The 111,873-nt window shown below is 51.4% G+C and overlaps 5 protein-coding genes across 6 annotated transcripts; 3 read left to right on the forward strand and 2 right to left on the reverse strand.

Moving 5' to 3' along the window:
- Positions 1–2,631: 2,631 nt before the first annotated feature.
- Positions 2,632–59,214, reverse strand: ZMAT4 (zinc finger matrin-type 4). Of its 2 annotated transcripts, XM_041478432.1 has the most exons (9): positions 59,068–59,214; positions 58,247–58,357; positions 57,906–57,992; positions 34,690–34,791; positions 23,818–23,907; positions 19,877–20,033; positions 13,906–14,139; positions 7,905–8,001; positions 2,632–3,080 (listed from the first exon to the last, which is right to left on the reverse strand). In XM_041478432.1, the coding sequence occupies exons 4-9, from the start codon at positions 34,789–34,791 to the stop codon at positions 3,065–3,067; spliced, it is 696 nt and encodes a 231-aa protein (XP_041334366.1). In that variant the 5' UTR covers positions 57,906–57,992; positions 58,247–58,357; positions 59,068–59,214; the 3' UTR covers positions 2,632–3,064. The 2 variants fall into 2 exon arrangements, with proteins under 2 accessions (XP_041334366.1, XP_041334357.1); XM_041478423.1 differs by lacking the exons at positions 57,906–57,992; positions 58,247–58,357; positions 59,068–59,214 and adding an exon at positions 49,620–49,789.
- A 15,767-nt stretch (positions 59,215–74,981) lies between these two features.
- Positions 74,982–88,479, reverse strand: SFRP1 (secreted frizzled related protein 1). Its single transcript, XM_041478374.1, has 3 exons — positions 87,724–88,479; positions 82,673–82,750; positions 74,982–77,097 (listed from the first exon to the last, which is right to left on the reverse strand). The coding sequence occupies exons 1-3, from the start codon at positions 88,256–88,258 to the stop codon at positions 76,775–76,777; spliced, it is 936 nt and encodes a 311-aa protein (XP_041334308.1). The 5' UTR covers positions 88,259–88,479; the 3' UTR covers positions 74,982–76,774.
- Positions 88,480–99,061: 10,582 nt separating this feature from the next.
- On the forward strand, positions 99,062–103,848 carry GOLGA7 (golgin A7). The gene is made up of 5 exons (XM_041478522.1): positions 99,062–99,298; positions 100,116–100,268; positions 100,510–100,611; positions 101,688–101,751; positions 102,601–103,848. Exons 1-4 carry the CDS (start codon positions 99,188–99,190, stop codon positions 101,733–101,735), a joined length of 414 nt encoding a protein of 137 aa, XP_041334456.1. The 5' UTR covers positions 99,062–99,187; the 3' UTR covers positions 101,736–101,751; positions 102,601–103,848.
- A 1,302-nt stretch (positions 103,849–105,150) lies between these two features.
- Positions 105,151–110,424, forward strand: GINS4 (GINS complex subunit 4). Its single transcript, XM_041478485.1, has 8 exons — positions 105,151–105,321; positions 105,487–105,573; positions 105,868–105,981; positions 106,429–106,526; positions 106,850–106,938; positions 107,242–107,332; positions 107,417–107,521; positions 110,388–110,424. The coding sequence occupies exons 1-7, from the start codon at positions 105,235–105,237 to the stop codon at positions 107,511–107,513; spliced, it is 663 nt and encodes a 220-aa protein (XP_041334419.1). The 5' UTR covers positions 105,151–105,234; the 3' UTR covers positions 107,514–107,521; positions 110,388–110,424.
- Positions 110,425–110,430: 6 nt separating this feature from the next.
- LOC121359441 (protein phosphatase 1 regulatory subunit 3C-B-like) lies at positions 110,431–111,724 on the forward strand. The gene has a single exon (XM_041478386.1). It carries the CDS (start codon positions 110,431–110,433, stop codon positions 111,286–111,288), a length of 858 nt encoding a protein of 285 aa, XP_041334320.1. The 3' UTR covers positions 111,289–111,724.
- Positions 111,725–111,873: the final 149 nt, after the last annotated feature.

Below are 111,873 nucleotides of genomic sequence, written 5' to 3' on the forward strand. Positions count from 1 at the left end.
TTCAACCCCCAAAGTGGGTCCTGCCTGTCTCCAGCCCCTCTCCAGCCCTGGGGACTCCCCACAGCCTCTTGCTGTGGGAGCAGGCTGGCAGCTGCTCAGGTCCATGACCTCAGGCAGGTGCAGCCCAGAGGAAGAATCAGACTTCCACACACTTAATTTGAAGATTATGGAAGGTGGTTTTAAAGGTCAGGACTTGCTAATTAAGTTGATGCAATAGGAACTTAAGAAAGGAAGCACCACTTACGTAGCAGGAGCATTCTTGTCCCATGATTAATCTCTGTATGAAGCTGCTGTCTCAGGGCTGCCTCAGGTTACACCCTGTTGCCATAGAGCTCCATTGCCTCCACATAAGGAGCCAGATAAAACCACATTATTATTTGTGTTGAGCTGTGTCTGAGCATGAAACACCCCTGGAAGTCAGTGTCCTGCCCCAGAAACACAAGCTGACTCACCCACACCAGACTCTGGAGAGCTGCCTCAGTATGGCTACAGTAATGAAACACTTCTAAAACATTGCAGCTCAGAGCTGGCAGCCACATCTGCAGCTGCCTCCCAGTGCCACCTGTATTCCAGTTAGCACTGACTGTAAAGTGAGTCTGGGGAGAGACCCAACCAGACTGAGGATAAATGATTGAGATTTGCTTTCTTTACAGACTATCTTGCACAGAATTTTAAACCAGTAAAACATTTGGCCAGAACAGACAAAATCAAATTGTTAAGTGTAAATGTTCTGCATGAAAAATGCTGAGCGTGTTTATGTTTTCTTTTTCAGTGAAGAAAATATGCTCAAATGTTTTCACCCTTCAGTTTAAAGTAACCTAGGGGGACACAGTGGTTGCACTGAACCACTTTCAAAGCTCTCTAATACATCCTCTCACACATTTCACCCTGGGGCCATTGGTCCAGGCTTGACATCAGAGATCTGGCGTCACTTCTACAGGGATCACTGACTTACCATGAGGAGATTTGTCTTTTTATGTCTTGCTTTGAAAGCCTAATGAACTTAGGAAAAGTAAGAGATTAAAAGGATTTAGGGACCAAAGCCTGATTGACTGGACCTGGACAATACTGGCAACAAATGGAAATATTGTGCTGCTCTGTCACTCCAGGCTGGAGACAGGGGTGTGATGGGGCAGCTCACCTGCCTCCCACTCACCTGGGCCAGGTGCTGTGGGGTGGGAATCCCATCAGCAGTGCTGAGCCTCCTGATGTGCCACAAGAACCCCAGAGTGACACCAGCCCCAGGCTGGACACCCCAGGGAGAACAGCCAGCCTGGCACAGCCTGGCAGCAGAGGCTGGGTCCAACCCAGCTCACTGCAGAGCTCTCTCCACGCCTGCCTGGGGAAAGAAATTGTGTTTGTGCTGTAATTAATTTGCTGCAATTAGCTTGTAGTGATTACTAGAGCACACAGATTTTTGGGCTTGTCTCCTGACAAAAACGCCTCTGCAGCACCCTGGATGCTGCTTGGGGGAGGGCTCCTTTGGGGAAAGGAGGCTTGGAAAAGTCAGGCTTGAACCCACATGACTGATGTGCCCTATTTCTGTAAATCACTCTCTCTGTAAAGAGGCAGTTTAGCTTCAGGAACACTGGCAGCTCGTGTTATTACCCAAAACACAATAAATGAAACCACCCCACAGCCATGAAACCCAAGGAGATGTTTACTCATCTGTGAAAAACCCATTCTCCTCCACACATGAAAGGCATCGATGCAAGAGCACAAATTAATCACACAGAGCTTCTGCAGTGGCTGAGTGTCCCACAGAGGGAAGGAGGTGATGCTGCAGTGCACCCGAGCTGTCCCTCCACAGCCTGGAGCTCAGGGAGAGCCCAGGGGCTTGGGCACTGCCCAGGGCTCAGGTAATGCCCAGGGCTCAGGTACAGCTCAGGCACTGCCCAGGGGCTCAGGTACAAGCCCAGGGGCTCAGGTACAGCTCAGGTACAGCCCAGGGCTCAGATACAGCTCAGGTACAGCCCAGGGGCTCAGGTACAGCTCAGGTACAGCCCAGGGGCTCAGGCACTGCCCAGGGGCTCAGGCACAGCTCAGGTACAGCCCAGGGACTCAGGTACAAGCCCAGGGGCTCAGGTACAGCTCAGGCACTGCCCAGGGGCTCAGGTACAGCCCAGGGGCTCAGGCACTGCCCAGGATTGAGGCTCCTGGCCAGCAGAGCAGCCCAGGATGCAGAGCACTGAAGGGCTCTCCTCCCACTCAGCTCCTGCTCTGCTCAGGCAGGGGAACGAGCTGCTGCAGGCAGTGCAGGGCAGAGCCCGAGCTGGGTCAGTGCAGGGCTAAAAACGTGTCCCTGCAGGTGCACAGGGCACCAGCCTTACCTGGGATGGCCTGGCCAGCTCAGCCTGTGCCAAGGCTCTGGTGCCCCCGGGCTCCTGCAGCTCTCCGGTGGGCACGGCAGCGTCCGGCCTCGCAGCAAAGTCAGTAAAGCAAAGAGCTTCTGCTGAGCCTGCAGGGATCCTACCAGCAGGAAAGAGAATTCACACTTTCTTTTCAGTGTTCTTTACTCATGGAACCATTTGTTTCTTTAGAGACAAAGAGGGAAGGAAGAAACTGATCCGTTACACGATCCCCACCATTCACTGCTGCTGCTCTGTATGTGTTGACACAAACCATGCTGGAGAAGGTGAAGGAAGTGTGTTTATTTCTGATTGAAGACTGATTACATCACTATCATGGATAATGTAGTAGAATAATCTTATACTCTTGGGAGAAATCTAGGAATAAATATGAAAAAGTAAAATAGTTTGTTTCCACTGTCCCTGGAGATGGCTGATGAGTAAGTGCTGTATTTACAGGATAGTTATCATACTCTAGACTCTGTGCTGAATAAATATTGTCCTGAAAGGGTAAAAAAATCCATCGAAATATTTTAACTCACCACAAAATTAAAAAAAAAAAAAAATTCCATGTACTTGTCCAAAGCAAAGGTTAGTTACATGTTAATTATTGAATCCACATAGGATCACTGTCCAAGAAAGCCTCCTCTCCTGCTGACCCGCTCCCCTCCACAGAAGCAGCATCAGTGCTTGTCCTCTTCTCCACTGACGAGCCACTATTGGTTCTTCAGGCTGCAAGAGAGAAACGAAGCCCAAGTCACGCTCCATCCTGGTGTGTTTTATCAAAGAAAACCACCACAGCAAACTGGAAAAAGTCTCCTTTCTTTAGGCGTTAAATTTGAATTTAAGAGCCTGACAAATCCTGCCCAACTCGCCTCCCCCATGGCCCAGCACAGCTCAGCTGATGAGGAATTCCTCGTTGGAATTGGCATTGGCAAGCTCAGGTTTGTGCTTTGAGCAATTAACCCAGTGTTTGGGTTTTACATGAAAGTGATTAATCTGTGCACCCAACACCACAACACAGAGCTGTACGGGCTGTTCTGGGGCTTTCAAATTATGATCAAAACAGAAGATATCAGAGATATCTTCATTTTCACTTACATTGAAAGGGAAGGGAGACAAGTCAGATCTATAATGAGGGGAAGTATTACATTCTCTTTCTTCACAGGCAGTGTAATTATTCAGCTGCTCTCTGGAACTGAAACTATGACAAATTAAAATGCCTATCAATTCCATCTACCTTTTGTAACTATTCATCTTCTGGAGGTGTTACTGCTCTAAAGGCTCCTTTACCATAAGCCACTATATATTGCAAAAAAGCACATAGAAATGCTACTATTTCCAAGTGTTACTGTTACTGTAGCCACCAAGGCAAGAAACAAAATCATTTGGCTTGGGTGTGAAGCGCACAATACAACTAATTTACTCTAATTTCCAGAAATTTACAGGAAATATTCTGCCAGAGAACACCTTCATCCTGAGGGAGGATGTGCAGAAGGAGCCCAACCTGCTGCCACCAAGGCTGGAAGCATCCAGGAGAAGCAGAAACACCATTTGGCACTAAATCTGACCCGGGTGGAGCCGGGCCAGGCAGCCCCAGAGCTCCCCATGAAGCTGGCTGTGCCAAACACACAGACCCTGGGACTTGCTTCAGCCACAACAGGCTGTCAGTGTTTGTTCACACCTTCTTAAATAGATGGGAAAAGTGATGTAAACACAACCATGGGAAAAGGGTGACATTTCTCCAGGCATGATATTAACAATATTTTGATTAGCTCATGCCTGAATAGCCAAGCAGCTTATGGTGATAAATACCCTGTTCCAATTAGACATCTGTGTTCTCAGCCTGAAAATAAAAAAGGGAAGAAAAGAGGAAAGAGCCTGCCCAGGACCAAGCCTGCTGCCTCTGCTCCTCAGCAGGACATCAACCATCTGGGCTTCCCAGGGGGCAGCCCAAAGTCACAGAGTTGTGCAGGAGGGGCTGCAGAGCCACCTCCCCTACCAGACACGACCACTCTTAACCCCTCAGAATTAATTTTGACCATTGAACTGCTTTTACCCCGATGGTGGCTGCAGGATTGGGTCCTCTCTCTGCAAAAATCCTGAAATTAAGCAGGAAGCCTGAGTCTGAAAGGGAAACCCTGACATGCATTAGCATCCCTGAAAGTGCAAATGAGCGATCACAAAACCCTGGAATACATTTGTGAGCTCTAGATGTGGCAGAGAGGTCTGGCTGATCAAAGAGACAAAATGAAGGCGAGAAGACAAAGTCGTTCTTTATGGAAGTGGGAATGGTTATCCCCACACAGTCAGACTGTTAATTAGCAGGGCTGGATCTCAGCCCTCCGTGGCTGACAGAGAGCTCAGCTCTCACTCTCTGGCACATGTGACAGACCCACAGCTGGCCCAGGGCTGACACCCACCCCAAATGTGAGCCTGGGCTCTCTGCTCTGCCAAAGTCACCTCTGCTCCTTGCAGCCACGTGCCCAGAGGAGGGACCTCACACCAAATCCAGGCTCCCTGGAGGCAGCTGTTTTCTCCAGGCCATGGGGATGACCCAGCCTGCTCCCAGCCCCTCTCCAGGAAGGGCTTCTTGCCAAGCCCCAGGGTAACATTCTGCACAAGCATTGTTTTGACCCCAGACACTGAATATCCTCTGCCTCCTTTCACAACTATCTGGGACTTTAATCCCTGCTGTTTGTTGCCAATCACTTCGAGCAGTGATTTTTCGTCTTCACAGCTTGCATAAAGCAGAGAAGAGGGAGGTTTTGTTTTTGCCAGCCCATGGGGAGCAGTGAGGAGCGAGGCTGGCATGTGCCCCCCTCCCAGCCTCTCAGAAGTAACACTCACAGCTGGGATTCTGGCTGCTGCTGTGCCCACAGGAAGGAGCTGCTGGTGCCCACCACTGGCCCCTGCCTGGCACCCTGCCCAGCACGGGGGGAGGAGGGAAGGAGAAAGGAGATTAAAAAAAAAAAACCCATCTATTTCTGGAGAGCAAGTCAAACAATGCCTCAATCATCTCCACACAGTTCATAAATCCCTAATTAAAGGTTTAGTGCTCCACCCCGCTGCAGATGTTCCAGAGTCCATCCACATTCCAACACTTGCTCCCTGCCAGCACGTGCCCACAGCCAGCAGCATCACCCATCAGAGCCTGAGCCCTGCACTCCCCACACATCCAGTGTGAAATTTAACCTTAATTCTCAAATTAAGCTCGAGTACCTGGATCCTGGAGAAAAAAATATATAATCTATAAAAAATAGAACATATTTTAAAATGTTTAAAATATAACATATATAAATATATGTATATATAATACATGAATATATAATAGAACATATATAAAATGTATATAATATAATATATACAAATACATGTATATATAATAGAACATATATAAAATGTATATAATACAATATATATACACATTATGTATATAATGTATATATATAATATGTATAATATAACATATATAAATATATAATCTGGAGCTGGCAGATATATCTGCTTTGTGCATGCACAGCTGGAGGGATAAGGACCAGCTCAGTATTAACTCCCTCTTCCTGCATCTTTTATTCAACACCAAAACACCAGACAAGACACCTCCAGCTTCCTTCCTAAGCCCTATTCCCCCTTTCTTGGTCCAACAAACTCAGTCAGAAGCACTCGGGGTAGCACCTGAAGTTCCTATGAATGTTTCATCTCTCCTGCTCAGACACTCAAGGAAGAGCAGCTCAGCTGCAGGGTACAATCCTCAAATTGTGCTGCCCGTGGAGCCCCAGCCCTCCACGGGGCAGTGGCAGGCTCCTGGTTAACACAGCTGCCAAGCCCATGGTGTGTGTGGTGGGTTATTTAAGGCAGCTCTAACTGGGGCTCTCAGCGTGCTGCTCTCTGCAGAGCTCTCAGGAACAGTAATAAATAACCACAATGCAGCTCATGCCTCATAAAAGTTCTCAGCTCCTGAAGCAGCTTTCCAGGAAACTCATCTGCCTGGGATTTTTTGGGTGGTGTCAGCTTCCATCCTGCAGTCTCTTTGTCCCAGAGCGAAACCCCTGCATCCCTTCACCCCTGTCCTTCACCAAGTGCCCCCTTCTTCAGGTTAGTTTAGTCTTTAACTATATAAAGTATGACAGCTACATAAAATGTTTTGTTGCCTTGGCAACTGCAATCCAGTGGCTTCAGCCTGAGTTATGAGGCAGAGGACAGCCTTGACATTAACCAGCAATAATGAGAAGAGCAGAACCAGCAGGGGAGCACTGGCTGAGGAACGAGCAGGGGACCATCCCCACCTGCCCCCAGCACAGGGCACACCTGGGAGCCACAGTGCTGCCACCACCCCGTGGGACACCACAGCCCTGGGAACTCAGCAAAGGACCAGGTCTGCATTTCCAAAGTCCCTTTCTTGATATGGAAGAGGCAATTGCTTGGAAAAGCCAGTGAGGCATAGATGCAGCCCTGGCAGAATGTGCTGTTTGTGCTGCCCAGCACATTCCTTTGCACTGAGAACGGGCTGAGCCCAGGGCAGGTGTGTCATCTGCCACTCCTACCACAGTCAAAGCATAAATAACTTCCCAAGGTGTCATTCACAGCACTAGAAATTAAGATTTCTTAATCTCTGCTGATTGCAGGAGACTGCACAACAGAGCAGGTGGTGTGGGGATAACCCAGAGGACCAGGAACCCTTCTGGGGTGGGGAACTGGTGACACATCTCTATCTCCCATCCATGAGGCTGCTCTGGCTTGAGATAAACTTTATCCTTCACAATAATCCCAACAACAACCACAGCAATAACCATACAGACTGGCAAGGGAAGGCATTCAAATGCTCCCTGAACAAACAGAATAAAGCTGATGTGAACACTCCCAGGAACTTGGGAAGGTCTGACATCACCTGGGGAAGGGCTGGCTTTATCCTTTGCTGGCTTAAGCAAAATGAGCCATTAGTAGTCATTGCTAGTTCTGCTCATCCTGCTCACTTTTCAGACTACCCTCAAAGCTACCTGAAGCACTTCAGGTATATCCCTTTATATTCCTCTCCTAATCTGGGCAGTTCCAAGTGATTCAGCCTGAAATGGTTCCCAAAGCTCACATATAAGTGCATTAAGAGCAATTAGTTCATTAATCTAGTCTCTGGTATCATGTTTCTCCATCACTTCATTTAATAATTTGTAGTAATTGACAGAGCAGACTCCCCCCAGTTCTCATAGCTGGCTAATGCATAATTAGTCTAAATCACAGCAAAAACTGTTTCACTGGGAAACACCTAATCCCCTTAGGCTCGTGGTGTCTCTTTTGAGGTTCCACACATGAAAGAAGCTGCACACTCAGTTACCATCATCCACAATTCAGTGAGACTCCAGCAAGCCCACGTGGGCTCAGCCCTGCATCCCCCCCACCTGCAGGTGCCTCTGGTACCTGTGTTTGCACAGCAACCAGAGCACAGCCCCCGGTGCTCCCCTGCTGGGGGGGGCTGCAGGGCAGAGCACTGTTCCAGAACATTCCATCCCGGCTGGCAGACAGACTGACTGCAGCTGGGAGAGGCACAGGGACACTCACTTGGTCTGGTGTTTGGAGCCCTTCAGGTGTGCATGGTACTGCTCTATGGAGTTCAGGGTGACGTTGCAGATGTTGCAGGTGTAGCTGCGCTTCAGGCCTGTGAAGAAAAACAGGTGTTAATTAATTAATTAATCCTTGGCTACACCTGTGCCACATGGTGAGGCTGAGGGGAGCATGGGCTGCAAGAGAGAGAAATGTAGATGTTGCAGGTGTAGCTGCGCTTCAGGCCTGTGAAGAAAAACAGGTGTTAATTAATTAATTAACCCTTGGCTCCACCTGTGCCACGTGGTGAGGCCGAGGGGAGCAGAGGGAAACACTCCTGTGCCTGGGCTACAGACTATTCAAAATGGCAGCTAGGAAGTACAAATAAGTGAAAATGACTGAAGAAAAGGGGAGAAATAGAGAAAAAAAAAAAAAAAAAGCAGTAACCTATGCTCCAAGCAAGCTTCTAATTAATTAAAAGGTACTTGGATCCCACATTTCATTTCCAGTTTCACAGACATTTCTCTTTACAGTGACCCATCTATTTACTTTTCCAGGCCAGGGTATCCAAGCATTAGAGAAACCTAAAGGAATATTTTTAGAACTGAGCAGAGGAAAGCCAGGTTCAAAGGCTCATCCCTCCTGAGAGTGTGGTGAATCTCTCCTGTGCCCTCCTCAGGGCATCACTGCTGTGCTCACACTAACGAGCACTCCAGGCACCATTTATCCCTCTGGTTTTTGGTAGTGATCATAATTCAGAGCAATTCCCTGTGAGTACCTTCAGCAGCCAGATCACTTGGGAGCTCTCTTTCCCCCAGAGGGATCCACTCTGATTTATCCACCAAAGTGAACCAGCCAAGCACAGATGCTGGTCTCCCACAGCCCACACTCAGCCTCTGGCTCAAGGTCAAGGCTGGCAGGCTGCAGGGACACCAGGCAGCCACCCAAAGCCAAAGCAGGAGCTCTCTCACCTGCTGGGTTCTCTCTTGGCTGCAGTACAGACTGTCCCCAGCAGAACCAAGGGCTCTGCTTAAAAACACTGGAGCCATGGGATTCCTAGCAGGGATTGCTGTGCTCCTTAGGAACAGCTCTAATGTTCCTTGTAAGTCTCTTCTGGCTTTCTACGGTATTTTTTCTTTGCCAAAATTGTTAGGACAACTCATTTAGAACAAATAACGTGTGGCATTCTCAAATTTGATCAGTCCACGCTCACCATAATTAACTGCACAGGTAATAAACACGCTGACTCCTCCCCAGCTGGACCTGCCTTTTTGGCTCTCAAAAAAATCCCTTGTCTTGTTCTGCACTCCAGACACCAGCTACACCAACAGCCCCACTTTTCTCAAACACTTCATAATATCTCTCACCCAGGAATTTGGCACAGCATGAAAATCATCTTTAAATAATATTCCAAAATCATTCAGATGAGTGCTTGAAAACAACAAGCCAGCAACTGCAGAGGTATTTAAGTAGTTTCTGTATTTCTGTGTCACGACGTGGCACAGAACAAAAATCAATTTGCAAATGTGCATATGGATTTTTCTCCTTCCAGAATTTATTCTTGATGGAGCAGTGATGATTTCACAGTCACGCCCTTTGTCCATTGCTGGCAGCTCCTGTTCTCTTTATTCAACCAACAGGCACCAGAAGCCACATGGATCTAGCAGAATGCAGGGGCAGGAATGGGAAAGGCAGGAATGGGGAGGGCAGTGAGTGGCCGGTGTGGTGTGTAGGCACATTGCAGAGACTGAGAACCTGGATCTCCACATGGCAGAGTGGGACTGGGGAACTAAAAAACAGGTAATTCTTTAATTTAAGGTAATAAGGTTCTGCTGCTCAGCCAATTTAGCAGCACGTTAAAAGCAGCCTCAGTGAATCTTAATTACTGGTGTAGGTGGAAACGCCTTCACCAAAGCAGCTCCTAACTGGGGATGATGATTTTCTCCCTCAGCATGTCAAGGCTACTCACAGTGATGAACCAGGGGGAACCCTGCTCCCCCCCTCCCTGTGTTCTGTGCAGGGAATTGGTGCTGTTCCCTGATGCAGCTCTTCCCACTGGGAGCTGGGTAGATTCCATGGCTGGAGCTGGGCAGATTCCATGAACTGGGATGGAGATGGAGACAGGAAACTAGCCTCAAATGATGAGCAGCATGAGACCACAGGCAATGATCACTTCCAGGATGTAAAAATTGCCACAATTTGACCTCACTGGAGCTCATCAAAGCTGCTACTTGAAACTGGTTTCATCAAACTCCCCGGCCAGTGCTCTGGGGCTGAGCTCAGCCCTCCAGGCCATAAGGTGGTCCCACCCTGAGCAGCCCACACTGGCAGCTGCTGGGCTCTGGCTGTATTCACATCCCCTTCTGCATCCTCAAGACACATCAGCACTGCCTCCCCTGCAGCATGACATGCATTCATGTAAAATTGAATGTCCTCCTATCCCCATTAAATAAAATATTAACAAGTCAAGTTATTAATGTCATCCTGCATAAAACGAATTAAAACCCATTCCAGGGGAGTTCTTGTTAAACTGCTTCTTACTAACCACAAGTGACAGCACAGAATGAGAAGTATTTATAAGGCATACAAAGAAATTATGAGCTGAGATGAAAAAGGAAACACAGCTCGTTGCCTAATACTGGTGCATCTGCAGCACCAGCAATGTACCTGAGAACACAGAGGCTCCAAGTGACATCATCTCTGTGCCCTTGTCCATCTGTACTGTGCTGCTGGGCTTTATTTTAGGGATTCAGAGCAACCTGTTGTTGTTGCAGGGTTGGGCTGGCCCCAGCACCTTACAAACCAGCTGGGACTGCAGAGCCCACCTGCCTGGGAGAGGGAATGGGAGAGGCTGGGCCGTGGGGGACCCCAGACATGAACCACAGCCCATGAGATGTGACTTGAAACTTGACATTCCTCCTGCCTGTGCCTGGGACAGCCTGGGGAGGGTGAGAGCTGGCAGATGGAGCCCCATGGCCACTCTGAGCTGCTGAACAGGCACAAGGTGCCAGAGCAGAGCCTGGAATCTGGGGGTTGGTACCCACCAGGTTTTGTCTTCCTATGATCTGTGCCAGGGTGCAGGGGCAGCCAGGGGAGGCAGCTCTGCAGGAAGAAAACTCCCAAATTCTCCCTCTTTCAGGGTGTGCTCCCATGCTTCCCTGCCCTGCAGGAGCAGCAGGGATGCCAGGCCAGCCACACAGCAGGGTGAGTCCCAAAGCAGCTCTGTGAACTGCTGGACCCTGCACTCCATCCAGCCAAGGAAAAGGGATCCCTCTGCCCTGTTCTAGGGCTTTAACTCAACACAGACTGCAGAAACAATGCTCATTTCTCCTTTTTTGTTTTTCCTCTCCTCATTCTTATTTCTGAGAAGAAAATAAGACTTCAAAATTGCATCATGAGCACTTGGTGAGAAGAATCAATGTTTTTGTTTCCTATAAATATCAATTGTCCAAAAATATATCTCTATTCTTATTTCTCCAAATATACATTCATATTTATCAATAAATATTTTATTACAGCCATTATCAAAACATCAAAGGCTGCTGAAATGTTGTACTTCAACTGACACTGCCTGTTCCAGGCTCACACAATGCATCAAACGTTCATCTCCCACACTAGTCAAAATAGAATTAATATTTAAGCTGTGATGGGAGAAGCCACCGGGGATGCAGAGGAAGGAGATGACTTTGCAATCCAGGGAAAACTGAGGCAGCAAAGGCAGTGTGGAGCAGGGGGAGTATGGGGATGCTGTCCCCAGCACAGCCATGTCCTGCTGTCACTGTTACCCTGCAGGCAGACACGATGTTACCTGGCAAGGTGAGCCTGGCTCTCATTGTGGGGTGGCCACTGCTTTCCACACCTGTCAAGATCTGCTCTGATCTTGCAGCTAAATGCATCCAGGAGAGCATGGGCACAGATGGACAGATGCTCACGACATGGTTAGAAGAACTGAAAGATTTCCCAGCTTGGCAGGCTCAGGGACAGCTCCTTGCTTGTGCTGTGGAGCACAAGGTGCTGGGACTGAGCCCCTGGAAGAGCATCCTGAAGTGCCCAGCCAAAGGGCCACCCCTGTTCCCCTGTACCAGGCACACACAGAGCCTGGACACAGCTCTGCTGTCCCCTCTCCTGTCACCCACAGACACTGGCAGGGCCACACTGGATCCAGTGCAAACCCCAAACATTCACAGCACCACGGTGAAGGCAAAAACCAGCATCTGACAAGGCTGTGAAGGCCTCCAATTTCAACTCTGCCAGGAGCTAAATGAATAAAACACTTCCCAACTGATTTATTTACAGTTAATGACATCCTCAGCCACTCCTGAGCTTGGCACAGCTCAAAGTACTGAGCACTTCCACGTTATTGTCCCAGGTTTTATTCCCACATACTGCCAGCAGCGGGCAGTGACTCAGCCAACATGAATCATTGATGGCACCATGAGTCACACTAGGTAGCACAGGAGGATCAAGATAACCATTACAAGGTTTATAGGAAATCAAGAAATGCACAATATACTGTATAGTCATTAGTATCTAAAGAAAAATTATTTCATTTAGCAAGGAAGAAGACCCAGGTGTATCAAAATGTTATTGCAAAGCCTCACTGGCAAACCAAAGCTCTTGCACATAGCTCTGAATCAAACTTTCCTTCTTCCTCAGCTGCCTGAATCAGGTCCCTGTGTGCACACAGGATTGTGACCCAGACAAAAAGGCTTGTGCCTTTCCTGTGCCTACAGCTCAGAGTAAGCAGGTGCTTGTCAAGATTCACTCCTGGACTGAATCAAATTGCACCTCTCCATCACAAGCTCAGGAGGGCCCTGGGATGCTGGGGGTCCAGCTGCTGAGACCATTGGCCTGGCTGTGGCTCTGCTCTGCTTGAGGGTGGCTCCCAGAGGGGTGTGAGCCCAGGCACAGTCCCCACAGGGACCCTGCACATGGGGCCACCATGGATGGACTGACAGATAGATGAAGAAAGGCTGCTTTCCCTTCAGCAGGAACCAAAAAAACTTGTGTTTAACATCCCTGTGGCAACTGCTCAGCTCCTGCTGCTGCTGCTGACCCAGGGCCATCACAGCATTTTACAAACACTAATTAAATCATGGAAGGCAGTTGTCCTGCTCTCCATCAGGGAGATGTAGGGAGTGCTCTGCCTCCAGCAACATCCTGTCTGCACTTCTGCGTGGGGCTGAGCTGCAGTGTGCTCTCCTCTCCCAGGGACAGGCCACACTTGCTCGAGGACAGGTGTGTGCACTAATGGAAAGGACTATTTTAGGAGGAGGCAAAAGAGATACCTAGAAAACAACTTTGAAAGGATGCTGCTAAAACTGAAGGCTGGCATTCCAGAGCAGGGGATTTTTTTACACAACTGGGAGCCTTATGAAGCAGTAATAGCATCTAGGGCTCCCTGCACCACTGGTGACTGCAGTGAGCAATTGTGGGAATCCATAAAATCAGGGGTTTTGGGAAAGCTGCAAAAGGAAAGCCTCAGGGACAGCAGAATGTGATTAGAGCTAAGCAGTAGCAACAAGACTGGTCAGCAGAAAAATTATGTAAGAAGTAGAAAAGAAGTAAGGCCAAATAGAACAATGGTCTGTGTATTAATGCTTGTCTAGAATAACTCCCTAAGCTGCAGAAAAGTATATCTAGCAAGATATAAGGGAGTTCTAAGCTTAATAATGAAGCTCTGTGCATTGTGTTTGAAGGCTTACAAGCAGGTATTGTATTCAAAATAAGCAAGCATAGTTTTAACCAAAAGTACATGTGCTTATAGTGATTGGACAGAACTACTGTCAATATGCTTTTGCTTTGTATGATTGGCCAAACAACTTTTAAAGTAAGTTGCAACATTAAGTTCTTGCCTGTGAGCTGATGGCATCTTCCCATTGTCATAACCATGCAATGAGACTGATGCTGGAAAATACAACAGCTCAAGACATGTTCCTAACAGTCCTGTTCATGATTTGTACACAAACCCTGGCCAACAAACAAGGGTCACGGGAAGCACAGGGCGCAGGTCTCTCACCTCGCAGCTCCCCCAGGTCCAGGGTCTTCCCCAGCTGCTCCAGGAGGTCGGCCCTGGCCGCGTTCTTCTTGTGCTTTTTGCCGTCGTAGTGCTGCTGTGCCATCAGGGGGTTGTTGAACCAGGCCGTGCAGAGCTGGCAGTGCCTGTCCGAGTCCCTGCGCTGCGGCTGCGGCGGCGGCGGCACGGCCGGGGCGCTCTCCGTGTGCGCCGGCTTCAGCGCGCCCAGAGCAGCCTCTGCAAAAGGAAACGGGCACACGTCGGCTTTGCTGGGCTCCTGCTGCCTGCTTTGCTGGGCTCCTGCTGCCTGCTTTGCTGGGCTCCTGCTGCCTGAGGAGCACCAAAGCCTAAGGCAGATCCCGCAGCAGACACAGGGAATAATTAGCTGCGGTTACGTCGATGTGTTCGCGGGTCCCAGGATGAGGGAAGAGATGAATCAGACTCCGTATTTCTTAGAAGGCTGGTTTATTATATTATGATGTTATACTAAAAATGCTGTACTAAAGCTATACTAAAAAGAAGAAAGGATTTCATCAGAAGGCTAGGAAAGGAATGAATAATAAAAAGCCGTGACTGCTCAGAGCCTCGACATGGTTGGACCATGATTGGTCATCAAGTAAAAAAAATCCACATGGACCAATGAAAGATGCACCTCTTGGTAAACCATCTCCAGACCACATTCCACAGCCATCAGGTAGTTATTGTCTACATTTCTTTTCTGAGGCTTCTCAGGAGAAAATCCTAGTGAAAGGATTTTCATAAAATATCATGGTGACACAGTTACAGGGTCCCGGTGGATATTTTGGGTGGTGCTGCTAGGAAAGTTACCATTTCTCATTAAAAAAAGTATCATGAAAGGACAGCCCAGGACTGTTCCTCAGCTTTCTGCATTTCACTAACTGGGAAGGAGGATGCTCTCAGTGCAATTATATGTCTTATCACTGTTCTGACTAAATTTGCTAAACTTATCCTGCTTGAATTGCTACTCCCAGGAAAAATCGTCAGTGGAGAATAAATACACCATGCAGAGCCCTCTCCTTCTCAGGACAGAGAGACATATTTATCATTATCTCAGGATTCTTATTTTTCAATTTATTTGGTCTCAGAAAGAATGGGAAAGCCACAGTCATTGCAAACTGTCACAGATGAAAAAAAAATACTCAGTAGTCAGTCCCTTCCTTCAAAGATCTTCACATTGTGAATTGTCAGGTACCAACAACACACAACCTTAATTTAATTCTATTTTCCTTCAGATTCATCAAAAAGCCCATCCAGGAACACAAAAATGACCCCCAAATCATCCCAAAGAAAAGTGAGTAATTAGTCTTTGTATAATGGAATGCACTTTGTTCAACAGAGTTTCCCAACTTCATACAATACAAGTCACAAACCCATGGAAAAAAGAGTCTCAAGTAAAATAAAGTTCAGGTAACACTGGGATACAAAAATATAAAATGACTAGCACTTAATTATCACACTTCATTGAAAAATTCCCTTTTATGTGGCTTTCCCTTTCCTTTCTTTTCCAGATGAAATGTCTGCTCTTTAAATAATTAACAACCTGCTCTCTCCATGGTACTGGAATAGGCACATTTGGAGGTGTGTGGTGGCTGTCTTTGATCAGAAGATGATCCAGCTGAGCCCTGATGAGCACACAGGGCAGCAAATGCCAAACCCACCTCAGTGTCTGCCACCAGGAACAGCAACACAGGGATATATTTAGACATATAATTATGCCTGGAGCCCACTGTGATTGACTCCCTGGCTTGGGAAAGTTAATATTGTTATAAATCTTCTGCTGACCTGCTCAGTAAGGGACACCTTTCAAGGAAATTCTATCTTACATATAACATTACTTACAACCTTATCAATTTCCAGGGGTTTATAACCTTCTATTGTTTTTGATGATGACTGCCAAGGTATCAGAGTTCCAGCAGTGATGATGCTGCCTCTGAAGAGCTGCTCCAGGCAGGGCCAGGCAGGGTCTGGCTGGATTTTGCTCCTAAAAAAAAGTCTTTTCTATGGTTCCAGCAGGAGAGACACAGCCCAGCCCCTCCGAGGTGCATGCAGCAGAACTGCCAGGGTGAGCAAAGAGCAAAGCCAGCGGCCAGCACAGTCATTAGGAAGAAAATCAGGGAATGGCAGTATTTCCTGCTCAAACTGGGGTTACACAGACTTTGCACGTGCTTGACTCACGAAAAGCAAGCACAGCTGCCTTCTTGCAGACGTGTTCCTGCACGCCCCAAGGAGCCTCCCTGCAGGAAGGGGTCCATGCCCAGAGCCCAGTGATGCCACAGGGACTTGGAACAGCCCTGGTGAGCCCAGTAAACCAGAGTGAGCTGCAGAGAAGTTTGGAGCATTACAAACAACCAGCAATTTCAGCAGCCCAGGAGCTCTGCGACAGATCTGACTCGCTGCTCCACAAGCCCCAGGCTATAAAGTTAAATCTATCCAATCTTTTGGCCAGATCTCTCCTTGTTTCTATGCATGCTGCTGCCGGAGGGGGACCAGGCAGGCTGAAGCTGGCGGAGCTGGTGGTGTCCACAGGAGTTACCATCTCCTGCTCACTAAGGAAACCTGACAGAAGCAGCTCTGCTCTCAGCCCCTGGCTGTGCCTCTGAGCCCCTCTCCCTGAGGCTGGTGGCTTGTGCTCCCCCAAATGCCATGCAGGAGGGAGGTGCCAGGGGGACTGGCACTCCTGCTGCAGGGGATGGCACCAGAGCCCCCCATGCCCACCCCAGCCCAGCTCCCAGCCCACATCCACACCTGGCTCCCATGGGACCGTGGGCTACAGCTCCACAGCAGAGATGCCCTACCTGCATCACACGGGGCTGCCACGGGCAAGGATTTCCCTTAACACTCACAGTACAAAATATTCTCTTTAAAGCCACATTCCTCAGGCCCCACTGACAACCCCCACCAGTCCTAAGCTGTGCTGAGCCCAGCCTGGCAATTAATGAAAGCATCCCAAGCCTACCAAATTCTCCCAAAGAGAAATAGATGAAAGTTGACTTCTCCACAAATGTGAATTTATCATTTTGATATGCACTACATAACTGCTACAGAACAGCAAATGCCATCATTCCCTGAGCAGCGACATGGAAATTAATAATAAACACTCACGAAACGTCAAAAGTTAAAAATGTTTCACCATCTAAAACACAAACATAAAAGCTGCGAGTTTGACTATTTCAAGTATTTCAAAATGCTAAATAGCTCATGACAGTCTGCCTTACGTTCCCTTTCGCTGTGGGAGGGAAGTGAGAAAGTCTTACTTTGCTGCAAGAGGCAAAATACAAAGTTAGAAACACTTTAGCACTCCGGCAATGAACTAATGTTTGACTTCTTTCTCACATCCAAAGCTTTTCTTTCCAAGCTGGATTTAAATGGCACCCAACTTCTTCCATTGGCACACTCCAGAAACTCATCATGAGGACAAGAAAGTTAAGTGAGCCACAACAAGGAGGCACTGGGAAACTCAAAAGAAATCCCAGAAATCCAGGACTAAGAGTCCAGCTGCTGCTGGACAGATCCTAGCACCCAAACCAAAAAGCCACTTGCTCAGTCCCTTTTGATGTCCCAAAGCCAGGGCCATCACCACTTTCCTGGAATGATGCCTGCAGGTCCTCACACCTGGATTGATGAAGACAGCAGCTATTCCCCCACAATCCTTGGGTTTGTAGCTCGTGGTGATGATGGGATGCAAGCTGACAGGGGATGCTGGAAATGACTGGAGGAATTCATCTGCAATAGTGCTGACATGAAGCCTCTGAGGGCTACAGCCTTGTACAGCAGAGAACAGGAAAGATCACATTTCCCTGTCATGATGAGACATGGTTTTTGTGAGAAACCCGACTGTTGGGCCACTTCTTCTCCTGCAAGCACCAGCAGAGAACGGGACATCTGCGCTCCATCTGGATGGGAACTGTGAAGGAGAATGTTGGTCTCCATGAGGGTCTAAGAATAGATGTCATTTTCTTTGGGATTGATGAGACAGAAACCCCAGAATATCAAGCAGCAGAATCTCCTCCCCAGGAGCATCCAGCACGTTCAGGGCTGTGCGTGGTTGGCTCTCAGGACTCACGAGCAGTGGAGTCTCTGAAGCTCTCTCTGAGAGACTGAACACTCCCTAGTGCCAGCCACAGAGGACTGGGACAAAAATCCAGTGAAAATTGCTGGGTAGGAAGCCCAGAAAAATGCTGTGTCCAAAGGGCATATTTTTGAGAACTCCTGGAGAGCAAGGAGGTGCTTATTAATGTATTCCTGAGCTCAGCTTCATCTTCCAGATCAAGTGCCTGTAAGAGCTGATGAGTCCTTGAGTTGCTGCTTCCCAGTGATTAGGATGGCTGAAGAGCCCATCACTCCAGAGCACACAGCACAGCTCACTTAGAGCCTCGTGAGGCTGATCTAGATGAATAAAAAGTGAGACAAAAGCCACAATGCAAGGCTGCAGCTCTTAGCAAGCCCTGCCTTGGCCAGGCCCTGCGGCTGAAGGGTGAATCCAAACTGTCAACACAACACAGGAATCTGCTCCAAGATCCAGCCCTCCTGTGAACATCAGCTCACCTGGACCTCACCAGGAGTACCAGGGCTTGTGGCAGGTCCTCTGGTGCCAGGGGAGGAGCTGCTGGCAGGCTGCACTAAGGGATGGGGCTCAATCAAGCCCTGGGCACACAAACACCAAGCTGAGTCCCTGCTGCTCTCCGTGCCCTTGCAGCTGTGTGCCAGCTGCAAGAACAGCTCGAGGAGCCCGACATGGGCAAGGTGTGGATGACCACGACAGCTCAGACATGAGCCAGTTGTGGGTGACCATGACAGCTCAGACATGAGCCAGTTGTGGGTGACCATGACAGCTCAGACATGAGCCAGTTGTGGATGACCATGACAGCTCAGAGCCTTCCTCCTGGCTGACCCAGGGGTGCTTCCCCAGGCTGCCATGGCTTTACCTTCTCCTCCACAGGACACACTGCTGCCCCAGCATGGCCAGCTAAACAGAGCAAATCACCACCTAACACAATTCCCCACATTCCCTCAGGCAAAGGGGCCAACAGCTCCCAAGCCCACCCTGGCAAAGGACAAGTCATACTCTCTGTATCAGCATCTACAGTCTGTGAAGTTAAAAAGACAACAAAACCACACACACAGAGTGCCAGCCCCCGTTATCTAATCACATCTAGGAATTACGTGCTAGGAGGGTCCAGTACACACAGCTCCATTTGTATTTTGTGCTGAAGGAAGTGCCACTGGCAGCAATTCTGGGTCACATCTGTCTGCAGGACCTCAGCCCAGCAATCCTTCTTGGAGAAAGGTGAGTGCTTTGTTCAAGCATTTTCTGCTTCCATAACCACAGAGGAATTTTTTTCACAGATTATTAGTGGTTTTTAGGGACTTTATGATTAAGCAAACAATAAGATGGTTAAATTGTCCAATTTCAACATTTGACTTTTTTAATGTGAAAGTTAATAGGCTGCATTACTAGAATCACTGTGGAGGAAAGCACAAAACCCATCTGGGCAAAAATCAAGAAACAATCTATCCAAGAGTTTTTAAAGCCTGGCTTTCCCTCTGTGGTAAGAGCAGATGATGCTCTGTACTGTACAGCAACACCAAAGGTTTATTAAACATATTAGCTGAGCTGATAATTAAACTGCTGATAATTAAAGCCAGGCTTGGCTATCTGCACCCAGTGGAGACACTGTTCTCCACTGAGAAAACCCTTTGGAACTGTGGAACCAGAGATAGGGCTCTGGCACCAGGGCCAGTCCCAGCTGATAAACCCCTCATCTACATAAACAAAGCAGACAGTAATGAGCATCAGGAGTTTTTTAAAGGTTGTTATGACAGCAACATAAATGAATAGCTGCTTCTGCCAGCTGCCACCGCTCAGCTTTCCACGTTGTTCCCATTTTCTGCCCTCACACACCGAGGCAGCCCCTTGGCCAAGCCCCGGCCCCCCACACCCCTCTGCACCTACCTGTGGCCTTCAGTGCTGGTTGTTCCCCTAGCAACAGTTTTAACCTTTTGGCATGGATTTTCCCTTGGTAATGTGACTCTGCCACCACTGCTGAGGTAAAGGACATGTTACATAGCGTGCAGCATTTGTTCTTATCCACTGAGTCACCATCACTGCCCTGGGTGGAGACAAAAACACAGACAAAACAAAGAGTGTATAAGCACAGTCACACAGAGAGAAGAGAAGAACAGGAAGGAGGAATCTAGGTTGTTATCCAAGGCCATGGCTGCCAAGGGGTTTCCCTTCCTCATCTTTCCCAGCCACGTCCAGCTTGGGGACCCCTCCAGCTCCCCAGCACCTCCACTGTGCTCTGCACGGGGAGCTCAGCCTGTCCCTGTGTCCCATGGAGCTCAGCCATGGCTGCCAAGGGGTTTCCTTCCTCATCTTTCCCAGCCTTGCTCCTGCCTTGTCCCAGCCATGTCCAGCTTGGGGACACCTCCAGCTCCCCAGCACCTCCACTGTGCTCTGCACGGGGAGCTCAGCCTGTCCCTGTGTCCCATGGAGCTCCTGAGCCTCCCTTCCCTCAGCCTCTGCTCCTGCTCTCTGGCTGAGGGAGCCACACAGAGCTTTTGCTGCCATCTGACACCGGGGCTTCCTCCTGATGCACTTTTTTAAGAGACCCCAAAACATCTGGGGGGACACAACCTGCTCTGCATGTGGGAGAAATATATGAACTGCAGGATCCAACACCAGCCCTGGGTGAAGCCAACACAGAGTGGACACCTGACCCACCACTGAAGGTCACTTTTTCCTCCCTCCAAAAAAACAGCACACAACTGGGGGGCACAACCCGCTCTGCATGTGGGAGAAATATATGAACTGCAGGATCCAACACCAGCCCTGGGTGAAGCCAACACAGAGTGGACACCTGACCCACCACTGAAGGTCATTTTTTCCTCCCCCCAAAAAAACCACTTTTAGAAAAATGACTGATTTTCATCACTTTTTTGTTGTTGATAACTGTAAATCAAACCTTAGGGAGGAATCTCAAGAGGTGATTAGTACTGTTCTGAATGTAATTTGCACTTCTTTTAAATAGCTTTCTCTCAAGATATTTTATGCCTTCAAAGGGAAATCACTTGAAAGTTAAGAGCAGAGTAGAGAATTTCCAGTATCTATTGATCATCAGTGGCAACATATAAAGAGCCTCCAACAGAGCTTGTTTGAAAAGCTGATACACTTCGGTGTTAATGCACCAGGGTCTCTTCCTCTGCCAGGGCTGCTCTTCAGTGACATTTTTCTCCTTTTCAACCTACTTTCTCAGCTAGACTGCAATTAAAAATAAAAGATTAAAGCCCCCCTCAAAGAGCCCTCCAATACCTCATGCAGAGCTCAGGGTCCCATTTACGCTGACCCACAGGTGGCTGTGCAGCTCAGCTGGGTTCACTCTGGGTGAGCACCTTGATGTGTGGGTAGGACTTCAGCCACCAGCAGGACAGGGGTGTCCCCAAACCCTGGGTGCACATGCATGACAGCCCTCTGCTCCCTAACAGCCAGTTTTACACACCAAGTGCCACCCACCAGGCATTTGGGCTCTGCTGTTTTTAAGCATTTACCCAGGTCTGGATCATCCCTTAGCATCATCCCCAACCAAACCCCTGCACAGAGCCAGAGGTGCTCCATGCTGATCCAGCCCTGAAGGGTAATTATGCCTTCTCATTTGTCAGGGGCTGTTTTACCTGAAACCCAAGAGGTCAGGGGGGAAGCTGATCCGGGTGTGTTTTGTCACCTGCTGAAAGACACGCTGACAGGGCTGTGCAACACAGGGCTGCTCACCTAGGATGCCTCAGCTGAGCCACAGGGCAGCTCCCCGGGGGTGCTCTGCACCCACCCACTCTCGGGTTTCTGTGGTTGAGATGACCCTGAGGTATTAGAAAGTCTCTTTTTTTCCCAGCCCCGCGACCAAAAAAGAAGTCGAGATTCGCCAGTTCTGCTTTTTAAGGTTGTTTATTTTTTCTTATCTGTTACATTCTTGCTCTGACTGCTGGGATCCGGTTGTGGCACAGTGCCTGCCCTTGGGATGGTGGTAACTTTTTACACTAAAAACTATCTGTACTTTATTTACAATAATTTTCTAATACCTGCCATGTAACAGAGGAAAAAAAAGGCTAATATTCCCTTTTTAGCTGCAGCTATTTTACACAAATTTAATTGGTTTCCACTGATTGTTTCTAATACTCATTAAAGTCGCTGTGCCATGGCCTGAGTGACACTGCTAGGATTGGGCACTGCACTGCATGTGCACATGGCAGGGATGTCACAGTGCAGCATCAGAGACATCCTAAATAGTTCTGTTCTCTCTAAATGCAAAGGCTTGTATAATGTCTGATCAGCAACAGGCCTACTCTGAGCTGTAAATGTTGGCAGATTTTCCCTGCTATATTTCTTACAACACAAATAATTTTAGCATTTAGGTCTGGCCTAGCCTAGCATTCACCTAGAACATGAGGACGTGTTAATCCACCCCCACTAGGGCTGCCCTTGGCAAAAGCATCAGCAAACACAGAACTACATTCCTTCTCCACGTTGCCTTTCACAAAAGCAATGGGAAATAGTTCAACTTTGACTTATTTGAGGTCTGATTGGTTCTCTGTCCTCCACATCCCATGCTGAGGTGCCCATGCAGTATGTGGCTCCTTGTTAGACGTAATCAAACCCCTCAGAGGACCCTGTTCCCCATCTTTATGCACCTGTCCACTGCACTGCCCACACTGCCATTAATAACTCAATAAAAACACTGCAAGGTCCTGCTGTGGAGGGGCAGATTGCATCTGCAACTGGCCTGTGTGCAACAGAAAAGTTCACTAGTGTTTCAATTACTACGTAAATGAGCTTTCAGATTCCTTGGGCAAAACCTGTGTGCCTCTCCCTTTAATTACAAGCTATCACAGTGAATATCAACAGCACTCAGCTCCAGTCACACTGAACTGGTTTGGATGCTGCACGCTGGGAACCTCGCTGCAGCTCTCACATACCCCAGTGTGTGGGAAGGAGCCAAATTAATAATTCCCCATGAAGCCATCTCTTAAAAATTCAGCCTTCTTCTATCTATTGCCTGACAAATGGCTGTGAGCTGGTCCAGTTCCTTTCCTTCCTTTGTTTATTAGAACACAGCTGATGAAGCCAATGGCCAATCTTTAAACTGGGAGCAAACATGGAGCCTTTGGATGAAGCACATCAACTCCCAGAACAAGGAGTCCCCAGAGCCCTGGGGAGGTGACAGTGCTCTTTCTCCCCCCAGGGGTTTTCAGCTGTGACACTGCAGTGGCACCACTGGCATCCCCTGATGTCCTGCATGGCACTGCATGGCAGGTGTACCCACAGCTGTACCTACAGCAGCTCTGTACTTGGCACCAGGGGTACCCACACAGCTCCACAGCCACCACTGCCACCCCACACTGCTCCCAGGCACCACCCAGGTGTGAGTCCTCCTGTCTGCCCAGGGACCCTCACCCTTGACAGTGGTGTCACCTGCTGGAAGTTGGGTGAAGGGGTCTGGAAGTGCCCCCAGTGCTGCTCCACTGCCAGCAGCACCCCAGAGTGGCTGTCACCCCACGCCTGGAGGCATGAGCCTCCCACAGGCATTGCCCCATCACCTGCCCCAGCTGCTCACTAGCAGACCCACCACTCACTGAAATGGAGCAAGCCCTGAGTACTTGCTAGCAGCATATTTTTTTCCTATGAAAGAACATTTAAATAACTAAAAACGCAATTACTGTTGCTGATGCGCATCGTAATTCTTGTGCAGTTTATCGGAAATTATTTCCAGTAGCTTTGCATTTCAGCTAATCTAAATGTTACCTCTGGGCACCTGATCATCTGTGTAAGGGAGAGAATGGTGTAGCCCAGAGTCAGTGATGCACAAAGCAGCTGAATAAACAAGAGACTGGGATTGTACCCACGTTTTCTGAGCGGAGCTTTTTGGCCGGGCAGCCTCCATCGACGGGGTGCAGCATGTAGTAGAGACGGACTTTGCTGGCATGCTTCCGACTCTGGAATGCAAAAAGAAAAGAAACTGAAGTTACAAGGAGGGAGAGGCTCTGTTGCTGGGCTCACTACACCAAGGCACAGCCAGATTTCACAGCCCCCTGGCACACATATCCACCACTGGAGGAGAAAAGGCAGAGGGATCCAGGTGAGGAGCATTTGCACTTCTCAGGATTTTCACAGAGCTCTGCACCCAGCTGAAATGAGCTGTGGGATGTAACCTGCCATTAGCAGAAGAAATGGCCCACCCTGGCCCCTCTCCAAGTCCTGCTGCCTTCAGGCCCTCCAGGACACAGAGGGACCAGACAGCCAGGGAAGGACAGCATTTGTACCAGACCATTTCCATGGGGGGGCAGATTGAAAGATGGGATACTGAGCTTCAGCCAGAGACACAACAGCATCCTGCAGTGTCAGAGGCACACACACAGACCAAATCCACAGCTCCTACGCTTCTAGAATGATAAAACATTAGAGGGGCAAAAAATCTCCCATGAGGGAGACACGAGCAGGTTTCACACTGACTTTGGGCACAGCTGGAGCTCACGGGCAGGTGAGGGTCAGAAGAGACAGGAGATCCCCTGGTGACCCCAGCAGCAGCAGCCAAAGCAAATCCTTGGCACTGGCAAGACTTACAGGAAGATTTTAAAGCTTCTACAGCAGCAGCACAGACATAAACCTCCAAAACCCTGACTTACATCAGGTCTTGTCTGCTACCAGATGCAGGGGGGAAAAGCCTGCAGCCACAAAATAACTGCACCCAGCATATGGGCAGCAGACACACGGGGAGCTGTTACCATGCAAATGTTTCCTTTGAATCACCCTTTCCAACTGCCCCAGAGAACAACAGCATCGTAATGTTATAATTTCACATCACAGAGCTGCAATTTAAAAATATTAAATTACCATTAGCATGTTCTGGAACATTCTTTTTCCTGTGGTATAAACTTGGAGCTAAATTTGCAGGGAGCTATATTTGTATTCGCACGCAGAAATGTGACTGTGCAATAATTTTTTCCACGGAGCAAATCAGTCAAGACAAATAATGTCAAATATCTGTCCCCAGCTTGTCTTCCTGCTGCATTTAGCAAATGTGACCTTCCATGGTCAGAGAGAAGCGCAGGAAACCCCAAAGCTCCAGCTACCAGACGGCGACTGCGTAATTAGAAAATGACAAAATAGATGTTTGAAATGCACAGGACAGAGGTGCAACGCCACTCCTGGTGCTTGGCTGCACTCCCAGCTTCCTGCCTGAAGCGATGCTTGCCTTGCACCACACAGGGCCAGGCAAACACGCTGTAAAGGCAACGTGGCCAGAGTTTTTCAGTTTAATTTCTTGCCTGAGCACTGACGCCCCGCAGAGCAGTCAGCCTCCCTCGAGTCATCCTCCCCGGAGTCACGAGGCTCTTCCCTCGGTTGGCTTCATCCAGCACGTCACGATGCCCACACACACACAGCCCCAGCCTGCTCTTTTTTAGAGGGCAAAACATTTGGGAGGGGTTGCTGGGTGTGTGTAAGCTGCAAAGATGTTAAGAGGAATCATTTTTACGGTTCTGCTCCGTGGCACTCAGCTGGACCATAAATGGTGCCCAGATGTCAGCCCTGAAAGACAGCAAAGCTTCAGCCTTCTGTAAATCACCTCTCACCTTTCTTTGGATTTGTGAAAGCCAAGGCAAAGAAATGACTTATGTTTGGCATAATTTAAAACCACACAGCTCCTTATGCAACCTTATTATCTTATGATCATAAAAGTGGAGCTTAAAATCATCCCTGGCCTCCGCGTGTATGTGGTGAGCATCTCCTTCCCTCTCCTTCCCTGCAGAGCAGAGGAAGCACAGCCCATTTGTCATCCATTTTATCTCTGGCATTTTCTACATTTACATGTGTATTTATCATCCCAACACGCCAGCAGGAGCACGGCAGGAGCACAGTGATTATTCTTAGCGTGCTGCTGGCAAACAGCACTGCGGGTTATCCTCTCCCTGCTGAAAACCTGCAGCTTTCAAGGCACCAGGAGGGCAAGTGCCACACACACGGGGGGGCCAAAGGAAGAACCACAAACAGGAGCCAGAAAACCGGGATGAACTGGGATTAGGGCACCTCCAGCTCCCATTCTGACCCATCTCACCGCATCCACAAGCTGCAGGAAAGACAAAACCTTGCCACATTTGTAAATCCACAGTGCGGAATGAGCAGGCTGCCTTGTGCTCCAACAGCCACCACAACCTCATTTTGGGTGCAATAAGGGTGTTTCTGTGCCCGTGAATATTTCTTTTGTAGCTGTACAAAGTGCTACACCAAAGGCATTCTCACTTTCCTGTCTCTAGTGGGGACAGCAGCTTTTAAAGGCACTAAGTCTGGTTTAATACTGCAGGCTGGAAAACCAGCCCTGACTATGCAGGGAGCTCAGAGTCTGTTTTCACACAGCTGCTGCAGAGTTCTGCATCGCAAGCTCATTTGCTACTGTAAGGCTCATCAATAAAAGTAAATAAATGGATCATTTCTGTCTCTGTCAAATCTACTCTGGTACAGAAGATCGTGGCAGAGACAGCAAAGTTCTGGCAATTCAACCCTAAAACATAAAAGGGCAAATCAGAGCTAAATTGTGCTATGAAATGCAATTTGATTTTGCATAAATTGTGTTTTGCAGCACGCTGTGCCTGGAGCAGGCAGCGAGGTCCCTGCAGGGTCGGTTTGGGACGCTCAGCCCTGATCCCTGTTTGATGGAGGAGCTTCTCATCCCTCCTCTGTGATGGACCAGCAGCTCTGGGGAGGACTGACCCATCTTCCTTCACAGCCAGAAGCTGCCAGCTGAGGCATTACAGCCCGGGGGTCGCCAGGCTGCACAGACACACACAGCTCTTCCTTCTGTGTTTGCCCAGGGTCCCTTCTAAGAACATGGAGTCAGATTCATCCATTTCCTTCCTTTGACGGGGATCCCAGAAACTACCACAGGAGCTCCCCCACCAGCTGAGGATCTCAGACCCCACCATGGCCCCAGAACTGCTCCCACTTTACACCATGATTCAAGCTGATCCAGCAGTCTGAAACACTTTGCTTGTGAGGGCCCTCTTTCTGTCTCCTGTCATCAGGCTCAAATCAACTATCTCTGCAGCTTCCCTCAGGCTGTGCTAGCACATAATCTCATTTCCCTATTCCCCATATATCCCTTCATCAATCCTCGTGCTGCCAGCTTTATGGTTTTGGGCAGTTTAGCTTTCCTCTCCTGCTCCTCCTTGTCTGTGACCCCTTCTCCAGCCAAAGGCCAGGGACCCCCCTCATTGAGGAGCACCAAGCACAGACACAGGTGTGAGATGAAGGAAGGAACCGTGGCAGCCCAAATGGCTGCAGCTTCTCTTAGTCTGTATTAAATTCTTTTTCAGAGGGCCCATTGGTTGGGTTTTAATCCTTTTAGTGTACACTGTGTTGATTTTTTTGTGTGCTGGCAGTTTCTTAATTAAATTGCCACGCAACACGCGGTCACATGATTACACCAATTTTATTATCTGTATTGGCACTACTCGTAATCTCATCAAAAGAGACAAAGTTATTTTGGCTGGCCCAGTTGTCCAAACCTTGTGCAGAAGCCCAGTTCCATGGTTCTGCAGCCCCTTTCCCCAGATGCTGTGCCCAGGAGCTGTGCCAAGGCAGACAGCTCCGGCTGCCCGCACGGAACCCCTGGCCCTGCCATGCCTGGCCCTGTGCTCGCTTCCTCCTGGAAATTTCCTCCCCTTTCCCACGCCACAGGGTCAGCAGTAACAGTGCACACAGCACGTGGCCAGCACACTTCAAGCACCCACTTGTGAATTCCTGGACCTGCTGACCTAAACTACATCATCCTGGAATTTGTAATCGCTGCCTAACAACCTTCCAAATTTTTACTGGAATGGAACCAATCTATTTCTTCCTCTATGATATAACAACATCCTCTGCATTTTTTAAATAGACAGGAGAAGTATTTTCAGCAAATGCCTTCCCTTTTCTGCCTCTACTACCCACACAACAAACATTGTCAAGATCCCTGTGGTTCGCTGCAGAGCTGAACTCCCCGGCTGTTATTCCAGACACTGCTGGATGCCAATGTCCTTTTTTCTCCCTTTGTAATTTTTGAAAAGCCTCATTTATAATTTATGGTCATTTCTACCAACTTCCCCTTTTTCCTCCATGAGTTAATTTTTTTAAAAGTGTCTACTCATGCTTTTGTCTTCCTGGGCACACAGAAATGTGTCTGCAATTCCCAAGTGCTCAGCTGAATTTGCACCCCCATCAAACTGGCTGCTCCAAAGCAAAGAGAGGCACATTACTCGTGCGGACATTGATTTGTTTACACATTAAGGCAACTACTGAGGATCTATTCAGCCAAACAATCACTAGCTCCACTTCCTTATATCTGCTTATTCCTTCTACCATTCCACCTGGATGGCCAGGCTGACTCCAAGTGGGGAGATCCTGAGCATGAATTTTCTGTCTCAGGAATCACCATTTCTGCTGTGATCTTTAACTTTACTGCTTCCTATTTTGGTTTTGACTGTAGTCAAAGTATCTCTTGTCCAACACACTGCTGGGTACCCTGTGGAGAGGAAATAACTCTCCTTAGAGGCTGCTGCCAGAGCAGCATGGCAGGAGCAGCCGGGCTCAGCACCTGGCTCTCACGGTGCTGCCACCCAACACCTGTCCCCCACACCTGGGGCACCACAGGCACCTGCTCCTCCCTAAACCCACCGGCAGTCCCTTCTTACATCATCCTCTCACATTTCTTCTGCAGGTGGATCTTACCTTATACCTACACTAATGCAACCATGCATTTAATCTGTTGGTATTATGGGATTTTTACACCTGATTGAGCTGAAGGTCTTGGTAGAGGTTGGACTAGACCTTTAAAGGTCCCTTCCAACCCAACTCCTTCTAGGATTCTGTAAACATGCCAAGGGAAAGGGGATGCAGGGACAGAGTGAGCAGGCTGGGAACTTCTGAAGAAGCTAAATTCTTGCTGCTCACCTGCAGCTCAGGTCCCTCATCCTGGGCCACGCTGCTCTTGGGGACTGATGTTCGAGGCGTGGGTGGGCTTCACCGCGGGTACAGCCCCCCACCCCAGTACCAGCAGGCAACAGAGGAGTTAACACAAACTGCTGCGCACACGGGCAGGCCCAGCAGCAGCCCCACAGCAGCAGCAGGATGGAATGCTCCCACCGCATCCCCACTCCGGTTTGTGCGGAACGCATCCCCGCAGCAGCGCGCCGGTGCCAGTCACCGCCGAGCGCCCGACAGCCCCGAGCGCGCGGGGGCGGGTCTGTCACAACACACACCAGAGCTGCTGCCAAACACCCAGAACCCCAATCCAAACATGGGCTGCGAGTTTGAATACTGAAGGCAGGCAGGATATACCTGGAACAGAGAGGTGCCCTCCTGTGCAGCAGGATCAGCGAGGAATGCTGCGGAAGGGCAAGAGCTGCAGGAACTCGTCTCCCAGGGACACTGGCCAGGGTGAGCCAGTGCAACCTTTCTTTGCTTTCATTCCAAGTAGCTTTAATGTCACATCCCTTATGCCTCTCCGCTACTGCTAACCCTGGGGTCCCATTTTCCCAGTGTGTTTTACTGCTGCTCTGAAGGACCTTTTAACTTTAGCTATTTTTAGAGAGCAATAGGCCTCTGTGCAGAGGTACCTGGGAAGGGAGCTGTGCACGGGGCTTCATCTTCTCTGCTGTTGCTGCTGTTTAGCAATAGATTTTGACACTGGGAGTGCATTAAAAATAATGCTCAGCCATTAATGTTGACAACAGAGCAGTAGCATAGAGCCTTGTAAAGTCCCATCCCATCTCCACTGGCTCTCACCGTGATGCAGCAGCTGCTGCTGCCCTGTGTGCAGAGAGAAGTATGAGCCTTGTGCCCTAAAAGCCTGGCACTCACCTATCTCCCTCATACACAACGGGTAACCACATTTTCTTCACCATATTTTAACTGGGGCAGTTACCACAACATAAAATGCCAGGGAATATCCATGGCAGGCCTGCCTGTACACACAAAACGAACAGAGCAGCACCTTTGTCATCTCTGCAACACAAATATGCCCTCTTTAGCTTTTTCTCCTCAAGCCAAGGTTCTTCTATCCAACACCAGCACAATCTTCAGGATAACAGTAATGTCTGAGCAGCCACAAAAACCCGTGATCACCACAGCAGAGCAGATTCCAGCAGCGGTGGGGAAGGACATGGTAACAGCAGTAGAGTGTCCCCTCCTCCTTCATCCTCTGGAGGATTTCCATGTCACTGCCACCAAAGCAGGACAACACGGCAGGTGAGCAGCAACAGTGGCAGAACATACGACAGAGATCATGGCCAGCAAATGTCACATTCCCTTCCATGATCACTGACATCAGCAGAACCTGGCACACAACAGCCCTGTGCAGCCTTTACCTTCAGCTAAAGCACATCCTTCCCACTCCTCCATCCTGGAAATGCTTGCAGCATCTCACACAGGGAGCTGGGAGTAGAAACATAACATTCCAGCTCCTTGCTTTCTAGTATAGCATTTATTCTGTTAAATAGAGTATGTGCTCTTGCAGCACATTAATATTTCAGACACAGGATTGCCTTTCTGAGCACACACATCTCGATCCTTAAGGCACCAATGTGCCAATAGTAAACAATGTTTATTATTCCTTCAGACAAGCCATCGCTTCACATGTTTCCAGCCAAGGACAGCCCAACTGGAAGCAGATTAACCCCAGCACCACTCCAGCCCGTGAGATGGAGCACTGATGAGGCTGTCGATACCGCCCCGGAGACAGAGGAGAATTCCACAGCACACAGCTCCCGAGAGGAGCCAAAGGGCATGGCACTTGATTTGTTCTCCCCAGTTTCTTCTGCATTTGAATTTTAATACAGTTTGCCTCTGCCCTCCCCTGCTGCTCCACCACAAGCATTCCAGCAGCATTCCCACATCCCATAAGGTGAGCTGACACTTGCACGGGCCCCTCCTGGGCTGCTCTTCCTCCAGACCTGGCATCTTCCTTCATTTTAAATGGAAAAATAAAGCACTCTCTGAACACCTGAAGTAATAAAGATTATGGAGGAAATGGAGAAGAGCATTACAGCAGCTTGAGGAGCAAATGTGGTGATGAATGTGCATCTCAGGGTGAAATCTGTGAGCAACTTTGTATATGAGGTAATTTTCCTGCAGGATTTTCAAGGGGAAACATGAAAATAAATGGTAACATCTTCCTAATGGCAGTGAACACTTCTACATAGAGATGAGGACTCAGAGCTAACTAAGAAATCTTAGCTCTCTTTGTTTTAGCTTTTTCATCTACAGAGCAGCTCACCAAAGTGATTAATACAGCCTCTCTCAAAGACAGAGCTGGAAGGAAGTGTTAAATTACAGGTAATCCAGAGGGAATCCAGCTCCAAAGAGGCTTCCGGCTCCAGAGGAAGGAAAGATGCAGAGATACAGAAAAGAAAAAACTCATTTCTGCACAGACTTTCACTGGCATTGCAGCAAGCACAGCACATTGTCACCCCTTGGACCACAGTGGAACACAAGGTGTGAAATACCCTCAGGTGTGAAATACCCTCCCTAAACTGTGCCTGGCCACCTCCTGCCCCACACAGCAGCCATCACCTGCATCACATGGATTCTTCCCCAAAAAGCCACGCTGTTCCCTTTTGTTCCTCCCAAGGAGGAAAGGGAGCCAGGGTAGCTCAGGGATGCTTGGCATGGCATGGCACAGCGAGTGCCACCCAGGGATTGTCTCAGGCATCCGTACTTGGCTGCTTTATTCCAGAAACAGAAGTGGGAAGAGAGTTTTCTGATACTTCAGGGGACAAATTAAGACAGCAATTTGCTTGAAGAATTAAAATATGCAAATGCACACTCTTTTGGGCACCGACACCAACCAGTAAGATTGACCTCATGCCCCGCTCACAGCTGTGAGTGCTGCCCAGCAGCAGCCCCTGGAGATGCTCAGCCCTGAAGCTTCTCCTCATTTTGGAACTCAGTCACTACCCCAAGGCTCAGCTCTGTCCTGGGGTGAACCCTCGAGACGAGGGCAGGACCTGGCACTTTCAGCAGCATGGGAAGGAGAGCCAGGGTGCATCAGACATATCAGACAAAGCCAGAAACACAGTTGCATGAAGCACATGTAATAAAGGCAGTATTTGCTGTATGTCAAGCTGGAAGCACAAAGTGCTGCAAACACTCTGATCCTTTTGTCATTTTTCCACTACACTTGCCCTTGGAAATAATATCACTTAATACTGCGTGACTGACATAAAGTCATTTTTTTTTTCCTGCCAAAGTAGCACAGAAGAAAAGTTATTGGTTGGTGATTTGGAGAAGGAGATGAGACAGTGATTGGAACTGACTATTCCTGTTTGGCAAGATAAAAACGTCCCCCTTTCATAGGCTGCTTCCCTCTATTTTCTTACAGAGAAATGTCTTATTTTGCATGCATAGAGAGCCAAGATTCCAGTCCCTGGCACAAGGGCTGCAGAGCTCACTTGACTGCGCTAGTGAGGCAGTGGATCAATTCCCTTTCTCTCCAGGCTGGCTCAGGAAGGATAAGGGTGCTGCTACCCAAAACAAACCCAGACAGAGCCCTGGCACCCAGCACCCTCGGCTGCACCACCACCAAGGGTCCTCAGCACCCACGGGTACCCAGGGTGACCACCCCAGGGCTCCTGGAAATGGATTTACAGAAAATTCAGTCTTCTGAAGTTGATATTTCCCCCATGAAAATAATCAGTTTTTAACTACACAGCACTTTCTAAAAGTAAGAAGAAAAAAAGGTGTGAAAATTTTGACCAGCTACTTTACAATGAGAAAGAAACAGTGAATTTTACACTCCTGCTATTAACTAATGGCCTGCAGCAAGGGCTGCCAGTCTCAGGCAGGATGGAGCCCCCAACTCCACCTCCCTGGAAAACCCCAGGGCAGGTTTTCAGCCTCTCACGTGCCTGTGGTGCCTGTGGGCTCTGGTGCCAGAAGGTTACCACGAGAATGAGCATCACACTCGGGACTGGTGACCAGAACAGACGTCCCAAAGGGACACTGAGAGCAGCAAAGTGACACAGCCACAGGGCAGAGGCACTCCCAGCCTCTGGGCCACCAGAGGTGATCCTAACTAGTCTTTACAGCTCACTCACTCCAAGCCTCTGCTCTGTGTTATGCAACCCACCAGCAAGGGTTGGGAATGACATTATTGTGCCAAACATCCACAGCGTCTGCTGGGATTTCACAGCGGATGACAAACGAGCACAACACCTCGCACTAAAATATACAAGAGAAAACAGTGTTGTTTTCCACATTTCAAAAACATCTGCTATGAATTAATGATTCAGCTCCTACCTCCAATGACAGGCGCAGAGGAGATGAGATTGGCTGAGCACCCCGTGGCTCACCAGGCACTGCTCCTGTTTCTGCAGCAATGCTCCTGCCTCCTGCAGGCAAAATTTGGCATCCACGGTGCCCAGTATCAAGATCTGGAAGGTGTCCCTAAAACTGCAGCCTTCAACTTCACAGAGCTGCCAGGGATCTCTGCTGCACACAGAGGGCAGCCAGAGGAGCAGTTACAGAGGAGCTCCTAAGAAATTCACCAAAACAGACATGTAAAGTGCCCTACAAGCAAACGTACATTCTTGTTCCCATTGTTAATTAATGCAGCACAGCATCCTCAGATCGTGTACATTAAGCTTCCTGCACATTCTCCACTGGCCACACAATTGTCTAACTCGTATATCAACTGCAAAACACTCGAGTCAAGCAAATGCTTGGGGTAACTTCATCTTCCAGGTCGCTGTGCACAAACTCTGTGTCTGTTGGAACTCTGCAGGCACTGGGAGTCTCCATGTAACCAAAACCAGAAGCAAAGCACACCTCCCCTGAGTGCAGAAGTCCCTCACACCCTGGCTCATCACACAGAATCACAGAACTGTTTAGGTTGGAGAAGACCTCCAAGACCACCAAAATCAAGCCAAATTATTCCATATTATCCAAATACCTGTATTATCTCTATATTACGTATGATGGATATGCAGAGTGGCAGTTTATTCTCTATATACAAACAATGTTTTATAGATAATGCAGACATGCATCACTTCTGGAGTCCTCCAGGACAGGCTGGAGCATCTCACATGCTCCCAGGGGAGGATGGTCCCTCGTGCACAGCCACCACACAGTGACCCTGCACCTCCACTGCATTTGAACCTGAGAGTCTCTATTCTCCCATCAGGTGAACACCAAAAGCCCCTCAACCCTGGCAGGATCTACACCCTGGCAGGATAAACACCCAGGCAGTGGGTTTCCTTCCCTGAAGGATTTTACAGCATCATATCCCTCCATAATTTCCTCCTTGTTTAATAGGAATGCCTTTAAGTTTGTTTTGAAGATATGCAGTGCTGTTAATTGCTGTTCTAACATGTCTCTAATAATCCATCCTTTCTAATTATTCATTGCTCACTGCTTCTTAAGTGCCTAAATACATTCACAAATTCTAATCTGTTCTCTGCACAATCAGAGATTCCTACTCACCAAACCACAGCGCAGCACATTTAATACAACCTGAGCTTGTTTTGCTGCACTCTTAATTGCTCTCCTTGCTAACTGTGCTCCCTTCAGTCCTGATCAAATTGCAGGCTGACTTGGCAAAAACAGAAGAAAAAGCCAGACAGGCAGCAGACACCGCTGCAGTGACATCACTGACAGAGTGAGTGTAAAACCAGTAAAAACAGTTCTTCAAATGCTGAGTCTGCCAAGCAGAACAGCAAAGGTGGAGTGAGAGACCAAGAGCATCCTACCTCGTAGTGGGCCACGCGCTGGGACTCGGAGATCAGCTGAGCACTGCACACCTTGCAGTAACTTTCAGTGAACAATTCTTGGTCGATGTCAGAGGATTTCATCTGTGCGTGACAGAGAGAAGAGACAAGAAGCAGAATCAGTTACAGGAAGCAGGCAGATGTGTCTGACAAGGCTCCTATAGAGCCAAGGGCAAGGCAGCACTTGAGCCAAGCAGTTCTTGTCAGCATGAGGGAGTGGAAGCAATGTTATGCAGGTGTAAACGTGACACACAGACAGTCTCCCCACATCCCAAATCACTCCCATTCGGAGTCCCCAGGTTTATGCACCAACAGCCCGTGTCAAATGCTCATTCCTCACTCTGGGCAGCTGTCCCAGCGTGGCCCCTTCACTGCTGCAGCAGGAGCAGTGGGACACGAGGGCCAGGTGTGCCCAAGAATCTGAATGCCACACACACAGCACAGGTTCCACAGCTTGGCTGTCCTGCCCTGACACCCACAGCTGAGCTACTTGGGAATGGCTGCTCTTCATCACCTTTCCTACCTAGGAACACCATGCACAGAACCAGCTCTGACAGAGATCGCTCACGGCTCAAAACACGCTGGACCATTTGTTATACAATAATAAAAGAGCTTATAAAGACTTTTATAGAGAGGGCAAACAGCATCACAACCTGGAGGAAGGTGGTTTTAAGCTGGAAGAGCACTCTGTTGTACTTCTCAATTTAGATGGGGAAGAGAATTGTTTGGATGATTTACTGGGCTGTGCTGTTCTCCAGCAGCTGTTTAAATATTTATGTGTTCCCCAGAACTTTCTACGAGGACATTTGCACCTTTAAAACCAGCTTGCTGAGTGCTCTGATTCACAGGAACACATTGCTCCTCTGTTCATAGCCTCCTCCTTGTGCCACTGCAGGTATACAGATCTGAACTCACAATCAAGGGGTGCATCAGGAAGGTTCAGGCTTAAAACAGACTGAGCCCAAGCAGAGCCAGAAAGCAACAGAAGCAGCTACATAGAGAGAATATTTAAAACCACCCTCTATGCAAAGTAAGAGGGAAAAGAGAGGCTGGTGCCTTCTCATTAATGCCAAGATAAAATCTATTAATTCACAATCATAACAAAGCTGAGTATAATGAAGACTGATAACACAGGTTTTACAGAGCTTATTCCACTGACTGGGAAGAAAAATAACATGGAAATGAAGAGGCGATGAGATCTCATTAGCAGACAAAGTCAGGTGCAGAAGGGCCGGTCGCTCCAGGCTGTGCAGCAGAGCTGGAGGTGGCTTTTCCAAGCCCCCAGTGTCCTGCCATCCCACGGTTATTGGGGTCCCTGCATATTTTATGAAAACAAGCAGATGAGCTGACACCAGAGAGTGCCAGCCTGGAGAGACCAGCCCACCCTGAGTACCAGGAAAAGGTTTGCTCAGGTGTTCTGGTTTACCAGACAAAAACACTCATCTCAGAGCTCCTCTGCTGCTGTGCTTGCTCTTTGTTTGATTCTGCAAAGACATTTGCTTGTTTTCCCTTGCTATCTGCCTAGTTTTAATCCTCATTTACTCTGTCCAGAGAGATGTTGCATTGAGAAACTTTCAAAGACACCAAAAGACCCTTTTAGGAATACAAGAAGTGTTGCAAAATTGCATCAAAGGCAATACAAAGTGGGAGGAAGAAATCTCACTTAACTCCAACGGATCGACACAAAGCAAACCAAAGAATCTCATTAAACCTCAATCCAGCAACCAAGCCAGAGACAGGTAACACCACCTTCATTTGCATGCAGCCTGCAATGCTAGTACAAACCCTCATTGCAAAAATCAGAGTAAATCAAAAGCTTCTCAGCGTTAGTTCAGCATTCTGTGCTCTGATAACAGAACCAAAGTCTATTTTTCTCTAATGGAATCATCTGTCCTCCTTTACAGCAGCAGGGGCTGAGCAGGCTTATCCAGACCTGGATCTCATACATTTTCTCTCAGCAGCAAGTTCTGATACAGGTGTGGGATGTGTTCCCCTCGATATCACAGGTTCAGCACCAGGAGAACACAGTGGTTCTGCTGATGATGTGACTGCTGTGCACTCACGTGTAAATACTGGAGTTACCTAATAAAAGTCTCTCTGGAATGGGAGACCCTCACATAACCCAGAGCACAGTCACATGTGACAGAAGCTCCCACTCTCCTGCCCTGCTCCCAAATCCTGGTGCACCTTCCCCACCCTGGCATGGCTTGAGCACCTCAGTGAGGCACAGCTCCCGGCTGCCTCACCCCTCTCTCTGCAGAGCACAGCCTGGCACCACGTTGTTGCCACATTCTCTTCACAGGGAAAAGCAAGGCACAATTCTTCCCAAGAATATTTCTGGGTTTCGCATTCTCTAAACATCAGAGAAAGGGAAAACACAATTCTTATCACTTACTGTACCTGTGTTGTGCCAAAGTAAAATGCAATATAGAGATTGTTTCTCCAAAGTGAGGATGTTTTGTTTCCTTGGCCTATCAGGGCCAATAAAGTGTGTGTGTGCTGGACTGTCACAGCACAGTCACGAGAAAATCAGAGAAATGAGTGCAGCTCTGTGCAGTTGTGAGCAAACTGAATGTGTGGCAGATTCAGTTTAGATCCAAAGTATATAGTGTAGTATAATAAAGTAAATTCATTAACCTTCTGATGATAGAGTCAGATACATCATTCTCTCTCCCCTCGTTGGAGTCGCCTTTGATTTACAATTCTGCCTTGCTTTGGCCTCCCCAAGCAGCTCTGGGATCCCAGGGCTGGCTCCAAAGTGCCACACTCCCATGGAAGCACTGCTGGAAGGATGGGGTGACCCTTCTCTGCCAGGGCAGGCCAGGACCAGCTCTCTTTGCTTGGATGCACAAGTGAGCAGCAGCAGCTCCTGCTCACCCAAAAACTCCCTGTGCCCCCAGGAAGCACAGCAAGCCCAGGACTGCCAAAGCCTCCAGGATGGCAGGGTCCCCTTGGCCAGGCACAGAAATGTCACTGGGTGTCCTCACACCTGGGATTCTGGCAGAGGGTTTCACTGTTGCTTTTTCCAGGCATTGCTTTTTTATGGTGATGAAAAGTACAGCAAGGCAGAGCAGAGAGGGATGGGGATTAGGAAGAACAAAAGAACAAATGGAAGCAATACCTCCTTCATGCTTTTGCATGAATATATTAGGCTAAACTGCTATGAGGATTCAAGCATACGTAAGCTTGGCTACTTAAAATAATTAGAAAGCTCTGGTAACAATAACTGCTCTAGACAAAATTAAATTTGAACAAAAAATAATGGATTCACCTTAGCAAGGAAGATTTCCACACAAGCAATCCACCACCAGCACCCATTAATAGCAATCACCCTTGCAAAGCTGCCACTGAAACCAAGGCAGCCTCAGAACAAGTTCAAATTCAAGCACCAGTCACTGACTTGAGAAATCAGACAATTACCTCTCCCACAGAAATGCAACAGAGGAGCAAAAGTCTCTTCCCCTCCTCAGCAGCCACCAAAGAATGCCCAGCTAACACAGTGAAATGAATGCATGAGCTGCATGGACACGCAGTGAGATGAATGCCCCTCTCCACCACGCAGGTTTTAAACTGCCACCGTGCCCAGGGTGGCAGCAGCTGGTCCTGCACAGACCCCAGGGCAGCTCCAGGGCTGGAATTTCCCCGGGGATCTGCCCAGGAACCCTGTTACGTGCAAGAACCAAACGTCTGCTGCCTGCAAAGGGTGGTGCAGAGATGCCACAGCAAGGCTGGGTGATGGTTTCTCTGCAGAGCTGCAAGGGCTCCCCTCTGCAGCAAGAGAAATGAAACCCTGAAAAAGAACACAGCTTTGTGCTGTGGGTGCCCAGCCTGAAACCAGCACTTCCTCCCCTCCAGAAAAGCTCCCTTTGCCATTTCTGTCTCGTCTCAGATGCACTTGGCATTACCCTGCTGTGGCTTAATCCGAGCTGTGATTTATTAACTTCTTCTGCCTGCAAGTGTGATAAAGGGAGTTCATAAGCAATTAATATTTATGTATTTCTAATCACTTAATACCACTGTGACTCTCTCCCTGCCCACACATGCCTAACTACTCCAGGACTGACCAGCCCTCAGCTGATCTCACCTCACAGCCCATCTGTCAAAATGCAGCAGGGAAGGGAGGAGTTTCCCTGCCACGAGCATGTCCTCGGCTCTGAGGGACATTCAAGGGCAGCCACAGGTGCTGAGCAGGGTGGGACATGTCCCTGAACACTCCCAGAGACTTTTCTTGCTGAGAATTGAAGAACTGACGTGGGGTTCAGGGACACAAGCTGTCATGCTGAGCAGAAGCATTCAGTGCGCACAGTGAGGTGTAAACATCTGAAACTCCTGGTGTCCTCCTCCTCAGGTGGGGACATGAGGGGTCTCTCCCAAAAATAACAATCACCTTGTGCCCTTCAGTGGGGTTTGTTACGGCCTCCTGTGCCACACTCCAGTGCCAAGTCCCCTCCCTGCTCCAGATCCAGGGTCTCTGCACACGTCAGCTCGGCACCTCCAGGAATGGCTCAGCGTGTCACAGGAGACAGGTCTGCAGTGCCTTGTGCCATGTGGTTGCAATTCTTCTCAGCAGTTTCAGTGGCTGTAACAGCTCAATGAAAAATCAATGCCATCAGACCGACGCCAGGTTTTGGCAATGTCCAGAAAGGTGCTAAGCTGCACTAAATTTTAGAGGATGGCAACCCCCAACTGACGTCAGAGACTTATGCAAAGCCAAATTCCTTTCTAAGGGAGTGCTTTGCACCAGCTGAATCCCTCCAGGTGGGCTCATGTGCTGAATGTGTCCCTGTCACACAGGAGAGTGGTGGAAGTGCCCTGGAATTCCTGCACACGTTCATTTTTTCTATTGTCCAATCGAGGACAAGGAGTGTCATAGGAAACACAGGGTGCAGCAACTTGGTTTTCTCCAGTCAAGAGGAGAGAAGGAAAATGTGGTCTCTTATCTGATTTACTCTTGAAGGCCTACAATCACTTTTTCCAAAATTAACAGTCTCCAAAATCTCCACACCAGAGCACAAGAGAATCAGCAACTGAGCATGTGCAAGAATGCCAAATGAAAACAACAAGCCAAAAATTAAATGTCCTGATTTTCATGTTATGAATTATTTGTGGCTTTTGCTGCTGTCACTCTCCCATGGATTAACATCTCGTGTAACACCTCCTGTTTTTGTCTGTTGTTTAATTTGTCTTGCAATAAAAAGAAAAAAAGCCTTTACTAATAATTAATGTGCTTTGAGCAACTCTGTCACTGCACTTACATTGAAGCATCTGAAGAAATGCAAAACTGCCTTTTGAAGTGCCTGATTTCCCAGCACGACAAGACAATGGCTGAGCCTGTTCCATGAGTGCAGTTCTCCTCCTGCTTTCATTGCCTGGAGACACTGTGGGTCTGGAGGTCACAGCAGCCAGGAAAAGGGCTGGGATGGGGCAGCCTGGGCCAGTTCTGCTCTCCCTGGCAGCCACAGACAGGACAGGACAGGAGAGCCCATCCCATGGTGATGACAGCACTCTGCAGCCCACCCTGAGCTGGTGCAAGAGCCCAAATTCACAGCCATGGGATCTGCAGCCTCAGCCTGTACCAGCAGTTGAATTTCCTTGCTGTCCCTCCACAGTTCCAGAGAGGAGGAGCAGGGCAATGGAACAGAGCCCAGATAATCCTGTGTCCCTGAGGTCATGGTAGTGTGTCCCTACCCACAAAGAGCTCCTCACAAGCCACATCTCCAGAGGATGTGTGTGCTATTTTCAGTTTTTGCCATTCTCCTGCCAAAGCAAAGATGTTCCATGTCCCTCCACCTGTGCTGAACATCTGCTGTCTCTACCATGCTTCACCTTCCCTGCAGTTCTTGTTTGGTTTGGGGTTTATCCCAGCTCCCTCCATTCCCTAAATCCTCTACAGAGTCAATTTGCTTCAGTTCTGCACTGAGCCTCTGATGCATTTGGACACGCTTTATTGGAGCCTTGAAAATCAGAACGAGATTGTGTGTGGCACGAGCTGGGGAGCAGGAGAGATCCTGCACGTGGCTGCTGCATGTGTCAGCACGGAGAGGAGAGGTTGTGGAGAGCAACACGGGGGAGACACAGCCTCAGTGCAGTCGAGGCTCAGCCTCAGCACCCCAAATGCCTCATTTCACACCATCTCCCCCAGTGTAAGCAGGAAAGTTGCTCATTTGCTGGGGTTGACTTCTTGATAGAAGTGCCCAAGGGAGCCAGGCTGGATGGGCCTTGGAGAAACCTGGCAATTTTCTGGGAATTGGAACAAGGTGATTTTTAAGGTCTTTTTTAACCCAAACCAGGGATTCTGTGTTTGCCAGGACTAAGAAAGGTACAGTCACACAACAACAGTGCCCTCTCAGTGGACAGAGGTGGTGTTTTTGAAAAGAGCCTCAGCTTTCATGCCACTGTGGGGAGGAAATTGCCAGGGACGTCTCACTGAATTCCCAAGACTCATGAGCTCTGGGCTAGGGGGAAAGCTGCCAGATGTTCCCATCTCCTCACCTAATCATCAAGGTCCCATTTATATAAACTGAACCAAGCAGGCAAACAGCCTGATGAACACATCAGGAGAAGCAGTGTTCTGTGGCAGAGGGAAGCCAGGAGAGACTGGCAATACCCTCCAGGCAGAACAACAGCAGGGCCACGTCTCCAGGTGTGCCTCTGCAGCCCCCACCTGCACCAGGCTGGGCAGCACAGCACCCACCTGATGGGGGGAGCAGAAGCAGGAGACTCCAGCTTATGCGTGGCACAAAAATCCAGCTGGTGACTTTGTGACCTCCTGCCTGTTTGAAGCGGGAAGAAAAGGCAAGCAGCGGAAATTACAGGCACACAGAAGCAGAGAGCAAAGGACAGATCTGGCTGTGCAGTGGAGACAAGCCCTCCATGCCCCAAAGTGTCTCAGGGGACAGGAGGGAAGGCCACTGCCAAGTTTAGAGGGAGCCACCACGCTGCAATTCTGTGAGTAGCATTGTTCCTTCCCTACAAATGCAAGTATCCCATTAAGCACATGAATTTTATCTAATTATTCACACTACATCACGTAGCAGGGTTTAATTGCAAACATGTGCTGATTTGAATAAAAATACATTTAAAAAAAAAAAGAGATTGATATATTGTGACTGTTTTAATACAGTTTGCAGGAACTCAAGGGAGAGCAATCCAGATTTCGTGCTGCAGGGTATCGACTCTGTGTCCTGCACACTTCAAGGACGGGGCTCTGCCACTCACTGCTAAGGGTTGGCACAGCTCAACCCTTAGCAGTGGGGACAGCCCAGAAACCTCCTGAAATAAGCATTAAAACAAACCTGTGCAGGCTTCACAGAGACTACACTCGAGACAGAGGAGCAGCTGGAGTCAGAGGCAGAGGGGAGGGACTCGCTCACATTAGGATGCTCAGCAAAAGAGGGACCTTGATCCAGGTCCCAGCCAAGGCAGGAACAGGCTCCCCTTGACTAAGCCCAGCTGGGGAGGACGCCTGGTCCAGCACAGCCTGGCCTGAAACCCTGCCACCTCCACATCCCGGTGCTCTCCCCTCCACTCTTCCTCCCATCCCAGCACCAGGGCGTGTTTTTGGCAGCTCTCGGTGCCCCCAGGGCTGCTGGGGGTCCGGGCTCCCCAGGGACCCTGCCAGGCGTCGGGGCGCAGCGCGGCGCCGTGCGGGCTCACACGCCAGAGCCAGGGTTACCATGTGATGCTCACGGTTGCCACGGAAACGGTGGTTTCTCACTAAAAGACACATAAATAGTCTCGGCACTGGCTGAGCGTGGGCGCAGCCAGGCTGGGGCACCCCGGTAGCCGGGTCACTGCTGCCCGGCCAGGCCCTGTGCACAGCCAGGGCTCCTGCACTGCCCTGCCCTGCCGCCTCTGCCAGGGCCACACGCTCATTTTGGGATAAGCAGGACCTACTTTTTCCCAGTGGCTCCCTAATAACATGGAAAATGGCAGGAAGCAAGGCAAGCTGAATCCCATGCCGGCAGCCCGTTGCCTCTGGTACTTTGCATAATCAGGGCTTGTCAGTCCCCATCAGCTTCAGCTCAGAAACCCAAGAGGAAAAGCCATGTAAGGTGGCAACAGACTTAGAAGAAGCCTCCAGAGAACAAATCTGTCCATCGCTGATGGGGGATTATTTTAATTCTGGATCCCTGATAAAAGCCTGCATGCTTGCCTGGCTGGCTAAGCTAAAGCACCTCTTCCCAAAACCAGAATCAGGCTCAGCAGCACTAACCCCACATCGGTTTAGTGTCACTGCTGACAGCACTAAATGCTCCCTGCCCAGATGTTACCCAGGTTAGAGAGAGCAGAGGTGCTCCAGGTTATCCATGAGTTCTCAGCCGCGGTGGAGCAGGGGGGCTGAGCTCCTCTCTGCTCCCTGGGATGGCTCCTCTCCCACCCTGTGCTGCCAGCCAGAGATGACTCACCGACTGCCACCTGCTGAGGATTTACAGGAGCTCCGGTGCCACCAAGGCAGCCGAGCAACTCCGGCCAGGAAGCCTCCCTGCCTGCGATGAGTGATGGACTCTGCTCCCTTCAGCCACAGCTCCCTGCTACAGCAGAGCTTCTTGTCGTCCATGGAATGATTTAGAAACAAGATAGCAGGAATGCAAATGTTTCCAGTCCCCCAGTAAGCACGGAGCAGCTAAACCTCTGGCCTCATTAAACTGCACATCCAAATTCCACATCCTCTAAAGGGTATCGGCAGATTTCATTAAACTCCTTCTTATTATCATGTAATCTGTCAATTAGCTTTGTGAGCACCAGCAAACAAGGAGCTTTATCTTAAGTAAAACATAAAACATTTACATCCTTCCTACAGCACTTTCTTTATCTTTGCCCATCTTTGATCTAAAAAAAGAAAAAAAAACAAACCTGTCCTTTTGTTTGCATTTGCTTTCTTTTAAGAGGCAGGAGCATCTCCCACTCTCAGCCACACTAAGCAGAAGCATGCTGGACTTTTAAGTTTTATGTCAGACCTGTCTTCTTTGGGCTTGGGAGCATCTCAGCAAGCCACTCAGATAACTCATGTTTCATTTTCCCCTCTGGAACAAACCACCCTTCTGTCCCTTACCAACAGATGAGCAATGAGAAATGCTTCATCAATGCCCACTGCAGTGCTCCAGCCCCGTGTGCCAAAGGGTCCCCAGAAATGCAAATTGTTCTATTTCGGTGAGAAATTAAACTGCCACTGCAGAGGGGCTGGAGCTGGGCACTGCTCCTTTCAGAGACCAGCTCTGACTCATAGGTTTGGAAAGGTCTCCCTTTCCCTGCATAGTCTGGGGACTCCAATTCCTACAGTATTTATCAGGCATGCCCTGTGGTACTCAGAAGCAACAGAAAGGCATTAAAACAAGTTAATGTGCTTCATACACCACCAGTTTTCCAAGTGGAGTTTGTAGGTTATCCTGTACCCGTGGCTGTCAGCCTTATGCTCTGGCTAGGAGGAAAAAGGGCTCAAAAATGCTCCTCGTATGTTCTGCAATGCCAAAATCATCCCAGCTGCTTTGCAATGTCCTGTCTAACCCACTGTGGGAGCAGAACACTATGACCTGGCTCCCCACATCCCTCTGTCTTCACTCCCCTGTTCCCAGATGTGGGAGCAGGCAAGGGGAGCAGCCCAGCACCTCCTCAAAAGGCACAACAAGGTCAAAGTGCACTGAAGGCCTCTGATAATTAAACAGAAAATAACAGGTCCCCACACTCTGTGTGACTCCTGCCCCCGCCAGACTACCGTGAACTACAGCTGCGTGCTTGAAAATTAGACAGATTAATTATTGCTACAATTAGTAGTATTGTGAATCATCTCTGGTGGCAGGGAATAATATTGTCATAAACTTGTCTAATTGCTCAGTATTTCCAAATGAGCAGTTGAATCCGCAGTTATCATCTTGATCCTTTCACTAGTGACACTGTAGGATGGAAAACACAGAATTGATTAATTAGTTTTCATTTTAAGTCAAACTAAACTCTGGCTTCCCTCCGCCACGTGCTGGCACTGAAGCCAAGACTGAAGCTCGGAGGTGGAAGGCACCCTCAGTGTCCTGAGATCCAGGGTCACAGCTGAGAGCAGGGGAACTGCCAGCCTGAGCACCCTGCTCACACACCCAGGCCACAACAGCTCCTGCCTCTAACACAATCAGCTCACATGGGCTCATTGTGTGTCAGATAATAGAGGGGCTTGCACAGCATTCTGCGCAACAGCAGCTTTAACTGACTAATTTATGGTTTCAGATGCTGTGGGTGTTCAGTTCCATCCCGTTCCTGGGGGTTTCTGACAAGCCACTCCAGGTGCTGCGGATCCAGCACTCCAAGCTTTTCCCATTTTCTCGGAGAATTTTGAAACCAGAGCATGTCTCACCTTCACAGCTCACTGCTGGGTGTCATGTCTCTGGCTGCATCCTCCAAGACAGCTTTAAATACCAACGTCTCACTTCACCACCAGGTCCACCCACTGTTTTTAAGTGGCTGGATCAAATTTAGGAGCAGTTTTGAGTTCCCAGCGCAGTTCCCCACATCTCCTCATGGTTCCTGTCACTTTCTGAGAGCTGTGGGTGCAGCTCCACCACACCCAGCTCACGGGCAGTGGGAAACCTTGCTCAGGTGCCCTTTGTGACACACACAAATAACATGTATGTGACATATAAGCAAGTAGATCAAAGCAGGAGACAAGTGACACCTCTAGGGCCTCAAGTGCTAAGGATGATAAACTGGAAAGGTTTATTTATACTCTCACACCTTCAGGATTTGTTTCACCAAAAAAAGATGCATTGGCAAAAAACAGATCTATGCTTAACTATACCTTCTACACCATTTCTCCTTAAACAAAGCAAAGTAAATATATTTCTGCTTCAGAATTAAGAGCAGCAATATTCCTCTCCCCTATTGCTTTCTAAATGAAGCTCCTGCAAACCCTTTTTGAAGCTTCCCAAATTCATTTCCAGACCCGCTCCCTGCTGTGCTCAGGAGAAATGGATTAAACAAGCCTTTTGAAGAGCAGCTGCCCGTAAGCTGCTCTGGGGACAGCTCAGCTCAGCTTTTCCCGTGTCTCCTGGAAGAAGGACAGACACCAAAACTCCCAGGACCAAACCTGCATGTGTAGGCAAAATGCTGCCATCGGGTGAGTGCTGCACCTGAGGTTTGAGTCCCAGGCAGCCAGGGCTGGCAAAGTCACCCGGGCCCCTGACAGCACAATAAAGGCCTAAAACCTGTCAAGCACTGCACAACAGGCAAGTTTTGATATTGCAAATATTCATCTCCAGCCATTTCTAGTTAATGAAACAGAGCAAACTGTCGAGGAAAATGGGAACGTTACAGTAAAAACAACAACAAATTAAACTCTAATGCAATTAGAGAGTAATTAGGGATCTATCCTCTGGGAGCATTTTGGAACTCTGGGTCTTTCTCAAAATCTGATCCCTCTGCAACTTTATTCCTTTCTAGTTAATAAGGAAGAAGTGAGTGGCACGGCTCCCCCCGGTTCCCTGCAAAAAGCCATCTTCTGCTCTGCAGGAGCAGGAGGTGCTGGCAGGTAAAGCACTCACACCTCCGAGGAAAATGCAGGTGTCAGCAGAACAGGGTGCAAAGGGAGAACAGAAACCACTGCCTGTGCCTGCTGCAAGGTGACCAGAAACACAAAGACCCAAATGCTCTTTGTGTTTCTGGTCAGGCTGAGCAGGCACGAGCCGACAGCAGAGCATAAGCCACCCCAGAAAACCCTTTGTTTTCCTGCACGCAGCTCTGATACAAGCCACAGCCCAGAAAAACAGGTATTTAATACCTCTTGACTTTTTAAATCTACTCACGAAGGTACTCCTCTATATACCTTAACTAAACCTCTCGAGCTTGCTGCAGGACAGAGCAGGGCAGCCTTTGGGCACCAGTCCCAGTGGTGCCCTGGGCAGGGCACAGGGAGCCCTCAGCACCCAGGGGTGCCCCAAACCTGCACACTGCCTGGAGTGCCTCCCCGACACCCCAGAGGCAGGGGATGTGGAGTGTGGCACTAAGGAGGAATCCAGGAAATCACAGGAGAACTGCAGCTCACAGGCAAGGAAGCACTATCCCATGCAGCCTTTTCTCCATCCAGGCTCACCCACAATGTGCCTGAGGGTTACAGCAAAGCCTGGCGCTGTTAAACCTTCCTCTGGGGATGCAGACACAGTGAACGCTCTCTTCAGAGGGTGAGGTGGCAGGGCATGAAGAAAAGCTTTCTCTCCATTCCCTGAGGCTGCTGCTATTCCTGGGGGCAGCCCCATCTGCATTTCACAGCTCCAGTACTCCTCAGCAAGGGGTGTTTTTCATGCTTTGAAAGGGGTAATAAAGCTGTGTCCTGCCATATGTGCTGCTACCTGCCCAGCAGATGTCAGGGAGATAACTCCCTCTGTGTTCAGCAGAGGAAGGGAGGTGGGAACCTTGACCTTCAACTGCTTCTGTGCCTAAACCTGCCCTTGGGACACCCAGAGCCCCATTCTGGCCTAGAAATTGGCCCAGTTCTGATCTCTCAAACCAGTTCTGGATCTCAAGTCACACCTCTTTCCTTGGGAGCTTAACCCAGATAAAATGAGACCCTGAAATCCAGAAATGTCCAGGGCAGCAGTGCAAGGACCAGCCCCAGGACCCCACAGCCATCTCCAAGATGGTTTGAAGAGCCTGCCTAATCGTGAAAGAACACCTTGCAATGGAGAAGGGTATGATTAGAGACTCACAGGTCTCAAAAATATGCCAACTTTTGGTCAAAAGTTGCTTCTTGCAAAGGAATAATTCTCAGCAAACCCCCACTATTGCTGTCTGCCCTTAACCACTGGCATGAGGGCTGTCTGTTGGGGGGCTTGGGGATCTTCCCTCCCTCCCTGCAGGGAGGGATTACAAATCCACCACCAGAGCAGACCAGGCATCAGCATTCCCAGGTAAACCCCCAGCAAACAGGGAGAGGTGGTGCAGGAGCCATAAATCCCCAGAGAGAGGAAGCCAGATGTGAGCAAGGTGCTCAGTCAGCAAGGACCAACTGGCTGCATTAATTCCTCTGCAAACTGGAAGCAGCAAATAAAAACAAATCCAGGCAAATATCAGCAAAACAATTCCTTATACAGACACTTTTCAAGCGGGGGCAGTCAGCAATGCTGCCAATAGCTGGGGAGGCCTCTCAGGGTGCAGCACACCTGGGAAAGTGAAAGGCAGCAGCACTGCAGGAGAAGGCAGAAAAGCCCAAGGGAGGAAGGCCCAAGACAAAGAAGAAAAGTTAAGACTGAGCAACTCAGAGGCAAGGGAAATGACTTCTGAAACACCCCAGGCAGCCAGGCACATGCAGAACCATGGTGCAATGTACAGACTAGGATCAATTATTCGGAGAGACTCAGAAGTGACTAAGAATGGTCAGATAAAATCAATGGTGAGGACTGGAAATCACCTCAAATCTTGAAACTGTCCCACCCCAGGATGTGACCCGGTGGCAGGATCCTCCCCAGGGACAGCAGTGCAGGAGGTGCTGGTACAGAGACACTTGCATCAGGTTTATAACCTACAGGTCTACACTATTCTGAGAGAAATAAAGGATTCCCAACCTCCTGCTTTTGATAAAAGCAGGGGGAAAGACCCATTTGTACTCTGGAAAGCTCCTGTGCTGCCTCTCCTTCCTGTCCCTTCCTACAGCAGATGAGTCACTGTCTAGAACCTTTAGCAAAACACCTCTTACTGTTTATCAGGTCCCTGCTACTCCCTGCCCCACAGCACGGCGCAGCAAGTGTCAGGCAGTGCTCCAGGTCACCATCCCCTTCCTGTGGAATGAAGAGGAACCCAAAGCTGAAGCCCCTCTGCCCAGCATCCCCCTCTCTTAGCTGCCCCCCAGCCCAAGAGCATCCCCCTGCCCACCTCTCCCCTTGCAGGGCCGCTGGTTGTGTTTTGCAGAGGGACTGCACGTGCAAGCAGCACAACCTCACGCAGAAAACGCAAACTGATGGTTTCCAACTCAACGCTCCGCAAATCCTGTTCTTCACCAAATACCACAGGCTCAGGCCACTTCAGCATCACGGGAGGTTAAAAGGAGCGTGTGGCCGTCCCAGGGACAGCCACCCAAGCATGGTCAGTGTCAGAAACCAGGGGGGCACTGCCCAAGCCCGGTGTCACCCACTGAGGCACACGAACCGCTGGCAGCGCGGACAGCTCGGGGGGCAGCTGCCAGAGACCCTTCCCACAGCCCGACCCAGGTGTCATTTCGCTCGCTCTGTGCCAGGGACAGCTCTGGCTGGGCTCTGAGCTCCGGACGCCCCCAGAGCAACACGTGTGGCCAGGCAGCCCCCGCAGCGATCCCGTCCAGCGCTGTCCACAGGGACCGCGGCCTCCCTGCAACCGCGCTTCTGCCCTCCAAGCCCTGCTGCCTCAGGAAGTTCTCCGAACTTCCCAAACAACGCAGGGAACAGCCTTGTTTTCCTGCGTCTGCAGACATCCACGCTCGCACCCCAGCAGCCCCGGGAGCTCCCGTTCCCCGCCGGGCCCGGAGCTCATCCCGGCGGAGCAGCACCCCAGCAGCACAGGGGCGGCTTGCCCAGGGTCCTGCACCCAGAGGCCTGGCTGCTCCGCCCGCCGCCTCACACACAGGTGGATGCAGCGTTCCCCAAAAACTCCGCCGGGAGAACACCCCAGGGCTCGGCGCGGCTCCGGAGCACCGGCAGGGCGAGCGCCGGGCACCGCCGGGGGTGCGGGGTGGCACGGGGGCAGAGCCGCCGCTCCCTCACGGGTCGAACCCGCATCCCGGCTCCATCCGCAACAGCGCTGGCATCGCCCGAAGCGCCCCGGCAGCCAGCCCCAGCCGGCACCGCCGCCCGCACTGCCACCGCTATTAACAGCCGCCGGTTCCTCTGCAAACTTTCCTCCAACTCCCATCAACAGATCCCCGCAACCACCCCCGCGCCGGCCGGCGGGCCGGTGCCCGGTACCTTCGGGTCCGGCCGGTGCCTCCGCGGCCGACGGGCAGCGCCTCCAGGGCCGGTGCCTCGGGCGCGGCGGGGCCGCTCCAGCCGGGCGCCGGCGCCGCGGCTCCTCCCCGGCAGCGCCATTGGCTCCGCCGCGCTCCGCAGGGCCCGCCCGCAGCCCCCGGCCCCGCCGCTCGGCCCCGGCCGCCCCCCGGGACGGCACTGGCGCGGTGGGACGCGGGGAAATGTCTGTGAACGGGAGGAGGGGAGGTTGGAATCAGAGGTGTGAAGGGATTGCTCCCTGTGAGGATGGAGCTGCCCGAAGAACCTGTGGCTGCCCCTGGATCCCTGGAGGTGCTCAAGGATGGGTTAGCTGGGACTTGGAACAGTCTGGTTTAGTGGAAGGTGTCCCTGCCCATGTCAGGGCGTTGGAACTGGATGATCTCTGCTATCCCTTCCAGCCCAAGTCATTCTGTGAGTCTGTAGTTTTCCCCACTGTGAAAATAGAAGGATGTGCATGTCTGATTGCAGGGGCTGTGAAGGGTATCGCAGTCGCCAGGGGGAACATACTCCCAGACTCTTACTTCTGCAGATGACACACTCATTTTAATACCCTGGATTTCTGGAGCATGCCTGGCACTGCAGGCGCCCACCACACACAGCACGCGGGGACAGTGGGAGGCAAGCTCCTGCACGGGCAGGAACGGCTTCCTCAACGCAGCAGCTGGGACAGCAAATGCCACAGGGAACGGGACGGGTTCCTCTCCAGTCAAAGGTTGGTCACAGCCCCAGGGGAGGCAGCAGGCACTGAACAAGTACCCCAGGCCAGGGTCAGAGCAGAGCAAGGCAATGAACAGGGCAAGGAGAAATCGGGGGGACACAGACCCCTGCAAACTACGTGATGGGAAGATGATCCCTAATACAGCATGAGACACACGTGCCTGGGAGTCTGTGATGTCAGACTCAAACCAAGCTCTCTCCTCACTCTCAAATCCAGTAAAGAAAGAATATGGATTTCCCTTATCTTTGTACATGCTATCCCCAGGCAAAGCCACGTCAGGATGCAGACTGACAGTCCTGGAAGCCCGGGCTGTAGGTGAGCACAGCCATGCACCATCCCTCTGCCGACGCACACCTGCAGTGGCAATGCCATCCTTGCTGCCTGCAGTGGAGAGGAGGGTGAGGGCTAGCTGGTAGCAGGCAGGCTTTCTGTCCCAGCTCTGCTGAACTGGCTGGTGCCCCATTTGCCAGCAGATGAGGTAAGAAGAGGGGGATGTGATGGAGCAGAGAGATGTTGTACCTGGAGCCCTGTCCTTCCAGGTGTAAGGCCAGGACAAAGGCAGTTAATCTGGCTCTGCTCCACCTCCCTCAGTCCCCATAATATCCCTCAGCAGGGATGAGGTTGTTGGGTCTCCACAGGGGAGGAGAGATGGCTTAAAGGCTTTGCAGCTCGAGGCAGTTGGTGGTTGCACCCCAGAGGAACTGTGGCGTACTTGTCTTGCATGTCAAGATATGCAAAGGCTCCTTTGTGCCTTCACTTCCAAAACCAGGTAAAACTAAGCTTGCATCGTTCCCCTCCTGAACATTTGGCTAATCAGGGTGGTTACATGCCTCCCCTTTTTCTCATCAAACTCTGCTGTCCAGGTGTCAGCTTTGCCAGGGTCTGACAAAAATGCTTCAGCAATCCCTGTTTCTGGGAGGCAGATGTGGCACACATCAGAGCCACAACAGAACGGGCCTGGGGCCTCTGAGAGCTCTGCAGGCACCCACAGCCCAGCCAGGGCTGAGGGGCACTAACGGGGTGTTGTCAGGACCTCCAAGAGCTGAGTCTGTGTAGTTTAATTTGTTTCTAATTAATGCACTTTGCAGACAGTCTCAAGGATTTTGTCTGTGCAATGCAGCAGGCTGAGCCATCCCACTGTCCTTCTGCTACCTAGGGCCTCACCTCAGTGGTGAAATGGACTTTAAATCATTCTCTATCACACAAACGTTAGAAAGGAAAGACTTCACCAGCAGATTTTCCATTTCCAGCTTAATCTGCTTGACAGCAGTTTTACAAACTATCTGAGCTTCATGATCCTGCTTGGCTCTTTAGCTGTAAAAAAAAAAAAAAGTGTTAAGGAGCATTTAAGCCATGCAACTAAGCCTCCAAAATTGACACAAACTCTTTAGAGATGCCACCTGAAGTCTCAGATACTTCAGTGCTAAGGGTAGATCAGACAATATTTGCAATGATGCAGCTCCCATTCAGGGAAGAGCTGGTTCTTAAATCCTTTTCTCACATTTTTTTGGGGTGGATTGTGTAATTCCCAGGAGCATCCCATGCTCACTAGCAATAAATGGCAGGCTAGGCACAAGAAATGTTGGAAATCATGTTGAAAACTTGCCTTTTGCTCTATTCCAGAACCCTGCAGGGCTCAGGAATATATTTCCTGGCCCTGAGCTGGGCTAACTTTGGAACAACCCAAAACACATCAAAACAAGGAGCTGTAAAGCAGCAGCTGTGATTGATTAATCACAGTAGTGAAGCTGAAGGGTTTGATCATTTTCATAAGCTCTTTAAAATCTTATTCTCCAAAGAAGGAGAGGTTACCACAGACATGGAACAAAGCAGATCACAAAGTGGAGCTGATTCCTTCCTGGAAAGGCTGTGGAGCTGCTGTGTGCCCAGCTCCTGTGTGCACTCACAGCTCAGTGCCTGCACATCAGAGCCCACCAAAGGACACTGCAAAACCTGCCCAAGCACATCAGCACCAGGAGGGGAGCAGGTCACCTTGTTTGACAGAGGGGGATTGCTGCAAGGAGCTGCATCTTGCACTTTAAAAATCCACCTTCTATCTCGTTTACATGTCAGTAAAACAACTGGCATGTGCTGTGCCACATACTCCAGGGGACACCGTTCCAGGCCTTCCCCTGGAACAATCTGACATCAGCCTGTGGGTTCAGAGTGAATTCTGAGGAGAGGAGAAATGATGCTTCACCACCATGCGATGCAGCAACATCTGCTGTTCCTGACGGCATTTTCTATTTCCCTTCCTCCCTTGGCCTCTACAGTGCTCTCCATGTTCCATTTCCTGCACTCTCAGGCATGGGGGAATGAAGAGGAGGGGAAACCATAGGCAAGGGCACAGTCACTTGCCCAGTGTTTATCAGAGAGACATCCCTGCAGCACACCCTGCCTGAACTGGCACCTTATTTCCACTGCAACGTGGGACAAACAGAGCAGCCACTGCTGCAAGTGGCTGTGGGCAGATGAAAGCTCCCTCCAGTTCTGTGCCACTCCTTTCCCAAATCCAGCTCCTGTTTCCATTAAGAGCAGAGATGGCAGATGGATGCAGGGCACAAAGCAGCACGGGCGCTGGGCACAGCAGCTCCTGGCTTTATCCAGAAGAAGGAGGCAGAGGCTTGAGAAAACTTCACATCAGAGTTCCCAAAGCCCTCAGCCGTGAGCACAGGTGGGGCTGCCCAGGTGTGACACAGCCAGGAGCCCATCCCTGTGCCCAGAGCTGCTGTCAGCAGTGCTCACTGCACCTGGGCACTCCCTGAGCCTTTGTGACATCCACGTCTCAGATTCTCTCCTGCGGCACTTTGGACTTCTCCTTTCCTGACATTCAGCGGTGAAATCAGCAGCAGGTTCTTTGCAAAACAAAGTTTTCTGAGCATGTTTGAAAGCTGTGCCTCTTCACCGAGGTTTGTGGGTCCTGCTGCCTTCTCGTGCTGCTTGAAACAACCTAAAGGAGTGGCTGACCCTGGCTCCATCACACTGCTAAATATGCCCGCGGGATGTCTCTAGATAAGTGACTTTGATTTCTGCAGCTCATCCCCAGCTGCAGTTTTTAATCCTCGGGATAACAAAAGGCTGATCCAGCCGCCTCCCAGGATCCCAGGCTCTGGCGAAGCATCATTAGCTCTGTGCTGGAATTGCAGCACCCAGGGAGTTTGAACAAAGAGCCCCAGGCAGTCCCAGCCTGAAACACTGGGAACAATGCCATCGTTCCCAGAGAGGGGAAGATGTTTGGAAATGCAGTTTCCGAGGTCACCTTTTATGATCCAGGCACACCACAGAGCCCGAGTGCTCCTTCTGGCAGCCAAAGGCAGCGCTGGGACTTCCCGCAATGCTGAAACAGCGGGTGCCCCTTTTCCAACAGGTCCTCTCCCCCTCCCCGTGTCCCACCACAGTGCAGCCCACCAGGCCTCCCTCAGAGGGATTTCAGTCTCTTTTCCAAAGAGAGAAAGGCTTGGTCCACTAATCTCAGAGGCTAAAATAATTTTATGCTTTCTTTGAGAAATCGTTCCAGCAAAGCCTGGAAGATGCAGCGAGCCCAGACAGAAACATATTTCCCTTGTGGTTATGCTGCTGCCTGACTGCCAGCACACAGACAGGCTATTTGTGCCTCACTAGGCAGAACCCAGTGAAGTGTTTAACTTGACAACGAGAGCGTTTCTCTGAACGATGCCACCTCAGCTGACCCCAGCACAGCTCCACAGCTCCCCCAGCACCTCACCAGCACCCACTCCCGCAGCTGCTGCAGCTCTCCACTTCCAGGCACTGGTTGCCTGCACCAGCTCCACAGGCTCCTTGCACACTGCCCAGCACCCAGCAGTTCTCCACTGCAGCCTCTGGCTGCTTCAGAAAGTCCCAAGGTCCTCCCACCCCTCACCAAGTGTCGTAGTGTTCAAGGGTCCCCAGGACGAGGGGAGAGATGAGAACCTTGACTCCATGTTTCAGCAGGCTGATTTATTGTATTATGATTGTATATTATATTAAAGTGCTATACTAAAACTATATTAAAAAGAATAGAGAGAAAGGATCCATCAGAAAGCTAGAAAGGAATGGAATGAATAATAAAAACCTGTGACTCGCAGAGGGTCCAACACAACTGGACCATGACTGCTCATTAAGTAGAAACAACTCACATGGACCAATCAAAGATGCACCTGTTGCATTCCACAGCAGCAGATAATTATTGTTTTTCTTTTCCTCTAAGGCTTCTCAGGAGAAAAAATCCTGGCAAAGGGATTTTCATAAGGTATCATGGTGACACACCAAGGGCGGGCACCAAGGCGAAGCCCAGGCACGGGGAGATGACTGAACCCCTCATGCAGAAATATTGACTCCTGCCCAGGAAAAACATGGAAAACACAGGGAAAAACAAGGACTCAGCCAAGCTGAGCTGTGTCCTGGAAGCCTGTAAATAGCAGCTTCCCTCGCCTGTGACTCACTGAGCATCGCCAATGCCCCAGTTTCTCCTGTGGCTCAGAGACCCGGGGACCAAGCTGTGCCGGTGCCGCCAGCATCAGTCTGGAGGCAGAGAGCAGCATCACACCCAGTGAACAGGTACAGCTGGAGCCCCCAGGGGGAAGGAGAGCTGAGTAAAGGGCTCCTACCAGCCAAAGCATCTCAAAACCTCCCTGGTGGCTGAGCCCAGGTGCAGTGTGCCGGCCCTGGGCAGCAGTGCAGACACGGAGGTGTGCTCCCGGTTTGCTCTACCTGCCCTCTGCTGCACAGGAAAGGGCTGGGCCTTGGGACATCCAAGCCTGCAGGGGATGTCAAAAGGGATTGCCCATAGCTGGTCCAGAGGGTGATATCTCAGGCAGGTGAGACAGTTTGCACTGTCTCCACAGGGTCAGAAAGGGAAGTTCCCTCCTGGAAGCAAATCATTACCCTCTTCGTTTGGGCCCCACAACACACATGGCATCAGAAGCAATTTCCATACCCACCCTAGCCTCACGTGCAGGGCTTTCTGCCCTGCTATAAATAGGTTCTAGCACTGCTGAGCAAGGATTAATGACTTTTCTAATTATACCACCATTAGTTGGTGACAGGGGAATGATACTGTGCAGATGTCTGAGCCCACTCACCCAGCACGGCTGGATTGCTCTGTGCAGAACATACCTGTATGTCACCTCATCATTTCAGAGAACACCAAGTCACAAGTGCAGGAAAGCAAAAAAAAAAAAAAAAAAAGGGTCTTTCTCAGTTTCTCAGTATTACATATTAAATAAGAGATGTTCCAAGTTCCTAAAAGGAATCCCATCAGCCTTGGGTGGCATCTCACAGAGCTGCAATTTCCATGTAAACATTACCTGTGATTTGTAGCCTCTCACAGCCCCACTCTGGAGTGTACTGAGCTGCTTCATATTGCCTTCCTGACTGACCCTTGATTTGAAATTGGATTGCCTTCTTTACCAGGCAACTGCTTGCTTTGTCCTGCTGAAAAGGGGCATTTTTCACATGGCCTGCCCTGCCAGGATGCCTGCACCACCACGCTGTCCCACATCATTCAGCCTCTTGTGGCAGCCCTGGCAGACCCCAGCTGGAAACCAGCTGTCCTTTGTCCAAGCAGCTCTTTTCCACACGACTTGCTAATAATGCACTCAAGAATTCCTGTAGAAGGGCTCTCACTTCAGAAAATGCTAATGACAGGAAAGCACCTCTTGCAACACCTTACAGAAATTTCAGCCCACCTTCTGTGGTTTCAGCTTTACCATTTATGACAGCATGAACAAGGTGCAGTTTTGGAGGGGAGTACAGTATTTCAGTGCCAAAATAACTTTATTTCTCTGAACACTACGGCAATAAACATTTTCTCCTGAGGCTATGGCAGGTGCATCATTTACCTGGGAAAATTACTGGAAAACTTAACAGCCAAGGAGCTCTTAGCTCAGCAATGCAGCACTGTGGGTTCCATCTGCAATGAGCAGCTCCTTTCTGCAAGCCAGGCTCCAAGATCTGGATTTTCCATCCACTGTACAGAGGCTGAGCCCCTCTCAGCAGACTCTACTGGGCTTCTGACAGAGATGTTCTTTGCAAGAGCCGTCAGGAAGGAGGGGATCAAGCAGGTTCTTTTGCCCAGGCATTTGGAAATAATCAAAGTTGCTCCTTGCAGCAGCAATCTGCCTGTGTGGGGTCCCATCTATGACAATAACAATTCTATTAGTTCCACAAGGCAACCCCTGTGTTCTGCAGAGCAGGTGAAAGGAGCTGTCGTGGGTTTCTGACATAGTCACAGGAAGCAGTCCCTGAGGTGCGTGTCACATTCCTATTTTCTAAAAAACTCCCTTTGCTCAGGATTCTTCTCCCGGGAAGCTGAGATGCCTCAGAGAAAAAGGAAAACAATAATTACCTGATTTGCTCCTCCTGTGTTTTGCTCCTTTGGAATGTGGTTGGAGATTGTTTACCCACAGGTGATTGTTTCATTGGTTTCATGTGAATTGTTTTGACTCTTTGGCCAATTATGGCCAAGCTGTGTCAGACTCTGGAAAGAGTCATGAGTTGTCATTATTATCTTTTTAGCCTTCTGTCTGTATCCTTTAGTATAGTTTAGTATTCTTTAATATAATATAGTATCACAAAATGATAAATTAGTCTTCTGAGAACATGGAGTCAGATTCATCATTGCTCCTTTGTCTGGGCACCCCACCAATACAACAGCCTGGGAATTCCCGCAGGGATTGCCCCCAGCACCCTCAGGGTGACACCAGGACAGTGTGACACCAGCACTGCCCTGCCCCTGGAGCCAGCAGGAGCAGGGAGCCACCCCTGCCTGCCTCGCTGCCCCTCTCCAGGGAAGCACAGCCCGGCCCCAGTGCCATATGGCAGCTCCTGTCCTCTGGCTCCGGAGCGTCGCTTCCTCCCTGTTCCACCGCCAGCCCTGCCAGAGCGCCCCAGAAACCACTGCTGCTATTTTTAGAGGGTTAACAAATACCTCTAGGAAAAAAATAATCCACTGCTACGTGACTCCCTTTCAGCCCAGCGCTGAACAAACGGCCACGGCGTCAGCAGAGGAGCTGTAAAGATGAAACGAGACTGATGAACTCTGTCTACCCTCACCCACCTGCCCACAGTGAGGGAACACGAGAAAACAGCCAACCTTCTCTCTGGTTGCCAAGGTTTCTCATTTTTATGTATAGTTACATATATTTATAGTGCCCCTTGCTATCAAAAATGAGCAAAGGGAACAGCAGATAAGACAGCCTAGCAGGATTGTTTCTCAACAGAATGTTTTTCACTTTTCCATGAGGCGTCAGCAGCTCTTTAAAGTCTTTTTATTACATTCTGCATTAGATGCAAAACCATATTTCAAAGACACTTTAACTTTGAAAAAGAAAAATGCAGATTCTGTACTGTGCCACCTGCAAACGTGGAGGCATGACCCACATTAGAGAAACTGGGGAGGGAAGCAGGCAGAGAAGGAGACAGGGAGGGAGCTCTGTGGATGAGACCAGGCCATTTAAAACACTTCAAACATAAAAACACATGGGGAAATCGCTGCCTTTCTAATTATAGCTTTTAGGGGAGCTCCTTACCCTCTCCTTAGTGAGGCTGGGGAGGTCTCAGGCACCCCACATTCTGCATTTAAATCCACGCAGCAAAAATTAGCCCGCTTGGATTTTCTGTTAAATAAAATCAACAAAGCTTCCATTATGTTTTGTTCTTTCTTAATTAGTTAGACCACAAATTACAAATCAAAAGTCTTCTCATCTCCCCTCCATCCAGCACAGAGACTGTTATCATTTCCTGAATTTTCTGGGGATGGACTTTCACTTTTTTAAAGCATGAAAAGCTTTAACAGCCACAAGCAATTAGTGAAAGGAATAAAGCAACAGCTCGTATGTCCAGATTAGTTATGGCACAGAGAGGCACCGACCTCATTAGGCCAGACTGGGAACTCTGACAGCCGTGCTCAATCCCAGAAACCAGGGCAGGTGCAGAATTCAGCAGCGCTCTCACTGGCACAAATTCTGTTATCTGTTATTACCTGGGCAGAGGAGAAGAAAAGCACTGCTGCTGCTCTTTAGGCTTATTCTTTAAAAAATACAGCATTTAGGGCAAATGGATCTCGCCAAGATTCATTCCAGAGTGGCAATTAAAAATAATGGAATACATTGTACAGATATTTTATATGTATACAGATAATGTATACAGATAATATAACAGATATCTGTATACAGATAATATAACAGATATCTATATATGGTTAATGCATATAGATAATATAACAGATATCTGTATATGGATAATGTATACAGTTATATATAATAATGTATAGAGATAACATATAATAATATTGATAATATGCATAATAATGTATACATATAATAAAACTAATATAATATATAATGCATATCATTACAATAAATATAAATAATAGAATATATATTCTATATTATTATATGTAATATTATACACACAATATATATTATATATAATAATATATTATATAATCGTAACTATTAATATTTATACATTATAAAGTATAATTATGTTACTATATATATAGTAATATATACTTACGATAGTATATATAATATATATAGTATATATATAGTAATATATGCATACAATAGTGTACATATATATAGTAATACAATATACTATATAATATTATATATAGTATCTATGATTACTATATGTTATATATATAACAATTATAACAAATATCATATTAAAGAATCTGTGTATGCATACAGATAATATCCAAACGCATCACAAATAACAAAAGCAATGAAGCTGGACCGGGACAGGGAGCTGGGGCGGGCGGGTCCCGGAGGCTCCGAGCCCCCGGAGGCTCCGAGCCCCCGCGCCGCCGCTCCCGGGACAAACGCGCCGCCACTCCCGGGACAAACGCGCCGCCGCTCCCGGGACAAACGCGCCGCCGTTCGCTCCCGGGACAAACGCGCCACCGCGCGGCTTTGGGGACAATCCCCGGCATCCCGGGGCCCGGCGGGGGCACAGAGACCCCGCAGCCCGGCAGCAGGAGGCACCACAGCCCAAGGAAGGTGGAAAGCGGAGCCGGGAACGGGGAGGCTCCGCCGCCCGGCTCGCCGCAGCCTGCCGCCAGAAGCAGCGCCGGGAGCAGGGAAAGCCTCTGGCAGCAGCGCTGGGGCTTCATGCAGGGCGTGGAATCACAGAAACATCATAAAATAACGAAGCGTTTGGGCTGGAAAAGAACATTAAGGCCAGCAAGGCCAAGCATTACCCCAGCGCTGCTGAGCTCACCGCTGAACCCTGTCCACAGGCATAAAAAATGACACACCAAGTTTCAGGCTGTGTCATCCATCTCCACAAAGCTCCCAGGGATTTGAGAGCGGGCTGGTGAGCACCAGTGTCCCAACCCTAAAGGGATCTAATTCAAAAGCTGAGGTGTGATCACAGGCAAATCACATCTGACAGCTCATACGCTTCCCTGCTGCTAGACAATTCCTTCTCCTCTACATGCCTTGAACAGGGGAAAATGTATTTTTGGAGGGTCAAACCAGCAGGCTTGGGGCATTCTGCTTTGGGCAGTACCAGCTGCATGCTGCCCCTTCCCCTGGCAGCTCACCCACAGCCCAGCATCTGCTCCTGGCCTCTTCCACCAGGCTGGGAGAGGGATCTCTGAGCCCGGGATTGCTCCTGTTCCCGGTGTGCAGCTCCACAGCATTCCCAGCTGGTTCTCCCCAGCACAGGCACTGCAGGAGGAGCTCCTCTTGTTCATAAAGTAAGGTGATCTGCAGGGAATTAACTTTGGACCCCATCCCAAAGGTGAAAGAAAGAGCAGATCAAATTCTGTGCCACTCTGGAAAACACAACAGTGCTTTTCTGAGAGCGAACCGAAGAAATTTCAGTATCTGCAGGCAAACAATGAACCTCTTTCACATTGTACAGGATTATGTCTGCCTTCCTATTAATTCAGTTATCTAATTGCAGACAATCTGGTTTCCATGCCGTAATCTGATACTTGCACAAAAGTGATACAAGTATCTTGCTTTCAAATCCTTTTTACTCGGAGGAAACAGTTCAGGTATTGAGAGATGCTTATCAAAGAGCAGGAGCTCTATGTTCCCGGCTGGAGCTAAGGTATCCTGCTTCAGGGAGAAGGACCTTGCTGGGGAAAAGCATGTGTGCCCACCTGGATAAGCTGAGGATGCCCTTCTCCTTCCCAGAAGGATCAGCCTGTACCACAGGGATGCAGCAGGAGCCAAAGGACCAGCACAAGGGCACTCAGAAAGAGCCCCAGGGAAGACAGGATGACTAAAGACAAACAGAGAAGGTGTAATCACAGAAAGCAAGGAGCTTCAAGGATCAGATGCAGCTTGTGAAATATTGTATAGGGATTTTGGAAGTGGCTCAAGTTCTCAGTTGGACCAGTCTGTTTGCTCCTGCTAGATAACTGTATCACTTCCATCTCGAAGTGAACAGAAGGGCCACTGAAGAAAAACAAGGTGGAAAAATGAAACTGTTTCAGTTCTCCCACTGTACAGACTTCTCCACATCAAGGTTTTCTAAGGCAGAAAGCCCTAGTTTCACAAAAAAGGGGAAGTGTTTGGGACACAAAGGTCAGCAGAAACAATGCAAAACGTTAGAGCCATAAACAGAGCAAGAGAATCCCTGGCCCCACTGTGCTGGGACTCTCTCAGCCACTCTGCCAAGAGAGAAACAATGGCTTGCACCTCGCCAGCACAGCACAAATTCCAGACTGCCATCTGGGAATTCCAGACTGCCATTGCCTGTGCTGCCAACTGCCGAGCACGGAGCCAGGCTGATCCTCAGGGAGCCCAGGATCCATGCAGAAGGAGTACAGGATCCATGCAGGAGAAGGAGCACAGGATCTATGCAGGAGAAGGAGCCCAGGATTCATGCAGGAGAAGGAGCCCAGGATCCATGCAGAAGGAGCACAGGCTGATCTGCTGAGAACACAGGATCCATGCAGGAGAAGGAGCAAGGATGATCCTCTGGGAACACAGGATCCATGCAAGAGGAGAATCCAGGCTGATCCTCTGGGATCCAGGACCCATGCAGGAGAAGGAGCCCAGGCTGATCCTCAGGAAGCCCAGGATCCATGCAGGAGAAGGAGCCAGGCTGACCCTCAGGGAGCCCAGGATCCATGCAGAAGGAGTACAGGATCCATGCAGGAGAAGGAGCACAGGATCCTTGCAGGAGGAGAATCCAGGCTGATCCTGCGGAAGCACACAATCCATGCAGGAGAAGGAGCAAGGATGATCCTCTGGGAACACAGGATCCATGCAGAAGAAGGAGCCCAAACTGATCTGCTGAGAACACAGGATCCTTGCAGGAGGAGAATCCAGGCTGATCCTGCGGAAGCACACAATCCATGCAGGAGAAGGAGCCCTGGATCAGCTGGATCCAAAGGGCATGGCCAGTGCCCCTTGTCCCAGCAGGAGCTTTGCCTTCAGACCCTTCTAGCAGGGAAGTCCAAAGGATCCAGCAGCAGCACTGCAGCACAGCCAGGCCCTGCTGCCAGCCCTGTCCCAGCTGCTCCCCACACCCCTGCACTGGTGCCAGCCAAGCTCAGCCCTGGGGGGGCACACAGGGTCCCTGCACAGTGTCCCCTCACCGTGTCCCCTCGTGGTGTCCCCACGATCCCTCACTGTGTCCCCAGCAGCCTTTGTGAACAATGCACTGCCAGAGAGCATTTGGTTATTCCAACACTGTTTCACAGCACGCAAAAGGGATCCAGGAAAATGTTTTTTCTGCGAGTAAACGACTGTGAGGAGCTGCTGTAAACACTGCACTCAGAGTCCAAGAAACACAGAGCTGAATATTACCTGTCACAACACACTGCCAGCCCGTTTGCCAGGAGCTGGCTGGGGCAGCAGGCACCTGGCTGCTGCTGTTTGGGCAACTCCACCACAGCAATGCTCCAAAGGAGGAGAGAGAGCACAGCCCTCTGCTATTTGGAAAAAAAAAACCATGCAGACAAATCACAGAGCTTTTCTTAATGCTGCCATGATACACAAATAAGAGGCTTAAATATAATTATAGGTTGTTTAATCAGTGAGAATAAAGAAATATGTAGTAATTGATGCCATATTTTATAAATATCCTAACTGTTTAAGAAACGGAAAATGTTTTCAAAAGAAATACTTTAGCATAATGATTATAAAGCCCTTTAATGTGAGAGAGCTGCTTTCTGAAGCCAGTTTTAGATTCAGGCTCATGAACATAAATAGAGTTAATTGCCCTTCTGTGTGAGCTGGATGTTAGCACATTCCAGCAGAGCGTGCATTTTCCAAAGTGCCAATTCCAACACATTCCACCCCGTGCAATTTCTGCCTTTCTGTACAGCACAGAGAACAGGCACATCTGGGCAAGGGTAAAGTTAAGTGCTTGTAGCAGTGAGCCTCGGAGATGGATGGAGACATCAACTGCTGGCCCAGATGTTAGCTGGGTATTCAAGTGCAAATGTGTTTTTTTCTGAATTCACCCCGTAAGGGAGAGCACATTGATGTGCAAATGGTGATGGGGAGAAGGGATGCTGGTGGCTCCTTCCCTCTCCCTTCTCCAAAACCGCAGTTGCACCCTGTGGCAGCACAAGGGGATGCTGCTCCTGGTGAAAAGGGGAAATCCTTCTTCAGAGGCAGCTTCTCAGCTGGCAGCCTCCCCAGGCAGCCCTCAGGTGCAGGGTGCACACACCCAGGAGAGAACGCTGATGGAAAACTGCCAGTGTATGCTCTGCTCTTCCCGGGAGCGTCCCTCCTGCCCTGAGTGGGCAGCAGGACAGGTGCCAGTGCATCAGCCATCCCTCAGCCTCCCCAGATGTTCCCTGAGCTCTCAGTCCTGCTGGGATCCCACTGAGGCCTCACAGTGGTGAGGGATGTTCCTCCCCCAGGCCCTGCACACTCTCAAGCACAAAACTCTGTATTGAGTTATACATGAGAAATGCAAATGAAAATACAGCACAGCTCTGCCCCAGGATCTCACAGAAACAAAGCATCTACATCTCCAAGAGGAAACACCACCTTGGATTTGGTCCTGTGGCACGAAAACAGGGACTACTTTGTATGTAATGCTAAAAATAACAAAGCCATCCCCGTTTGGAAGTGTGCATTCCCAACTGCCAAATCACAGCGTGGAGCAGCGTGCCAATGACCCGTGTCAGGGCTGCCTCATTCCCTGGGGTTTTGGGTTTCTGCCTTTAATGAGCTGGTGATGAGTGACCCTTGCTCAGCCCTTCTTCACTCCTGGGCCTTCTGGGAGTCAGGAAGAACCATTTTAAATCAAATTTCCTCCTAGGGGTTTTCTGAGGCTGGGGGTAAAGCACTCTGTTGAGACAGCACAGATAGCCTTGCTGCCTATTCCAAGTGTCTGTCACCACATCAGATGGCCGTGCCCAAGCACGAGTGGCACTTCTGCTGCCATCCCAAATTCCAGCCCCACCACCAAGCCAGGATCTAGCAAAGGTCGTGTTTTCCCAGTGCACACAGGGCACTTTGTGACATGGGGCTGCTACAAGAGCTCACCATCCACAACTCAGAGTTTTTGGGGAAGGGGCCCACTGAGGGTAGCAGCCTACAGAGAGCCACGTGCCAGAGCTGGGCAGCTAAAACCTAAAAAAACCTCTTGAGGGCAAGCCCCAGGACTGCAGTGTCCCAAGTCTGTGCTGTGCAGCAGCACTGCAGCAGAGCTGAAATGCTGGGATGCACAGGAGCTCCAGCTAGGTCAGCTCTGTCCAGAGCCAGGCTCTTCTGGACCCTCCCAAGGGTCTGTGTTCTTGGTCATCAGCAGACCTGCAGTTTGGGAAGGACAGCAGTGCATTTGGCTCCAGGCCTGAGCTAAACACGGCCCCATCCATCAGCAGTTTGGCTCCTCATTCTTGTGATGGGCTTGATCTTGAAACCATCTGTTTTCCCTCAGCTTGCATCCAGCTTTCACTTGGACAGCAGGGCCCTTTCCAGCCACAGCCCCGGGGCATGGGGGTGGGAAGGCTGCTTCACTGGCTGCTCTCTGTGGCCAGAAAAAAGGAATTTGGTTGGAGATGAACACCAATGACCCTTTTCTTGCAGGTAGAGGTAAGACTGGCAGGACTTGCTAGTGAGAAGAGCCAGAGCAGTAGCCCTGGGACAGAGCTCAGAGGGTGCCATTGGGGCTGCTTGTGCAAGATCTGTGCAGTTTGGAAATACTCAGGTGATCAGAACCTGCAGTGCACCGAAAAATTCCTTTTTCCAGTGTAGGACTCCAAGAGAGAAGAGTGCTCTCAGCAGTGTAAAGAAACCCTCAGCAGTCTGAGAGTCTGTGATGAGTAGTTTCGTTCTGGCAATACTTTTTTTAACCTCTCAGTAGGTTTTCTCCTGCAAAAGAAATGTGATCTGGAGTCTGTCACCAAGAGCCTCTGAGTGCACTGGTTGTGGCCTGGGGCTTTGTTTCTTTTCCAGGGAGTAGAACCAACCTGTTCACTGAAGGGGCTCTTCTCTTCTCTCCTTGGGATGCTTTTGCTTTATCTCAAAAAGCTGTTATTAACTGACAGGTTGGTGTAAACACACGTTTTGCAAAGTGCAAACAGCAGTGCCTGTGTCCTGCACATGCAGCACTTGCAAATCTCCACAGTGATCACAGCCAGGATTCCTCTGTGATCCTACAACAGCTCCAGCATCTGCCTGGGGCAAAGCAGAGCTCTGGACTGCACGTCTCCTGGGGCTCACCTGGGACACAAGTGGCCTCTGGGCCTGCAAAAGGCACCTGGCCAGCTCTGCTGCTGCCCTGCAGAAGCCAGGGGATGGAGGGAAGGCGAGGCAGAGGGCTGGAGCTGTGTGTGCCCTCCAGGCCTTCCTTCTCCTGCTTCCTACGAAGCAGAGTCCTGCCCAGCTGCCCAGCACAAGCAGCTCCAAAATCCACAAGGGTGAACTGCAGAAGCCTGTGCACTCCTAGTGCTGCAGAAGGGAAGAAGAGCATTTCCTGCAGGTGTTTCTCATTCCCTGGGCCAAACCTGGACCTGGCACAAGTCAAAGCAATGCTCAGAGGAGCTGATGAGAGCGAGCCTCCCATGCTGACACCCTGGGCAGTAACTCCTGTCCAGCCCAGAGGGGACACCAGGGATACTCTGTCAGTCTCTCAGCAGCTCGTGGTGCCAAGAGTGCAGGAGCAGGTGAGGTACCACATAGCGAGGGTAATTAAAACCAACTGCCAAGGAAATGTCTGGAGACAGCAGCAGACTGTCAGGCTCAGGATAAGTACTGTCTCCTGCAGCATGCACACAAGATAGCTGTATCTCTGGGAGGGCCCTGCAGGGGTCATTTCCAAGGAATGGATATGGAGGAGGTTTTTGTATTAACCCTTTGCTTGTCTTGACGTTGCAGTTAAAATCCTAACAGTTGCTGTTCATTGCTGCTGATCGGCCAAGCTCTCCCCTCACTCAAAGATCCCCAGGGATCACATCCACAGACATCCCACAAGATGCTGTAGGACACGTCTCCACCCTCGAGGGACAATCGTAGATGCCCCATCTTTGGAAATATTCCAGGTAAGACCAGACAGGACTATGAGCAACCTGATCCAGCAGCAGGTGTCCCTGGCCACGGCAGGTTGCTGGAACTGGGGGGTCTTTAGGGCCCCTTTCAGCCCAAACTGCTCTGGGATCCTGCGGACATTTGCTTCTGTTGAGAAGCCACGGAGAGTTGGGGCAGGGAGGGAAGCGGGGGCGGCTGCGGAGCTGGAGCAGGACAGCCCCGGGCCGAGGGGCAGCTCCCGCGGGAGCGCTCGGGCTCCGGCCCCGCTCCCGGCCCGCTCCCCGCCGCCACCGTGAGATGGCACCGGCCGCTCCGGCATCGCCCCGACCCCCGGGCATCGCCCCGACCCCCGGGCATCGCCCCCCGGTATCGCCCCGACCCTCGGGCATCGCCCCCGGGCATCACCCCCCCGGGCATCAGCCCGATCCCCGGGCATCGCCCCGACCCCCGGGCATCGCCCCCCGGTATCGCCCCGACCCTCGGGGGGCATCGCCCCAACCCCTGGGCATCGCACCTCGGGCATTGCCCACCGGGCATTGCCCCGGCCCTCGGGCATCGCCCCCGCTGCCCCCAAAGCCCACCGTGCTGCCCCCCACTCCCCGAGGCTCCCCCGCGGGCTGGCAGCCCCGGGGCTCGGAGCCTGGGCGCTGTCCCACGCGGAGCCCCCTTTGTTCATTGCTGCTCGGGTTCCAGCCCCGGGGAGCTGCGTGCTCTGGCTCCTGGGTGTGCTCTTCAGGAGAGGAACCGCACAGAGCTCTGCTCAAAGCTCCTCTCTGCTCTGCTGGAGTCTCCCTTGACAGCCAGCCCTCAAACTGAATCTCTCTCTGCATCTTTGTCTTAGAAATGCCATTCCCCTGGAAGGAAGACCTGCCGCCTGGCTGATTGTGCAGGGAGCATCCCAGCAGGGAAGCTGTGGGGTGGGAGAGCCATCAGAGGACACACGACATGAGAAACTGGGCCTGACAGCAGCTATCCCCTCCTCATCCATTGCACCTAATAAGAACAGCCCTCGGTCAGCACAAATCCTTTCATGTTCAGTTAAACATCTATTTATAATATCAACAAAACCACAGGACATAACAGCCTCAGCAAGCTCAAAAGCTTCCAAAAGCTGGAGACAGAAGAGGGTTTCCATCAGCAGCAAAGGCGAGAGAGCTTTGTGGCTGAGACTGCGGTGGAGGCACAGGGGACCTGGCTCAGCCCTGCCACCATGGTGGCCCCAGCTGTGAGGACTCACAGGGCATGGCCCTGGCACGGGGACACGGCTCTGGTGTCTGCAGTCCATGGCCATGCTGGCCAGGAGGGAGCCAGGGTGCTGCCCAGGTGAAACACAGCCCAGCTCAGTCCTCAGCAGGGCCTCCTTGGTCTGTTTCTAGTGGATGCTGCACCAACAGCTTGTCCTTGTCTCGCTCCCCCACCACTTTTCTTCTTTACAAATCAAGTGGAAATAATTTAAAAATATCTCTTTCTCCCTGAAGCCAGAGGTCCCTGACTGATGTCTGGGTTAGAAGCAGCTCCTGTAACTGCCAGACCCTGTGGAGCACCCAAATCTCTTCAAGAGTCCTACCAAAACCAGAACACATAAAAGCCAGTTTAGTCACAGAAATGAATGTCTCCTTGGGATCCCTGAGCCCAGACACAACCAAGTTCCTTGAGGGCTTTAGGCCTGGCAGGACTCCTTCCTGCAGTTCACATTTTTGAATCATCACATCCCATTGTTTTGATATATCCACAGATTTTTGGTGTCTGCTGGAGCCATGGGTGTTCACTGCCGTTTCTCCTACAGCTTTGCAGCACTCACTGACTGTCCAAGCCCAGCAGCCTCAATCCCCACCACAGCTGGGCTTTGTCTTGTCCAGCAGATGACAAAGCAAGCACAGCCCTCCTGGAGAAGTGAGGGAGCATGATTCCAGGCTGCTCCAGTGGCCCGTGCTCTGGAGCTGCTGGAAACCCAACCCTTCTCCTCTACACACAGCCCAACCTGTGGCAGTGCCCTTGGCCTCAGTCTGTACTGCAGGGCAGCAGAGCTGAGCTTGCCCAGAAACAACTTCTTAGCCCCCAAATGCATTTGGGATCATCCAGGGGCTGCTGCTGGCACAGAGCTGGGTGGTTTGGCAGACACAGCTCTAAAGAAAAAGAGGGGGGGAAAACTGGAGGAAAAATGCCCCCTCTAGCCCTCTTGTTGAATTAAACCACATGTATATTTTTAAAATACAGCAGAAAGGAACAACTCTCCAGCACATGTTCAAGAGCAGAGTCTTATTTCAGAGATTTCAAAAAATTAGTGGCTGAAAGCTGAAACAATATCGCCCTTAGACGAGGACATTTGGAAGTGATTAACGAGCCTGAACTCATGCGTTCAGAATAAAAAGTTAGTACCTCACGCTGGTAACAACTGTCAGCTACTAAAAAACTGGGGAGAGGGGAAGAAATCAAACTCAATCCTGCACAGTCTAATGCTCCAAATCAGCAGGAGGTGACTAGCAAGCCCACCAGGCTGCACCTTCCCTGGGTGCATCACCTGCAGACCTCAGATGGAGGCTGCCAGCCCAGGGTACAGGGAGTCCAGAGCACCCTGGGGGCTCTGCAAGATTCTCCCGTGCCTCTGTGACCAGCAGCACGCCCAGAACCACAACAAGATGCAAAGTCCAGAGCTCTTGGCACATTTTCCCACTGTATGACCAAGATGGGAGAATTCCCACCAGAGCAGCGCTGCAGGTGACAGGGGACTATCAGTGACACAGCACGCCATCCCACAGGGCTTGTCCTCCCACTCCTGTTGCTGCTGGGGGACAGCTGGTGGACAGAGATGATGGGGAGACCCTGCAGTCTGGGAACACCTCCAGATACATCCAGACCCTGCTTGCAAGCCAAGCTCCAAGCTGCAGGTCCACGCTGGCAGCCTGGTCCCCAGCCATGGGGGGAGCACTGGGGGCATGGCTGTCTGTCTCTCCTCCACTGAGGGGCTGCAGAGGCAAGACAAGAGCCAGCCCCCCCATCAGAATGTGCTCCCCAGGTGGAGATTGCTGTGGGCATCATGAGTAACCCAACCCACAGTGGGGGTGCCTGGATGTGGAGACCCTGCAGATGCACCAGGGGAGGTGGTCTGCCCTCAGTGGGATGCCACAGCACATCCACAGCACATCCCAGCAGGCCAGGGCTTAGCTGGCAGCCGTAGAGAAACAAACCTCCCCACGTCTCATGTCTGAGGACTTAAAGATGAATAGTTCGAATTTACTTCAGTAAAAAGAAATGCTGGTAACGCATCAAACATCTGGGAGCTTAAAATTAAAGCAGACTGTCTCCCCTGTGCAAGGAACAAGCACGTCCTCAGGCTGGGCAGGCAGCAGCCCCTGGCACACACAGCTGTGCCCAGGGCTGGGCAGACAACAGGAGCCCAAAGAGAACAGCTGCTGGCCCGTTGTGGGACACAGCCTTGGACGCTGCTTCCCTGGCTCTTATGTTTTCTCCTTGCCTTGACAAAGATCTGGCCATTCAAGCTGCTCCCAGAAATTCGTGGCATTTTAGAAATTAGCCCAGAATTTTCTCCACCCTTCTTATTTCTTTGTTTTGTTCTCAAGTCTGTCTGAATCCCATGCTGCTTCTCTGGGTTTCCCTGGGCTGGAGAGTGGTCAGTGTGCATGCTGCCCGTTAGCCCAGGAGTCCAGGATGCATTTCCCATCCCCAGAGCAGATTGGTTGTGGTGGCAGAACAATGCCAAACCTTTGTGATCTTGTGACAAGGGAGAGCATGTCCACATCAGCAAGGAGACCAGCTGACAGAGGCTGGACCTCTCTGGACAACAGGCATGTGTCTACCTCCACTGGGGAAATGTCTGTCTGCACTTCTCAGCCTCTCCCCAGAGGTGAAGCTCCACATCCAAGCACAGAAATGTAGAGCAGGGAGCAGGAACTGGTGTTGATGGAGAAAAGAGCAGAGAAAGTTCCCAGAGCCAGGGATGCTGTCCCTGTGAATCTGCCAAAGCTGAAGCCTAAGGAGCTTTCTTAGCTGAAAGGCACTGAATGCAATTCCAGCTACTCTTGGGAGTACTCCTGAGCACAGATCATTATTGTTATTATTTTCTTGTTTCTTTAATGATATTGAACATGCTCTAAGACCCTTAATCACAGAGGAAATTACAGCAGACTCTCAGTGGGCTGACAAATGGGGCTGAGCACAGCCAAGAACAGCCATAGCTGACAGTGTGTCCTGCCAGGAGCAGCTTCAAGGGCAAATGGGGGGATTGGGGCAGGGAGCAGCCCCCTCTCCATGGGCCAGGCAGGAGGCTGGAAAGAGCAGGGTGCAGGGGGAGCCTTCCTGTGATATCAATCTCATGTTTTATCCTATGATTTTGTAAAATAAAAGGTGAAAATTTTAAATGAAACATATTCCTTTCTTTGACACCAGGAATTATGAATTGATAAAGATTTCCTATTACCTTATAAAATCTACCAGGCCAATCCTTCAGCAAGGCCATGCCCATAATTGCAAGCAGATGTCTTTCTCTGCTGACACGTTAAATGGAAGCAGAAAGACCCGCTGCTATCTCCCATCAACAATTTGCACTTAAGCAGAGAACAGATTTTCACAGAGCAGGGCTGCTGGAGGAGGAGGAGGAGGAGGGGGATTAGGTTCCTGTAGCCCAGGCGTCTCAGCATTACAGCAAAACAAGGCAGCTGGGGAAAACAATGAACTCTAAACAGTCCCTAATTCCAAAGTAACCAAAAGCTTTTGTGCAGGAAAATGAATTTGTGAAACTAATACTGCCAGGGCCCATGGAGAGCACAGGGGCTGAGGCAATGCAAGGGCGAGATGATCCAGCTGACAAACACCCACCTCAGCTCCCACGGACCCTGCTGGGCTGCACTGGCTTCTGAGGTCTGTGTCAGCACAGAGCACAGGGGCTGCAATTATCAATACAAGTGGAAGTGACAGGGTGTTTAGCAAACATTAAGCCCAGGAAGCTTAAAAGGTCTTCCAGGATTATTAAATAAACATTTAGGACGAATGAAAGACTATGAAATGGTGAAGAAATTGCAAACATTCTGGAGCAGGCAGTTGGGGCTGCAGAGATTCAGCTGTGCAGGAGAGTGTTTAATCATTTATGGAGTGTCACACGTTGTCACGCCTCAACTCATGGCAAGTGTTAATCCAGGAGCTGGACTTTGATAAAAATTTAGCCTGATACTAACATTTTATTAAAGACCATTTAACATGCAAATCTGAACGTGCCAGCCAGCACCATCAGTTTGGCCAGGCCAATGCTGCCATCACTGTTCCACGAGCCCTGCAAGAAGACACATGGCCTCACACGTGTTAAATCACCTCAGAGCTTCCACAAATAGCTCCATCTTCTCCAAATCCATATTTTCCCTTGCTGTACAGGAACTGGGGAGGCTGTCTGGGCTGGGTGTGCTCACCCCCACTTGAGGATGACCAAGCTGAAGATGTCACATCTGTCTCAAGAGGCTGCAGTTTGTTGTTTTCAGGAGAGGCTGCACACACACACTCATCAGCCTGCCCAAGGTAAATGCCCTGATCTCCTCATCTCTTTCCAAGGAACAGCAGAGATACTCACACTCCACCATCCTCCTGGGGCCATAATTTATTCATGTACAATACCACACCTCCCAGTAAATTAGCCTCTCTGCCACACCAGTAACTCAAGAGTTTGGAGAAAGTCAGATTGAGGCAGTGAAGTGCCAACAGCACAGGTTGCCAATAGCACAGTGGGCCCCAACCTGGACTAAAGAAAAAGAACAGTTTTGGTGGCAGCCCCATGGAGCTGTTCCTGCACGAGGACAAGAGCAGAGAGCTGGATCCCAAAGAATGCTGCACTGCCTGCACCAGGTACAGATCCCTCCAGCCACGTCCTGGCTTTCCTCCTCCTCTCCACAGAACGGCCTGGCAAATATCCCCTGCTTGTCTCCAAAGGAAAAACCTTCCAGACAGCAGTGAATTCCCCACCCTAGCACATTTCTTCAGAAAAGAAGGACTGTTTGCTGCCTGCTCGTGGCTCTTGGGATCTTGGCAGGCTGTGAGAGGAGCCCGCTGTGCTGCAGCGTGCCCGTGCCCTCGCACTGGCAAGTGGAGACAGATTCATCACTCTGATGTGCTGGGAGGAGACAGAGCCAGGGCTCCCCTGGTGCTGCCAGACTCTCTGCCAACGGCAGGGGCACAGCAGACCCTGCTCCTGCCGTGCAGGCAACATTCTCGTGGCAGACTGCTGCCCCAGAGGACATTTCAGCCTTGATGGGAAGTTCTTGAAACAAAGCCCTCGTTTGTCTCAAGGCTGTGAGGCCACCCTGACAGGTTGACCCGCACTCCCTCCCTCCTCGAGGCTCTCCAGGATGGGGTTTTGCTTTGGGAAGTGTGCTGCAGGGTTCCTAGACCCTGCATGTGGGTCTGTCTGCAGGAGAAGCTCCCAAGAGCAGAGGAGCTGCCAGCCTGCCCCACCTCCCCTTCCAAGGAAGAGATTCAAGCATGGCTTGGACACCTACAGCCTGCCCAAAGGAGAAGCTTATCCAACAGGCTGCACGCTCAGAGGCTCAGATGGGATCACTGGGGAAGAAACAGTAATAAAAAAATGTCTGTTCCTTTGGAAAACAGGGATTTTAAAAGCACTTGCTAGACCCTGGAAGACGCTTTTCCTCGCTGGGTCTGAGGGAGCTCTTTCTCCTCGGCGGTGCCACTGTGGCACGCAGAGCCTGGCTGGGATGGAAAAAAGAACCTCCGAGCCAGGGAACAGCGGTTTCCACACACAGCTCTGGCCCTGGGGTGGAGAGTGGCTTTCATTACGGGGGTATGTGTGTCCTTTTCAGGGGTCATCCAGCACCACGCAGTGAGAAAGCAGGAGCAGCCTCCGAAACACAGCGGAGCGTTTTCTCTGCAAGGTTTCTGGCGTTGGGGCGGGGAAAGGAGAGTTGCACCGTGGCTTTAGAGAATGTTTCAGCTGAGATCTTGCATGTTCAGCCAGCAACCCCTCACTGCTGGGTCCATCTACAGCCTCAAGGAGCTCAGGGGTCCATCCCCTGCTTCCCCTGGCCCCACAAAGAGTGGTGAGAGCAGTCCAGGCAACTCCATCTGCCCACAAAGGGAAGGAGCTTGTTATTTCCATTCTTACTCTTATTTTTCAGTTATTTGTGCTACACTCACTGCACACCTGGGCTGCCTGTTTATGGAACAGCTGATTAAAGCAGGACCAGCTCCAGATGGCAGATGTTTAGCTGATGACCCCAGACCTGCTGCCTGTGAGCCAGTGATGAGCCAGCTTCAGCCTGGCACAGCTGCAGTGCATCACCCCCTCGTCCTGCACAGCATTCAGAGAGTTCCACACCAGGCACACCAGGCTGGTGTCCTCTTTTCTCCAGAACAAATCCCCCCCAGTTGCTCAGCTGTTCTTCCCAGCAGCAGTCAAAGCAGAACACAGACCGCCAGCAATATAAGAAAATCAGCTGAGGGATGGAAGATGAATTTTTGTAAAGCATGAAAGAAAACTGTATTGAGTTTGTAAGTGAACTACAAACTGGAGGCCAGACAGGTGGAACTCAACAGAAGGAATGCTGGAGCAAAGAAGATAAGCATTATTGGGAGGATAAACTGAGTCACAAAAGGATGATATTTTATTTTAGGATTTAAGGTTCATAGTTCAGACAAGACTGGGCTGTAGCAAGCCTGAGTGTCCCAGAGGTGGCACATCACTGTCCCACAGACACCCCACAGGGCAAAACTGAGGGTGTCTCCCAGCACAAAGTATGACTGAGCACTTATACACATGCTTGTAACTTAAACCAGAACTCATTGTAACAATCAGCATCAGACATTTTAAAATGCAAAGTGTATCCATGAACTGCACCAACACCCATCTCTGTTCTGGGAACACTACACCAGACACATGGTGCCTGATTTAAGGAGACTTTTGTGCTTTCTCTTTTCAGTAAACATCTCTTTGCTCCACATGACTCCACACAAGCACAACCCAGGATCTTGGGTACTTTCTCCATAGTTTACACTTAGCCCACTTCAGGTTTTAATAAACTTTTCTTGTTGGAGAGCAGTACAGGAAATCTAAAGACACCAAAGGCACCCACATGCAGCAGCTGGACTGCAAGTCTCACTTTTTACATGACAAAAAAATCCTTCAGGAGTTGCCAGTTAGAAGAAGCCAGTAAGGGAATTGATTCTGTAAATTTTCAGCAACCACACCTGGCTTCCTGCATCTCTTCAAACTGACCTGATGCTCTCACTTTGTTGAACGGCCACAGACAAACCAGCAGTGAAATGCAGGGACACAAAAAGCAGAGCCAGATTCAGCCCAGGCACCAGCTCTGAGCTGGGAACAGGAGACCCCAAGCAGCAGCTCCTCAGCACTGACCTTACCTTGTGGTCTTGTGGTGACCACACTGCTGCAGCCAGTGTCTCAGCCAGGTGCACTGCAGGAAGAACTTGGCCCTTGAGCTCTTAAACCTTCCCCTGCACTAAAAACCCAGCTGGGGCTGCAGCAGTTCCTCACCCAAGAGGTGGATAAAGGATCACTTGGATTAAAACCAGGGCTGGCTGAAGCAGCAGGAGCTTCCCAGGAAGGGCAGCTGCTCTCCCTGCAAGCTGCTGCATGCCAGTGGGCATGCAATCACAGAACCATGGAAAAAATAAGGTTGGAAAAGACCTCCAAGATCATTGAGTCCAACCCTTGGCTGAACACCACCATGTTAACTAAACCAATGTGACACATCTAGTAATTTCTTGAGGCATTCCAGGGATGGTGACTCCACCACTCCCCTGGACAGCCTGTTGCAATGCCCTGGGACCACTGAGAGCCTCCAGGCCAGGCTCCCCGAGCACACCCACAGCCTGTCATGCTGCAGCAGCCACAAAGGGGTCAGGAAACAGCATCTCTTTATAAAAATGGAGGTGGGGGAATCATATTTCATGGATTAATTTGGCAATTTTAGCAGCAGCAGCAGCACTCCCTCTGCTGTGCTGTGCTCAGGAAGGTGACAGAGGGGGGACAGAGGGTCCCTGCCCCATCCCAGTGGGGCTTTTAGGGGCACTGTGGGCACTCACAGAGAACCACACTTGCAGCTCATCATGTCCTGACTCCATTCCCCACACGGCTGGATTTGTCAGCCCTCTCCATCATTTCACCTCACCAATCTGTGATGTTAAAGCCCATGGTTTATTTATTTCTTTACTTCACTAATAAAGCACATTATCTACAATGATTAATTTTGCAATAAAGAAACAACACTACTACAAATGGTGGTCTAAGACAACCTAAGGGGACTCTACAAAGTTCACATCCTAAATCCATCTCTCTGTTAGCTGTGAAACATCATTCCTCAGAGTACTTGGCTTGTTAATGGAATTCTTCTACAACCAAGTCCATGGCTCTGTCCCCATGTGGGAAATAAGCACCACTCCCAAGCTAAGGAATAATTAATGCACCAGTTTCGAGGGGGTTTGGTTCAAACCTCAGAAATGAGGATTTGTTATTTCACTTAACTGTGATACAACAGGATTATCTCAGACATCAGATATTCATTCTCTCAGAGTATTGGTGATGGATGAGAATACTAAATGGAAGGAGGAAGGATAATGAATACAGAGTGGTATGGGTCTATGAAAAAGAGAACTAGTCCAATTAACAGAATAATGAATTTCAGCTTGGTCGATAAATGTAATCATTTGTGTAAGACATTCTTTGTCTTTCATAAACTATTTGAAATCATACAAACATGACATTTCAATTAGGGCAAAAAAGACATAATGATAGAGAGCCAAGTTGCCATAGATCAAACAGACAAAACCCCAGACTGATGGGTCCCACAGCAAAGAGGGGAAGACAGAGACGATACATTCCCTGCGGTGCTCCACAGGGAAAAGTCCTTGGCCTTCTGCACTCTGGTACTTTGCCAGCAGCCTAAAGGAACTATAAAAACATCACTGGTAAAGTGAGGGAGTGACATGAGCTGGAGGAGCTGGCCATGAGCTCCCCCCAGCCAAAGCCCCAGGCAGGCCAGCAACTGAACCTTTGCTCGGGCTTAAAATGGAGTGCCAGGTTTGGGCACCAGCAGCTCAGGGCACCTGTGCACGGGAACTGCCACACCCAGGGAGGGATCTCAGCTGGACACTGCTGAGACAGGGGCCTGCACAAGGCCAAAGGCACAGGGGTGGGCAGAGAGCCCCCTCTGCCCCTGCTCCCCATGCCAGGGCACCAACACACTGGGCACAGTGTGGAGACTCAGAGGCTGCCTGGGTGCAGCACAGCACTGGGCAACAGGGGCTCAGCTGGCACAGCAGGTGCCAAGGCAGGCACCCAGGGACACATCACAAGAGATGCTGGTAAGAGAGGGCTCCAGCCCAACAAGGCACCACAAGGAACCAGGGTTAAGGCTTAAACTAAGCAGGTTAAGACTATAATGGGATATTTTTACAGTGAGGGCAATTAGCTATTAGGAATTCTTATCAGAGGTTGTAATGGGTTCTCCACTACTCATTTATTAACTTTGATCATGAAGATAGGATCTGTGTCTAATCAGCCAGCTCTGGCTCACACAGGAATTCAGGGCAATCCTGCAGCCATGAAGACGGGAGTGACGTGGTGACGAGGGTCCTTTCTGCAAGCGTGCAAGCTCTTAACATCACCTCACACCCCTGTGCTTGCCCTCTTTACCTGACAGCTGCTATTTCAATGGTTGTACACATCTGTACAACAAGAGGCCTTTAGACAATGCAGACGTAAATCGTGTGTGACCTCAGCGACCGCTTGGAGCACGTGCAGGCGATCAGGCCGAGGGTGTGGGAGGGCTGAGATCGGTGAGGGAGCTCTGAGGAGCAGGATGGAGGAGCAGGAGGGCTGGGCTCCAGCATCCCTGCTGCAGAGCAGCGAGGCCGAGCCGCCGTGCCCGCCTGGGCAGGTCCAGAGCGCGGCTCTCCCGCCGCCCAGCACATCACTTGAACACGGACGGAAACGTCGGGCAGTCGGGGGATTTCATCTTCTTCATAAACTTCTTGAACTCTTTGTTCTTCTTGTCCCACTTGTAGATAGCTGTCAACAGGTACTGAGTCTTCACCTGGCGGCCCATGATGAGGAAGTAGTGGCTGAGGTTGTCCAGCTGATGGCAGGGACAGTCTGCCCCATTTTTTAGGAACAGCACCAGCTTCTTCAGGTTCTTCTTCCGGATGGGCCCCAGCTTCAGTGCCTTCCTCTTGCGTGGAATGATCATCTTGTCCCCATTCTCCTTCTTCACTTCCTTTATGGTCATCTTAAGAGCTGCAAAACAAGATGGGAGTGGGGGAAACATAAACTCCTAAGCAGCCTTCACTGGCACAAAGCCTCTGCTAAGTGAGGCTGAGGGAGCAGCAGTGCTGTGGCCCCAGAACAGCAGCAGTGCCCTGTCCCACTCCTGCATCCCCTTTTTCCATACTCTGCTCCTGAATCCTCCTGCTCCATGGCAGCACCCTGGCCATGACACTCATAGCCTTGGGTGGAGCTGCCCCATGCCCAGGAGAGCACCAAGGTAAAACACTGACATCTTTGTTCCCCTTCCCGCAGCAAAGCACCCAGACCTTTCCATTAGAGAGGGGACTTGTTCAGCTGCCAAGCACAAATGTTAACTGAGTAAATTAGGTGACTTCCCTGCTCTAGAGGCATGGAGAGACTCTTGAAAGGATCATTTAAAAGGTCAATTTGGCTTTTCAAGCATTTGTTTGCAGTCACACCGGCCCTCGGGTGCCTGTGAAACAAGTTTCCAAGCACTGGATGTCCCTGAATCAGAGCTGTGGAGATCCCAGCATGCACTCATGTGCCTGCACCTTCCCTGGGAGAAGGGAAGTTGGTCTGCTACGACTGCCATGGAAAATACTCTCCCCTCTTTGGGTTCAGCATTTTCCTGAGCTCATTGCAATACCCCCCGCCCCAAAAAAAGAGGGAAAAAAAAAAGGTTTTTTACAATGACCATGAAGAGGAATTTTGCATACATGGGAAAAATGATGAAAATGTGTTGTACATTAAAACATCATTTCAGTGCCATTTGGCTCTGCCTCATTTTTGGGGAAAAGCACATATGGACCAAAATTGCTAACATATTTTCATCATTTGGGAGTTTACTTCAGAGCTGCAGATAACTAGTGCTCAGAGAGGTGATTGGTTGGCTGCTGTCCCTTCTCATTAGAGTCTCAGGGCAGTTGCAGGCAGTCCACAAGAACCTCTGGCTCTGGCAGGGAGATGGGTCCTCACAGCATCATTCCTTGAAGTCCTGCTCTGCTGGAACACGCAGCAGTGAACACGTGTTGCTTCCTGGACAGGAGCACTGCTCACTGTTCCAGACACAGATGGCAGCAGGACAGCACCATGACAATCCTGAGCAGGCAGCAGAGACTCAGTATCACCCTCACGCTCCCAGCCACTACCCTGGCAACAGGAGCAATGCTGTTTGTTTGCCCCTGTGCCAAAAACATCCCTTAGGTTTGCCAAGAGCCCTGCCATGTTACACTGCTATCACAATCTAGGACTGGAAACCGAAGTGAAATTTTCATTCCATCTGTTTTCCAAATTCAGGAGCTAAAGAAACTCAAGTTTTAAGGAGCTAAAGATGCTGAACCAGATCAGCTCGTAACAAATCTGGAAAATGAAGTAAGTAGTTTTCAAGCAGCTCTAAGTTCCATGACACCAACTGGGCAGCAGTAGCAGCAACACCCCTCAATGTCAGCCTCACTTCCTTTATTCATGCTGACTAGAGCCCTTGCACTAAGCACAGAGGTGGCCAGGGCAGGAGGGATGGTAAAACACCATTACAACAGCACAATAAGAGACTTTTGCAAAATGGCTTGTTTGCTTTGCTGAGATCACTGCAAAATTTGATCCTTTTTGCTAAAGGAAGAGAAGGATCTGCCAGCTAGTGGAGGTGCTGATCTACTCCAAGTATCACCCAGCAAGGAAGACAAAGAAGGCCTGGTAATCCTGTGCTGTGGGAGCTCACAGCTGCTCCCTTCCCTGCACACAGCAGCTTGTGAGCCAGCGATGCAGGTTCATGGGAGCTGCCCTGGGGAACCATAAATCCAGATGTAAACCAAAACCTCATCCAAACCTCGCTCGTGCAGAGCAGCACACAGAGCCAAGACAGGATAACGCCAAGGGGGATGAAGGAGGAGGCTGACCAGGGGTGCAAATAGTTGTGTCAGGCTCTGTTCTTCCCAGCAGCAATGTCCTTGTAAGCAGCAAGAGCCTGTGGTGCTGCCCAGGTAAACACAGCCTGGCTCATGGGCCACCAAGCTTCATCTGCCTTTGGTGCTGCAGGCTGAGCAGTCACACAAGCATGATGATCTCTGCTCAGCCCTCATTCCTCTGGCTCCCCCAAACTCCCCTTGTTTACTTAATTGGGCCTCATTCCCTAAGTTCCAACCCACGTTCCAGGTGAGATTCCCAGGTATGAAAGCTGGGTTCCATAGTGGCAGGCCAGACACAGCTTTGGCACATCCCAGGAACACTAGAAAAGTGGTGTCTGAGGGTACACTCATTCCAGTGCTCATCCCACTCTAAGAGCTCACCATCACACAGTGGGAGGCAGTCTCCAACTTCTGGCTTGCCTAGAACATGGCATTTGGTGGTGGACCATGGCAGCAGCTCTCCTGGTGAATCCCCAGCCCTGGGAATGCTGCTGCAGCAGGCAAAAGCCTTGAGCAGGATGCTTTGAGTCTTGGCTCCAGGAGCCAGCTGAGCTGCCAAAGCAAACAGCTTCCTCACTGGGAACCTTGGCCTTTCCACTCCCCCCATGCCACACCAAATCTGTCTCAGCACCAAGTGGGAGAAGGGCCAGAATCATCCCAGGACACGCTTGCTCAGACAGAATTAATCTTCAGCTGTGGCTGCCAGGCAGGAGCTGACCCCAGGAGAGCTACCCACAGCAGGAGCATGTGCCACCTTTCCAGTCCAGCAGCTGCACTGTGACCACAGGCTGAAGCAGCTGTGGCACTGGTAGCAGCACCAGCCCCTGCCACTCTGCATGCCACAGAAGCCCCAGAGGGCTGCAGGATCAACATGCCACCCACAAGCCCTTCTTGCCATTTGCTTTCATGGGACACACCCATGTTCCAGCACAACCTTCTCCAAGGACAGCACTGTACCAGGGTAGTCACCAGCTGAGAGCAGAGCCCCTGTGCCCTGTTCACAAGCCACTACCATGCATCATTCCTGTTCCCCACTGGCACCTCCACCCCTCTTTCAGGACTAGGATGCTGTCTCTGCTGTTCTCCTGCCTGCACGGGCAGGGGCCCCACTCCAGCACCTCATGTGCAGGAAAGGGAACGTGAGAGAAGGGAAAGCTCCACTGTTCCTTCAGCCTCATTTTTCCTTCCTTTAGAAATCACTGAGAAGGAAGAAACCTGCCAGAAGACACATTAGGGCTGTAACAGGAGAAGGCTGCAGGCAAGGACCTGTCAGTCACAGAGAAAAAATAAACAGCATGTATTGATTGTTCTGCAGTCCCCAGTGCCACAGAGCCTGTTCAGCAGGATCCCCTCAGACCCCAGAGAAAGGGCAGAAACAATAAATAAAATCACTAAGAGAAACAGAGCGTGGAATGAACTCCTGGAGTAAGAAACAAGCGCTGGCTACAGCCCAGGGCAGCTGGGGGAGGCGGCTGTGGGGGCACTGGAGGCCGATCTCGTGCTTCCTCTTGTTTCCATCGCTGCCTCAGCACACCAGCACTACAATCTACACTGCAGTTACCCCCACGTGCCTGATCCAGCCCCCTGTGCTGCTCTGTGCTCAGGCCAGGGTGCTGGCACCCCTCACTGACATCCACCCCAAAGATGTCTTATTCTCAGAGGAACAGCCAAGCTGCCTCAAAGCTGCATCCTGGAGCCCTCATTCATCCCTGCTCAAACAAAGGCAAACCCAGAGCTCTGCTGGACCATGAGGCTGGCAGTCTCCTGGCACCCCTCTGACCCCCAGCATCTTGTCCAAGATCCTCTCCTGCCTTGTCTTTACAGTTTGTGCTCACAGCTCACTGCAGCTCTCTTTCTGCACTGTACTCTAGGCCAACAACACCAGGGTTGCTACACAGCCACTTCCTAACTGGCACAGCCACACATCTGTGGAGGGCAAAGTGGTCCTCACCTCTCTTCTGTACCAAGCTGCTGGGATGCAAGAGAAAACGACACAGTGGGAATCAGTGCAAGACCTACCAACAGCTGCCCCATGCAGCACATGCTAGTTTAAACATTTATTGTACATGTCTGGCTTTGATGAGGATCTGTAACCTGTCAGCTGCCAGTGTTTACCTTGGTGGACGTGCATGAGAAACCTCAGTCTGAAGGTTTGGGAGTTTATAATAGTGCCAGATAAACAGCTTTCCTTGAGAAATCACCCCATGACAGTAACCCCTCAAGACTAAACAAAGCTCCAAGGGCCATACGCTGTGCTTTGGGAAAACTTCCTGAAGCCGATGCCTCCTCCACTAGCCACTCCCTCTGCTGAGACATCCTTCCCATCCTGCACTGCCTTCCCTCACAGGGCACAGGTAGGACCTTTACTGCATCCTATCCCCTGTTCCTGCTCCCCAGCTGGCTACAGATGGGCCACATCTGCCAGGAAATAATTCCATCCTTTGGACACTGTCACCACTGTCTTTCCCAGTAATAACACTGTGGGCAAGTCACTGTCCCAAGCTGCTCTGCCAAGGCAGGGAATTCCTCTGGTTTGGCCTCTGCTCCCTGTTGTATAACTGTCCCAGAGCACGGGAGGATGTTCAGCAGCAGAAGCTGATGACAAGCTTGCAGTTGAGTTTGTATTTCCCTTCCCAGCACTCTCCTACCAGCAGGACACCCCCTCAGCTCACTCCCAGCACACCTCTGGCAAGGGGACAGGTTTTGCAGTGACCCACGAGCACCAGATCCCCTGCTGCCACTGGCCAGTGCCCCTCACTCCCTCTCTGGGATGAAAGCCCCCAGCCCCTGGCCTGGGGCAATGCCTCTGCATCACTGCAAGCCTGGGCAGGGAGCTCCTATCCAAACCAGGTGTGCTGATCCCAGAGGCTGTTTCTCCCTCCTCACCATCTCTCTCTCCCTGTATGTGCAATGGGGCAGGGGCAGCTCTGATTCAGCTCTCATGGCCTGCCCAGAACAGAGCTCTGAGCACCCAGCTCTGAGCACTCAGCACCTCCCACTCCCCAGCCAGGCCAAGCACTGAATGTCTGCTTCCATTCCCCAGCCAAGCCAGAAGTATGCACATTCCTGGGAAACTATTACATGGGTGTTCCTGTTGGTGCTTTTCCCTGTTAGAAAAAGTCTGTGCTGAACTTAAGACTTCTGGCATACCAAATCTGCAGGACAGTTGAGAATTCATTTCCAGCAGAAAGGGTAGCACACCAGCATGCAGAGCAGGTTTGGGTTTGCATAAGCACGCTCCAGTACAGGGCACATTCAAGTGCTAATCCCCCAGGAATGCACACCTTGTTCAATATGCCTTTAATAATCTTCCGGGAAAGTTACATACACCAGCAAGGATGTCAAAACCAGTTAATTCTGGGTTTGATCTGAGAAAGCTAATATATTTCCTTGTGATAATCTTTTTTTCTAAATGAAGTTCAGTTTACCACTGATTGTCTCACTCACTCACTCATTTAGGACAAAGCCTTCAAGCAGCTTTGCGTTTTTTAACAAGGTCCACCTCTGCATGCCCACAGTGACATCTAGAGGCACACGTGCCCAGCCTTGGGGACAGATTGCAGGACACACCAGCACCACCACGGGCAGGGAAGTGTGGCAGCTCCAGTCCAGCCACACAGGAGTCATGCTGCCCGTGACCAGCTGGGAAGCCTCCCCGTGCCGAGAGTGCTCCTTCTTACCAAACTCGCTGGCACACAGGTGCTCCACAATGGCCTCTGACTTCATCTCATTGTCACAAGGGGGACACACGGTCGTTCCTGGCAAGAGAAAAGAAGTGAAGACAGTTGAGAGGTGGTGAGAAGCCAGCAGAAGTGGCACCGCAAAGCCAGACTGCCCATGCTGTCAGTGTCACCCTCCAGGGGGATCCATGCCCATGTACCCTGTCACAGCTCCCAGAAGTGTGGGACAACACTTGTAAGGATGTAAGGAACCATCCACCAGCTTACAGGGCAGCACTGGCCACAGGCAGCCTGCTGCCAGCCCCACTCCTACGCTGTCAGTGGCCCCGAGGCCAGGCACAGGCAGCTGCTAAGAGCAAGAGGACAGCACTGGCAAGGGAAGGAATTCTCAGGGCCAGGGACTCAGCTGAGGGAAGACGCCTGCCAAGGGGCACGGCCCATAGCCTGCTGACATCCCCTCCCCACTGCATGGCAAGGCAGGCACACAATGCCCAAACCCCAGCACAGCAGGAAGATGCTGCCCAGAGATGGCACAAGTGCCAAGGTGCTACCCTGGAGCCAGGCAAGGGGTTCAGGACTGTGCCACAGACTGCCCAGGCAGGGCTCAGGAAGCCCCTGGCTCCCCCCTCATGCCCTGTCCCAGAGCAGCAGTGGTTGGGGGTGGACCAGCACAGCTCTTGTGGATGCTGCCACCACCAAGAGTGGTCATCCTCTCTTTTGTTTTGAGCCCAGGGCAGCCTCTTGGCTCCAGCAGAGTCACCTCTGCTTGTCAGTCGCTGGCAGCGGTCAACATCTGCCTCTTGGGAAATGCCAGCCCAGGAGATTTCACGGGATCTGTCCTGGGAGGAAATCTCACTTCACCAGAGAATAAGAATCTGTTTCCAAGTCCCCATCTGCAGTTGGAGCAGACCACCCAGCAGCACAGACGTAGACTTGAGCTACTGGCAGATGAATTTATTGAGCTGGGAGATGCTGCTTGTTCCTGGTCCAGCAAGACGGAGGGCTCTTCCCACACAAGGGAGTTATTCTCAGGGACAACACTGCAGCAAAACATCTGCCAGTCCCTGCATGTAAACAGAGCACTCATGGCCTTCCAGCCCTCAGCCAGGCCAGCAAATCCACAGTATTGCTGGACTGAAAAAGCAGAGAGGTGTCTCAGAAAGAGGGGTGCAGAGCCAGCACAGCTGGTGAGGGAGGCACAGCCATGACCATAGTGTCATGTCTCCTCAGCCACAGATGCCCCATGGGGATTCAGGCCAGACATTCATTTTCCGTGGCTTGTTCTTCCCCTGTTGCCACCCCCAAATCTCTTCTGTGCCAAATGCTAATTCCTGGGGACATGCACCATGACTTTATTAATCACACATGCAGAGCAACTAGTCTTCTGCTCGCTCCTATGTGCAAGTCACAAGTCAGCCTTCACAGCACCAACATCCACCTCCAGAGCCCCACACTCTCTGTACTTCTGTCCATCACCTGGGTAACCTCTTCTTCCAGAACCCTAACATGCAATGCCACTGTCACCATCTCACTCAGTGACACAGGCAGAAGCCAGCCTTTGGAGATATGATGACATCCGCAATCAGAATATTTCTTTCCAGGCTGCACATTTACTGTGCTCATGACCTTCTTATTCTCATAGCAAGGTGACACAGGCCCAGCCCTCCATCTTCTGCAGAGCCAGGAGTTCATCACTGTGCTGGGCACCACTGTCAGGAACAAGCAGGGGTACCTGCCATGCCAAGCACTTCAATCTGCCCCAGCAGCCAAAGTGCACATGAGGAGGCTGGCCAAGCCAAGCCTACACCAGCCAGACAAACATGAAAACCACCACTGCATCCACTCTGTGAGTTTTCCAGGCAACCAATTAAAACAGAAAAAAAAGCAAACAAAAATGGAAAATAAGACTCATTGTTCCCTGGTGCAAATACAGGCTTTGTTCTAGCTATGCTCCAGCAGCCCCATACGAGGCTGTAACACACCCAAGGTGGCAGAGACCCCTGCCTTGCTGCACCAGGGCCCAGAGCCAACAGCCAGCCTGAGGGCTCGACCTGGGAGCCCCTGGATAGCCCCTTGCACAGGCAGCAGCCTCACCTTATGGACAGTCCCCCTGCCCTAATCAATAACCTTGATCACGTTGCTCAGAGTCCCACCAAACCTGACCATGAATGTTCCCAAGGACGGGGCACCCACCATGTTTCTAGATAATCTGTGCCAGTGTTTTACAACCCTCACTGTAAAAAACTTCCTCCTTATAACCAATCTAAATCAGCCCATCCTCCAGTCCTGCCTCCTGCAGCCCTTTCACAGCACAGCATGACTGCTGGAGACTCTGTCCCCTGTCAACGGGAAGAAAAATTGTCCTCTGCTCTGGATCACCACATCACACTACAGTCAGGAACACAAATGCTAGGGGTCCAGCCAGCTCCTGCACAGCTCTGTGCCCCTGGAAAACTGCTGTTCTGTGGAGCCACAGCTACCCCAAAACTGCAAGCCAAAAACTGCTGAGGCACTAGAGCAGACATCCCCAGCCCACCCTCGGGGCCCACTGCAGGTTGGCTGGGGCCCATCTGCTGCAGCTGACAGCTCAGCTCCAAGCACAGTCTCAGCCTGCCTCCAGCTCACTTGTTCCCTGCTGACCATTTTCCAACGCCTGGCTGTAGAGCCAGCTTACTCCAGGGGCAAGAGAAGGAATGTGTAATGCTGTATTAATCTGCAACTCCCCTGATGCATCCTGTGGGCCTGCAGGCTTTACTGCCTGTGCTTAAGGAGAAAGGAATTCAGCAGGTCAGCTCTTTGAGAGGCAGAAACAAATTCCAATTTCAAGGTGTTAATGGGGAAAAAAACTGAAAGGGTTTGTTCTTATTAGTACCAGGAGAAAAGGGGGGACACTGCTTGGTTCTGACCCTCTTTGAATCAACAGGAAACACCCCTGTGCCCAAGAGCAAAGGGACTCCAGGGGTTGGTGCTGACAGAAAACACAGACAAACCATGGACAGGGTGCACACAGCAGAACCCAGGCAGACAAGTACCCAGCCAGCACAGAGACAAGGACAGAGCTGCAGGTCTCCCAGGATGACTGGACATCTGCAGGAGGTGGCAGTACCAGAGCTGAAGCAATGGGTGCCTTATGGGCCACTAACAGAGCCTCTGTGGCATGCAGGACATCCAGCAGTGCTGGCTCACATCACACCAGCGGCTGCAATTCACTTGGAGTTTGCTTTTTTTCACTCCAAACCGTTTGAGGCACCACAAGAAAGCAGTAGTGTCCCACCCCACTGCTGCCTTCAAGACAGGTCCAAAAGGTGAAGAGAAAGTCGTTAAACTACTCAGCGGAAAACCTGGCAGATGCTGCTCATTTAGAAGACTGTTTCCAAGTCTTGGCTCATTAATGTCTGTAAAATGAATGATCTGCACACAGCTCAGACTCTGTTTCAGACCCTGAAAGGGGCAGCTCAGACCCAGCTGTCCCAGGAGCATGCTTGGCTGCAAGTCCCTGGGGAAATAAAAGCAACCTTTGTACCTGCAACACGGAACACGGCTGCGGTCTTGACCAAGGGTCCAGGTTCACATAAGACATATTAATTTAGAGCTTTCCTGGAAAACAACGAGGTTTCTCCAGCAGTCCCATCAGGAAGGGCAAGCCATGACAAGGAAGCCAGTATGGCTGTGCTGCCATCACTGTAGGGAGAGGCTGGTCCCTGGCAAGGAGATCAGCCAGAGCTCAGGCCCCCAGTTCCCCCCTGGCACTGGAACAAACTTCACATTCTACCTGCCTCTGGATGTCACTGAGATGTGACATGGGCTCCTGAGTACAGCTCCTCTGGGTACTGAGCTTGGGTGTCCCTTGTGCCTGCCATGCCACAGTCACTGTGCCACTGCTCTGCACTGCCCTCCACATGTCCCCACACAGCTCCTGAGACCCCTCAGGGTGTCAGCCCTCTGCTGCACGATGCACTCCGCTCCTGTCCTCTATCAGAGGGGCTCCTTTCAAGATGGGCAGGATGACATTGCACAGCCCCCACAGGCTGGGTTACTTCTCCCAGTCGAGCACCACATACAGCTTTTGTCTGTACAGGTAACTGCAAAGGGCAGACGTCCCTGCAGACGAGCTCTGACACAACACAGAAGCCACAAAAACCACTCAGCCCCCTCCCCTCCCGAGCACTGGCACTATGCCCCCGTGGAATCAGGAGTGACAATTCCCTCCAATGACAGTCTGCTGCCCAAAAAGCACTGCACTCTCTTAGAGCCCCCTGCCATCTCCCTCTACAAACATTCCTCCTGCCAGCCTTCCACAGTGCTCCAATAGCAAACACCAAAGTGACACCAGGAATATTTATTTATTTTCAAGTTTCCAGCAACAAGCTGGACTCACTGCAACTTGAACAAGCCAGTCTGGCACCACAGAAACGTGCTGCATGCAATGGAAACAAACACAAACCACGTTCACTTTCCCTAGTTGTTTCTGGGCAGGTTCCTTGCTCCCTCTCCAGCCCACAGCCCACCCGAGGGCAGGGCTGGATCCCCACTGCACTCCCAGCCACCAGCTGCCCAGCCTCTTGCCCTAGGACTGCACTGGATGTGGGGGACCCGGCCACCACTGCTGTCACTGTTGGCTCCAGTCAGCCAGCACTTTCTGCCGTGAAGACCACACAAACTCCTGCTGCCCAGGGCAGACCTGCAGGAGTCTGGCTCGGGAGCAGAACCAGGTCAGTGCAGTATCTGAGGACGGAGCGTCATGCCTTGGTCCATCAGGGCTGGAGCCCAGCCCCAGTGCATGTGCAGGGATCAGAACAGGCACAACCCCACCATGTTCCAAACAGCCTGTCCCAAGGCTCCGGGATAGGGATGAGGAGCTGGCAGGGCATCCCACCTTCTTTCGGACAGGAGGGCACAGAGAGTGCTAGAGGAGAGCTGCTGCCAAGAAGAGTTCAGGTGAGCCTCCTCCTGCCACAAGAACCCCTTCAGTCCCCTCCTGGGCTAACACCTGCCCTGTCAGCTCAGAGAGGAGTGCCAGGAGCAAGGCTGCAGCACGAGCCATGCCTTACCTTTGGGCCTGGAGACCTCGGTGGCATTGGGAGCTGTCATAGCAATGCAGACGTCATCCTGGGGAAACTGGTCACACTTGAGCATCTCTGGCCAGAAGAAGCCAAAGAACTGCATGACAGGCTCACAGGAGTCACGCACGGCCTCGCAGAGCCAGCGGCAGGGGTAGACGGGCCGGTCCAGGCAGACGGGGGCAAAGAGGGAGCAGAGGAAGACCTGGGTGCCCATATGGCAATTCTTGTTGAGCAGTGGCACCCAGCTGCTCGCCTGGTGCTTCACCTCGGCCATGGTCTCGTGGTCCAGCAGGTTGGGCAGCACCATCTTGTCGTAGCCCACGCTGTGGCAAAGCCGCAGGTCGGCAGGGATGGCCACACACTGGTGGGGTTTGGCGTAGAAGCGCCCGCCAGGGTAAGGGCCCAGGTCTGACTGGTAGCTGACATAGTCGTACTCGCTGGCCACGCCGCAGGCCAGCAGCCCGGCGGCCACCGACACCAACGCACGCAGGGCGGCCCCGCCGGGCCCCCTCACGCTGCCCATCGCCGCGACCCGCCGACGGCGGCCCCGACAGCACCGCACGCCGCTCCCCGCCGGGCGCCCGCTGCCGGCGGCCGCCCCCGGGGACTCTCCTCGCACCCCCACCGACGGTCCCGGAGCTGCCCCTCGCCGCTCCCCTCGCTCGCTGCCCGCAGAGCTCCGCCGCCCTCCCGCCGCCCCGGCCCCGGCCCCGCTCTGGCCGCGCTCCGGCCGCGCCGCGGGTTTGTGAGCCCGCGGCAGCCAATCAGCGCCGCGCCGCCCGCCGCGCGCTCGCCCGCCGCTGTCAATCAGCGACAGCAGGAGCCAATCCCGCCCCGCCCCGCCCCGCCCAGCGCGGCCCCGACGGCCCCGGAGCTCGGCCCGGCCCGGCTCGGCCCGGCTCGGTTCGGTTCGGCTCGGCTCGGTTCGGCTCAGCCCAGCCCCACATACAGCGGCTGAGGGATCGCCCGGCCCAGCCCGGACTGCAGCCGGGGCAGCTCGGGGGTACCCAGAGGCCCCCCCGGGCCGGAGCTCGTCCCGCAGCACCGCTCGGCTTCATCCCCGGTGGGCGGCCCGAATCCTCCCGAGCCGTTCCCGGTCTCTGAAGCCGGGGTGGCCCCGGGAGGTCCCGGCGCTCCTGAGCGGCTGTTCAAAGTTGTAGACATTTTTGTGAACCTGTAATGGACTTGTGCAGAACTCATTTCCCAGTTGACAAATTCCAACAGAAACTATGATATTGAAAGGGAAAAAAAAAAAAAAAAAAAAAAAAAAAACAACCACAAAAAAAAAAAAAAAAAACAGGAGAAAGGGGGCATGTTCTGTAAAGGGCAGCCTGCTCCAGATGTGCCGGAGGAGCAGGAGCTGCATCCCCTGTTCCTCCAGCAGCACCGGCCCCTCGCCACCCTTACCTTGCTGCGCTCCCGGGGCTTGCAGGAGCTCGGTATGTGGAGGATGGAGCCGCGGGGCTGCCCAGGTGCCAGCACAGCTCCCGCGGCTGCCCCGGGGCACAGCAGGGTGCCCTTGGTGCAGGCCAGGCAGGAGAAGCTCTCTCGGTGCTTGTGCACATCTGGCCATTGAGCAGCTCTGCCCCTGTGTGCCCGCAGGGCACTGAGCTCTCTCGGTCCGGAATCCTCCAAAGCGCTCCTTCCTGCTGCTGCCTTCGGCTGGAACAACTTGTACTACTTAAAACAGGAACTACACCTCATTGAGAGGTAAATGGAAGAGGCTCTGCAGCCTGGAAGCCTGAAAGAGCCACTTTCACCTGAGGGCCAGCAGAACAGAGCAGCCAGTTAGCACCACTAATGAAGTGAAGAATTTAGCGGTAAACAAGGGACCCGGAGCAAAAGAGGCAGCTGGATGGAGACTTGGGCTCAGGAAATGATCACTGATCACTGCTTGTACCAAGAAACAGCTGCAAAATGGACTTCTCATTCCTTGAGAAATTCTGACAGTATAGAATCTGCTTTTACCAAAACTTGTTTAGAAACAGCGAAATATCTCATTTTGAGGATTTAGAAAATAGTGCTGTGTCCCAGGAAACAAGTGTAATGTGGAACAGGGCACTGATCTGCTGGAAGATTAATTCAGGCATCCTGATTTGCACCCAGGTGTTATCCACGAGCACAAGTCTCTGGCTGGGAACAAACTGTGCCAGTGCCTCTTCATCTTCCATGGCAAGATCATAGAAAAGTCTCAGAGCCTCTCTATTTGCAGAGCAGCAATGGGTGCGTTTGACTTTGGCAGTGCTATGATCCTTCTGTTCCAGCAAGAGGCATGCAATAGGAATATCACAGGCAGGCAAGGTGAGGTCTTGGGAAACTCTTGTTCAAAAGTTGGAGAGCTCTCCAAAGGCAGCAGCAGTAGCACTGCAACAAAACTACAGTCAGGGTTCCAGTTATCTGCAGGTCAGCAATAACCACACGGCACCAGGTAAATGTCCTGTCAGGGTCACCCCAGGGACACGTATCCTGGAGCATCCCACACTGATTAGTGGGTGGCACTGCAGCCCTGACAGCTGAACAGTAGCTGCTGAGCCTGCCACAGTTCACAGCTCTTGAGCCAAGCAGGAAAGCTTGCCTTGGCTGCTAAATTTGACCACATGCATGGTCTGGACAGTTCCTGAACTTGGCTCAGGGAAGGTCTTTGCTGGCTCCCTTCTCCCTTCTGACAGTTCAGCATGCCTTGGCTGCTAAATCTGACCACATGCATGGTCTGGACAGTTCCTGAACTTGGCTCAGGAAGGTCTTTGCTGGCTCCCTTCTCCCTTCTGTGGCTGACATCCACATTCATGACAACAGAGCCTGAATGGGAAATCAAGAGTAAATTTTAAACTGAAATACAATTGACCAGCAAATATAATTGCTGGCAAAACATTTTTTATTTAAAAAAATATAAGAAACCAGGAAGAATGAGGAAAAAACCTAAACCAAATTAAAATGCCAACTCTAGTCTAGGCCAATAAATTGCTTAATACATGATATAAGACCTCTTAGAAAGCAGCTGCCCAAGAAGGGCTGCTCTTCCACCAGACCTCTTCCAGACTGCACAGGAACTTTTCTGAGTGAAGCCTGTGCAACCATTTCCCTTCATAATTGTGTAGCCCACTGCTTCTTAAATCTCTGCCTTGTCTCTAATGTCATAGCCATTTATTGCTGCCTTTCCCACAGGGGCTAACATTTTCTTATTGAATAATGAGACGCTTTGCACCACACACCATTCTGGCTGTCCCAAGACCTCTCCTGCCCTGTGAAAAGCCCAGCCCAATTAACCGTGCCTATTTCTGGCTCCATTGTTCATCCCAGCAGCCTGCAGGACCAGGCACTCTGCCCTCATCTGCAGCTCAGCATCCCACCCTGCTCCACGTGCACCTGCGGTGTGTGCTCGGTGGTGACAGGGCAGGTGGCAGGTGACATGTCCCCGTGCTGCTGGCAGCGGTGTTCTCCCACCTGTCCCATCCTCCCTGCCCACACCGGGCACACTCTGCCCTGGCCACCTGGTGCTGGAATGCGCCTTTCCCTGCATGCAGCCCTGGGGAAACAGGCAGGCATGGGATAATAGAATATATTAGCCCTGAGTCCATTCAGGCCCTGGCTCTTTATGAACAAAGCCTGCTAACTGAGCTGATTTTTGCCAAATGACTGGCTTTCGTGCATGAGCAGCAAAGTGGAGCCCCAAAGACTCCCATGCAACAAGCGCTCATTGCCCAGGGCTCATTGTTTTACGCCTGCACTTGAGGGCATGGAGGAGTCACGGCCTTGCCTGCCCTGGCATTTCTTCTCCAGTTTCCCACCACTGCATTAGCCCCATCTCAGCCCCAGCAGAGGCAGCAGTGACGGGGGAGATGAGACAAACTCAGGGACAGGATCACCGCAGTCCCTGTCCCAAGGCTCACACTGTCCCTTGGTGCCCATGGCCCCTCTCTGGGGGCAGATGGGATGCACCAGCAGAGGCAGCCCACCTACCATGTCCCTACATGGAGACCCCACCATGGCACCCCTGCAGCAGGACAGCTCCTGGACACCCCCAGGAAATATTTGCTTCAGGTTAGATCACTGTCAGCCCACCAACAGCTGATAGCTCCTGCCAGGGTCAGTCCCTGAGGAGGATGTTGGTTTTGCCATGTTTGTTTTCTGTTTTTTTCAGCAGATTGCTCCAAGACTCCAATAACACTGATGCAGCCAGGAATGCTCCCTCACCCCATGATAAGAGAATCTGCACAGGGAGTTTTTGCAGCTGTGGGGATCTGGTCTGATGCCTCAGCCAGGTGCCCAGTGCCCCTGGGGCTGCAAGAGACATCTTCACCAAAAGCTGGCCAGCAGCAAGGCCAGGATCAAGGCACGCAACAATTGCAGCTGATGTCTCCTGTTTGTGTGAAATTAGCACCAATAAATGCTATAACTATACATGACCAACAACAGATTTACTAGCTAACATATAAAGGACTACAAGAGCTAGTGCCTTCAGCACTGGTGAAACTCTTGACCGTCTGCCCCTAGTCCCAGGAGGGAACCGATGGCAAATGTTTACAGGGGCTTATAAATATTTATCCTGTAATAACTTGCTGCATTACAGCACATTCTTCTCCACAAGGCTCAGCTTTGCCCTGGACCAGGTGCAGGCTGCTGAGAGGGTCTGTGGCACATATAAAGTTTGCCTGAATAACATAGAGCAAGTGCTGGTGTTCAATAAAACAGCAGCAGCCAAGCTGCACGCGTGAAAGGCACTGCAAGTCATTCCTTACCCAACAAAAGAAAAATGTGGCTGGGGGAGCACAGGTGTGCAGGCACGTTTGTGTGGGTGCACACCCCTTCTGGGTTGCCAGAGTAACCTGGGGAAGTGCTGGAAGTCACTGGGGAGGTAAAAATCACACTGCTGGGCTGGCCTGATGGAAGTCTCGGCCCAAGAGTGGCCCCGTGCTGCTTGAGAACATGGGGACCCTCGGCTGCTTTTGTGAGAACCCCAAAGGAAGAGAAAGGAGACTGGCCCACCATGAGGAAACATCTCCTCATGCTTCTTGCTCTTCAGCAATCCTATCTGCCCGCTTCCCTCTAAAAATTTTTGAGCCATTTGTCCACTTATTTATTTATCTTTCTCATGCTAAATGCTTTGCAAGAGCATAAGATACCTGTGGTTTGGAAACCATGTGGTAGTCTCCAAGCTGGACCAGAGATGGAGTTCAGAACTACCTTCTAACAGGAGTAAATAAGCAGATTGGAAAGGCTCCATTGTGTATATTCTAGGTTGCTATTTTCTTAACCCTGTCTCATTAAGATGGATGGAGTTTCTGCTTATTAGTAATTTGGCAAGTTCCTCTTTGTGTACACTCTGCACTTCTCACTAATGACGCTGTGCTTCAGTGATTAACAAAAGAGACTTCCAGCATAGTCAGTGAAAACAGCCACGCACTCGGGGCACTGGGACGGAAACCCAACGTTCTGGAGATGCCCTCTGTGGAAGACTGCAGGGAACCCAGCAGAGGAGAAGCTGCTGGCCACGAAACCTTTCATGTCACTCAAATAATTTTGACCTGAGGACGTTGGTTATTTGATTTACATGCATAATTGCAGAGCTGACAGAGCCTGCAACAAAGTGATTCACAGCCCTTCCTGTGCTGTTCTTAAGACACATCTGATGGAGATGAAGCTGGCACTGCTACTGCCTGGATTTACAGCTGGCCATTAAAGTATGTTTACAAGTCTTTAGTACAGTGTACACATCTGGTAAATCATTGACTGAACAAATAGCTCCTCCTGCCATGCTCCCTCTCTCAACTTTTCCTGTTCTGGTACTCAGCCCGGAGCCTGTGTCCAGTGGTGGTGGCCAGCTCATGCAGGTGTGCATGTGGCACCCGAGCAGGCGGACACACGGATCTGCACCTGCACATGCAGCACTGACATCTAGATGCTGTTGGACACACACCTACACAAGAAGCCCCACGTAGATCCTCAGCATGAAGGTCAGCTGATCTGACCTTACCTACGTGCACTCAAAGGTATTCTTGCTAGCATTCTTCCCAGCATGTATTCAAATCCCTGAGTGCTCTTGGTCACATTGCTCTTGAACCTGGCCAGACCAATCACCTGCACAGGGCAGAGTCCCAAGTGGGTACACAATGAGCAAGAGAGGCAGCTGTTCCTTCCTGGGACACTCAGGAGAGAAGAGAGGGAAGTTGGGGGCCTTTGCCAACCTGTCAGCTGCCTTCCAGTGGGCCAGCTGCCTGGCATGGGCCACAAGCAGCTCCTCAGCACTGACCAGAGCCCTGGCTGCCTGCAGGCTGGGTCCCCCCAGCACCAAGGGCTCTCACCAAGGGGGGAAAGCCAGGGCTGGCAGGGCTTGGGTTTGCTGCACAGGTACAGTGAAAGAAAAGCAGAATGGAAACAAGGCACAGCTCCAAGTACACAAAAAACAACATCCCTTTTCCCTGGCACCAGGAAGCGTGGAACACAGCCCACACAACGGACTGCACTGGAGCCTTCCCTGCAGCAGGAAAAAAAAAATGCTGGGTTTGGTGTTCTACCGAGCATGGCAGTGGCTGGGGCTGAGGAGCAGCAGGAGCTGCGGGCCCCCACCATGGCTCTTTGTGCCATGCACAATAAGCATCTGGGCAGCTGTGCAGTCATCTGTGGCCAGACCCTTGCTCTTGTGGCCACAGAGCTGGGCAAAGGCCAAAGGGTAAAGGGCAAACCATGGGAGCAGAAACAAAGCTAGATCAGCTCATTCATGCAAAGCTTTTCAGGAGCTGTTGGTGGCAGGATGACCAGCCGTAGGAGTGCAGGACTCGCTGCCTGTGTGTGAATTGCTGTCTGGAAACACAGGCTGCCAGGTCTCATGCAGTCACCTGACAGTGGCTGAAAAGGTGCAGGATCCTGGAGGTTTAATTAGAAGGGACCCACAGGGATCATCAAAGTCCAACTCCTCGCCCTGTTCACGTGTCTGAGGATGCCACCTTGTGCCTGAGAGCATTGGCCAAACACTTGAGCTCTGGCAGGCTTGGAGCTGTGACCACTGCTCCGGGGAGCCTGTTCAGTGCCTGACCAGCCTCTGGGGGAAGAACTTGCCCCACTTGTCATTGTCACCCCCTCACCACCAGGTACAGCATCCACCTATGCTCAAATTCTACTGTAGTATCCTCAAAGTTAAGGTGCCATTTAAGTGCTTTCCTGAATAAAAACTTGTTAAGAGAAATGCCTGCAATGCAAGGCAAGTCCTGCTCTCCCTCCTCTTTTTAACAGTGAGGAAATGGAGTGGCTTTGCCCCAAGACAGCTTTGCCTTGGGATGGAAAGAGAGGAGCCTGGGCACTCTCCTTCCATCCCCACATCCAGCTGCCAGTGCTGGCTTCTGAGGTAGACTTTGACTTAAGGCTGATTCCCTGGGGAACAACATGCTGCCTCTCAATTTCAGGGTTTTAATGGACTGGCAGGGTGTCTGGGAAGGAGGAGAGGGAAACAGAATTTTCCTTTCCCCATAAATAATCTTATGAAAGATTTTAAAAGAGATTTAAAGAATCTCTTTCCTCCCTTCCCCCTTTCTCAATTGTACTGTGCATTTTAAACTGTTTGTGGAAGGGAATCAATTAGTGCAGGCAGCAGAGCCCAAAGCTCTGCAGCAGCCTGTCTTCTGCACAATGGAGATCCAATGCTTTCTCCCCTGCCTGGGAAACACATGCCCAAAATCCAAGTACATACATTTTTTCTAACCTAATTCATTTTGTAGATTGATGGAGAAAATCCATAGCAAATATTTATGACTTTGCAATAAATAACCCTCACAGAAGTTACAAAAGAGTTCTGGCGAGTCTCAAGGTAACTTTCAGCAAATTCCAGGGGTCAGGGCAGACTGGGATACTGAGCCCATAGTGCTCGAGCCTTTGGCTCATCTGTTTTGAATTATTGGTATTACTCAGTGCAGCATTGCTCTCAATGGAGTAGCTGTGCTGTGATTCCATGCCATATTTTATTTCTGTGGCAGGAGAGAAGCTGCAATAACTATTAGCTGTACTCTGTTGTAGCCTGCAAAAAAAAAAACCAAAAAAAAAACCCAGGCCCCAATGGGGCAGGGCTGGTCCTGCTGGCGTTTGCAGGCTGGCAAAGGAAAGTGCCAGTGCCCAAGTGCCTGGCACAGCAATCAGGGCCAGACACGGAGCTTTTTCCTGCCAGTTCAGAACTGCTGAGGTGCTCGCAGGGGGCTGGTGCTGCTCGAAAGGTGGGAGTGTCCCGACGTTCTGCTGAAGGCAGCTGCCAATGCTGCCTGAGCCAGCGAGGGGTGGTGGGTGCTGCTGGGGAGCCACACACCCCTTCTGGGAGCCACAAACGTGTCCTGGGAGGCACACAGCCATCCTGGGAGCTACAAACATGTCCTGGGAGGCACACAGCCATCCTGGGAGCCACACACCCATCCTGGGAGCCACACACCTTTCCTGGGAGCCACACACCCATCCTGGGAGCCACAAACCCATCCTGAGAGCCTCACACCCCTTCTAGGAGCCATGTGCCCATCCTGAGAGCCTCACACCCCTTCTAGGAGTCACACACCTTTCCTGAGAGCCACACACCCATTCTGGGAGCCACAAACATGTCCTGGGAGCCACAAACCCATCCTGGGAGCCATGTACCCATCTTGGGAGCCACGACTGGGGCAAGAACGGAGCCAGCTCATCCCCACTCCATCTTCGTTAGCTCCTAATCAGCACAGCGGAAGGAGCAGCAGCTCGCAGCACCACGCTGCTCTCCCGGGCATGGGCTCCTTTCAGGGCTTTCAGAAAACAGGGTCAGACGTGTCTTCTGACCTGTGACCTGTCGCTTCCCTCCTCGCCATAATTATCTAATACAGCGCTCTCCCTGCCAAGTACAATGAAACAATTTGTCACTTCAATTGTCTGTCAGTCAACACTGGGGCCTTTTCAACAGGCCAACACATGTTTTTTGAGAGCTTGTCAGCAAGGGCTGTCTGGCCAGGCACATAACCATGGAAAATGGAACCTTTGTTAATTCTGGTTCTTAGAAAAGTAAATCCATTCACTTCGTTTTTTTCAGGCCTTCAGTTTGGAATTTGCACAAGAAGCTGAATTGCCCCTGATCCCTAAATGATTGGTCAGAGGATTTGCATGAGGAAGCAGAAATTAATTATTCTTTTCTTTTCTTTTTATTTTCTGTAATTGTGTGTTTAGAAATGAGATTACATTCTACAGCAGCACGAGGGGCTGAGGGGGGAATTGCTTTGCATTTGTTTAGCTCCTTAGAGTTAAGATCACCTAATCGTTTCAAGCATTTCCTAAGATTCCCTCTCTCTTTTTCTGCTTTAATGACCAAACAAAGATTGTGCTACTTCCCGGGGAACTTTTCTGGCAGCTGAGCTCAGCAGTGGGAGCCAGGGGCTTATCCCTCTGCCGAAATAAGTCTTAGAATCACACAATCACTAAGGTTGGAAAAGACCTCTAGGATCACTGAGTCCAGCCATTAACCAACTCAGTGCTGCCAAGGTCTTCTTGCTGCTTTTGGCTTGCAGGGCACAAAAGGCATTGCAGAGCCTCGGCCTTGAGTCTGGGTGGCTCCTTGTGTCGGAGGAAGGCTGTCAGCATTCCAGCCAGCCCAGGGAGAAGCTGCTGCTTGCCTGACTCACACGTGCAGTCAGCACAAGCTGGGGTGCCTGGGGAGCCCCACGCAGGGCAGGGTGCTGGGAGCACCCCAGCAGGGTCACCTGAGCTGTCAGGACGTGCACCTGCCAGCTCCAAACCCTGCAGTCACGCTGCTGTTCGGACAATAAAACTGATAGCCTTGTTGATAGCACAAACTGGTAGAGAAAAAAAAACAAAACCTTCTGTTCTTTGGGTTTTTAAAATTTTTCTTTTGAAAGGAGCACCCTTTGAAATTCTCACTTTCTCTGTTGATACACATATGAAATCCTGTTCCTCAATATCTACTACAAGACTGGTATCTCCATTTTGAGGTACTCATCATTTTCTTTGTCACGTGGAAGCTTGTGTTCTGGAATATTTTATTTGAGAGCATTACAGAAATGCTGGATGGCCCCTACTCAACTTCAAATGCCCTGAATAAAAACTTCTCCAGATCTGGTTTTCCAGAATACCCCTGTCCCAACCTAATTCAAACCATACAGGCACCTCTGACTTAGAATCTTTCAAGCCCATAAAATGACACAAATTGGCTTTGAGAGTGTATCTCCCAATCTAAGCCATGTCTGTAAATTTGATTTGTCCTCTTGCATCTCTACTGCATGAGGTGGCCTGAAAGACTCCATTTCAAAGCTTTTGTCTCCTCTAAGAGCCACAAGTGTCCACGCTTGGTCAGGCTGGAAAACACCGTGCCAGGGGTCAGTGGCTGCTCAACACCTTGGATTTGCCCCTGGATCTCACAGGAGCAGAGGATATTCTAAGCACCTGAATATTTTCCCAGTAGTTAAACACTCCTAGAGAGCTTAACCTGTGCACTGGACTTAAGTTATTCAGAAAGGTCACAGGTATTTCATGCTTTGTTTCCTTTACAGCTATCACAGAGGGTAGATCAGACAACGACCAGATCATACACAAAGAAACACTGTGTGCAGCACAGCTCCCTGGAGCTCTGTACGGCTCTACTCAAGCACACAACTTGATGCCACGGTACCGTCAGCACGAGCAGCCCGAGCGCCCCTCCTGAAGGACGGGTCCCGGAGGATGAGCTCCCACCCGGACACGGCGCCCCGGAGCTCTCCGTGCCCTCACGGCAGGCTCCAGCTTCGCCTTGGCCTGAGGCGCCGCCGCCGAGCAGCTCTCGGGCAAAGGTTAACGGGCCGCCACCGGACCCCGTGTGCGGCAGCACAGCCGGTGACAAAGCTGCGGGAGCGCCGGTCTGCTCGCGGCGGCTTCGCTTCCTGAGGAAAAAACAGGGAAATGGTCCCGGGCTGGGAGCGGCGGGCCCGGGACAGCGCCAGGCGCCGCTGCCTGTGGGCCCGGGCGGTACCAAGTACGGCCGGGGGGGCCGCCGGGACAGCGCCAGGCGCCGGTGACCGCGGGCTCCGGGACAGCGCCGGGCCGTGGAACAGCGCCGGTGCCCGCGGGCCCCAGGATGGCGCGGGCCCCAGAATGGCGCAGGCCCCAGGACAGCGGCGGACCCGGGACAGCGCCGGTACCCGCGGGCCCCGGGACAGCACCGGGCGCCGGTGCCTGTGGGCCCGGGCGGTACCAAGTACGGCCGGGGGGGGGCAGGTGTCATGTGGGCTGACCGCGCTTGAGGTGAGCGTTACGCCCAATCGGATATGGGTGCTTTTTGCGCATGCGCGCTCCTGCCGTTCTGCGGCCTCCGGGGCTACGCCTGCGCACTGCCGCGCCTCGCGGCGCCTGGCGGCACTTCCGCCCTCACCCGGAGCCCGGCGTCGCCTCGGCGGTTTTGCGACAGCCGTAAGTGCGGGGCGGCCGGCGGAGCGGAGGGACCGGACGGGACAGGGGCGGCGGCGCGATGAGGCCGCAGCAGGCGCCGGTGTCGGGCAAGGTGTTCATCCAGCGCGACTACAGCGGTGGGACGCGCTGCCAGTTCCAGAGCAAGTTCCCCGCCGAGCTGGAGAACCGGGTGAGGCGGGGCGGACTGCGGCCGGCCCGGGGCGAGCGCGGCGCACGGAGCCTGCACGCCGGGCCTCACGGGCCTGTGCCCGGGTGGCGTTGCCCCGGTCGGAGCCGGTTGTGCGGGTTCCCCGAGGGCGGGGTGGCGTCTCCTGCGCGGATCTGTGAGCGGGGCCGTTCCGGTGCGGAGCGGGGCCGTTCCTCCGCCGTGGCCCCGTCCCGGTCTGTGGTCGGTCCTGGGGAAGGCGGCTGCTTTGCAGCGGTAGAGCGGAACGTACGGGTTGTGTCTGAGCGCAGAGCCGGCTCTGTGCTCTCAGGTGCGTTGTCCTCTCCCTTGAAATGCTGCCCGTCCTGCCGAGCCCGCTCAGAGGCCTCCCAAATGTTGTCTCAAGTACTTTCCTTTCGGTCAGTGCTGTCAGATGCGGTGGCTTAAGCTGACAGTCAAACAAACACGCCTTCCTACCCCATTTTCTTTCTCTCACTCGGTTTTTTTCTCTTCCCTGTGCCTGTGTTGTGTGTTTGGTCAGCACTGCAGCAGCACCGGGGCGCTGTGGGTGTGGAGAGCCCTCTCTGTCCTGTTCACTGTAACCCAGCACATCCCTGTGTGCCAATTCCGGTTTTTTCACAGCTGAATTGCACGTTTGCTTAGGCTCTGACTGGTTTTGTGTCCCCGTTGTGTTTGAATTCAGACCCAGCCTGTTAGACCCAGGTGTCTGACAAAGAGCTGCAGGTCTGTGGCTCTGTGTGCTGGGGCTCTGAGCACAGTGCACATGATCCCTGGGGAGTTCTGAACCGTGCACCTGACAGCCCCACTTGCTTTCTTGCAGATTGACAGGCAGCAGTTTGAGGAGACAGTCCGGACGCTGAACAACCTCTATGCAGAAGCTGAAAAACTTGGGGGCCAATCTTACCTTGAGGGCTGTCTCGCCTGCCTGACTGCCTACACCATCTTCCTGTGCATGGAGACACACTATGAAAAGGTATGGGCTGGTTTCCCCTTCGTGCTGCAGGCCAGTACTTGGTTCTTGGTGGGTTTCCTGTGACTTTGCAGTGTTGTGGTGCAGATTCTGTGTGGATGTGCCTCAGACCTGCTGGCACTGCTCAGTTTGGGTCCCGTGGGGGTCACCCTGACTCCTGTGGCACCGTGGAGCCACCAGAGCAGTTGTGTCTGTTAGTTCTGCTGTTGCCATAGCCGTGCCTTCTGTGCTGTTTCATTACCAGGTTCTAAAGAAAATTGCTAAGTTCATTCAGGAACAGAATGAGAAGATCTACGCTCCTCAGGGCCTTCTGCTGACAGACCCCATTGAAAGAGGATTAAGAGTTGTATCCTTCTGTGGCTTCTGGCATTGTCTCCTGCCCTGGGCTCCTCCTTTCCTCAGTGAGGCACCTCTGCTCGTGCTTGATCTGTGATGTAGAATCAGTGATTGGTCTTGTTGCTCTTTGTTGTGTCCTGGTCCCCAGTCAGGTGTCAGTTGTTAAGGTTTGGTACGTGGAAAGCCCATGAAGATGTGGAACCCATCCTTTGTGAGTGCCTGGAAGGAGCACTTGAGATCCTTCCTCTATTCCAGTAACCTCCAGAAATGCTGCTTTTCTGACTGGGGAAAGAAGTGACTGTGTTGGCAGGACAGAAATTGATGTTGTGAGAACAAGACCTGGCTGTTAGTTCATGTGCAACCCTCAGCTCAGGTTCTGGTAAAGATCTTGCCCAGCATTTGCTCTTGCTTCCAGTGTGGCTTATTTCAACCCCTTTTTCTTCAGCTGTTGAGCCACACTGCAGACATTTTATGTGGTTATTGCCTGAAGTTGTAAAGACCTCTCATAGCAAATGGGGAAGTTTAATGAATAACACATCTTTCTTTGGAAATATTGAAACCACAGCAACTTGGAACCCAATTGAATGTATGATAAGGCTAATTCCTTGCAGCTGGGTTTTCTGTGGCCTTGTTCAAATAGCTCAGAGCTGTCATGACTCCTTTTTTCTCAGTGTGTTTTCCATTGTGCATACACCTTCTGGGAAAAAAAAAAAACAAAAACCCAAAAAAACCAAAACAAAACAACAACATTCAACTTGATTAAAAGCATTTTCAGTTTGGTAGGTGACTTATTAGCAGTATTAACTTTTTTGCTTGGTGCACAGCCTTCCCCAAAATTTAGCAGGGGGGGGCAAGGCTCAAACCCACACAGCACTGAGTTCCTGTGCAGGCCCTGGGCTGGGAGCCAGTGCTCTTACCTGGTGAGACATCTCACATAGACTGTTCCCTTTGCTTTGGAGCTCTGGGACCTGCCTTTAAACAGCTAAGATATCAAAAGTCCCATCATCTTAATGTTTTTCTGCCTTTTTCTGGGTATGTTTTCATAGTCTCTTTATAGTGTATTTCCCTAACAGCTTTTCTGTGCAGATTGAAATTACCATTTATGAAGACAGAGGTTTGACCAGTGGAAGATAAAACTGTGGAGTCTCAGGTACATGTTACCCTTATCTCAGATCAATCTCAAAACCTTTCTGTGCTCAGAGGATTGGGTGCTGTCATGCTGAGAGTTTATCCCACCCTTGTACATAATCAAAGACTGTTCACATAAATCCTGTGTGGACCAGCTCTTCTTGGAAGTAAAAATATCAGTACAGAGCAGCATGTTGCTGAAGAGAGAAGAGAAATTTGAGTCTTGATTGTGTAAATATGCTAACTTGTGCTGTATTATATCCAAAATTCTTCTCAGGTCAGTAAAAGATGGACTCTGTCCCTGGTGTACTCTAGCACACAGAGCCTTTTTGCTGCAGTTTTTCAGTTGGCTGCTCTTCTGGTTATCATGCTGATGTCTTTACTTGTGATGCTTTTGGGTAAGAGGGCCCAGCAGCCTTGAAAAGCTCTGCTGAGAGGCTCTCAGTTCTCTGGATGCTCTCACAAAGTGAGGAGCACTCACAGGACAGGGGCTCCTGCTAGTTGTATCCAGTGTAGAGCACCAAAATTACTGTCTGTGGCTGTGCTTTTGGAAAGCTGACACTGGCACTGGCTCCCTTGTGTTAGGTGCTCTGCAGGTGCTGGGATGGGAGTGTCAAGTCCAGATTGTTGGCAATATATGCAGGAAAGAGTGGGAAATGTTTATGCCAAAGAAATAAATAGTAAAGATCTTTATTTTTTTGTTTGGACAAATGGAATCAAGAGCTCTGGCTTCTGCTCATACTGCTCACCACAACCCATGGTAACTTGCTCCTCTTGCCACACTCCTGCTGCAGCTGTAGGAAGGTTTGTGTAGGGGAGCTTTTGGTGTGACTTAGGAGGAGTTTCTAAGCATATGAAACTTCTTTTCTAGATGATAGCTCACCGGTGGACTTGCTGTACCAAGGTTCCCCTACCTCCTACTTTAGAGCATCATTCCTTTCTCTGCTGCCAGATCCACAGTGCCATCTACTACAAGGACTAACTTCCTCAAACTGCTCCCCAGGGGGTGACCTAGCTGGTCAGCATCCACTTTGCAGTAGATTTGGAAGCAACAGGATCACTTTTTAGTTTTTGTTTGGTTTGTTTTTTGGTTTTTTCTTTTCTCAAGAAAAGGCAGAAGTGGTAAAGCTGTGTTCTCTCCTGAAAGAAATGGGGCTCTCAGCCCAGCAGAGGTTTGTTCTAGTCCTGTAAGTGCAGTGCTGTTTGTCCCTGGTTCTGAAACCCTTCTGTGTGTCAGCTGGGCTTTGGAAAGCTCCAGCTCAAAGTTGGGAATTTCCCTCCAGCCCAGTGTAAGAGTGCAGAGATACACAGTGCCTCTTCCCAGTGAGGAGTGACTCAAGGCACCGTCTCTTGTGCTGATCCTTGTGGAAAACCAAAAGGCAAAATGTTCTTGAGTTAAGGTCTTGGTTATCCCTGGGGGGAGGGGGCTGTAGCCAGACTTTAACCCTGGTGGTTTTTCTGCCCCTGTGTCTGTGCTGGTTTTGGCCCCATCAGTGCTCACCAAGAGGGGCCTGGTCAGTCATGAAACAGTGAGCACAGTAAAGTGGATGCTGAGCCAATAAAAATAATGATTCCCACCCTTCTCTGATTAACATGTGAAGTGTAAAACTGTTTCTTTATGGATTTCTTACATATAATTTATAGGAAAACATTGATTTGACAAACTGTAAGATACTGTGTAAGATGGATTTCTTAATTCTGTCTCTGGCACACACTGAGGAGTTGAGCTGTGCATTCCTTAGCATCCCCATGCATTGCTCAGCAGTACCTGCACGAGTGAAGTTCCCCACAGTCCAAGCTGGCTGAATCCCTTCTCTTACATCCTTTTCCCATGTCAAAGCCCAGGTGTCCTGGTGTAGGGGCCGAGTGTCAGTGTCCAGTTGTGGAAGGAACTCAGGAGTTCAGGGGCTGGCTTGGTTGGTGGTGGTGGTGCTGCAGGTGCTAATACTGGATATGGAACTCCAGGCTCATTCCTCAGCCACTGGGGGGGGTTGAGATTTGATTAATATTTTCATTGTATAAATTTGTTTTTTCTAAACTGTAACAGTGTTTGCCTTTCACAGCTGTTGCAATATTGGCAGAAGTACTGATGGATCAGTAAACCTTTTCTTAAACTGTGTGCAGGTGTGTTCTGGCAGCGCCGTGGGCTCGGGGTGATCCCGAAGTGCTGGGCTGGGAGCAGCTGGAACCACACGGGGCTGTGCCCAGGCTGCAGGGGCATGGCTGCAGCAGGGCAGTGCCTGGCTGGGGGCTGTGCCAGGCTCTGTGGGTATGGCTCCATCAGTCCCTGTGCCCGGGCTCCGTGGCTCTGGCTGCAGCAGGGCAGTGCCCCCCTGGAACCTGGCTGGGGGCTGTGTCCAGATTCCATGGCTATGGTTCCATCGTGGCCAGTGCCCGCCTGGTGCCTGGCTGGGCACAGTGTCCAGGCTCTGTGGGTATGGCTCCATCAGGGCCAGCAGCCACCTCGTGCCTGGCTGTGTCCCCGAGTCCGGGCTCTGTGGCTGTGGTTCCACCAGGGCCAGTGCCTGCCTGGTGCTGGGGGCTGTGCCCGGGCTGCATGGCTCTGGCTGCATCAGTGCCAGTGCCCACCTGGTGCCTGGCTGGGGGCTGTGTCCCTGTGCCCGGGCTCTGTGGCTCTGGTCCACCCGGTGCCTGGCTGTGTCCCTGTGCCCGGGCTCAGGGACCGTGGCTCCATCAGTGCCACTGCCCACCCGGTGCCTGGCTGTGTCCCTGTGCCCGGGCTCCGTGGCAATGGCTCCGCCATGCTCAGTGCCCACCCGGTGCCTGGCTGTGTCCCTGTGCCCGGGCTCCACGGCAATGGCTCCGCCATGCTCAGTGCCCACCCGGTGCCTGGCTGTGTCCCTGTGCCCGGGCTCCGTGGCAATGGCTCCGCCATGCTCAGTGCCCACCCGGTGCCTGGCTGTGTTCCTGTGCCCGGGCTCCATGGCAATGGCTCCGCCATGCTCAGTGCCCACCCGGTGCCTGGCTGTGTTCCTGTGCCCGGGCTCCATGGCAATGGCTCCGCCATGCTCAGTGCCCACCCGGTGCCTGGCTGGGGCCGGGGGTATCCAATCTGCTGAGCCCTGATTGGCTGAAACAGCTTCACTGCGCCTCCTCATTGGCCCAGAAGTTGCAGCTTGACGCCGCTCTCTGATTGGTGGAGGCGACTGCAGCCCGTCCGCCTCCTGACTTCCAAAAAAGCTACATCCGCCTCCTGATTGGCCAGCTTCAACCCGCTTCCTAATTGGCTGAAAAAGCGTGCGCTCCGTGATTAGCCAAAAAGCTTCATTTCAATCCACCTTCTGATTGGTCGCGGCAGCAACAGCAGCTCCAATCTGCATTCTGATTGGCCAAAGAAGATGGCTCTTTCAGTCCGCCTCCTGATTGGCCGGAGGAGCGGCGGCCCCAGTCCGTTTCCCGACTGGCCAAGCGGCCGCGGCGCGATTCCCCATCCGCGGTCCCGGGCTGCCGCGCATGCGCCGTGGCGGGGCGCTTGGCGGGAGCGATGGCGGCCGCGACCGGCGGCGACTCGGACGGCGACAGCGAGGAGCTGGTGCTCACCCCGGCACAGCTGATCCACAGCCTGGAGCAGGTACCGGTACCGTGGGCTGCAGCGACGGGCTTGGGCCGGGGGAGCCGGGGGTTGCTGGGCGCACTGGGGCAGATACCAGTGAGCGGCCGGGCCGTGGCCGTGTTTTTCCCTCAGCTGTGTAGCTGAGGTCATCCTCGCTTTCACTGACAGCGTGCCTTCTTTCAGGCCTGGCTGAATGAGAAATTTGCTCCAGAGCTGCTGGAGAGTAAACCTGAAGTGATCGAGTGCGTGGTGGAGCAGCTGGACCATATGGTAGGTCCGGTTCTGCTGGCTCGGGTGGTGCTGCGGGCAGGCCCTGCTTGCCTGCTGGGGCAGAGACGGGCCTGAGCCTCTCTGAGAGCACCGGGCTCCTCTGCCTCCCTGGCTCTGAGATAAAGCTTTTTCTTTGAGCTTGCCTTGGAAAGGGGCTAAAGCACGAGGAGGCATTGTGCTTTGGGTCATCAAAGCAGCCGCAGTCTGGTTCTGTGGGTTCTGTATACAAAACTTCCTCTGTTTCTTCTTGTTTGATGTTTCAACCATTTAATTTCTTGTTGCTTTTTCTTGCAGGAAGCCAACCTGAAACGGGCAAAGAGAGGAGACCTGAAGGTCAGTGTTCATCACATGGAGATTGAGAGGATCCGTTACGTGCTCAGCAGCTACCTGCGGTGTCGACTGGTGAAGGTAGCGCTTACTGTGCAGCCCAGAGGGTGAAAAAGGGTGATTTCAGGAGGGGTTTTTACCTACACAGTGCTTCCTGCACTTAATTAAAGCATGTTCTCTCTCTGTTCTCTGAAATGTAACTGGCATTAATTTCTTGGACGCACTGGTATTGTAAGGAAGGAAGATCACAGCAGCGTTGATCACAATATTGTGGGGGCTGCTCGTTTCATCTGAGCCTGGGGTGGCAGAGCTGAGTGCTGTCCTGTTCTGCCCGAGTCCTGCTGTGCCTGTGTCCTGCTCTTTGTGCAGCTTGGTGATCCCATGTGCTGTCACAGTTCAGGAGCAGGATTTGGGCAGGCCTGCCTGCCAGGCTGCAGCTCGTAGGGAATCCAGTGGAGAGTGGGGGTTTAAACACTGAACTTGTGGGAGAGATCTGTATCATTCTTTTGGGTTGTGTTCCAATATTAGATAGAGAAGTTTTTTCCCCACATCCTGGAGAAGGAGAAGTCTCGAGCTGAAGGGGAGCCCTCCATTTTATCACCAGAGGAGTTTGCTTTTGCTAAAGAGTGAGTAGGTTTTCAATGTATCTTCCTCCCCTTTTATAGATTTTAGAAACTTTCCTGTATGTTTTGCTCAAGTTCTTGAGACTGTGAACCTTAGACAGGTTTGAAGTAAGAATCAGTGTGTTTTATCAGGAGGTTTCCTTGTGGGCAAGAAAGGAACTGAAAATAACTCTGGTGACTTTGAGTGAGTTACCAGGGTAGGCCAAGGGCCTGTCTTTGGCTGTGCCCATGGCATGAGGAGCCATCTCTTATTCTTGTTTTGTGTCAATACTCCCTACAGATTTGTATTTGATTAACCAGCTCAATACTTCAATGGTTTGTTTCAGGTACATGGCAAACACAGAGGCTTACCTGAAAAATGTGGCCCTAAAGCACATGCCACCTAACCTGCAGAAAGTGTCTCTCCTAAAGTCAGGTGAGTCTATCCAGACTCCAAGGTAATCTGAAAATTGTAGAAGCAGGTGGAAGTGTGGGGAAAGCTCCAGGGAGCCCCAAGTGTAAGGGCTAGTCCTCAGCTGAAGCAAAGGTGGTGTGGTGATAGTGTTGTGACGTGGTTCCATGCTGCTGCCAGGGGATCGTGCTGGCCCCTGCTGTCAAGTCCTGTCTCGCACTGAGGCTGAGCACATGGGTCTGGTTAGAAGGGTCTGGTGTAAGTTTGTTACCTGTCAGAGGAGCACAAGTGAGGGCTGAGCTTGTGCTCTCCATCTGTTGTCTGCAGTTCCAAAGCCCAACCTGGACTCCTTTGTGTTTCTGAGGGTGCTGGAGCGGCAGGAGAACATCCTGGTGGAGCCAGAGACAGACGAGCAGAGGTAGGTGGGCATTTCTGCGTGTGGCACAGGTGCCAGTCTGTGTCACTGTGGGCTGCAGCTCACAGTGTCCTGCTGTCTCTGCAGGGAATACACCATCAACCTGGAGGAGGGCTCGCAGCACCTGATCCGCTACAGAACCGTGGCCCCTCTGGTGGCCTCGGGAGCCGTGCAGCTCATCTGAGGGGAGAGGTAAGTGCCTGGTGGCAGGAGCAGCTACCACACCATCCCCCTGGCCACCCCACCACAGTGGGGCTGCCAGGAGCTCCCCGTGGGGCTGGGTGCCCACTGCCATGGCAGGCAGAGCACAGTGGCACTGGAGGTGAGTACCACGGTGTTGTACTGCGGAGGCATTCATTAACCCCACAGCTCATCAAGCTCCTGATTGCTTGTGACATTCCCAGCATACAGCCATGCAGTGTGCATGCACAATGGTATTCCTGGGTGAGGGCAGGCTGTGTCACAGGGTAGTGTCTGGAAAGCTTCAGTGTGTAGCTGCTGGGATGCCTTGTTTGAGAGCAGTGGCATCACTGAAATGGAACAACTGTGGTCATGGACTGAGGAGAAAGTAGTTTCTGCTGTGTGTCATCTGAATACCCTCCCTGCAGAGGGTGAGGGGCTCTGGTACAGCTTCAGGCTGCATTTGTGAGAGCAGATTCTGTCAGACTCCTTTCTGCAGAAGCCACTGCTAAGGGAAGTGGGACACACAGTTCACTTTTACTGGTCACACAGAACCAAAGTTCCTCTGGCTGTGCTGCCCCATGCAGCCCTCAGGGTGCTGTGTGGTACCTCAGCTCAGAACCTGTGGAGTGCATGGGCAGACAGGGGCTTGTGTTCATCAGGACAGGGTTTCTGTTCCCTGCCTGAGGGGTGTCTGGGGGGCATCTTCCCCTGCAAGGCTGGGGGTGACACAGGGCATCTTGTAGTGTGAGTGGCTTTGCATGTGTGGTTTATAGTCTTCCTAATTAATCCATTTAGGTAAAGAAGATTCTTTCAAGTATAGACATTAAGGAGGGGCTGGATTTAATCCTTAAGAATCAGTAGTGTGTTCCTCTGGACAGCCTCCCAGGAAGGGCTTGTGAACTGTGCCCTCCCCGTATTTACAGTCAGACAGCTTCACAGAGGTGACTGAAGCTGCCAGACAAAATCCTTGTTAATCTGCTGCTGTGGAAGCGTGCTCCACAGGATCTGCCTGAGGAGTGTGCAGGTGGCATGTCTGCAGGCTTTCTCCTTGGCCCTATTCACTGGACTGAATCCTTGTCCAGACAGCTGAGTGTCACGTGGCTGCAGCAGAGGGGCATCTGTCCTCTTCTAGTGGCTGAACTTTAACTGACCCGATGGTTTCCAGAGTGCCTTTGGTGTAGCTCAGCTCTGGAGCTTGCAGCACATGGCTGTGCCTTCACAGGCCAGCCAGGAGAGTGGACATGGCTCTAGCAGGCTGAGATCAGTCAGGCTCCAGGTGAGAGTCAGTTGTGGCACACCTGAAAATGCTTACCTGCTTTTGTGTCCTTCCATGACTGAATACCAGGACGTGTGTAACTGCTAACACTGCCCCTCTGCTCTGTGCTGGGGGAAGGAGAAGTGTCCACAACTTTATTGAGAAAATGATGGTTTTGGCTTGTCCTTTCAGATGGGGAAGACACAGCAGTGCATCCACCTTAATTGGTGCTGCTGGGACAGAATGGGTGGAATAGGGGCAGCTTTTCCATTGTCCATGGATTCTGCTGTTAAACTTGATGTTAAATACATTCCTTGTTCTCTGCTCTCCCCTGGGTGGAAATAGCTTGAGTTTACATAGTGATCAGCTCTGAACACCAAGTAGGTGGATGGTGGAAGAGGTCACAGGGAGGGCACTGATGCTGAGCTGCAATTTCCCTGCCTGAGCCAGAACTGCTCTCATGAGGGCAAGAAAAAGATGGGGACAGCTGCTTTCATTGCTGGGAGGACTCGTGTTTGTGTTGGCTACCCCAGGTCGCTGAAGTTGGGGGGTTTACATTGTCAGCCCGAGATGATGTGTTGAAAGCTTGTTTTTGCATCATATTTTTGCCAGCTGGGCACTGGGTTCAAGCTCACTTTGGCCATCCTGTGAGAGGTGTCTTGCATTGTGCTGCAGACATTCAGACATGGTGGTGATGGAGAGCCATGTAGAAATATTGGTAGGTCAGTCAGCTGTGTCATGAGCTGATGAAAATCTGTGCTGTCAGCAGGAACAATCAGGGCTGCTTAACATAAATGGCTAGACAGCTCTGGGGAGATTAGCAAGGAGTACAAGGCAGGGGTGATCTGATTTAGGTGACAGTCTTTACTGTCAAGGAGTCACATGTGACCTGAACAGTGAGGGTGATTTTGACTATAGATGTCAGGGACACCACAGTGTCTCCTGCGTGCTTGGGTGTGAGCAAATTTCCTTCAGTGCACACATCTAGGGGAAGAAGCTTCTCAGTTGGTAGAAGTTGGTCTGGGCTTTTCTCTGCTTAGACACCCTGGAAATAGCTGTCATTGGAGAAGCATCTGAAAAGGGCTCTATGAAACCAATTCAAATCTCCCCCATTAAAGGCTAGGTAAGAGGAACACGCTCCCCTTTCTCCGAGAGCTGCCTCCCACTGTTGACAGTTGCACAGCTGCTGGTATTCCGAAAATAACCGTGTTTTTCTGGCACCAGGACCCATTTCTGCGCTGTTTCCCCTGCTGGCCCTGCCTGGCGCAGTGGGAGGCCGCGCTGTGCCCTGTCCCCGGGCCGGGCCCGGTGCCGCCCGCTCTCCGGGACGCGGTGCCGCCGCCGCCGGGCCCGGGACGAGCGCGGCCCCCGAGGAGGCGGGGCAGTCCGTTCCCATTGGCCGCCCGGGAGCGCGGGGCGGCGCTGATTGGCTGGGGCGGGGTGTCCCGGCCGCGGGCGCTCCCACGGCTCCATTGACGCGGAGCCGCCGCGGCGGGAGCGGAGCGGAGCGGGCGGGATGAGCTGCGGCGAGTGAGCGGGGCCGGGCCGGGTGGGGCGGGGGGCTCGCCGGGGCCCACGGCTGGGGCCGCACCGCCTGACCCCCCCCCTCTTCGTCCCTAGGCTTTTCCAGGTGTGCAGCGGGCGGGCTGTCGCCCCCCCAGCCATGCCCGTGGACCTGGCCGTGCGGCTCTGCCTGAGCCATTCGCCCCCCATCCGCAAGCTGCTGAACTCCTACGAGGAGCTGCGGGGCAACCGAGGCCGCAAACCCCTCCGATCCTGTCTCAACCAGAAGCTGAGCGCAGAACCTGAGCCAGAGCGGCGAGACAAGGGCTCCAAGGGCCAGAAGAAGAAGCAGGTTGTGTTTGCTGATATGAAGGGGCTCTCGCTGACAGCTGTCCGCTTCTTCTCAAAGATTGAGGAGGACCTCTGTGATTTGCAGCATGCCCTGTCAGACCTCGCCTGTTTCCGACCGAGGAAAAGCCCCCTGTGGGAAGCGTGCAGGTACGTGCTGGACTTCCCACAGCCGTCTGCAAACTACGTGGCTTTCCGCAACAGCCTGCACAGCAACTTTGTCTGCCTGGAGAGCTGTCTGATCCAGGGCCGTGCTCTGTCAGGGACAGTGAAGGTTAGAAACATCGAGTACGAGAAGAAGGTGACGGTCCGCATCACCTTTGATGGCTGGAAGAGCTTCCGGGACATCCCTTGCCAGTACATGCACAGCACCTACGGCTCAGCTGACACGGACATCTTCTCTTTTGAGCTTACCCTGCCCAAGCCATCCATCTCCCATAGGGGCGCAGAGTTCTGCATCTCCTTCCAGTGTGGACAAAAGACCCACTGGGACAACAACCATGGGAAGAACTACAAGATCTGCCACGTGGGCATGATCCACCCTGTCTCCTGTGCTGTGAAGAGTGCCAGCAGGGCCTGGGAGCATCTTGGCACCTCTGGGGCTGCTGCTCTAGTCCTTTCCCACCTGCAGACCTGGCGGCAGTCAGAGACCCAGGCTCCTTATTGGTAGGAAGGCAGTGTGGGGAGACATGCAGGTGCCCTCCCTGTCCCGACTGGTACAAGTGTCCTCGGGGAGGGCTCAGCTGCAGAAGATGCTGCTCACGGTGTCGTTAGCTCCTTCACGGCCTGCTGCTCTATGAGCAGCTGCCAGTCGCTGCAGAAGCTTCTTCACTACAGAGGCTGGAAGCTGCTGCTTGAAATAACTCCTGCGTGTAGGTTCTCAGGGCAACCCGAGAGTGGGGAAGGGCCGCGGGCTGGGCCTGGCGGCCAGGTCCGAGCCACGCCGCGATCCGCGGTGGCCGGTGCTGCCCAAGTGCCTTGTGTGGAGGCGGCTGCTGGGGCCTCCCGAGAAGGGCTCACCGCGGGCTTACTGGGCCAGGAGCGGCGGGGTGCCTGCGGTGGTTGGTGCTGTAACGGGGAGTTAATAAAGTGACGGCGCTTCGCGACTCCTGCCTCCTGCTCCGCCTCGCGGGGGTGGGGCGGGCCCGGGCCCTCAGCCGGCGGCGGGAGGGAGGCTCCCCCTGGCGGGGCGGGCGGGGAGAGCGGGGCGGCCCTGCGGGCGCGGCCCCGCGGGCGGCGCGCTGACGTAGCGCGG

The sequence above is a fragment of the Pyrgilauda ruficollis genome, unplaced genomic scaffold (assembly GCF_017590135.1).
Source record: "Pyrgilauda ruficollis isolate IOZ18807 unplaced genomic scaffold, ASM1759013v1 scaffold113, whole genome shotgun sequence".
NCBI lineage: Eukaryota > Metazoa > Chordata > Aves > Passeriformes > Passeridae > Pyrgilauda > Pyrgilauda ruficollis.

Bases quoted from the DNA above. Each gene is read 5' to 3' on its own strand.
- LOC121359441 (XM_041478386.1), top strand. From the start codon at position 110,431: ATGCCCGTGGACCTGGCCGTGCGGCTCTGCCTGAGCCATTCGCCCCCC.
- GOLGA7 (XM_041478522.1), top strand. From the start codon at position 99,188: ATGAGGCCGCAGCAGGCGCCGGTGTCGGGCAAGGTGTTCATCCAGCGC. The intron at 99,299-100,115 runs GTGAGGCGGGGC...GCTTTCTTGCAG, and splicing joins CCGCCGAGCTGGAGAACCGG to ATTGACAGGCAGCAGTTTGA. The intron at 100,612-101,687 runs GTATCCTTCTGT...TTTTCTGTGCAG, and splicing joins TTGAAAGAGGATTAAGAGTT to ATTGAAATTACCATTTATGA.
- SFRP1 (XM_041478374.1), bottom strand. From the start codon at position 88,258: ATGGGCAGCGTGAGGGGGCCCGGCGGGGCCGCCCTGCGTGCGTTGGTG. The intron at 82,751-87,723 runs GTAAGGCATGGC...TTCTCTTGCCAG, and splicing joins CGAGGTCTCCAGGCCCAAAG to GAACGACCGTGTGTCCCCCT. The intron at 77,098-82,672 runs GTAAGAAGGAGC...CTTGTTTTGCAG, and splicing joins CCTGTGTGCCAGCGAGTTTG to CTCTTAAGATGACCATAAAG.
- ZMAT4 (XM_041478423.1), bottom strand. From the start codon at position 49,739: ATGGCGCTGCCGGGGAGGAGCCGCGGCGCCGGCGCCCGGCTGGAGCGG. The intron at 23,908-34,689 runs GTAGGATGCTCT...TTTGCATTCCAG, and splicing joins AGCGCGTGGCCCACTACGAG to AGTCGGAAGCATGCCAGCAA. The intron at 14,140-19,876 runs GTAGGTGCAGAG...TTCCTTTTGCAG, and splicing joins ACCAGCACTGAAGGCCACAG to AGGCTGCTCTGGGCGCGCTG.
- GINS4 (XM_041478485.1), top strand. From the start codon at position 105,235: ATGGCGGCCGCGACCGGCGGCGACTCGGACGGCGACAGCGAGGAGCTG. The intron at 106,939-107,241 runs GTGAGTCTATCC...TGTTGTCTGCAG, and splicing joins AGTGTCTCTCCTAAAGTCAG to TTCCAAAGCCCAACCTGGAC. The intron at 107,333-107,416 runs GTAGGTGGGCAT...CTGTCTCTGCAG, and splicing joins CCAGAGACAGACGAGCAGAG to GGAATACACCATCAACCTGG.